Source organism: Eucalyptus grandis, chromosome 5, assembly GCF_016545825.1.
Source record: "Eucalyptus grandis isolate ANBG69807.140 chromosome 5, ASM1654582v1, whole genome shotgun sequence".
In the NCBI taxonomy this organism is placed as follows: Eukaryota; Viridiplantae; Streptophyta; class Magnoliopsida; order Myrtales; family Myrtaceae; genus Eucalyptus; species Eucalyptus grandis.
Window position 1 is genome coordinate 26,197,690 of NC_052616.1, and position 144,179 is coordinate 26,341,868.

Consider the following 144,179-nt stretch of genomic DNA (forward strand, 5'->3'; position numbering starts at 1 on the left):
CTATTAGTTTCTATGCTTGAGTCTAGCCTCTTAGGGTCTGTTTGTTAAAAAAAATTATGTTCCCTGGAACAAAAATTTCTATTCTTTTGTTCCAGGAAATGAAAAAAGAATAGAAACGTATTTGGTAATACTTTTGTTCTCGGGAATGTATTTGGAACAAAAACAAGAAGTAGAAAAAAGTAACTTCTTGTTTCTAGGAACAATTTCTAGAATCAATTTTTTCTAGTTCTTCTTTTTACTTCTCTTTTCTTCTTCTGTCTTTTCTTCTTCTTCTTCTTCTTCTTCTTCTTCTTCTTCTTCTTCTTCTTCTTCTTGGTCGGTTGCCGACCTTGGCCATGGCCAACGCCGGTAACGGCGACCTTGCCAAAGCGTCGCCGACCCCCAGAGATGCCGAGCCACAGCGAGGCTTGGCCTCGACTGTGCTAGGTGAGGTCAACCTCACCCAGTTAGCCTCGTGTGGCCATAATGAGGCTCGGCCTCCCCAACCGACGTGAGGCTCGGCCTCGCTGGGCCAGGGCGAGGCTAACCTCGCGCCGCTAGGCGAGGTCGAGACTCATCGGGGCCAGGCTTGCCTTAGGCGAGCTCGTCGGACGTTGCCAAAGAGAAAAAGAAAAAGGAAAAAGAAAAAAAGGAAAAAATAATAAAAGAATTATAAAATTAAAAGAAATAAAAAAATCTAAGAATCTTACCAAATGTATTTCTATCCAGGAATAGAAATTTTGTGAAGTTATCAAACGCATTCTTTTGCTCAGAAATTGTTCTCAAGAATAGAAACAAAAACAAAAAACAAAAAATCATTTCTCATCAAAAATTGTTCCTTGGAACATAATGGTTACCAAATGCGCCCTTACTCTTCTTTTGTTTTGATATAAAAGGTCAATGAGTCTCTATAAATTATAGACCAAATTTGATTAATGAAATTTGCTTAGAGCAACTCTCTTGAACCTTAAAGAGTTCAAACCTCTTGAAAATCTAGAAGAGTTTCCACTCCATGATTGAAGAGTCGAGGCTTTTAAAGCCTACATCTTCGAAGAGTTACAGCCATCAATCTCGAACAATTGATGCTATTTCAACTTCCCCGGGGGCCTAGAAGAGCAACCATTGAAATTCTTGTACTTTTTCATTTTGTCCACTGCTATTTAGCTCACTTTCATAAAAAATTAACAAGCCTACAATGCTTAGTTGAAGAAACTAAAAACACAAAATTTATGATTCTTCGAGTCTCCATTCTTTTGCTTTGGAATCCGGTCATTCTAATCTAAATTGACAAGTTTATGCTCATTTTCCTGAACTAGCATGGAAAAGAAAATTTATTCAATTTTATGACTAAGTTTCCATACGTGTAAGTCACTCTCCCGATTTTATCGTCTAAGTAGCCGACCTAGGGCTTCATCTCTCTCTCTCTCTCTCTCATGTGACTTTGTTCCCTAATATCTCTCTACATAGGTACTTATGAGTATGGTGCTATGAGATTCTCTTGTGACTTTGTTCCCTAAAATCTCTCTACATAGGTACTTATGAGTATGATGCTATGAGATTGGTTGAAGTCTAGCGAGTTAGAATGATCTTTGATTATTGAGAGTATAGCACCACAACACAAACCCTTAACCTACATTCCTGATACCGTGTGATTCTTAAACTATTTAAAAACATGTCAATAATCTACTTATAGGATATTTCTTAAAGCTTTGGAAGTTACGTATTTGATTTGAGTATTTTTGGTTTTGGTCAGAAAGGGTTATCTATAAATATATATAGTCAAATCAAACTTCAATCTTGACTACAATATAAATATGCAAGTATGACATCCCGATTTTCCAAGTCTATTTTCAATGAATTGAGACAGGCATTTCGTTGGCACGCATATAGTTCTTTTCCTTGAGTCGGCCACTCATGTGAAAGCTAGTCTATCGGGTGAAGCTGTTAAGAGTTTATAATGCATCAGACTTGAGAATTTGATCAGGAAACGACCTTTCGACCGAGCTAATCTGCAAGGGTCATTACGGCACAATTAAAGATCGATTAGAGATCGGAGATAGGACGACTCGACAGAGGCATGTGATCAAGTGTGGGTGATTCCACCAGATCACACAATTCTTGTCGATAGGCACTGGACCGACTTTTCTATCGATTGGGTACTCTGTGTTCGTATTTGAAACATTGAGATTACCCCGACAACCGAAAGTCGCCAATGTTTCAAAGATGTACATTGTGGCTTGAGATGATCAACCACAAGTCAAATGCATGAAAATTCCTAGAGGCTACCCGGTAGGTTGGGCCGCGCTAGTATCGTGCCAAAATGAAATTAACCGTGAAATTGAGATCGAATTCAGAAATTGGAAGTCTGGGTATGTCACAAATCATTTTAGGAACATTGACTAATCTTTGGAAGATTTTTCATGCAAGCCGAGTTTTTCAACAAAATAATCGAGAGAATGGCTAATTTGGCTCGAGAAATTAGTAGGCCCATCTTTGGTCACGTTTTTGGGACTTAAGTTGGTTCTATGGACAAGTGAAGATGTGAATTAAAGTGTGGTGACATTTGATTAATTTTATGGACTTCAATTGGACTCAATTGGAAGAGAATTGATGGGAATTGAAGAAATTGGATTTCAAGAGGTGGACCCCGGCGGAAAAATGAAAGTGCAACTATTGGAGAAGTTGTGGAGGATTTGGGTGAGTGGATTGTGAGGTCGTCCAGGTCGTGGTGGGCCACCTTGATTGGATGAAGGAAAAAGAGAAAAAGGAAAGGGAAAAGAAAAAGAAATGGCCCCCTTCTTCTCTCTCCTCCCTCTCTTCTTCTCTCTCCCCCGTCGCCTCTCTCCTCCATGGTTGGTGTGCGAAGACCAGAAAATTTGCAGAGAAGCCGAAGCAGCCCCTTCGCCCGCTCGCACGCTCGTCTGCCAGAGGCTTCGCCGCCACCATTCGTTCGCCGTTCGCTGCTCCGCTCGCCCGCGTGTGTGATGCTCCACCTTCTTTCTCCTCCTCCATCCGTTGCTCGAGATCTCAGATCTGGTAGGACGCCGGGCAGAAGCAGCAGCCGACGCCGCCAGGAGTCGTCGCTCGTCGGAGTCGCCGTCCTCGCCCCGCGTCGTCTCACCGTCGAGCTGCCGTCCTCGCGCGCTGCTGCTGGCCGCGCGTCTTGGTGGTATTCTCGCCCAGCTCGTCGTCCCGAGCTGCTGTTCAGCTCGCGCAGGAGCTGCCGGAGCTCCCTCCGGCCACCGTGAGGCCTCGCCTGGCCGCCGCCTCACCCGTCCGAGCCACCAGCAGTCCTCCTCCGCTGTTCCGACGCCGGATCCGCCCTTCTCGGCCCCAAATCAGTGGCTGGAAAAGTGGGTATGGCAGCCCATGCTTGGCCCGTTTTGGCCGCCTTCTCGAGCCCGGATGCTCGGCCCGCCTTGAGGAAAGTCGATCCTCGCGTCGCCCTTGTCGTTTTGGTCCGCTCGGCTCCATTGTCCGGTGAGTTTCATTCCATTTCACTAAACCTCGCTTAGAGGGTTAATTATGCTTAGGGAGGTTTAGTTTATGCTAAGTATTATTAGGTTGTTAGTTTATGTTAATTAAGAGTAGATTTGATTAAGGTGGTGGTTTAATTTAAAGTGTGCTTAATTAAGGGTAAGTATGTTTATTTAAAATAAGCCTTGATTTGACATAAATGAATTACTTTTGGGATTAAATAAATATTTCGAAATTGTTTAATAATTTAATAATATTTTATTAATCGAAATGATTAAAATATTATTATTTAATTATTTTCGGAATAAATTTAATTAATTATTAAATTCCGAAAATTTTGTCGAGGACCCTAAATTCTCAGAATTTCGTGCCGGTCATTTCTTGTGTAGTCAGATTTTGAAATTGATGATTTGATATTATAAATTGAGTGTGGATCGTGAAAGACATGGATATTATTATTTAATTAATTTTCGGAATAAATTTAATTATTTAATAAATTCTGAAAATTAGTTTGGAACCTTATTCTCTCGGAATCTCGTCTTCGTTCTTTGTGTATTTAGAATTTGAATTTGATGATTGATTGTGGCAAATGGAGTGTGATTGTGATAAATAGGGATTCTTTATAAATCATAAGTGTAGAAATTGATGAGAGATTGCCGTGATGTACCACCTAGGAAGGTCGTGCCCGGTGAGGCCGTGACGTACCACCTAGGAAAGGTCGTGCCCGGTGAGGCCGTGATGTACCACCTAGGAAAGGTCATGCCCAAAGTGAGGCCGTGATGAACCACCTATGAGAGGTCGTGCCCAGTGAGGCCGTGATGAACCACTTATGAGAGGTCGTGCCCAGTGAGGCCGTGATGTACCACCTATGAGAGGTCGTACCCAGTGAGGCCGTGATTGACCACCTATGAGAGGTCGTGCCCAGTGAGGCCGTGATTGACCACCTATTAGAGGTCGTGCCCAGTGAGGCCGTGATGTACCACCTAGGAGAGGTCGTGTCGAGTGGAGCCGTGATTGCCACTGATTGTTAAACCTTCCTATAGGGCCGTGATTGAGAGCAATGATTGATTTGCTAGAATGACATGTAATCGGCCGAGTCGATTGATTGCTGAGACGATTCAAGTGGTTGAATTGTTTGATAATGTGATTGTGCCATGGTTGTTTGGTTATCATAATTGTACGTGGTTGATTTATATAAATTGTGCTAACCTGCATATGAAGGCTGAGGCGAGGTAAGTCTTCTGTGTGATGTGGATATGCCACCCAGGGCGTATTTTCTTTCTAATAGGGGTTTAGGGGTTGAACTTCTGAGACGTTGTCTCGTGGTTATTGAATAACCATTTCGGGTCCCCACAGTGGACGGAGCGGCGGATAGCTTTGGTTGGCCTTGAGGAGTTGCAGATGTGAAGTCATAAGGATTGGAGAGCGTGTCCGACTTGTAGGTCGTAGGACAATTCCTTTTTTTAGGGCCGGTCTTTTCTAGACTTTTGGCCGTAGACCTCGTTTGTAATTACGTTGAATTAGGGAAGTGTTATGTTGTGGTTTTGCTTCCTTTTCTATCCCGTGTTTTATTGTCGTGGGATTTGTTTCACTTCCGCATGCGTAATAAAATAAATGGGTCGGCGACATATCCTGGGATGTCGCATTTTTGATCGACCGTAGTGGGATGTGCGCGCGCTCGGGGTTCGGGGCGTGACAGCAAGTCTCTATTCACAGGCTATTTGTATTCATACACAGGCCTCGTGGATGGCCAACGGAGGGAAAAAGGGAAAAATGAAAAGAGAATAGAGAAAAAAAAAAAAAGGAAAAAAAATCAGAAAATCAAAAGAATTACAAAAAGTGCTTTTACAAAAAAGAGAAGAGATTAAAGTGTATTTTTAGCTGAGGGAATTCCCCCCGTATTTCCTTTTCTTTTCTTGGCTTCTAAAATCTTGGATCTTTCTCCTATGTAGTTCTATCATACATAGTAACATGTAGTTCTTCACTATGCTTTTAATCCCAAATGCGAGTAATTTATTTGTTTTTACGTTGCGATCTATTCTCTAGCTAAGTGTCCATACCCTATTGAATCTCCACAAGGCATAAGGGTTTTGAGCAGTTTTTGAAGTGCTAGTTGGTTGGTATAATACCACTGAATCGGATTTGAAATTTCAAGCAGGTGTCACGTTATTGGAAGGGTATGAATAGAGCGACAAAACTGCAGCAAGAAAGAAATTCATTGAGTTTGGGACACGGATTGCCCTAATTAAGGGAACAATATGATAGGATAACTCCTACTTGTCCAATGCCGATAGCAGGGGATGCAAATGGTATCATATGGAATAGCTCTCATACATCGACTTTGCAGGCCATGGAGTATGCAGATATGTACAGTGTCAACCCATATATGCCCCAAGAAGCACGAGCATTGTGTGCGCGCGAGAGCGAGAGCCATAGTCACTTCGTCGAATTTGCTGAAACCCAAATCTTCAATCATGAAGAACTCGAGGCCATGGAGCATGCAGATTTATACAGTAGCATCATATGCTCTAAGAAGCATGAGCAATGCGAGAGCACGCACGCAAGAGTGAGACAATTGGCACAACGAATTTCATGTTCATTTGAAAATATAATGAGCAATCCATGCACAACACAAATCATATCAGGAATATCGAATGAGATTCTCCTTGCATATTCTGTTGTTTGTCTTCAGTCAGTAAATGATCATCTTCAACCTAATAAATAAGTCTTTGATCGACTGCTGAAAACATTCCCCTTAAGTGCATGAGACAGCCACTTGCAATGAAAAATGATTGAAGAAAACTTAGGGACACAGAAGGAAGCCCTAGTATGGACAAAGTGCCAACTGCCTCGCACTTCTCTTTTCTTTCACCTCCTTTCGCTTTGTTGTCGGCAAATTTAGCTAAGGGATGTCACAATTGGTGGAGAGGAAGCAACATAAGACTACATAGTGACGAGATCAGGTGTTTCTACTTCAACGGATAGCAAAGCAGTGTGTACTTTATCCAGTTAACCATCCAACCGATCTCACAAGGATTTAACTTGGTGAATGCCCAGAACTCTTGGTTGGACCCAAGAAACATGCACTACTCCCTCTACTTGGACTTCGAGATTAACCAGCATTGAAGAGAAATAGGGAAGAACATAAGTTCTTCACTGCCCATGTGTCTATGGGATCAAACCAAGGAGAAGAAGAGTAGTTCTTTTATGCTTTCTTAATTAGGTATAAAGCTTCCACCTATCCATATGATTATCAATTATTCATTTTTTGAAACATCTAAATCACCAATCTATCCAAATGGAGTTCATCCTGTCTTCAAGCTTCATGTTGTTGGGAAAAAGAATGATATTTGTTGAGAAGGCCCTGATATTTTTTTCCCACTACTAGTTCTATGAAAATTAAATAGGATAAAATATTGAATAAAAGCGGTAAAGATGAATAGTAAATAACACTAGAATTTTAACTTGGAAAACCATCCAAGGTGAAGGGAAAAATCCAGAAACGTAGTCCACTTCAAACTTCCACTATGATAAATAATGGGATACAACTTCACACTAAGGCGAATCTCTCACTGTCTTTAATTTGTGGATTTAAATCTCTCAGAAATTAGATAACTCTCTCAACATAACTTTCTCTTGGAAGAAAAAAAATTATTTCCTCCGTCACGCTGCTTTGATATTCTTGCTTTTGTATATACTTCTCCGTTGAGAATGACTCCTATTTATAGGAGCAAATGCAATTGGGATTGTACGATATGAAAATCACGAGGATTTATCTCCTGATCTCTTGTGATTTTGTAGATCTGAGAAGATCACTTTGATTTGTTTCCTAATCTCCCTTGATTTTTTGGGTATGGAACATCATGTTGATTTATCTTCCGATCCCTCTTGATTTTTTTTTCTTTTTACTTTTACACACTCACTACTATACATATTATAATACAGATATACATAATTGCATTGGCCTCTCCAATCGAGAGTAACCTACTTAAGAAATCTTCCCCTCACTAGCAATTTGGAGAAGGTGTCAAACTTGCAAAAGTTTGACAGGCTTGCATCTTCACTGTAGATAGAGATTTTGTCATCATATCTAAGCCGTTGTTGTCAATGTGTATTTTCTTTAGCTGTAGGGCTTTTTCTTCCAACACATCACGTATCCAATAATATATGATGTCAATGTGTTTGGATATGGAGTGGAAAGTTGTATTTTTGCTAGGTAGTATTGTGCTTTGATTATCTGAATACAAGATATACTCCTCTTGGTTGTGGCCCACTTCTTGTAAGAACTTCTTCATCCACAAGAGTTCTTTACATGCTTCCGTTATTGCAATATACAATGCTTCAGCAGTAGATAGGGCAACACATTTTTGTCGTCGAGATTGCCATGAAACTGCTCCCCCTACAAAAGTCATTATATATCCTGATGTAGACTTTCTTGAGTCCACGTCCCCTACCATGTATGAATCTGAAAAACCTTCTAACACAATTTTACCATCATTAAAGCATATTCAGTTATTAAAATTACCTCGAAGATACCTAAATATCCATTTGACTGCTGCCCAATGTTCCTTATCGGGATTGAATAGAAATCTGCTTACCACACCAACTGCATAGGCGATATCAGGTCTTGTGCATACCATCACATAGATTAGACTGCTAACCGCCGATGCATAAGGAACTTTTTTCATTTCCTTCTTTTTTGTGTCACTCTTTGGGCACTGCTCTAAGCTGGGTTTGAAATGATTTGTAAGTGGAGAACAAACTACTTTGGATTTATTCGTATTAAATATTTCAAGAACTTTATTAACATACCGTTCTTGAGATAACCAGAGTTTACGGTTCTACCTGTCTCGCAAGATTTCCATCTCAAGAATTTGTTTTGCGGGTCCCAAATCTTTCATTGCAAAGGACTTGCTTAATTCCTTTTTTAAGTTGTTGATCTTGCTTTTATCCTAGCCAACAATTAGCATGTCCTCCTCCTCCTCTTTTGTTGCCGAGTACTACTAGTACTAGTCAAAGGTCATTTCACTAGGTATGTAAAATATATTTTAATTTTATCTTTTTGGATATATTGAAGTGTGATTTGGTTCAATTCGGTTTGTTTTTCACACTAAATTACTTTTATTTGAAAAAGAATTTTACTGGAACTTAAAATCGATAAAGATTGCTAGATCTAGGTTGGGTGAGAGTGGAATTTTTTTTTTTTTTTAAAGAGATGTTATTTAAGCGTGCAAGTCCTAGCAATTTAATTTGGATCTATGAGAAGCGATGACAATGGTAATAGTGATTCCTCAAATGGGATTTAATTCAGAGGTAGGTTAATTGTCTTGTGATTCACTTGCGATTTAAAGTTTTACTAAGTTTCCATGTGCATGCCGAGCACCTCCGGAATTATTTTAATGACCTTAACTGAGCGGAGAGATAGAAAAACCTTTTCATATTATCTTTTAAAAACTAAGTATTTTTATCTTGATAAAAAAAAATTTGGATGAAGCGTTTTGCTATTTTTATAAATAATTGTAAACAACCATCTGTTTTTTTTTTTTTTTTAACTGGTTAACAACCAACTATTTATTTCTAATTTTATTTCCAAACAACTATTTGTTCCAAATTTAGAAATAAATAGATGGGAGAAGGATTTTATGAGGTGGGTTTATGCATAAAAGGAAAGTGGGTGGCTAATTGATAAGTGGGCATTATACGCTTTAATGGTAATTCTGAAAAACGGGGCCACCCTAGCCCATTGAATGCTTCTTGACTCGGGCAACATAGGCATTCTTGTTGGAATATAAATGACACTTTTGGTTTGATAATCTAGATCCAAAAAAATTAGCGAAAACTAAGATAAAGTTAATGGTTAAATTTTACTAAATTGGATGATTCCACTCATATATAATATATTGACTACATAATGAAGAAGGGTGGCAATTGGGCCGGGCCTGGTCGGGCTGGCACAATCAACTTATTTGGGCCCTAAGGCCCAGGATTCTCGTAGGAATATAAAATGACACTTTGGAGTTAATAATATTGATCTAATGACTTCAGCCCAAATAATAATAATAATAATAATAATAATAATAATAATAAAATAATAATAATAATAATAATAATAATAATAATAACAATAACAATAAAGCTAATAGTTGAATTTTCACTGAATTGGGTGATTCCGTGTTTACCTAATATATCGACTCACATAATGAGAAGGGGTGGCAATTGGGCTAGGCCGGGTAGGCCCAGCACAATCAACTTATTTGGACCCTAAAGCCCAAACTCCGGGCCTCAAAGGGATTCTGGTAGGAATATATATGACACTTTGGATTTAATAATATAGATCCAATAACTTCAGCCCAAAAAATAATAATAATAAAGTTAGTGGTTGAATTTTTATTGGAGGAGGGGTGGCAATTGGGCTGGGGCCGATAGAGCTGTGTCAATCAGGCCCATCTTCTCTCGAGATGACCTGGTAAAAGGCTCGGCCCAAATCGAATTATATGGGCCTGAATGTCCAAACTCTGGGCCCATCCACTTGACTGGTGGCCTTTGGGCCGGGGGGCTTTGCCAGTGGGCCCCCAAAAGCAAAAAAAAAAAGGAAAGTTCCTCCAATTAATCTCCCTTTCCTTCTCAAAATTCTCTCGATCCGATGCTAATGAACAATTACAACGATAACCATCAATTTGTCTCAAATGAACCTGGAAAATTACTTAATTGCACCTAAATATATTGTATTGAAGTCAAATCAGCCCTAAATTTTTTTAAAGTTTTGCTAATTTAATCGTAAGTCTTTATATAAAATTTTAATATAATCCTTCTAATTAATTTTTATCGGAGATCGCTGCCATGATACAAGCCACGTGCCGCCACGCAAGACAACTCTATCATTAGGTCATGGAAAAAAGAGCTTTGTATTTCAAAATCCTGCAATTTTGCGTAGCTACATAAATTCTATACTCTCGTGGCTCGATCGGATTTAGTCTTCTCCTGCTAGGATGCGACAGATGATCGAACGTTTTCTCGCGATGATGTGTAGATCCCATTAGATTTCGATTCGACGCGTACGTCAGGCGGTACTCTAGCCACGCGATGCCGGACAAGGCTGCTCCACGCAAGGATTTCGTCGTGTCATGCTGCTGCAACTTGGGAATAGGTGAAGAAGTCGATACTGGCTAAATCCTCGTGACGATGAGATCACTATCACACGGTATGGACGACGCGTTAAGGCGGATGAGGCGAAGACACGCCATCTTCGAAGCGTTCATTTTGGTTTTGTTCACAAAGACGAAGTCGCCGACGCGGCGAAGACCCGCCGTCATCCGAGTATGCATTTTAGGGGCGAACGCGAAGGCACCAAAAACCGACACGCGACTTCAGGAGGAGTGCATTGGGCCATATGTGCCCCTGATAAAACCATAGAAGACACAAAAACATTGAATCATAATGTCAAAACGCGTTTAATTTTTTTAGAAAAATCTTCATGTCACCATACGTCACCTCAAATCTTTGCAAAGTTTTTATAAGATATTGGAAGGTTCTTTTATTTCGGTGAAAAAGAAATTTAAATATGACTAATTTGGTCAACATCAAACTAAACGGTCTCTCAGTTTTGCATAATGCACACACAGCATCCTTGTATATGTATTAATCGATCAGCTTTCTTTCTTTCTTTCTATTTTCCTTCCAAGCCTAGCAAAAGAGCTGCTGGCCAACCCTTGCCAGCCATGAAGCCCTCAATCATCGTGGCCTTCACCCAGTCGCCAACAAGGGTCGCCCAGTCCTTGCCTTTCAGCTGGCAAGGATTAGCTGGCAATCCTTGTTGGAATTGGTAAGAAAAAAAAAGAAAATAAATAAACAAAGAAGAAAAATCATTAAAAAAAAAAAATTGGTCACATCAACCTCAACTGTCCTATGTAACACTAATGGCATCCACGTCAGTGATTTCCAATTAAACTTAGTCAGGTAAAACTCAATTGGCAACACGTGAAAATGTTTAGAACTCAATTGATGCAATTGAAAGGATTATAATTGAATTAGTTAAAATGTAATAGATTTATGACTTTTTGGATGATTTTTTTTTTCATAATGTGACTGTACTTTGTAAAATTGATTTGAAACAAAATTTGAAATCATTATCTTTGTATTTCAGTACGAAAAGATAATAGTAGCATTCATGCCCATAATTCATGCAACCAGCCCACGACATGGCCGGCCCGCCAGCCTGACCATGCGTGCCGATAGCCTGCTCGTGCCTGGCCATACCACCCGCGCGGCCTGCATCGTACTATACTGAAACTTAACAATATCCCAGATTTCCTCCTCTTAGTACTTCGGGCATAATTTCCTTCAAATGACTTCTAAATTGCAGGAAAACTTGATTCATCAAAGCTAGACATGTCGAGCTTTCAACCATGCATCATATGACCATATTAGAGCATTTCGAGACACCGACAATTCCGCGCCGGCAATAACGGGACCAGTCACTTTGGGGTGTTTCCAGGTCGAGATCTTCCTCAATGAAGAAGCTGCCCGAGCTGTTGAGCGAGCCATAGCCAATTGCCTTTCCTCCACGGCCGCCTTCGAAGCTTCCGGAGATCTTCGGGTTGTGCTTGAATTTCGGTTCTTTCTTGGTTTTTTTTATTGGTCTTGCCAACCTGGTTAGAACATGCCCAGTCTTGATTTTGGTCGTAGAGAATGGTATTTGGAATCCTATAGAAACAATGGAAAGTCAAAGAAGAGAATGTTCTTCAAATCATAACTGATACGATTGTTTTTCAAAGTATATATGCGTGGAGACATGCATTCAAAATGCAAGAAAACCAAGGCCAAAAAGGCATCATCTCAAACGAGCTTTGATATTTACCACTGGAAATAAAGATGTACAGCCTGCTTTCAAATAATAGGCAAAGAGTGTTAGTACTTGGATGCTTTGGACAATGCGCAATGTGCAATGAAGTCCTTGGATTTTTAATTTTACTTATTTATTCATTTATGTATGTCTTATTGATGTCCACCTTCTAATCACTACTAGATAATATCTACCCCATTGATTTTATATGTATATAGGTGTCAGCCAATTAAAAAATAAAGTCAATAGTGCCGGCATATAATAATCCCAAGAAGAAAGAGCATAAAATTGTGCACGTTCGAGGGAGTTACTAACCATCCCCGGGGTGTTATATGGCACAGACGAATAATTGAGCTGATTTAGCTTTGTCTGTCAAGTAGAATCAAAACGAGACTATCCATCGTTCCTCAACATCATGGAATGTCATTCTTTTTTACTACTCCACATGTAAGTATAAGTAGACAAGGTGTCAACAAATGCATTGATGGGAGCATATACAAACTAGTACTGCTATCTAATTAAATTTGGGTTTGGTCCCTTGAAAATTAATAGGAATATAACACCATGTCTCTTACAGACAATCTAAGAGTATAGCAGGAAAAAAAAAGAAAAAAAAATGGAAGTTTAGTAATGGAAAAATTAATATTTTCTCTTATTCTTAAAGCATCTAAAAAGAGACGATCACTTTTGCAAAAACAAGTCGGTATGAAATCACGGGACAATCCATAAAGCACATTCATGCGATAGGATTCCTTAATCAATAAGTTAAAACCACCCACCTCCACCAGGAAAGTCTCATCTTAGACTTTGGACCCCTACAATTACATTATTAAACAAATATTGCAATTCATCATCGGAGAAATCAAAGGAAAACGATAAAAACATCATTGTCAAGTATATGGTATTGTTAGAGCATTGTTCTCTAATAAATTTGTCCACACAAAAATCCCTTAACTAGAACCTCTCCCCCCCCCAAAAAAAAATCATCCCTTAATTTATTATTTTTTTGTTTGACATACAAACAACTGCTTTATCGAAAGAAGATAAAAAAAAAAAATGCATCGAGAAGAACCAGACTAAGCAATCCCGACCGTCCATCACGCGTTTAAGGCCTCCCGCGTTGGCCCGATTGGATGCAAGACTTTGCATGTGCCAACTTTCCCTATAAATACGCCCCTCCTTCTCTAACGGTCTCACAACGCATACCATACACTTCAGCTATAGTCCTTTCCCTGATTCTTCGTCAATTCTAGTATTCCTAAAAAAAACAACCACCAACCATGGCCGAAGGACACCACCATCACCACCACCACAACCATCACCACAGCCACCACAAGAAGGATGATGCCATCATGGAGCCTGGGGTCGTCTTCACGGAGCCTACAGTCGATTACAGGAAGGAGGAGAAGCACCACAAGCACCTCCAGCAGCTTGGCGAGGTTGGTGCCGTTGCTGCCGGTGCTTATGCCTTGGTAATAATTATCATCTTCTTTTCAATTCTTGAAATTCTTTTCCCATTTTATAATTTAGATAAAAAATTTGCATCTTCACCTTATTAACCTGAATCATCAAATTACTCACGAGAATTGGATGCAAAAGATCTCGATTAAATTGACATATTTCAACTCGACATGATAATGGCATGCCATGCAAGATTGGATCATCCTTATAAATGAACAATAGTTTGAATTTAATTTATTTCCTTCACCCATCAGCTAGAGGAATAAGATTTCCCTACAATTGGCTTAAACAAAAGACATAGTTGTAATCCATAGCACTATTTACATGATCAAATACTTCTTTTCAAAGTGACTAAATTAATTTTTTTTTTCTCGAACTTATCCCATGCTCAAAGCTTTTATAAAAAAAGTATACATAATAGAGAACTTTTTTTTTTTTGCTCCTTTCCTCTTTACCTTAACTCATTTTGTTTCGTGCACGCAATCCTGATTAATGATGCGCAAATTGCAGCATGAGAAGCATAAGGCCAAGAAGGACCCGGAGCACGCTCACCGGCACAAGATAGAGGAGGAAATAGCTGCCGCCGCTGCCGTTGGGGCTGTCGGGTTCGCCTTCCACGAGCACCACGAGAAAAAGGAGGCCAAGAAAAAAGATAAAGAGTCTCATCATGGCAAGAAGCACCACCATCACTTCTAAACCATGGAGGATCTCCGTCTCTTTTTGCTGCTATCTGTCTTGTTTATGTAATTTTATTTCCTTAGAGACTGCCTTCAATAGTCGCTGTACATTTGCGGAGGGTGGTTCTTGAATCTTGAATTCTGCTGCTTGTGAATGCTTCCCTGAGAGGATGAGCATGGGTGTGTTTGGGCTTTGTCTTGTACAGGTCGTATCTTGGGTGTTCTGATGATCTGATTTCTTGCGTTTACATGTCCACATATTGTTTTAGGTACAATGATTATATTGAATATTATTTTCCAAAACCAGTTAGCACACAGTCTTCGCATAGGATGGATCCACACCCGGTTAGTCAATGTCAATTAACTAAAACGCGATGGCGTCAAATTCAAAAAAATCACTTGATCGCAATGTTATATATAATTATAATTCAAAAAGTACGTAAAAAAGCTGTACATGACATAAAAGTATATAAGAGTTTCTTAGAATTGATGTTTTTGAGTCCTCCCATGAGGACACGTACAAATTAGCAAATTTATCTAATAATAGTATATTGCGATATCTTCATCGTGACGTCACTAAGCACATTAACATTTTCTACTAATTTGGTGGGATCTATGTGCTAGGTGCATGTCTTTATCATCATCCATTATCGTGATTTTTTCCAAGTTAGTATTTCAAATATGGCTAAGTCAATTAATTGCGATTCAGTTTGAAATAAACTCACAAAATGACATAATTAATAATCTATATTGTCCCAGATCAAGCGATATAGGGAAAAGTGTTAAAAAAAAAAGTCATAAACCTTTTGTATTTGTGTCAATTTAGTCCTAAACATTTTTATTTAGTGTTGATTCAATCATTTCGGCCAATTTTGGCTGGATTTTGCTGACTGGATGCTAGCCAGTTGACGTAGCATGATTAGTGTTGATGTAGACAACTTTTAATTATATTTTAATATTTTTAAATATTTTTCTTTTCTTTTTCTTTTTTCCTTCCCCTCCTCCAGCCGGTCGCTGGACCTCGGTGAATGGCCAAAGGTGACAACCGGTGAGGTCGACCTCGCCGAATTTAGCGACCTAGTTCCGGGCTGGCGAGGCTCGACCTCGCCAAATCGCGGCCTAGGCGGCGTCGGTGAGGCTCGCCCTCGTTGAATCTAGGCAGCGCTAGTGAGGTCAAGCCTCGCTAGCCATGGGCAAGGCTCGACCCTCGCTAGATTCGGTGAGGGCGAGCCTTGCCACCCAACACGAGGCCACCCTCATGGCCATTGGCGAGGTGGCCGATGAGGTCGGCCTCGCCAGCCGTTGCCTCTTGCCGATTACCGAGGTCTAGCAATCGGCTGGAGGTGGGGAAGGAAAATAGAAAAAAAGAATGTAATAATAAAAAGAAAAATAATAAAATTCAAAAATATTAAAATATTATTAAAAGTTGTCCACGTTAGCACCGATCAAGCCATGTTAGCCGTCCGGCATCCAGTCAGCAAAATCGGCCAAAATTGGCCGGAAATGAACTAAATCGGCACTAAGTAAAAATGTTTAGAACTAAATTGGCACCAAAAAAAATGTTTAAGACTAAATTGGCACCAAAAAATATGTTTAGGACTAAATTGGCACAAATACAAAAGATTTAAGATTTACACTTTTCCCAGTGATATATGATGGCTGGCCCATTTATATATTCTGAAAAATGTTCAATAAAGTGTCTTTAATTCCACAAAAGTTATATCTCTTACATCATATAGAAGTTGTCGATAAAATTATCATCATTGGAGGGAAATAGCTCCTTTCTCTCTCTCTCTTTGATTTAGCCCATACCAACTTGTTCAACCAAGAAGATTAGCGTGCATTCAATATCAACGACACTCTATTTTGTCATAAAGATTTTGTCATTTCTCAAACATTAAAACTTGCATCAAGGCACTATGTGGCGAGCAAAAGCATTGGTAAATCTTGTTTCAATTTTAATTGCTTCTAGTTTCTACGTACATTAATGACTATTAGTTTCTATGTTTGAGTCTAGCCTCTTTCTCTTCTTTTGTTTTGATATAAAAGGTCAATGAGTCTCTATAAATTATAGACCGAATTTGATTAATGAAATTTGCTTAGTGTAACTCTCTTGAACCTTAAAGAGTTCAAATCCCTTGAAAACCTAGAAGAGTTTCCACTTTGTCCTTGAAGAGTCGGGGCTTTTAAAGCCTGCATCTTTGAAGAGTTGCAACCATCAATCTTGAAGAATTGATGCTATTTCAACTTCCTTTGGGGCCTAGAAAAGCAACCATTGAAGTTCCTACACTTTTTTTCATTTTTTCCACCACCATTTAATATCGACGAGCCTATAGTGCTTAGTTGAAGACAAAAAATGCCTTGAGAATATAGTACATCCACTCAACCTTTGTTCCCAAGAGGCTCTTTATCTGTCAAATTTGTTAAAACAAATCAAGATATTAACACAATGATTAACAAAAAAATGAAACAAGTAAGGGAAAATTGGAAAGGACCATGTAACCAAAAAGCAAGTTATGCTTGAAGTTGCTTTGTAGAAAATGTCATCAACATAACATTAATAGCTACACAATGAACATGTGTTACAAATGTGCCTCAAGCGAATCTAGGAAAAGCGTTAATGAGACCTACCACTAAGAATTTGATGCAAAAATACAATAGATAGAAAAAAAACTTGATTGCATTTGGCAATTATGATAAAATTCAGGATATAATAAAATTTATCTTATTCTTCGTTTGATGTGTGCTCAAAATAGGATAAAGTCATATATAAGGAGAATATAGACTGGATAAAATTATGTCATGGGAGGGTGAAATAAAGGTGAATATGATTTATAATCTTCATATTAAGAAAATTATTTTTATCGGAAACTAAACTTCTTGAATTAAAAAAATTAAAAATTAAAATTATTCGACCAAAAAAATTAACAAAATTAAAATATATTTCAATATATAAATAATATTTGACACTTTTGGTTTAAAAATCTAGATCCAAAAAAATTAGCAAAAAAATAAAATAAAATAAAGCTAATGGTTAAATTTTTACTAAATCGGATAATTCCACTCGTACTTAATATATCGACTACATAATAAGGGAGGGTGGCAACTGGGCCAGCCTGATGGGGCTGGCACAATCAACTTATTTGGGCCCTAAGGCCCAAACTCCGGGCCTCGGAGGGATTCTCGTAGGAATATAAATGACAATTTTGCTTTAATAATATAGATCTAATAACTTTAGCCCAAATAAATAAATAAAAAAGTAATAAAGTTAATGGTTGGATTTTCATTGAATTAGGTGATTCCGTGCTTACCTAATATATCAACTTACATAATGAGGAGGGGGTGGCAATTGGGCTGGGCTGGGTCGGATTGGCACAATCAACTTATTTGGGCCCTAAGGCCCAAACTACGGGCCTTGGAGGGATTCTCGTAGGAATATAACTGACACTTTGGGTTTAATAATATAGATCCAAAAACTTCAGCCAAAAAAAAATAAAGTTCATGGTTGAATTTTCACTAAATTAGATGATTCCGTACTTACCTAATATATCGACTTACATAATGAGGAAGGGGTGGCAATTAGGTTGGGTCAGGTTGGGCTTTGTCGATCAAGCCCATCTTCTCTCGAGATGGCCTAGTAAAAGGCTCGGCCCAAATCGAATTATATGGGCCCAAAGGCCCAAACTCTAGGCCCATCTACTTGATCGGTGGCTGTTGGGCCAGCAGGGCTTTGCCAGTGGGCCTCCAAAAGCCCAAAAAAGGAAAGTTCCTCCTCCAATTAATCTCCCTTTTCGTCTCAAAATTCTCCTTTCCTTTTTTATATCGGATGTCTCCGAAGAGACCTCCTTTCCTTCACTAGACGGATCAATCTGTTGCTAATGACCAATTACAATTATAACCATCAATTTGTCTCAAATGAACCTGAAAATTACTTAATTACACCTAAATATTTTGTATGGAAGTCAGATAAGTTCTAAAACTTTTAAATTTTTGCTAATTTAATCTTAAGTCTTTATAGAAAATTTTAATATAATCCTTTTGATTTTTTCATCGAAGATCGCTGACGCAGCAACAGGCCATGTGCCTCCATGCAAGACAACTCTATCATTAGGTCATGGAAAAAGGAGCTTTGTATTTCAAAATCTTGCTTGATCGGATTTAGTCTTCTCCCGCTAGGATGCGACAGATGATCGAACGTTTTCTTATGTGTAGATCCCATTAGCTTTCCGATTCGACAAGTGCGTCAGGCGGTACTCTGGCTATGCAATGCCGGACAAGGCTGCTCCACGCAAGGATTTCGTCGTGTCATGCTGCTGCATCTTGGGATTATGTGAAGTCGATGCTGGCTGAATTCTCGCGACGATGAGAGCATTATCACACGGTATGGACGACGAGTTAGGGCGGATGAGGCGAAGACACGCCATCGTCGGAGCGTTCATTTTGGTTTTGTTGACAAAGACGAAGTCGCCGACGCGGCGAAGACCCGCCATCATCCGAGTATGCATTTTACGGGCGAACGCGAAGGCACCAAAAACCGACACGCGACTTCAAGAGGAGTGCACTAGGCCACATGTGCCCCTGATAAAACCATAGAAGACACAAAAACATGGAATTATAATGTCAAAACGCGTTTAATATTTTTAGAAAATTCTTCATGTCACCATACGTCACCTCAAATCTTTGCAAAGTTTTTATAAGATATTGGAAGGTTCTTTTATTTCGGTGAAAAAGAAATTTGAATAGGACTAATTTGGTGAACGTCAAATTAAACAGCCTCTTGGTTTTGCATAATTCACACTGCCATCCATGCATATGTATTAATCGATCAGCTTTCTTTCTTCTTTCTTTCTTTCTTTTTCTTTCCTTCCAAGCCTTGCAAAAGAGCTGCTGGCTAACCCTTGCCAACCATGAAGCCCTCAATCATCACAGCCCTCACCCAGTCACTAACAAGGGTTGCCCAGCCCTTGCCTTTCAGCTGGCAAGGGTTACATGGCGATCCTTGTTAGACTTGGTAGGAAAAAAGAAAATAAATAAACAAAGAAAAAAATTATAAAAAATTTTCACGTCTATCCTAGCCATCCTATGTAACACTACTAGTGTCCACATCAGTGATTTTTTATTAAAATTAGTCGGATAAACTCAATTGATAACACGTGAAAATGTTTATGACTCATTTGATATAATTGAAAGGATTATAATTGAATCGGTCAAAATGCAATAGATTTATGACTTTTTAGATTATTTTTCTTTATAATGCGATTGTACTTTGTAAAATTGATTTGAAACAAGAACCTAAAATCATTATATTAGTAGTATTCATGCCCATAAATTCATGCAACCAGCCGCCAGCTCGACCATGCGTGCCGATAGCCTGCTCGTGCCTGGCCATACCACCAGCGTGGCCTGCATCGTACTATATCGAAACTTAACAATATCCCAGATTTCCTCCTCTTAGCACTTCGGGCATAATTTCCTTCAAAGGACTTTCAATTTGTAGAAAAACTTGATTCATCGAAGCTGGACACGTCGGGCTTTCAACCATGCATCATACGACCATATTAGAGCATCTCGAGACACCAGCAATTCGGCACCAGCGATAACAGGACCAATCGCTTTGTGGCGTTTCGAGGTTGAGATCTTCCTCAATGAAGAAGCTGCTCGAGCTGCTGAGGCGAGCCATAGCCAATTGCCTTTCCTCCACGGCCGCCTTCAAAGCTTCCGGAGATCTTCGGGTTGCGCTTGAATTTCGGTTCTTTCTTGATTTTTTTTTTTATTGATTTTGGTCGTAGAGAATGGTGTTTGGAATCCTATAGAAACAATGGAAAGTCAAAGAAGAGAATGTTCTTCAAATCAAAACTGATACGATTGTTTTTCAAAGTGTATATGGGTGGAGACATGCATTCAAAGTATAAGAGAACCAAGTGTCGCGACCTCTTTTTTTTTTTTCGGCGCCCCTAATCGGGTACGAGCGCCTAAGGAGGCTAATGGCTCGGCTGAATTATTAAGCCCGGACTCTCCCAAGTCCACCAATTCACGACTTTAATAGTTTGAGTTTTTAACCTATAAATCAATTTTTAAAATGGAGTCGCCACTAATCGGTTTGGGGTGGGTCGATTAGAAACCCAAGCGAAGTATCGGGAGAAATACTTGCTCTGCGCAAGAACCAGAGAAATTAGGATCGGGGACTTGATTACACTAGTTAATCACTAATGCCCTTTCGGTACCTAATCTTGTTTAAACCCTAAGGCTTTTTTTGGATGTTTGAGGGATTTTCCATGCATTTTGGGAGGAAAAACATTTTTGAGTCATTTTCTAATTTTTGGACACAAAAGGGATTTTTCTGGGTTTTTTGGTATTTTTGGAAAAATACAATTCTTTTTGGCTTTTTCTGAATTTTTTTGGCTTTTTCATGAATTTTTGGCTTTTTTTGGATTTTTGGCATTTTTTGGAAAATATGAAATTTTTTTTTTTTTTTTTATTTTTCTAAAATAAAATATTTTTTAATATTTTTCGATTTTTTTGAAATTAAAGCGTTTTTTAATATTTTAAAAAAATTCGGTTTTCTGAAATTAAAATATTTTTAATATTTTTTATAAATAAATTATTTTTGATTTTTTCTTTTTATTAAAATATTACATAAAATAATATAAAAAAGCCGACCCGGGTCGGATCCGCGGGTTGGGTCCGACCCGGGTCGACGACCCAAAACACGCACGGGCCCGCGTTGCTATGGCCCGACTGGATTTTTTTGCTTTTTTCTTAAAAACTCAACCCACAAACACACGGAATTGGGCCTATTAAAAAGATGCCCGGCCGAGCTCGAAACCGGCCCGACGAGTGCAGGTCCGACCCGGGAAACCCTACCCGGAAACCGGGAAACCGGGTCGGACGGACCCGCGAGCCGACCCGGTTCCCAGCCTCCTTTCTCCTCCTTCGCTCGCCGCGGCGCTCGGTGAGGGGGAGAAGCGCCACGGCGACGACAAGCAGCGACGGCGGCAACAACGGCGGCGACGACACGACCGACGGCGGCAACAAAACAGTTCGGCGAGGATGAGTGAGGATGGGTCTGTGCTAGTGTGGCCAGCGGCGGCACGGTTTGAGAGGGGGGCTGTGACGGCGACTACGCGACCGGAGGCGGCGGATACCGGTGGTGGCTAACAAAGGGCTGCGGTTACGGGCGGCGGATTGGCGACGGCGTCCCCGCAATTTCCAGATCTGGTGCAACCTCGGCGGGTCGATCGCGGCACGTCGTTGGGGCGGGGGACAGCAGCAGAGCGCGAGCCGCGGTTGCAACGGTGGCGCGGAGCCTCCCGCTTCACAGATCCGGCGTTCCCTCCTCCGGCTTCCCTCACTCGGGCGATCCGAGCCTCCACGGCCGGATCGACCCTCTCGAAGTTGTTCGCCGCCGGCCTTCCCGAAGTCTCTCGGTGGAGGGTGGGCTGAGCTCACAACTCGAGCTCTCTCTCGCTCGCTCGTCGATTCCTCCCCCGAAGTCTCTCAGTGGGAAGATCTCCAAGTTTGCGATGCCGTTCGTCGACGGAGGTGCTCCTCTATTTATAGGCAAGGAGGTCCGGTCGATGGAGCTTCGACCGGCGGTCCCCTTCGCGCGCCGAGCGGTTCTCCTTGGCTGGACCGGCGTCCCATCCGAGCTTATCCAGCGAAGTGTGCTCGGCATTGATGGCGCCCGAGATCTTATCCTCTCCGGCCGACGTCGGCCTACTCCCCTCGGCCGTAGGCCGTCCTTTGCGCGCGTCGTCATCTTCTGCGCGTGAACTACAGAGGCAGAGAAAGAAGGAACGAGGAAGAAGAAGAGGGAAGAAGAAGAAAGAAGAAGAAGGGGAAAAGAGGGGTGGGGCCAAGTCGTAAACGAAAAGAAAGAAAAGGGGGCTGACTGCTTTTCTTGCTTTTATTTTTATTTTTTATTTTTTTTGTTATTTATTAATTATCTTATTTATCCGAAATAAAATAAAAACTTAATAAAATAAAATTAACCTAATTAAAATTGAGGTGTCAACACCAAGGCCAAAAAGGGCATCATCTCAAACGAGCTTTGATATTTACCACTGGAAATAAAGATGTACGGCCTACTTTCAAATCATAGGCAAAGAGTGTTAGTACTTGGATGCTTTGGACAATGTGCAATGTGCGATGTAGTCTTTGGATTTTTAATTTTACTTATTTATTGGCAAAAGAACACTTCAAGTGCCATAACTTTGGCCAAAGGGACACTTAAGTGCCATAACTTACGAAATGTACACTTAAGTGCCACATTCAAAGAAAAACGGATCACTTGAGTGCCACTCCGGCTAAAGTCCGGCCAAAACGCCGACGTGGCATTTTTCCGGCGAAGCACGCCCAAAACGACGTTGTTTTGCACGCTAACGTGACAAAATAATGCAAAAACGGCGTCGTTTTGGGCCGACGTGGTAAAAAAATAATTAATTAATTAATTAATTAATTAAATTTAGTTAAATATTAAAAAATAATAATTTTAAAATTAAATTTAGTTAAAATATTTATAATAATAATAATTTAAAATTTTTAAAAACTTTAAAAACTTTAAAAAAAATTTTAAAAAAATAAAAATAAAAGGGAACAGGGGGAGGCTCACCGCCACCGCCGCTCCCCCGCCGTCGCGGGCCCTTTTTTTTTTTTAAACGGCGGCGGCCGAGGGCTGATCCCTCAGCCGCCTCCCCCTCTTGCCTTTTTTAAAAAAAAAAAAAATTTAAAATTTTTTAAAGTTTTTAAAATTTTTTAAAATTTTTTAATTAATTATTTAATATTTAACTAAATTTAATTTTAAAATTATTATTTTTTAATATTTTAACTAAATTTAATTTTAAATTTAAATTTTTTTTTTTTCCACGTCAACCCAAAACAACGCCATTTTGGCCACGTCAGTGTGCAAAACGGCGTCGTTTTGGGCGCGCTTCGCCGGAAAAATGCCACGTCGGCATTTTGGCCGGATTTTGGCCGGATTGGCACTCAAGTGATCAATTTTACTTCGATTTTGGCACTTAAGTGTACATTTCGTAAGTTATGGCACTTAAGTGTCCCTTTGGCCAAAGTTGTGGCACTTGAGAGGTCCGCACGTCCTTATTTATTCATTTATATATGTTTTATTGATGTCCACCTTTCAATCAACACCAAATACTATCTACCCCATTGATTTTATATGTATATAGGCGTGTTAGCCAATTCTAAAATGAAGGGGTTCCACTAAATTAAATAACTAAAATAAAGTCAATGGTGCCGGCATCTAATAATCTCAAGAAGAAAGGGCATAAAATTGTTCACATTCGAGGGAGCTACTAACCATCCCCGAGGTGTTATATGGCACAAACGAATATTTGAGCTGATTTAGCATTGTCGGTCAAGTAGAATCAAAACGAGACTATCCATCATGCCTCAAGATCATGTAATGTCATTACATACACTAGGAGCAGTTTTTTTTTTACTATTCCACATGGTAGTATAAGTAGACAAGGCGTTAGCAAATGCATTGATCGAGCATATACGATCTAGTTCTGCTATCTAATTATATTCGGGTTTCATCCCTTGAAAATTAATAGGGATATAATGCCATGCCTCTTACAAACAATCTAAGAGTATAATAGGAAAAGGAGAAAAAAAAAACGGAAGTACAATGATGGAAAAATTAATGTGTTCTCTTATTCTTAAAGTATCAAAAAAGAGATGATCATTTTTGCAAAAACAAGTCAGTATGAAATCATGGGATGACCCATAGAGCATATTCATGTGACACGATTCCTTAATCAATAAGTTAAAATGACCCACCTCCACCAGAAAGTCTCATCTTAGACTTTGGACCCCTACAATTACATTATTAAACAAATCTTGCAATTCAAGCTTAAGACTGGAAGAAATTATCATCCGAGAAATCAAAGGGCAACGATAAAAACAATTGTCAAGTATATGGTATTGTTAGAGCATTGTTCTCTAATAAATTTGTCCTCCCAAAAATCCCTTTTTTTTTGACATACAAACAACTGCTTTATCGAAAGAAGATAAAAATGCATCGAGCAGAACCAGACCAACCAATCCTGACCGTCCATCACGCGTTTAAGGCCTCCCGCGTTGGCCCGATTGGATGCGAGACTTTGCGTGTGCTAACTTTCCCTATAAATACGCCCCTCCCTCCCGAACGGTCTCATAACGCATACCATACACTTCAGCTATTGTCCTTTCCCTGATCCTTCGTCAATTCTAGTATTCCTCAAAAAAACAACCACCAACCATGGCAGAAGGACACCACCATCACCACCACCACAACCACCACCACAGCCACCACAAGAAGGATGATGCCTTCATGGAGCCTGGGGTCGTCTTCACAGAGCCTACGGTCGATTATAGGAAGGAGGAGAAGCACCACAAGCACCTCCAGCAGCTTGGTGAGCTCGGTGCCATCACTGCCGGCGCTTATGCCTTGGTAATAGTTATCATGTACTTCTCAATTCTTGAAAAAAAAATTCGCATTTTATAATTTAGATAAAATTTGCGTCTTCACCTTATTGACCTGAATCATCAGGTTAATCACAAGTATTGGATGCAAAAGATCTTGATTAAACTCACATATTTCAACTAGACGTGATAATGGCATGCCATGCGAGAATGAATCATCCTTATAAATGAACAATAGTTTGAATTTAATTGATTTCCTTCACCCATCAGCTAGAGGAATAAGATTTCCATACAATTGGCTTAAACGAAAAATATAGTTGTAATCCATAGCACTATTTACATGATCAAATACTTCTTTTCAAAGTGAATAAATTAATTTTTTTTTTCTTGAACTTATCCCATGCTCAGAGCTTTTATAAAAAAAGTATACATAATAGAGAACTTGTTTTTCCTTTCCTCTTTACCTTAACTCATTTTGTTTCGTGCACGCAATTCTTGATTAATGATGTGCAAATTGCAGCATGAGAAGCATAAGGCCAAGAAGGACCCGGAGCACGCTCACCGGCACAAGATAGAGGAGGAAATAGCTGCCGCCGCTGCCGTTGGGGCTGTCGGGTTCGCCTTCCACGAGCACCACGAGAAAAAGGAGGCCAAGAAAAATTATGAAGAGTCTCATCATGGCAAGAAGCACCACCATCACTTCTAAACCATGGAGGATCGCCGTCTCTTTTTGCTGCTATCTGTCTTGTTTATGTAATTTTATTTCCTTAGAGACTGCCTTCAATAGTCGCTGTACATTTGCGGAGGGTGGTTCTTGAATCTTGAATTCTGCCGCTTGTGAATGCTTCCCTGAGAGGATGAGCATGGGTGTGTTTGGGCTTTGTCTTGTACAGGTTGTATCTTGGGTGTTCTGATGATCTGATTTCTTGCGTTTACATTTCCACATATCGTTTTAGGTACAATGATTATATTGAATATTATTTTCCAAAACCAATTAGCACACAGTCTCCGCATACGATGGATCCACACCTGGTTAGTCAATGTCAATTAACTAAACGCGATGGCGTCAAATTCAAAAAAAAAAAAAAAATCACTTGATCGCAATGTTATATATAATTATAATTCAAAAAATACGTAGAAAAGCTGTACATGACATAAAAGTATACAAGAGTTTCTTAGAATTGATGTTTTGAGTCCTCCCATGAGGACACGTACAAATTAGCAAATTTATCTAATAATAGTCCATTGCGATATCGTCATCGTGACCTCACTGAGCACATTGACATTTTCTACTAATTTGGTGGGGTCTATGTGCCAGGTGCATGTCATTATCATTGTCCATTATCTTGATTTTTTCCAAGTTAGTTCTTTCAAATATGGCTGAGTCAATTAACACTTTCCGTTTGAAATGAACTCACAAAATGACATAACTAATATTCTATATTGTCCCAAATCAAGCGATATATGATGGTTCGCCCATTTATATATCCTGGAAAAGGTTCAATAAAGTGTCTTTAATTCCACAAAAGTTATATCTCTTACATCATATAGAAGTTGTCAATAAAATTATCATCCTTGGAGGGAAATAACTCATTTCCCTCTCTCTCTCTTTGATGTAGCCCGTATTCAAGACCAACTTGTTCTACCAAGAAGATTAGCGTGCATTCAATATTAACGACACTCTGTTTTTTCATAAAGATTTTGTCATTTCCCAAACATTAAAACTTGCATCAAGGCACTTTGGGACGATCAAAAGCATTGGTAAATATTGTTTCAATTTTAATAGCTTCTAGTTTCTACATACATTAATGACTAGTAGTTTCTATGCTTGAGTCTAGCCTCTTACTCTTCTTTTGTTTTGATATAAAAGGTCAATGAGTCTCTATAAATTATAGATCGAATTTGATTAATGAAATTTTCTTAGTGTAACTCTCTTGAACCTTGAAGAGTTCAAACCCCTTGAAAACCTAGAAGAGTTTCCACTTCGTCCTTGAAGAGTCAGGGCTTTTAAAGCCTGCATCTTTGAAGAGTTACAACCATCAATCTCGAAGAATTGATGCTATTTCAACTTCCCTAGGGGCCTAGAAGAGCAACCATTAAAGTTCCTATACTTTTTTTCATTTTGTCCACCACTGTTTAGCCCACTTTCATAAAAAAAAAAATCGACAAGCCTACAGGGCTTAGTTGAGGAATCTGAAAACACAAAATTTGTGATTCTTCAAGTTTCCATTCTTTTGCTTTGGAATCAAGTTATTCTTATCTGAATCGACAAATTTATGCTCATTTTCCTAAACTAGCATGGACAAAAAATTTTATTCGATTAGCCAACCTAGGGCTTCATCTCTCTCTCTCTCTCTCTCTCTCTCTCTCTCTCTCTCTCTCTCTCATGTGACTTTGTTCCCTAATATCTCTCTACATAGGTACTTATGAGTATGATGCTATGAGATTGGTCGGAGTCTAGCGAGTTAGAATGATCTTTGATTATTGAAAGTATAGCACCACAACACAAACCCTTAACCTACATTCCTAATACCGTATGATTCTTAAACTATTCGAAAACATGTCCATAATCTACTAATAGGATATTTCTTAGAGCTTTGGAAGTTACGTATTTGATTTGAGTGTTTTTGGTTTTCGTTGGAAAGGGCCATCTATAAATATATATAGTCAAATCAAACTTCAATCTTGACTACAATTTAAATATGCAGGTCTCTATTCACGAGCTATTTGTATTCATACATAGGCCTCGTGGATGGTTGGCAAATGGAAAAAGGGAAAAATGAAAAGAGATGAGAGAAAAGAAAATGAAAAATAGAAAAATATCATAAAATCAAAAGAATTACAAAAATTGCTTTTACTAAAAAGAGAAGAGATTAAGGTGTATTTTTAGCTAAGGGAATTCCCCCCGTATTTCCTTTTCTTTTCCTGGCTTCTAAAATCTTGGATCTTTCTCCTCTATAGTTCTATCATACATGGTAGCCTGTAGTTCTTCACTGTCCTTTTAATTCCAAATGCGAGTAATTTCTTTGTTTTTACATTGTGATCTATTCTCTAGCTAAGAGTCCATACCCTATTGAATCTCCACAAGGCAAAAGGGTGTTGAGTAGTTTTTGAAGTGCTAGTTGGCTGGTATAATACATGAATTGGATCTGAAATTTCAAGCAGGTGTCGCCTTATTGGGAGGGTATGAATAGCTTAAAAAAAAAAAGCTAAATAGAATAGCTACAAAACTGCAACAGGAAAGATATTCATCGAGTTTGGGACACGGATTGCCCTAATTAAGGGAACAATATGATAGGACTGTTGGAATTTTATTTGTTAAAACAAAATGAGTGTCTTTTACTTTGTTCCACATAGAAAAGGTGGGAGCAGGAAGATTAGTTTATTAATGAGGAATTTCCCTTTTGTAGTTAAATGAGTGATTAGGTGGGGCTAGACCCCACCATACCCGCGTGCGGGTGCGCGGATAATTGCGCGATTTTGGCGCACTTAGCACTTAGCACTTAGCACTTAGCACGCCTGCGGTTTAATTAGCATTAATCCCTTGCTTTTTATTTATTTATTTTATATTTTATTTTATATTTTAGTTCAAAGGTTGCCTTTTAATTTGAGAATTTCGGAAATGAAATATAAATGAAAATTCGAAATTCTATTTAAAAAATAATAATTATTCCGAATTTTATTTGTGTCTTTTCGAGACAACCTTTGGAAAATTATTTATTCGGTTTTAATTTATCCGAAGGATTGCAATTGTTCGTTTTTCGACTTCTTCCGAAGAGTCGCATTGGTTTATCCGAACAATTTTCTAAAGACGTGTTTGTTTGCAATTTTCACGAAGAGTTGCAATACTGTTACATATATATACTTGTCATTTTCGGAAAGAAAAATGGTTGTCATTTTCGAGTCATCTTTCTGGAAAAAAAAACAGCAGCCAATTTTTCGATTGTTTCTTAGAGAGACCCTGGAGAAATACTAGAATTGCTATTTAGTATTCTCATCCGAGACTTTGTTGTATCCTAAAGGATTTTTGCCGGTGACCATTAGCAACGTTGTGGGGCAAATAAATCCTTAAAGAAAGTGATATCACGCCTCAAAGTCCGAGTTGTTTTTACTCGATCCGATTTCATTGTTCAACCCATTTCAAAGACATATTTTACCAACAAGGACAACTCCCACTTGTCCAATGCCGATAGCAGGGAATGCAAATGGTATCATATGGCATAGCTGTCATACATCGACTTTGCAGGCCATGGAGTATGCAGATATGTACAGTGTCAACCATATATGCCCCAAGAAGCACAAGCATTGTGCGCGTGTGAGAGCGAGAGCCATAGTCACTTCGTTGAATTTGCGGAAACCCAAATGTTCAATCATGAAGAACTCAAGGCCATGAGGCATGCAGATATATATAGTGGCATCATATGCCCTAAGAAGCACGAGCAATGCGAATGCATGCATGCGAGAGTGCGACAATTGGCACAATGAATTTCATGTTCATTTGAAAATATAATGAGCAATTCATGCACGACACAAATCATATCAGGAATATTGAATGAGATTCTCCTCACATATTCTACTGTCTGTCTTTAGTCTGTAAATGATCATCTTCCACCTAATAAATAAGTCTCTGATCGACTGCTGAAAACATTCCCCTAAAGCGCATGAGACAGCCACTTGCAATTAAAAATGATTGAAGAAAACTTAGGGACACAGAAAGAAGCTCCGGTATGGACAAAGTGCCTAACTGCCTCGTACTTCTTTTTCTTTTGCCTCCCTTTGCTTTGTTGTCGGAAAATTTAGTTAAGGGATGTCACAATTGGCAAAGAGGAAAGCAACATAAGACTACACAATGACAAGATAAGGTGTTTCTGCTTCCATGGATAGCAAAGCAGTGTGTACTTTATCCAACCAGCCATCCAACCAATCTCGCAAGAATTTAACTTGCAGAATGCCCAGAACCCTTGGTTGGACCCAGGAAACATGCACTGTTCCCTCTACTTGGACTTTCGAGATTAACCAGCATTGAAGAGAAATAGGGAAGAACAGAAGATCTTCACTGCCCATGTGTCTGTGGGATCAGACCAAGGAGAAAACGAGTAGTTCTTTTATGCTCTCTTAATTAGGTATAAAGCTTCCACCTATCCAGATGATTATCAATTATTCATTTTTTGAAACATCTAAACCACCAATCTATCCAGATGGAGTTCATTCTGTCTTCAAGCTTCCTGTATATAGCTATACCATAAGGCTGAGTCAAACTATAGCCAAATGAACTCTAAGCTAGAGAAGGATCATATACACACAGCCAGAATAATGATGACGTCCAATCTTCTCATCCAATTTCATAGAACACAGCACAACACAACCATCAAGGAAGATACAAAAGAATCAGGAAGACTTACAGAAAGGCTCTTCATGAGAAGGTGCTCAACATCAGCTACACAAAGACTTTGGGCGTTCAGCAATAACGCTCGGTGGAATTGTCCTATCTTCTAATGCACGGCTGCAGGATAAGATTGTATATTTTATATGCGGAAGAATACATAGTTATAATGCAAAATGTGCAATATTAGGTATGACAAAAATGGAGATAAGAAAAGAATTGAAGGCCAGACCTGAATATGATTTCCATTAGGCAGAGAATGTTGATTTTCTCCAATAGTTTTTTGTCATTTTTTACCAAACCAGGTTGTGCATTGAGAGCAGCCTTGTGCACATGACATAGTTCTCGATAGCGTTGCAAATCACCAGCATTAAATGCCTTGAGAATATAGTACATCCACTTAACCTTTGTTCCCAAGAGGCTCTTTATCTCTCAAATTTGTTTAAAAAAATCAAGATATTAACATGATGATTAACAAAAAAAATGAAACAAATGAGGGCAAATTGGAAAGGACCATGTAACCGAAAAGCAAATTATGCTTGAAGTTGCTTTGTGGAAAATGTCATCAACATAAGATTAATAGCTAAGCAATGAACATTGGTTACGAAGGTGCCTCAAGAGAATCTAGGAAGAGTGTGTTGGAGAAATCTTCATAAAGTGTTTTGAAGTTGACAAAACGTTTCCATCAGTCTAGTCTGAAGGTCTGCAGACTCTGTTAGTTAAAGTCTGAAGACTTCCGGACAGCCAGACTCAAGACTCAAAGTCTATCCTCATTGACAGTCTCTAATCCGTTGAAGAAAGGTTATCCGAACTGGATGTTTTGTTCAGGATTTAACCTTATCATCTGGAGAAGATCTCGTGGTTGGAGAAGACGTATCAGAATCCTTTGATTGATCAAGATTGATTCAATGACTGAAGATTCGATGATTGTCTAAATATTATTGGAAGGTTCTACTTATGGAAACCGAGATCCTGATTGTATTGGCGAACAGGATTGATGGGCTATCAACTCGTTCCTTTAATAGCTCGAACAATCTTCCTAATCGATTCTGTCCAACGGGTAGATTGGAGGAATTCCTTTGGTAAGTGCCAACGGGTATGATGGCATAAAGGAGTATATAAGGAAGACGTTCTTAGTTATTCGAGGTGTGCCCGATAGAAGAATTCCAAAGTCTGAAGCTCCTATTTGTTTAGATAAATCCTTTGAGCGAATACTTGTATACAAAAGAGAGTCTATATTTGTGAGAGACCTTGAGGAGGTGTGGTAAAACATCTACACTGTGGAATCAAGGCAAAGCTGTGCTGTAACTTCTCTTTTGATCATAGTGAAATCCAGCCGGTGGGCTGTCAGTGCGGAAGAGTGGACGTAGGCTTGGAATAAGCCGAACCACTATAAATCCTGTGTTCAATTTTCTCTTCCTCACTCTCTCTACCTCAATCGTATTTCATTTTGTTAATTAAGAGAGAATTTACTTTCTATCATATGTTAAGAATCGCTTCCGTATATCGATAAATTGTTTAGGCACCTATTCACCCCCTCTAGGTACTCATACTAGCAATATCAATTGGTATCAGAGCCTGTGTACTTACTTTATTTGAAGTGTTTTACTTCATAGTAAAAGATCCATGGCTAGTATGCTAGCACCGGGGCTGATGGAAGGGCAAAGCAATACAGACCACCCTACTTTGATGGAAAGGATTACAACATCTGGAAGAACAAGATAAAAGCTTTCTTACGATCAAAGGATCCTCTGGAATGGGACGTTGTAGAAAAAGGAATTACTCCTACCACTGCATCAGTCTCTGAAAGAGGAAAAGAAACTGAAGAAACCAGCGGAATGTCTCAGGAAGATATAATCAAGAGACAGATACTCGATGCAAAAGCAATTTACTCCTTATATTGTGCTTTATCACCAACTGAATATAATAGAATATCTTCTTGTGGTACAGCAAAAGAAGTTTGGGACAGATTGCATATCACCTATGAAGGAACAGATCGAGTGAAGGAAACAAGAATCAACATTCTTCTCGGTCAATACGAAGCCTTGAGAATGAAACCGGGAGAATCAATATCCGACATGTTTAGTCGTTTACGATATTGTGAATGGTCTTGAAAATCAAGGTCAACCAACTTCTGATCCCATGAAGGTAAACAAGCTACTGCGTGGACTCTCCAGGGATTGGAATCACATAAAGACTTCGATAAGAGAGACGCAGAGAATCATGCCACTATTCGTCGACGAGCTGATTGGAACGCTTCATCCTATGAAGTGGAAAGGATCAATGAAGATGAAGATCCAAAAGGTAAGAAATCCATTGCATTAAAATCAAATGATGATTCTGATGATACAAATTATGAAGAAGATATGGATGATGAGGAGCTTGCTCTCATGATAAGAAGATTCAGAAAACTAAATAGAAAAGGAAGAAGGTTCAACTCAAAGAAACAAAGCTTTCAAAGACAGCAGACCAAGTCTCGGTGATGATGAGGAACCAAATAAAGATGTAGTCTGCTTTGAATGCAAGAAAAAGGGACACATCAGACCCAACTGTCCTCTTCTAAAGAAAAAGAGAGGAAAAGCTGAAAAATTTCGAAAAGCTCTCAAAGCCGAAACCTGGAGTGATACTAAGTGTGAAGAAAGTGATAATGAATATGCCAATCTATGTCGATGGCACACCGACTCGGACTGGATCGACTCGGGATCGACTCGGCATAAAGTGAATTTGAGGCAAGTGATTTTAAAATTCCTGTCAAAGTTTCTAAATATATTGATGAACTATGCTTTAGTCTCAAGACTTCTCTCAAAAGAATTTCCGAACTGAAAAAGAAAACTCAGCTCTAAAACAAAAAGGAAAATGTTTTAGCGAAAGAGTTAAAAGTCTAGACTTGTCTGTTTCCAATCTTAAAGAAAAAGAAGATAATCTTTTAAAAGAAAATGCTTTTTAAAAACAGACTTATCAAATATATCAAAGAAATTTTCTATAGGGTCTGAAAAACTTGAGAAAATTCTTTCAAAGACAAAGACCTTACTTCAATAAGTCGGGTCTAGGTATGACAGAAGAAACAATTCCCTTGATTGATTTTCCTAAAGTAAAAGAAAGAATTAAGAAAAGACTCTCGAGTGAGGTTTACAAAAATCACTTCAAGAAAGTTTTTGTAAAACCAAAGTAGGTAGAAATGCTCTCGGATGTTCTAAGTGCAACAAAGTCCGGATCACTTTGAAAAAGAGTGTCCTATGGTATGGAAACCTGTTAAGAAAGTATGGGCTAATCTTGTTTATCTTACTAACACCAAAGGACCCAAGAAAATCTGGGTACCAAAGAAAGCTTGAGACTTTATTTTAAATGCAGGTCTCCGTCAAGAAACAGGTAAAGTGGTATCTTGACAGCGGATGCTCAAGACACATGACAGGAGACTCAAATTGCTTTATAAAGATTGCTCAAGTAAATGGTGGAAAAGTTTCATTTGGAGGAAACAGCAAAGGAAATATTGTGGGATTTGGAACCGTGAAAATTGGAACTCTCACAATAAGTAATGTTTCCTTAGTGGAAGGACTCAATTACAATCTTCTCAGCATTAGTCAACTGTGTGATACCTTTGGTTTCAAGATCTTCTTTCAAGAAGGAACTTGTTTCGGAATCGTAAAGACTCTACTCGTCTTTCATGGGTCGAAGACATGGAAATATCTATCTTCGGATATGAAACCAAATGAATCACAGTGCCTTATCTCAATTCAAGATGAAGCAAGCTTATGGCACAAAAAGCTTGGTCATGTCAACATGAAGCAATTAGCCAAAATCTCTTCAAAACAGCTTGTTCGAGGACTACCCATTGCCATACCAAAAGACTCGATTCATGCACTCCATGTATTCGGGAAAGCAGGTAAGAAATTCTTTTAAGCCAATTAATTATGTCTCTACTAATCATGCACTACAGTTGCTGCATATGGATCTCTTCGGACCAACCAGAACTCAAAGTATTGGGGGTAAGAAGTATTGCCTAGTAATTGTTGATGATTACTCCCGTTTTACTTGGGTATATTTCCTTGCAAGTAAGTCCGAAACCTTTTCGTATTTTGAAAATTTTGCTAAAATGGTTCAAAATGAAAAAGGATATGTTATCTCTAGTACAAGAACAGATCATGGAGGTGAATTTGAAAATCAAGATTTTACAAAATTCTGTGATGAATCTGGCTGTAAGCATGTGTTTTCCTCTCCATATACTCCTCAAAGCAAAATGGAGTTGTGGAAAGAAAGAACAGATCTCTTCAAGAAATGGCTAGAACTCTTTTAATTGAAAGTAAAATTTCTTCTCGATTTTGGGCTGAAGCCGTTTCAACAGCATGCTATATCATCAATAGAGTCTTCTTAAGATCTATTCTTCGAAAACCCCTTATGAGTTATTCAAAGAAAAGAAGCCTATTGTTTCATACTTTCATGTATTTGGTTGCAAATGTTTTATACTGAAAAATGCAAAAGATCGAGTTGGTAAGTTTGAAGAAAGATCAGATGAAGGTATCTTCCTTGGATATTCTACATCAAGCAAAGCCTTCGAGTCTATAACAAGAAGAGTCAATCCGTGGAGGAGTCAATGAATGTCAAATTTCAAGACTCAACACAAGATGAATCAAGTCGACTCATCAAGAAGAGTCTCGAACTCCGCTCGCATCTTCCAAAGCTTACAACTCAAGAAGCATCTCGGACTCGGAAAACCAGAATAAGGATGTTCGTGAAGATTCAATCAAAGAGAGAGATCATCAATCAGACAAATCAACAAGTAACTGGAAGCATAAGTCCAGTCATCCCAAAGATCTTATAATCGGCGAAATGAATGAAGGAATTCGCACCAGATCCAAAAGGCGAGAAGAGTCTAGTGATGTGGCACTCGTTTCTGAAATTGAACCAAAGAGCATAGAAGAAGCTTTATCCGATGAAAGCTGGATTGAAGCTATGCAAGAAGAGCTCGAGCAGTTCAGCATAAATGATGTCCGGGAATTGACATCCAAACCAAAAGGTAAAACTGTTATTGGAGCTAAATGGGTTTTCGAAACAAGATGAACGAGAAAGGAAAAGTCGTACGAAATAAAGCAAGACTCGTGGCCAAGGGATATACGCAAGAAGAAGGAATAGACTATGATGAGACTTACGCTCCAAAGTGGCAAGGTTAGAAGCTATTCGACTATTACTTGCGTTTGCTTGTTATAAGAATTTCAGGTTATTCCAAATGGACGTCAAAAGCACCTTCCTAAATGGATTTATCCATGAGGAAGTTTATGTGGAACAACCACCAGGGTTTGAAGACCCAAAGAAGCCAGACTCGTCTTCGGGCGAAAAAGGCTTTGTATGGTTTAAAGCAAGCACCTCGAGCTTGGTACGACAGATTAAGTAAGTTCCTAATACAAAATGGTTTTGTCAAAGGTAAAGTAGATACGACTTTATTCATCAAGAAGGAAAACAAAAGTTTCTTACTTGTTCAAATATATGTGGATGATATTATTTTTGGATCCTCTAATGAAAGTCTTTGCAAGAAATTTTCAAAGTCTATGCAGGATGAGTTTGAAATGAGTATGATGGGAGAGTTAACATTCTTTCTTGGTCTTCAAGTAAAACAATTGAAGGAAGGAACTTTTATTTATCAAGAAAAATATGTTAATGATCTTGTCAAAAGGTTTGACTGGAAAAGTGCAAAAAGGTCGACATACCAATGTCAAGTTCTTTAAAGATAGACAAAGATGAAGAATGGAAGAAAGTTGATCAAAAGCTGTACAGAGCATTATTGGATCACTTCTTTATCTTACGCCTCTAGACCTGATATTCTCGTTGAGTGTTTGCATCCGTGCTAGGTTTCAATCGATCCTAGAGAATCTCATCTCGGTGCTGCGATACGCATCATTAAATACGTGGCTTCATCATCAAGCATCGGTCTTTGGTATCCTAAGAATGGAGACTTTAATCTTCTGGGATATTCAGACGCAGATCTGGCCGGTTGCAGAGTTGATAGAAAGAGCACTTCAGGAACTTGCCAGTTGCTTGGAAGAGGACCAGTGTCTTGGTTTTCAAGGAAACAAAGCACTGTGTCTCTTTCAACAACAGAAGCAGAGTATGTAGCTCTTGGAAGCTGCTGTTCGCAAATTCTATGGATAAAACAACAGCTAAGAGATTTTGAAATTGAAGACTCATGCACGGAAATTAATTGCGACAACACCAGCGCTATCAACCTCACCAAAATCCAATTCTCCACTCAAGAGCAAAGCATATAGAGATTCGACATCACTTTATTAGAGATCATGTTCAAAATGGAGATGTTTCAATTCAATTTGTTGACTCAAAGAATCAACTGGGCTGATATACTCACAAAGCCTTTAGAGAAAAATCAATTTGAGTCTATACGATCCAGACTCAACATTTTGAGATATGAGGATATCAAAGTCTAAAGACTTTCGAGACTCAAGCTTATAAGACTTTATCTGATCTTGGCTTGACCTTCGATCGTAAGTCTTTCTCTCTCCAATCGTATCTTGAAAAGGTACGATCATCGACTTGTGTTTAAATTGTTGCTATATTTAATTAACGTAAATATTGCATCGATTCATTTTCAAAAGGGAAGTTATTTTTGAAATAGCTATTTTTGCGGATAAAGACAGTTATTTTGAAAAGGCATATTTTTATTTCCTTTGTGACGGTTCGTTTACTCTTCTTTTAACCGAACGAGCACCGTCGATTTCTCTTCACTTTTCTATTCACTTTTCTCTCAAAAACCCTAGAAAGCATCGATCCTCCACTCCCGTTTGTCTTCTTGGCTCAATCTTCAAAAAGTTGTCATCTTTTCTCGGGAAAGTCAAGCAAGGAATCTTCCAAACACCGAGAAAGATGTCATCTTCGCGAAAGTCCTCAAGAATCGCAAAGCGGGGACCACAGAGAATGAGTGAGGGGCCTACGCACTTCGATCTTACTGAAGATGAAGTTACTCCAGATCAGCAACCGAGCCCACAACATTCTCAGCAGCGTCAGTCTCCTCCATCTAGTCCTCAAGGCGGTGTTCATCAGCATCAAGAAGAAATCATCGAGGATGCAGACCCCGTAAGAGTTCAAAAGCCCGCTTTTATTTACAAGCTATATCGTGCCTTAAAAGGAATTCGTACTCATTTGAACTATGTTGATGAGTTTCTTAGAGACAAAGGATATAGGAACGAATATATCTTTCGCGAAAAATGGAAAGTTTGGGAATCGCTCGTAAAGGGGTGGCCGAGGAAACCCTTGCGAATATCCCAAGTGATCCTCGTGACTGGGACCGAATCTGTAGATGGGAATGACGATGACAATCTGTTCAGTCTATTTCAACCGAAAATGGGTATTGCGGCTAAAATTCAAGGAAAAATGGGAGATTTGTTCAGATCAAAGGAACAAAAGGATCGTACTCGAAATTGCTGAAGCGTGGGGTAATAAACCCTAGGAGTGTGGACTTTGATTTTCTAGATCTTTGTGAAAGTGAACTTAAGGGAAAAGTTCAGTTATCTTCAACTTGAAAAGTTTTACTCGACTAACCGAGGCTTATGCTGAATTGACTGCATATTTCTATTCAAATCTTAGCTTTTTGGATGCGAATAGATTCTCCTTCAGTGTTAAAGAACAAGACTATGTTGTGGATATGAATATGCTGGCAGATGTGTTAGAAGTTGAGAGAGGCAGATATCAACCAATCAAAGTTTCCATTGCTCGGGCCACACTTGAACTGGTGAAGGACAGGAGAACAGATGAGAAGATCACCTACTCACGGATGAATGCATTCAACATCTTGCTTCACAAGATTGTGATCAATTGCCTTCGGCCAAAATCAACTTCCAAAACCGATGTTTCAAGCTCGAGGCAAAGTTGATGTATGCCATCCTCTCGTGGAAAGAAGTTTTCTCTCCCTCATACCGTTATGTTTCACATGTATAGAGCAGTGATGAAGGACGAGAGGTCAACTCCCTTACCCAAGCCTTGTTACGAAGTTATTCGACATCCGAATATTCAGCCTCCGCAAATCTTTTGTGTTCGATCATGCGATCATATGGTGGTAGGACTGAAAATGGTGACCAAAATGCGTCTGGAAGGAACCGAGCAAGGAATTGGAGAAATTCAAGGAGAAGACTCCGCCAAATCTCATCAACTCTCTTCGCGCTAAGAGAAAAGGGAAGGAGCCCATGGCTGCTCCATCAAAGAGAAGAAGAGCTCTCCTCGTTGAGGATGAAGATGATGACGAAGACATCACCATCTCTGCAATGGCTTTGAAGAATTTAAGTCGTCCTGTTCCACATAAAGAATCGGAACAAAAGACGAAAGAAGCAGAGGAGAAGGAAGCAGAAGAAAAAGAAGCAGAGGAGAAGTAAGAAGAAGAAAGAGAAGCAGAACAAGAAGCAGAGGAAGAAAGACCTGAAGAAGAAATAAGAGAAGAAGGAGAACTTGAGGAAATCTCTTCTCCACCGTAGGCATGGAAACGGGGGAGATCGGGAGAAAGGAGTGACGTCTTCATATCCCGATGCAAGTGAAGGAGTCGCCACTCGCCCGTTGCACCCGGAAGATGTTTATGCATATCAATTTCCAGAGGAAGGTCATGAAGCTTCATCGCCAAACCTGCGAGACTATGCTGATCTACCATCTTCTGCAGATCGAGCCGAAGCAAGTACTCAGACTGATAATGGAGCAGATTTTCGCAGAATCATGGATATTCTCTTGGAGATGAAAGGTCAGATTTATGCCTTGGGATGCGAAGTTCAAAATTTGAAGAATGAAAGTCAAGCTTCTTCATGTTCATTGAATGAAAAGATGCAAGCCCTTTGTCGCGACCCGATCTCGCCGCCCCCTCGAAATAGTATCCAAGGATGGGAAAGGTCGGGTTTAGGGGTACTTTGATCACTAGAGTTCCCTCATGGCTTGCATTCCAAACAACGTCATCACCTCGCCTTTGGATCAAGCCTCTCATGAGTTCCTCTACGAGATCGCGAGCTCTCCCAAGCTCGTACCCCGCGTGACAGCGGAATGTCGCGATCCATACCCACATGCGACACACCTAAAAAGGGAGTCGAATGTGGATATCGAATTTAAGGGTACTTTTACCATGGTAGCTCTCTCGATAGTACGCTCCACCCATTAGGATGGCATCACTTCATCCTTTGGGCTACCCACACATCGAGTATGCTAAACCATAGTGAGTTTCATCGAAACTCATACCCCGCGTGACAATGGATTTATTTATACGATCTACTTATTTATAACAACCTAAAAATAGACAGGAGTCGCCACTAGCCTCAACTTTGGTGGTCGGCTAGAAACCCAATCGAGGATCGGGAGTGTCCCCTCGATTCCTACGCAACCAGATATCCAGGTTCGGGGACTTGGGTTACGCTAATATTGCTATTAACGCCCTTTCGGTACCTAAACAGTGTGTTGTGTTTTTCCTAACATGTCCATGCATTTTTTTTACATTTTTTAGGATCATCAAATCCTAGATTAAGTGATCATGCGTAGCAGATTACTTTCATTCTATTCTATTTCTAAAAAAAAAAAAAGAAAACAATCAATGAAATTGAAAGCACAAGACATGAAGTAAACAATCAATAGAAAACAGTAAACCTAATTATGCAATTCTAAAGAATATAAAAGAGAAAACAATCGAGAAAGAAAGGAAACCCGCAACTCGTCGGGCTTTATACAATGCATAAAACCCGAGACATATGTCGGGAAAACAAAAGTACATGACAATGGTCGGAATGGACATCGACCTTCACCATCTTCACGCCTTACACCTTTTCCGTCTTCGGGGTCCTAATCTAGACCTTGCTTAGGAAACCTCTAGCTAAATGCATACAATGGAGACGAGCAAACGCATCAAAACAATCAAAAGCAAGACATTTTTTATATTCAAAAAGAGTGACTAAAGTCACAAGGTCTCGGATCAAATTCTATGTGATATCCCAAGATTCATCATTATTATATGTCACATCTAAATTCTTCATCACAGAAACTAGACACTCAACATAGGCTCAATAAAAACGCAATCAATGGCTATCTCATTCTAAAATTTCTATGGCAAGTGAATCAGCATATGAGGAACAAACTTCATGAAGACACATCCTAAAATTCTAGGCACGTGAATTTATAACATCCTGGAAGAAATCAAGGTCAATCAAAAGTAGAACAGAGCGGCAAGGCAAACATACAACCATTTTTTTAGTTTTTATGTGAAGGACAACTTTTCATGAAGGACCTAATCCCAAACTCCTCACACAAAAATTTGTATTAAATTCACAAGTATTCGAGGTTATAGAAACAAAGCATGCTTTCTAAACCAAGACAAATTCCAAATTTCAATATCAGCAAATTTACGCATGAACAGCAAACATCAATTACACGTGATCTCCATTTAACCCACTAAAAGCACACATGATTGCATTCTAGTAAACTTTATACGGGAAATGCGGTAAGATACAAGCATTGCAACTTTAATGGGACATCGGAACGTAGGTAAACATAATGCAATGGGGATTAGCTATTTATGACTGAGCCAAAAATCACAAAGCACGGCATGTAGATTGAAGATAAGGGGAGAAAATAAGCATAGGAAATCAGCCAAAATGGATTACTAAAACCACACATTTTCATCATAATCCTAAGCTTCTGCTCTTTCTCATAAACCAGATTTATCAAGAGAACGGGAAGTACTTGAATGATAACCCATGTGTTTAAAGCGAGCGTCTATATAGATGAGAAAAATTCAAGACTTTTTTTTGGACTAAGACGCTAAAAGCTTAGGTAACATCAAAATATGGCACCAGCATTGACATATAAAAAGAGGTAAAAACAGCAATCTACCTTTCTTATATCTACAAAGTGGGAATTAAGCTGGCCACCTTTCTTACATTTCTGAACAAGACCAAACAGGAAAATCAAATGCAGGGATACATCTATCAGTCCTATGGAACTTGAAAATGACCACCGAATGAAGTGAACAAGCAAGATGACATGCTTCCTGATTCAAGACATTTAAATTTCTTTACTGCTGTGGCTAACGATATATCTCTACCCACCTAAATTCTAATGTCCAATCATACCGAATGTAACAACTAGAAAACAAAATTTTGATTCAATGCATCATCAAATTTGAAAGAACTATGCTGGAGATAAAACTCATAATCCCTACACCGGACTTTTCGAGGCAAAGATTATAAAGACAAGTCATGAATTCACCCACATGAGGAAATGTTTTTAGCTTGGTACACCCACTTAGGACGAAGGTTTCAAGAGATTTTAATTTGATGACGGAAGGAAAAAGTGGCGAGGTTAGAGCAAGAATGTAGGTCCAAAGTGACGAGCTTAGGAAGAAATCCAACTGACTCATGAACTTTAGTTAGGGCACTACAGCCACTAAGAATCAATGTTTCGAGATTTTTTATAGTTGAAAAATCAGGGATTTCAATTAATTGTCCACAATCTGCAAATTTGATGGATCTCAGACACTTGAAATTCTGGAATCCCGCTCCCAGCCATTTGAAGCTGCTGCCCCTCAAATTAACTTCTCTAATTTTCTTCAAGCCAAATTTAAATTCAAGTGATGAAAAAGAACATCCGGGCAACTCAATCCACCTTAGCCCAGAAGGAAGACAGAGAGGAACACCAGAAAACTATGCACCACGAATTACAAGCGATCTAAGACTTGTCATATTTGCAAAGGCGTTGTCACCCAAGCGCAAAGCAAACAGTTCAAGAGGGCATATATATGAAGCAGCTCAGAGAATTATTATATTGACTGATGTCTGATGATTCTTCTAAATGCTGGTATGAGAGATACAAATAGGCCAATAGTGAAGATATTATCCAATCGAACCAAAGATAGGGCCAAGAGAAAAAATGCGACAGATGACAAGATAAAGCGATCGAGCCATAGAGAGCAATCCAAGAGATAGAAACAAAGAGAAAAAAAGAAATTAAACTATGATAGAGTAAAACCTGATCAAGCTAGAGATAGAAAGCCACTATCGCTGATCAATTTTGGAGCTATGCCGAGACTTCCTACCCGGCGCGAACGGACTCCGATCGAGCAAACTCGATCCGAGAGAAGAAATCGGTCAAGAGTCGCCGTCGTCACCGCCAGTCCGCTTCGGATCTCGAACCTCCTCCGATCGAGTTTTCAGAGAGCAAGCTTCGATCTCCGAGAAAGGGAGGGATCCGCCGAGTGAGAATCGCTAGAGCAAGAGCGAAACGGAACTCCCTCCGATGGACCGCGAGCGAAGTCGAGATTTTCCCCGAGGAATCACGGATGTCTACGGGGATCCTTCGAGGCTAGGGATCCGAGATCGAGTCCTAGCGGCCGCGTCTTCGAAATGAGCTTCGAGCGCTGAGTCGGCCGAGAGAAGACGAGGTTCGCGAGAGGAAGATCGCTAGTCCACGAGCTCAAGAGATGGCATGAAGATGATCCGAGGAGAAGCGCAAGAAAGATGCCGCCATTGACGTCGTGGGAGGGCTAGGGTTCTGCTGCAACTGCCTCGAACTCCATTGATGACTCCACAGAAAATACGAACGCAGAGAGAGAGAGAGAGAGAGAGCCCGTGTGAGGAGAGAGAGACTACGTGCGAAGTGTGGAGAGCCGAGCCGTCCCCGTCGAGAGAGAGCGTCCCTTCCTTTTATATTTTTTTTTCTTTTCTTTCTCTCCTTTTTCTTTTGGTTTTCTTTATTTCTTATTTTTTCTTTCATTTCATTTCATTTTTTTATTTTCGTTTTCTTTTTTTTCTTTTTCTTTTTTCTTTTTTGTTTTCTTTTCTTTGTTTTCTTTTTGGCTCTTTATTTCTCTCTTTTTTTCTTTTTCTTTTCTTTTTTTTTTCTTTATTTCTTTTCTCTCTTTATTTTTCTATACTTTTGCAAAATGGATGATTAAAATGTTAACAAAAAATTTCAGGTGTCAACACCCTCTCTATTCAGAATCAGGCCAATGCCAAGAGTGAGGAGGTTGTACAGCTGAAGGAAGACTTTAAAAGGCTGGAAGGCATTGTTCAGTCTATGGAAGATTTCCAGCTTGTCCGCATTCCCAAAACTTCATCTCATCCTTTTTAAATGATGACAAAAAGGGGGAGAGATGTATGATTTGATCAAAAACTTTATCATTTTTAACTGTTTGTTGGATTGTGTTGTTGTTTAACTGTTTTTGACAGACTTTGACTTTGTTTTGTGTCTGGATGAGAACTGAACTAGACTTGGACTTAACTGCTTCTATTAACAAGTATTGATATCTTATGGATGGTTTTATTATATTCTAGACTAACCTATTTTCTGTGGTTGCAGATTCTAGTGTTAATCTTTTAGCCATTCATCTCTATAAGATATGCATATGTGTTTGAGAAATGTTTTGCAGGTCAAAGTTATCCAAATCTGCATGAAGGTTTTGTCACCATCAAAAAGGGGGAGATGTTGGAGAAATCTTCATAAAGTTTTTTGAAGTTGACAAAACGTTTCCATCAGTCTAGTCGAAGGTCTGCAGACTCGTTAGTTAAAGTCTCGAAGACTTCCGGACAGCCGACTCAAGACTCAAAGTCTATCCTCATTGATGTCTCTAATCCGTTGAAGAAAGGTTATCCGAACCTGGATGTTTTGTTCAAGATTTAACCTTATCATCCGGAGAAGATCTCGTGGTTGGAGAAGACGTATCAGAATCCTTTGATTGATCAAGATTGATTCAATGACTGAAGATTCGATGATTGTCTAAATATTATTGGAAGGTTCTACTTATGGAAACCGAGATCCCGATTGTATTGGCGAACAGATTGATGGGCTATCAACTCGTTCCTTTAATAGCTCGAACAATCTTCCTAATCGATTCTGTCCAACGGGTAGATTTGAGGAATTCCTTTGGTAAGTGCCAACGGGTATGATGGCATAAAGGAGTATATAAGGAAGACGTTCTTAGTTATTCGAGGTGTGCCCGATAGAAGAATTCCAAAGTCTCGAAGCTCCTATTTGTTTAGATAAATCCTTTGAGCGAATACTTGTATACAAAAGAGAGTCTATATTTGTGAGAGACCTTGAGGAGGTGTGGTAAAACATCTACACTGTGGAATCAAGGCAAAGCTGTGCTGTAACTTCTCTTTTGATCATAGTGAAATCCAGCCGGTGGGTCGGTGCGAAAAAGAGTGGACGTAGGCTTGGAATAAGCCGAACCACTATAAATCCTGTGTTCAATTTTCTCTTCCTTACTCTCTCTACCTCAATCGTATTTCATTTTGTTAATTAAGAGAGAATTTACTTTCTATCATATGTTAAGAATCGCTTCCGTATATCGATAAATTGTTTAGGCACCTATTCACCCCCCTCTAGGTACTCATACTAGCAATATCGAGTGTTAATGAGACCTACCACTAAGATTTTGATGCAAAAATACTATAGATAGAAAACCTTTGTTGCATTTGGCAGCCATGATAAAATTCAGGATATGACAAAATTTATTTTATCTTACGTTTGGTGCATCCTCAAGATAGGATGTAGTCGGATATAAAGGGAATATTAAATGGATAAAATTATTCTATGGGAGAGGTAGAATAAATGTGGATAGGATTTCTTACATTCATATTAAGAAAAATATTTTTGTCGAATACTAAACTTCTTAAATTAACAAAATTAACAAAATCAAAATTATTCAACCAAAAAAATTAACAAGATTAAAATATATTTCCATATAAATAATATTTGAATTCCAATATAATAAATTCAAAATAAAAATGAAAAATTAGTTATTTTAATTTAATATTATTTTTATTTATATATTCGAATTTAATCCTATTTTAGAATATAGAGTCAATATATTTATTACATATTTTAGATATTTTAGTATTTTTGGTATATTAATATAGTTTACTATTTAATAAAATTTTATTAGAGAGTAATGGAAGGGGAAGAAAGAAATGACAAAGAATTAATTTAAAAAGAGAGGAAAATCAAATAAAAATAAAGTGGACAAAAGTATCGTGAGAGACTTTTATCATCTCCATTTGTAAAAACAATTGTTCATTTATACTAAGATGTCGTTTATATCAAATAGTGTACATAATATAATGTAAATATATCTTGCCACAATCACTAAATAGTGGATAGGATATAATAAAATCTCTGAATTTCATATACTATCTTACCATGTCCTATTCTGATTAGAAATCTGGCAACTAAACGTAGCCAAAAGAGATTTATAACATTTTTGGCAAAGTACTTAAAATAGGATGGGATAGCAACTCGCTGAAGTTGTATATGTCGTCTCCCAATAGTGCAGATAGAGATAAATCAAGTACCAAATCCTAATAAAGAAGGATGTGTCAGAAACTAGTTCTCATAAACCGCTATTACATAATACTAAATGAAATAAAAGCATCAGTGACTCACCATGCGGAAACAAAAGAAGAATCTGCAATCCTTTTTCACTGAGGTCACTTCCAACTTGATGACAACCTGACACAAAACATTCTTGACCTCTCATTGCTAGGCAAAAGAACGCTTCAAGTGCCATAACTTACGAAAGGTACACTTAAGTGCCACATTCGAAAAAACGGATCACTTGAGTGCCACTCAAAGTCCGGCCAAACGCCAACGTGGCATTTTTCGGTGAAAGCACGCCCAAAACGACGTCGTTTTGACGCCGACATGGCCAAAACGGCGTCGTTTTGGGTTGACGTGGTAAAAAAATTAAAAAATTAATTAATTTAAATTTAAATTTAGTTAAAATATTTTAAAATGATAATTTTAAAATTAAATTTAGTTAAAATATTTTTAAAAATAATAATTTTAAAATTTTAAAAACTTAAAAATTTAAAAAATTTAAAAAAAAATTTAAAAAATTAAAAAAAAAAAAGGAACTAGGGAGGCGGTCGAGAGCCACCGCCGCCGAGAAGGGCCGGCGACGGCGGGGAGGGTCGGCCGACCGGCGGCGAGGGCCGCAAGCCCCCTGCATCTAGCGGCAAGGGCTCGCGAGCCCTCGCCGCCGATCGGCCGAGGTCGCCGACCCCGACCTCGGCCGACCCCGGCCGGGGGCCCGGGCGACCCCGGCCGACCCTCCCCGCCGTCGCCGGCCCTTCCCGGCGGCGGCGGCGGCGAGGGCCCTTAGCCGCCTTCCCCGTTGCCTTTTTTTTTTAATTTTTTTAAAACTTTTAAAACTTTTTTAAAATCTTTAATTATTTTTTAATATTTTGACTAAAATTAATTTTAAAATTATTAATTTTTAATATTTTAACTAAATTTAATTTTAAATTTATTTTATTTTATTATTTATTTATTTATTTTCCACGTCAATCCAAAACGACGCCGTTTTGGCCACGTCAGCATGCAAAACGGCGTCGTTTTGGGCGCGCTTCGCCGGAAAAACGCCATGTTGGCGTTTTGGCCGGATTTTGGCCGGAGTGGCACTCAAGTGATCTATTTTACTCCGATTTTGGCACTTAAGTGTACATTTCGTAAGTTATAGCACTTAAGTGTCCCTTTGACCAAAGTTGTGGCACTTGAGGGGTCCGCACGTCCTCATTGCTACGGAAGTGTTTTACAAATATCTACTTCCATTAAGACGTTTAATTCAGAATCTGTCCACTTACAATTAAGTTAAGGAGAAAGACAAATGGAGATTCATTTTACTGGAAGTCCACTCAACATAGTTTATGATAGTAAGCATTATGCAGCAAAGTCCAAATTAAAAGTCTAAGAGGAGAGCAACAACTATATAGAAACACACAAATTGAACTATTTGAACGAAAAGTGAGGTTGGTAGCAAGGGAATATACAAACTACATGAATTAAATGCTAATGCGTAGAGTAATCATCCTATTCCACCATTTTCAATTTGTCCAACCAAGGAAACATTACAAGAACCAAGAGTAAAAGAATGACAGTTTCATGAAAAAACTAAGCCGTCATTGAAAATTGACATAGACATAAAAGCAATTTAAATCTAAGCTTGATGTACAATTGGGTACAACTTCCTCTCTAGAAAGTGGCTTTATAGATTATGTTGCAATTGTAAACCAAATACTTGTTTAAATGCATCCAAAAAAGATTCCACTGAGGTATATGCCAAATAGAGGAGAGCACTTCATAGAATTCTGGTGCAGCGTTGACGGTACACATTGATTCCTATGAATCCAATCTCTTCCTAATAACAAATTGAATGACCTATCAGCATCTACAGCATAAAAAGATGTCCTCGAGGTCTTAGAGCCAACTGTTAGGTCCGCAACAAATATTCCTTTGGCCTTAGTCACTTCTCCAGTGAAATCTGTTAACTAGTTATACGATGGGATTATTTCTTCATTCTTTCTGCCTAGCTTTTTTAAAGAAAGTACTGGACAAGAGTCAGAGTGGGTCCTCCATCGACTATTTCCTTTGACACCGGATGACCATTTATATTGGCATTTATATCCAAAGCCCTCAAGTGATTAGAACTGCGTGCAAACAGTTTCTCGAACTCCTCCACTTTTTCATTATCAAAGTGAAATTCAAACCCTTCCTTTCCATTAGTCAACGCTTCTTCGATCACCTTAGTATCGATTGGAGTGTCTTGAAATTCGTTGTCTTGAAATTCGTTGGGTAACCTAGCCTAAACCATGTACGAGCTCAAGGCAAGACTGACCTTGATAAAGCCTACGTTCATGTGTTTGAGTCATTGTCGAGGTGGGTTGATCTTTCTTCTAGTAAGATGTTATGGATTCTTTCTTCGTTTTTCTTTTCCACACCAAATTCTTGGCCTTATACGGCTTAGGCTTTTTTGCCGCGACTAGCGCTGGCTTGACTTGTATGATATGAATCTGATTAATTTGTTGCTATAAATGACGCATTCATCTCTTCCTTTACGTCCTTCTCTTGAGTTCGCTTTATGTTACCCCCTGGACCTTGAATTTTCCTAGCTTCAAACCATTGGTCTTCTGGTGGGTCTTCGGATATCTTCAGTGTCCGCTTGGGATTTAGTGAATTGGGCAAACTGAATTCCCCAATAGTGAATCAAACTCCTCTCCGCATCCAAAAGGATTATAGACATGAGGGTAGGAAGGAGGTGGTTTATAACTAACATAATAATCAAACCTACAACTGGGTTCTCCTGATGTATTGATAGTGGGTCTCCCTCTTCATATCTTTGTTTAAACTATGGACGTTCCTCGATTGGGAAATTGCCTTCTTGGATAAGTTATCCTAATAAAAACAGGGGACTTCTGGTGCGAATTCGATGGCTTCGTATTATAAGGACTTTCAATGACAAAACTCATCGCTTGTTCGTTTTGTTCCTTAGGATAACGGTGATATCCCCAACCAATTTCCTGCCTGCATTGGATACACAAGTTTGGCGGCTAGTGTTTTTGCCTTTGGACCTCAATGACACCATCCCTGTCATTATAGGGAATGGGTCAACATCAACCTCCACTAGGGCTTTATTCTTATCATCGGCGAATTTTATCTTGCCCTTGCGAAGTGCTTCCTAAATGTTATTCTTGAAAACTATGCAATCGACGGTGTTATGACTTCACAAATGATGCCATTTGCGATATCTCTGTCCAACAATTCATCTTTAATTGGTAGAACTTGACCTTCATTAATTTTATCTAACAATTAGTCAACAATATATCAAAATTTTCATTTGTCCTATTATCATCAAAAGAATAATATGTAGATTATTTCACTTTAGCCATAATGTTCGACTTTTCCTTCATTCTTGCTGGCTTCAATACCTGGCAAGTATATATAATTTGTCTATTACCATCTTAGCAATGGCTACTTTAGCAAATTCTGTTTGCCCCATTTTCTCGTTGAACTCAGAAGTTTCAACGAAACCAACCTCATTTCTTCATCCGTGCCTCTTGAATTTCTCTTTAAGCAAACTTTTGTGTTTAGTTGCCATGGTGGATAACTGAAACAAGTCTGAATAAGGTTGTCCCACCATTCTCTCCCTTATTTCGAACTTCAAACCATAAAAGGCCAAATCCACGAAGGTCTTTTCAGGTAAAGGGACGAGACATTTGTTTCTAGTTCTTTTGAATCTAGATATATGCTAGTCGACCAATTCATTTCCCATCTGCTTCATAGTTAATAGATCGGCAACCGATGAGTAAGGGACTGCTCTTTGAAATTGGCTATGGAAAAATCTTTGCTTCTACTCCCACGAGATGATTGAATTTGCTGGTAACACTGTATACCATGTAACAGCAATTTTGACAATGATAGTAGTGACAATCGTAATTTCCAGTGGTCACCATATGTAGCATCACCACATAATGCAATGAATCGGTTGACATGTTCAAAAGTAGACTGATCATCTTCACCAGTAAACAACATAAATTTTGGCATTTTAAAGCCTCGTGGGTATGTGATTGCATCCATCCAATTTGGATATGGTTTCCTGTAGACATTTCCCACACATCCCATATCTTAACCGTACTACCTCATTGATGGGTCAATTACTAGTTGGTTCTGAGTGCAACCATGGGCACCCCCGTAGCATGTTGAGCGCGAAAATTGGATTGCCACATCTGATTCGCATATTGGGGCATGAATTAGGGTAATTGTTGCTGTGGACTGTAAGGTTGTTGCTGAACTTGGAATTGCAAAGGCTATGGGTTATTCGGTGGGATTGGTGGAATGTTTGGCTGTTCTGGCGGTTGTTGAGGAACATGTAAAGGAGCAGGTTGAGGGGCCAGTTGCGAAGGCTACAATGGGATAGTCAAAGGGATTAGTTGAAATCCATGGTGGGGTAATTGTTGCAGTTAAAAAAGTTACTCCTACCACCTAGGTGGAGTCAACAATGTCCCCCGGTTATCGACAGTAGTATTGGGCACAAGGATGGGATTAGGTTGAGACATGGTACCGCAAGCCTAAGCACTCTCATTAGCCACAAACAATGTATTCTGGCAAGATCCTTGACCAATTATCCCACTATTGTTAGTAAGAAATTTTGTTTGAACTAAGCCAGGCATATAATTCCCATTAGGTAACGCTGCTCCACAAGTCTAAGTTATCCTTGAGGTATCATTTCTTTGCAATGATGTTGAAGGGCTATTGGCATTGGTGCCAACAGGTCCACAGGTCTGAACCGCTATAATAGCCTCTCCTCTTTACAAGATCCTGAGTGGCGCTGGGGTCAATGTGCCGTGTCCTACAATACCAAAAGTTATCTAAGTACCAATTAATGGAGGAACATACTTGGAGGATGTGGCAAATTTGGGGTTGAATTGATCCATTCGGCACTCTATGTTGCCCTTGTGTACACTCATGATAGGTGTAAATGATCAATGATTTGACCACATCCGTCATGCGCTTGACGGCATAATCAAGGATTCGTTTTGGCTCTCCTCCAGTGTCCTCCTTTTAGATGACAACATTACAGGGGTGAGCTCCATCTGCCTTCTTTGCTCCTCTATGCACTGCCTTGGAACACTAGTGTCCTCTTGGGCATGGCTCGGGAGAGGTTGTGTTGATGATGACATAGCACATCCAAGATCTTCAGTCATCAGTGGTAATGGCTTATTAGCGATGTTGTCGAAATTGGAGTGACTTCTAGTCTGTGGCATATTATCCTCGCAAACTAGCACAACATGTCCCATCAAGCCCACCAAAACAATGTTTCATCGGTTTTGTTCCCATAATGAAATTTCTTTTATTGAGAGTCATTATGACATCCAGATTTTCGGGTTCGGATTTCGATTAGATAAATTGGGCATTTCATCGACGCGACTATAGTGTTTTTTTCTAAGTTGGCCACTCACGAGATAACTAGACTAGCTGGGTAAGCTATTAAGGACTTTAAGGCAGATAGACTTGAGAATATGACCAGGAATCGATTTATCGACCGTGCTCATCTTTAGAAGTCATTACAGCACAGTTAAAAATCGAATTAAGATCAGAGATAAGTCGGTTTGACTGAGATGAATGACCGATCATGGGTGACTCCACTAAATTGGAAAACTCTCGTCGACTGGCACTAATTTGATTTTACTGTCGTTTTGGTACCATGTGTCCGTATTTGAATCCTCGAGATTTTCACAACAATCAAGAGTCGCCAATGTGTCGAGTGGATTCATCGTGGCTCGAAGAAAATCGACCACAGATCATTTGTCATAAAAAGTTTTGAAAACTACCCGGTAGCCTAGATGACACAAAAAACGCACTCAAGTGAAATTAACCGTCAATTGAGTCCGATTTCAGAAATTGAAGATTATGTGGTGTCACGAACTATTTTAAGAACATCGACTCAATCTTAAAAGATTTTTAGAGATTCCGAGATTTTTCCGGAAAATGGATTCGAACGTCGCAGAAAATTAACGGAAATTCATATGGGCTAAGTCGATGGAAATTTGGACTTCCAAGCCGAACCTTTAGGTGTCGGGGACTTGCAGAAAATTGTTTGGGATTTTTCTACAGCATAATTGGATGTTGATTTGAAGAATCGAATGAAGAATTGGAGCCAAGAAAATTAAGGAAATTCGGAATAGGACTAAGGGTTGCATTTTGGCACCAATTTGGATTAATTATGGAATTTTGGGCTAGAAAGAATTATGGGGGACCAAAAGTGACATACATAAAGATCTAGGGGACAAGCTTTTAATGTAATGGCTAGCCCTCTTTAACTTTAAGCTTCCTCTTCCATGTTTACACGCCAACATCCCAGCTGGCTCCAACCTCCTCGCACGAGCTCTCCCCACCGAAGGCTTCTGCCTTCATTTTCATTTCCTCAGCATCTCCTCATCTCTCTCCGTTTGTTTCTCACGCCTTCAGCCCACGAATTCCTCTCCACCGAAGCTCCATCTTGGACCGCAACCACACAGCTCCACCGAAGTTCCTCTCCTCTGCCACTCGTCCAACATTGAACGCCCACCAGTCAACGTTGCAAATTCCCCAGCCGGTTTGTTGACCAGCAACGACGCCCACGTATCCTCCACTGAAGCAACTTCTGCTTTGCCACCAGCCCACGATCGAGAAACCTACGGCCCAGCAACTCCACCGAAGCAGCTGCCTTGAAGACCTCTGTCGCACGCTCGTCAGTCCACGCCCGAGCAAGTAGTCCGCGCCAGCGAATGGTCCAGCGAAACCTCGCCGTAGCTGCTCCAGTTGAACCCCGTGAGTTCAGCCTCTTCTCAGATCAGCCCAGGCGTGCGCACGTTCGGTCAGCAAACAAACCAGCCGAAGCCCTCCGTTGACCTGTGCTCCTTCCTCACGCGGGCAGCACCGAACGAAGCAGCAGTCCACGATTTCTTCTCCGCCAGCTCACCATCGTCACCTGCAGTTCACGCATTTCCTTGGCCCAACAGAATTCAATCTTCGGGCCCAGCAAAGCCAGCAGATTCCAGTGTCTTCGGCCCATCTTCTTTGCAGCGAGCAGCCCAGCGTCTTCAGTCTTGGGCCTGTGTCTCCAGCCCACGGATCTAGCAATTTCGGCCAGCAAGTCCAGCGCATTGCAGCCCAGCGTTTGGCCCATCCTTCAGCAGTAATTCGGCCCACGATTTTAACAGTTTGTACAGCTCCTTGAGGTCAGCCCAGTCCAGCGTGGCCAAGCAAGTCTAGCCCATCTTGGGCCTGCAAAGCAAGTCGGCCCAAGTTCAACCGCCGTCGCGTCGCCATCGCGGTTTCCGATCTTCGCATTTACCAAGTGAGTTTTGCTCACTAATGCCTTCGTAGTTTGCTAATTATACTTAAAGGTTGATTAGATTTAATTAATTACAATTAGGTGGATATATAAGATTAAAGTAATTAAATTAAAGACTCATTGATGCATGTTAATTAAATTGATTGTGCATTTAACTAGTAAACATGTCTTAGTACTTTATTGGATACTTCTTGGGATTTTTCCCGTCCCTTATCGGGTGTTTATTAGGCAATTCGGACCTAAGTGGAATTTTAGTAATTAAATATTAATCTTCGAAATTAAATTATTTAATTATTTATTTCCCGGAAATTCAATTGGGATGTCCTAGTGACCGGGATTTTATGCTGATGATCATGGCGTAGTCCGTTTATTTAATTGAGCTTCATATTGTGCTAAATTGGAATTATTGTGTTTATTTATTTAATTTTCGAAATTATTTATTTAATTATTTATTTTCCAGAAATTCAACCGAGATGGCCGGTGACCGGAATTTCGTGCCGATTGTCGTGGAGCAATCCGTTTATTTACTTGAGCTTTAATTCATGTCAAATTGATTTAATGGTGCATTTTTAAGTTATATTCTTAAATAAGGAAATTTTGGTTATGTGATTGAGAATTGGTCGGGTATCGATTGTCAATATCGAAAGTGAGTTAGTAAATCACCTGGAGAATGCATGTGGCTCGGTGAATTGGAATGTCACCTGGGAAAGACACGTGGCTCGGTGATTAGATATGTCATATTGGCGAAAAGGTAGCCTTAGAGAATGCACGTGGCTCGGAGACTCGGTATGTCTTCCTGGAAAATGCACGTGGCTCGGTGACAAAGTATGGCAGCGTAGAAAGGGGTCGGGTGGGACCATAAAGCCACTAAATCTTGGAAAGGTCGGGTGGGACCATAAAGCCACTAAATTTGAAAAGGTCGGGTGGGACCGTAAAGCCACTAGATCTTGAGAGGGTTGAGTGGGACCATAAAGCCACTAAATCTTGAAAAGGTCGGGTGGGACCGTAAAGCCACTAGATGTTGAGAGGGTCGGATGGGACCGTAAAGCCACTAGATCTTGAGAGGGTCGGGTGGGACCGTAAAACCACTAAATCCAAGGAATTGCTTGGTGTGGGATGAATGACCTAGAAATGGTCCGATATGCGAAATCGACTAAGTCGATTAGATCGATCTTCGATCGTGATGTGATTGCAGGTGCCTATTTGATCTGTGCTAATATGCAGGTGAAATCTGAGGCCAAGGTAAGTCCTCTAACTCATGTTGTGCATAGGCAACCCTAAAGTGTATTAGTTTACTACTCGGGTCTTAGTGTGGTAGAACTTGCTAAGACATAATCTCATCCCAGTTTGGGGAAAATATTTCAGGACCCTGATGAAGAACCCGAGGATAAAGAAATCGAAGAGGAGTATCTGGAGGAGAACTCCGAGAATGATCCAGAGTAGGATTCTGACGACTTTTGCTATAGAATCAATTTAAGTAGAAACCAATCGTTTTAGTATGGCTTGTATATGATCATAAGGGTGTTGGTTTTCGGGTTCAATTTCTTAGTCCTACTTGTATATTTCATTGCTTTATTGTCTGGGGATTTTTATAACTGTTTCCGCATGTGCTATTAAAAAGAAAAGGGTCGACAATATGTAGTCATGGGATATCGCATTTTAAAATCGACCAAAAGTAAGGGATGTGCGTGTGCCTGAGGAACGGGGCGTGACAATCGTTCCTTGATTTTTATTTAGAAAGGACAAGGGTTTTGTGCTATTTCAAGACAGAGGATATCAAATGCAACATGAATATTGAATTTCCAACTTTTGACAACATTAGACAATGCTAAACTCTGAGGTTAAGTTTAAACTATGCTGGATTTAATCAACGACATGGTTCGAGGATAATTGAATACAATGTTGGAATTTAATCAATTACAATGCACTAAGACTGAGGACACAACATTGAAATCTAATCGATGACGCTAGACCAGAATAAAAGACACGACGTTGGAATCTAATCAAAGACATTGCATCAAGATATAGATACACGCTGGAATCTAATCAAGGATGGGAATTTAGGAACTACAACTATAGAAACTGAAGTACAATACAGGAAAGATAAAGGAATAACAGTTTGATTGATTTGTCACAGGGTTTCTCCCTGGATGACTGATGGCATTTATAAAGTTGCCTGTTAACCGCTAAATAGTTATTCATCTTCTAGTAACCACAGCACGTTCCATCTTCTCTAGAAATCAATTGTCCATTTCCTTTGCAACTGCCTTGATCGTGCTTTGATAGTCCCTTATTTATCAAAAACATCTTCTTAACCAAGTCTTCATATAACAACTGCTTTCTAACCGCATGCGCCTTTGGCGCTCTTCTTAGTCAATATTTCAAAGGTTTTTGTCTAAAAATTTGCCGCCGAAGCTACTCAAGCGACCACCAGATATCCGTCATTGCATTCCAATAACTGAACATGTGGCGGCTTCTTGCTTTGCTATTGATTATCAAGTTTTTGTCCTCACGCTTATCGATATTCGGTCATGTATCATCGTCTTTCTCACGATATTCATGTAATTTTGCTTGGCCCATTATCGTCTCACCGCTCTCGTGATCAGCACATGGCGACCTGGTCCATTTTGAGTGTCACCAGCAGGCAATATAGCTAATGGTAATGAAAAGTCAATTTCCTTGATAACTTTTAAAGCCTGAGCTAAAATTTAGCAGTGATGGGGAAGCCAACTCAGTTCACATCCAGGCAATACATGACCAAACTCCGATTGCAGTATCCAAGTATGAAGTAGAGCGTGGTAGTTAAGCTGAAGAATATGTTAATTACAGTAAAACTTAATGTAATGTGCAACTTGAAACAAGTAACCACAGTAAGAAATACTTATCAACACACGAACAATTGAAATGCGGCAAAGCATGCGTTTTGAGGAGGATAACCTTACAAACTTATTTTGTTCTGATCTAAGGACGAGATGGGTTATGGTCTTTCACTAACACATATAAACTGCAAGACCAAAGTCACAGAGACGCGAACCCTCCTCGAATCGCACATCGCATCCTAGGCCATTGTATACTTCTGCGTCCAGCTTATTCTGGTGGCCGCGTACTTGGTCGTTGGTCCTGTTGGTCTTGCGCACGTACGCCATTTCTGGTACCAGAGGATCATTGGGATTCGGGTCCGTCAAGTTCGAACAGATCGAGAGCAGCACCCAAGACTCAGAAATATGAACCTTTCTCCATCCAGCTGTAGCCACAGTAACAGAAAGCGATCACAACAAAGCAACATTTACACTTCTAACGTATAGAACCAAACAATTTATAACACTCTAGGATGCAAAACAAGATTTGGGATAAAAAAGTTCGGAACGAGTTTTCTCCGACCGACTTTCTTGAAAAGAATCATCTACCAATTGCTTGAGACTGGTTTTAGAGTCCTTGACAAAACATTTCAGATCTTTAGGGAAAGCCTTGAACAAAGTAGCATGAAATTGGTGTTCCGCCATCAACTAACGATGCAGTCTCAAAGAATTAAGGATACGTATAATAATCATTTTATTTTTATTCAATTTTTTTTTTAATTCTAGAAACAAATTTGGAAAACAGAAATTCATTTGTTAATGTAATTTCATTTTTCTATTTCTAGAACAAATTTTTAGTCCAAAAGATTTTGAACATAAATAAGATGTAAAAATGTTACGAAACAAGTTTCAATGAAATCAGCTGGATTTTCTAATTTCCAGCTCATAATTTGGGTTACCAACATCTTTTCTATCAATCCTCAGCGATACATTTGAAAGATATCTCTGACTAAGCAAATAGGATCCATTTCTTTTATTTTTAAGTCAATTGAAACTTTCATTCAAAGAACTAAAAAAGATTAAATGAAATCAGTTAGATATTTCTCGCCCGACTGTCCTAATTTTAAATAGCCTCGAATGAATTGGACGAACCATACCATCCATACAAAAAAAAAAAAACTCATAGTGGATTTTTTTTCGAAAATCGTTAATCAATCATTCGAAATGAACAAAAACCATATTCAAATTTACTCGAGGATATATAGATAACTGGAGGCCGTACCTTCTTATCCATTACATTAACAACAACCTTCATGAATCTCGGTAAGGAATTAAATTTCGATGCAAAGCCAGCATTTATCACTAGCAACCAATCATATCGTTTTCTCCCTAAATCACATGGCGGTCCTACCCGAAACCCCTGTGCTATCGCGAACACCCAACCGAAGCCCCGTGAAATGCACCTAAAGTCCCTTCCCCAACGTTCCAAAAAGATTTCGTCCACCAAAAAAAAAAAAATCTCAAAAACAGAATTTTTGCAACCAAGCCCCACTCCGCCACAGCTGCGTTAACACGTCTTATGAAATAATTTTGTCCCCACAAAATGTCCTTCAACAAGAAAAAAAAAAAAAAAAAACAAAGCGGTGGGGGCTCTACCCATCCAGGGTTTACTCTCCATCGCGAAGTGGCGCACGGAGATTCTTTGGATCACAAAAAAAAAAAAAATAAATAATGAAGTTCATCCCCTTTTTCTCTTTGGCTTGACATATAAACAACTGCTTTATCGAAAGAAGATAAAGCTGCATTTAGTGGAACCGCATCAACCTATCCTGACCGCCCACGACGCATTTAAGGCCTCCCACGTAGGCCCGATTGGATGTGACTTTCCATGTGCCAACTCTCCCTATTAGTACACCCCTCCCTCTCAAAAAATCTCACACCACATACCATACAACACATTTCCCAGAAAAACAACCACCGACCATGGCCGAAGAACACCACCACCACCTCTTCCACCACAAGAAGGATGACGCCATCGCAGAGCCTGCAGTTGTCGATTACGAGAAAGAGGAGAAGCACCACAAGCATCTCGAGCAGCTCGGCGAGCTCGGTACTGTTGCTGCCGGCGCTTATGCCTTGGTAATTGTTATCATCTTCTTCTCAATTCTTGCAATTTTTCCCCATTTTATATTTAGATAAAATTCTCGTCTTAACCTTATTGACTGAACCATCTTGTTGATCACAAATTATGGATGCAAAGAATCTCGATTAAACTTACATATTTCAACTAGCCATGATGATGGCATGCCATACAAGAATGGATCATCTTTATAAACGAACAATAGTTTGAGTTCAATCAGTTTCCTTCGTCGATCAACTAGGGGAATGATATTTCCCCATAATAAACAAAAAACATAGTTGTTATCCATAACATTAAATACTTCTGCTCAAAGTGAATAAATTCTTTTTTTGAATAATTTTTTTTTTTTGAACTTATACCATGCTTAGATCCTCTATAAAAAAAATAAAGGTATACAGAGTAGAGAACTTTTTTTCCCCTCTTTACCTTTACTCATTTTGTTTCATCCGCTCAGTTCCTAATTAATGATGTGCAAATTGCAGCATGAGAAGCATAAGGAAAAGAAGGACCCAGAGCACGCCCATAAGCACAAGATAGAGGAGGAAATAGCTGCTGCCGCCGCCGTTGGGGCCGGCGGGTTCGCCTTCCATGAGCACCACGAGAAGAAGGAGGCCAAGAAAGAAGATGAAGAGGCTCATGGCAAGAAGCACCACCATCTCTTCTAAACCATGGGAGGATCTCCGTCTCTGTCTCTTCTTGCTATCTGTGTTGTTTATGTAATCTTATTTCAAGAAAGAAGATGAATAGACTGCCCTCAATAGTCGCTGTACTTTTGCGGAGGGTGGTTCTTGAATCTTGAATCTGCTGCTTGTGAATGCTTCCCTGAGAAGATGAGCATGTGTGTGTTTGGGCTTTGTCTTGTACTGGTTGTATCTTGGGTGTTTAATAATATTATCCTCTGATGATCTGATTTCTTCCGTTTACACTTCAACATATTATTTTAGGTACAAAAACTATATTGAATATTAGTTCTCGAAAACCAATCAGTCCTGACTCTCCGCGTAGAATGGATCCCACACCTGGTTAGTCAATGTCAATTCACTAAAACGCGGTAGCGTCAGATTTAGAAATTTACTTGACTGCAATGTTGTATACAATTATAATTCAAAAATCATGTAAAAAAGCTGTACATGATATAAAGATACGTAAGAAATAAAACGTACAAGGGAACCCTTCATTTTCCTCCGATTAAATAACTAAAATAAAGTCAATGGTGCCTTCATCTAATAATCTCAAGAAGAAAGGGCATAAAATTGTTCACATTTGTGGGAGCTACTAACCATTGCGAGGTGTTAAATGGCACAAACGGATATTTAAATTCGGGTTTCGTCCCTTGAAAATTAATAGGGATATAACGCCATGCCTCTGACAAACAATCTAAGAGTATAGCAGGAAAAGAAAAGAAAAAAACGGAAGTATAGTGATGGAAAAATTAACGTATTCTCTTATTTTAGGGTTAATACCCTGAAAAACCCCAAACTGATACACTTGTGACAAATTTACCCAAACTATTTTTTTGACCACCAAAAACCCCAAACCGGTATACCTTTGACAAATTTACCCAAAACTAGTACACTTGTGACAAATTTACCCAAAACTAGTACACTTGTAACAAATTTACCATCTGTTAGTTTTTGTTAAATTTTATTATTAAATTATTAAGTTAAATGACACGTGACAATTGACTAATATACCAATTTGAGATTTTACGATCCGTTTGTCAAAGTTTACAATTTTTATGATTTTTTGTGGTATTAATTCAATTTAGCGATTATCAGTTTGGGGTTTTTTGCGGTCAAATAAATTAGTTTAGGGTAAATTTGTCGTAAATGTACAAATTTAGAGTTTTTTATGGTCAGTTGGGGTAAATTTGTCACAGGTGTATCAGTTTGGGATTTTTCATGGTCAAAAAAATAGTTTGGGGTAAATTTGTCACAAGTGTACCAGTTCGGAGTTTTTCAGAGTATTAACCCTATTTTTTAAAGCATCTAAAAAGAGACAATTACTTTTGCAAAAACGAGTTGGTATGAAACCACGGGACAGCCCATAGAGCACATTCATGCGATGCAATTACTTAATCAATAAGTTAAAACCACCCACCTCCACCAAAAAGTCTCATCTTAGACTTTGGACTCCTACAATTACATTATTAAACAAATCTAGCAATTCAAGCTCAAGACTAAGAAATTATCATCATTGTCAAGTATATGGTATTTTTTTTTTTTTTTGGTAAATGGTAAGAATAAGTATATGGTATTGTTAGAGCGTTGTTCTCTAATAAATTTGTCCTCCCAAAAATCCCTCAACTAGAACGCCCCCCCCCAAAAAAAAAGATACAAAAATGCACCGAGCAGAACCAGACTAAGCAATCCCGACCGTCCATCACGCGTTTAAGGCCTCCCGCGTTGGCCCGATTGGATGCGAGACTTTGCATGTGCCAGCTTTCCCTATAAATACGCCCCTCCCTCTCTAACGGTCTCACAACGCATACCATACAATTCAGCTATAGTCCTTTCCCTGATTCTTCGTCAATTCTAGTATTCCTAAAAAAAAACAACCACCAACCATGGCCGAAGGACACCACCATCACCACCACCACCACCGCAGCCACCACAAGAAGGATGATGCCTTCATGGAGCCTGGGGTCATCTTCACGGAGCCTACAGTCGATTATAGGAAGGAGGAGAAGCACCACAAGCACCTCCAGCAGCTCGGCGAGCTTGGTGCTGTTGCTGCCGGTGCTTATGCCTTGGTAATAATTATCATCTTCTTTTCAATTCTTTTCAATTCTTTTCCCATTTTATAATTTAGATAAACTTTAAGTCTTCACCTTATTGACCTAAATCATCAGGTTATTCACAAGCATTGGATGCAAAAGATCTCGATTAAACTCACATATTTCAACTCGACATGATAATGGCATGCCATGCGAGAATGGATCATCCTTATAAATGAACAATAGTTTGAATTTAATTGATTTTCTTCACCCATCAGCTAGAGGAATAAGATTTCCCTACAATTGGCTTAAACAAAAAACATAGTTGTAATCCATAGCACTATTTACATGATCAAATACTTCTTTTCAAAGTGAATAAATTAAATTTTTTTTCTGGAAATTATCCCATGCTCAGAGCTTGTATAAAAAAAAGTAGACATAATAGAGAACTCTTTTTTTTCTTTTCCTTAACTCATTTTGTTTCGTGCACGCAATTCCTGATTAATGATGTACAAATTGCAGCATGAGAAGCATAAGGCCAAGAAGGACCCGGAGCACGCTCACCGGCACAAGATAGAGGAGGAAATAGCTGCCGCCGCTGCCGTCGGGGCTGTCGGGTTCGCCTTCCACGAGCACCACGAGAGGAAGGAGGCCAAGAAAAAAGATAAAGAGTCTCATCATGGCAAGAAGCACCACCATCACTTCTAAACCATGGAAGATCTCCGTCTCTTTTTGCTGCTATCTGCCTTGTTTATGTAATTTTATTTCCTTAGAGACTGCCTTCAATAGTCGCTGTACATTTGCGGAGGGTGGTTCTTGCGTTTACATTTCCACATATTGTTTTAGGTACAATGATTATATTGAATATTATTTTCACCAATTAGCACACAGTCTCCGCATACGATGGATCCACACCCGGTCAGTCATTGTCAATTAACTAAAACGCGATGGCGTCAAATTCAAAAAAATCACTTGATCGCAATGTTATATATAATTATAATTCAAAAAGTACGTAAAAAAGCTGTACATGACATAAAAGTATATAAGAGTTTCTTAGAATTGGTGTTTTGAGTCCTCCCATGAGGACACGTACAAATTAGCAAATTTATCTAATAATAGTCCATTGTGATATTTTTATCGTGACCTCACTAAGCACATTGACATTTTCTACTAATTTGGTGGGGTCTATGTGCTAGGTACATGTCACTATCATCATCCATTATCGTGATTTTTTCCAAGTTAGTTCTTTCAATTATAGCTGAGTCAATTAACTACGATTCAGTTTGAAATGAACTCACAAAATGACATAATTAATAATCTATATTGTACCAAATCAAGCGATATATGATGGCTCGCCCATTTATATATCCTGAAAAAAGTTCAATAAAGTGTCTTTAATCCCACAAAAGTTATATCTCTTACATCAAATAGAAGTTGTCAATAAAATTATAATTGTCGGAGGGAAATAGCTCCTCTCTCTCTCTCTCTCTCTCTCTCTCTCTCTCTCTCTCTCTCTCTCTCTCTCTCTCTCTCTCTCTCTCTCTCTCTGATGTAGCTCGTATTCAAGACCAACTTGTTCAACCAAGAAGATTAGCGTGCATTCAATATCAACGACACTCTGTTTTGTCATAAAGATTTTGTCATTTCCAAACATTAAAACTTGCATCAAGGCACTTTGGGACAAGCAAAAGCATTGGTAAATATTGTTTCAATTGTAGTAGCTTCTAGTTTCTATGTACATTAATGACTATTAGTTTCTATACTTGAGTCTAGCCTCTTACTCTTCTTTTGTTTTGATATAAAAGGTCAACGAGTCTATAAATTATAGACCGAATTTGATTAATGAAATTTGCTTGGTGTAACTCTCTCGAACCTTAAAGAGTTCAAATCCCTTGAAAACCTAAAAGAGTTTCCAAACCGTCCTTGAAGAGTCGGGGCTTTTAAAGCCTGCATCTTTGAAGAGTTATTGCCATCAATCTCGAATAATTGATGCTATTTCAATTTCCCCAGGGGCCTAGAAGAGCAACCATTGAAGTTCTTGTACTTTTTTTCATTTTGTCCACCACCGTTTAGCCCACTTTCATAAAAATAAAAATAAAAAATTGACAAGCCTACAATGCTTAGTTTAGGAAACTGAAAACACAAAATTTGTGATTCTTCAAGTCTCCATTCTTTTGCTTTGGAATTAGGTTATTCTGATCTAAATCAACAAATTTATGCTCATTTTCCTAAACTAGCATGGACAAAAAAAATTATTCGATTTTAAGACTAAATTTCCATACGTGTAAGTCACTCTCCCGATTCTATCGTCCAAGTAGCCAACCTAGGGCTTCATCTCTCTCTCTCTCTCTCTCTCTCTCTCTCTCTCTCTCTCTCTCATGTGACTTTGTTCCCTAATATCTCTCTACATAGGTACTTATGAGTATGATGCTATGAGATTGGTTAGAGTCTAGCAAGTTAGAATGATCATTGATTTTTACAAAACTTGTTGGTCGAAATGCCCTCAAGTGTTCAAATTGTGGAGACTTGAAACACTTTGAGAAAGAATGTCCTAAAGTCTGGAGACCTATTAAGAAAGATTGGGTAAAAACGACATACTCTACTAACTTTGAAGGACCCAAGAAAATATGAGTACCAAATAAAATGTGAGTTGTTTTTGCAGGAATAAAGAAAAATAAGAAAGAGAATTTGGTAAGGAAGGTATTTTTTTTTTCAATTTGTTTGAGTACATAATTTAAAAATTCTCATTATATTTATATTCTCTTCATGCCTTGATTGATTTGAATTTTAAAATGATCATATTCTTTGATTTGTTTTATTGAAGAAAGAATCGTGTGATTTATTTTTGTGATTCGTGAGTTGAGATTTGATATAATACGTGTGATTATTTTTTGATATTTTGCTTAGAGACAATTGAAACATCTGCATATTCAGATATTGTTTTGTCATCATCAAAAATGAGGAGATTATTAGGGAAATCCTTTATGATGTTTTGAAGATGACAAAATAAATCAAAAGCTACTAACGTATTTAATGACTGAGTAATAGACTATACAGATGATAGAACATGTAAATGATATTGACAAAGTCTATACTTGAAAGAACCAGAAAACAGACTCTATGCTGGAGCTGAACTTATTCAGATTGTGTCCAGACTTTAAAGCTAAATCTATTCAGAAGCAGATTATATTCAGACTTACGTCCAGATTGTAAAGTATATTGCACTCAAACTCTACTTCAAACTGAAGACACTCAAACTCTACTTTAGATGGAAGACATTCAGACTTTACTTCAAACAAAACACTCTCAGACTTTACATCAAGAACAAGACACAAGTCCAGAACGAGACACAAGTTCAGAACATAGCAGATTCAAAACAAAGCATATTCAGAATGAAACAACTTGACATAATGTAACACAAGTCCCAAACATATAACGGCTAGTGATCTGATTTGGATTCTACATCAAGATAGATTTTATTGACTCAATCTAATTGATTGACAATTGGATCTTGAAGACAAAAACTTTCTAAACGAAGAAGCTTTATTTATGGAAATCAAGATTCTGTTTGTATGGGCGATCAGAATCAATTTGGGATTCTACTTTTGTCACTCAACGGCTACCAAATCTTATAGATACAGATTTGTCCAATTGGTAGATTGGAAGACGATCCTCTAGATACTGTCCAATGGCTAGTTTGGAAGTAGAGAAGTATTTAAGGAGATCAAGGACCAATGAGCAAGTAAGAAACGGAGCGTAGAAGTAATAATTCCAAAGTTTAATCCAACTTCGATTATACACTTGTCTCTTGTGAGCTTAAACGTTTGTGATCGTGAGAGAAATACCAAAAGAGTGACTTAGTGAGATAGTGTGATCTACTTCTAAGTATTTGCACTTAAAGTTGTAATCTCTTGTTGATTGCATAGTAGAATCCAGTCAGGAGGCTGTTAGTGTGGGAGAGTGGATGTAGGCTTGATCTAAGCTGAACCATTATAAATTATATGTTCTTATTCTCTTCCCTGAACTCTTTTATTTTGTTCGTAATTCTATTTAACTGCTAAAGTCTAACTTGATCAAAGTCTATTATTCTTCAGACTCAATTTCAAAGTCTGATCCTTATTCAGACTTTACTCGAAATTTATTTTATTCCGTATCTATTTGCCAATGTTTATTTTAAACACACATTCACCCCCCCCCTCTAGGTGTTCATACTAGCACTCTCAACATGTTCAAAAGTAGACTAATCATCTTCACCAATAAACAACATAAATTTTGGCATTTTAAAGCCTCGTGGGTATGTGATTGCATCCATCCAATTTGGATATGGTTTCCTGTAGACATTTCCCACACATCCCATATCATAACCGTACTGCCTCATTGATGGATCAATTACTAGTTGGTTCTAAGTGTAACCATGGGCACCCCTGTAGCATGTTGAGCGCTTAAATTGGATTGCTACATCTGATTCGCATATTGGGGCATGAATTAGGGTAATTGTTGCCACAGACTATAAGGTTGTTGCTGAATTTGGAATTGCAAAGGTTGTGGGTTATTCTATGGGATTGGTGGAATGTTCGGTTGTTTTGGCGGTTGCTGAGGAACATGTAAAGGAGAAGGTTGAGGGGCTAGTTGCGAAGGCTACAATGGGATAGTCAAAGGGATTAGTTGAAATCCCTATTGGGGGTAATTGTTGCAGTTAAGGAAGTTACTCCTACCCCCTAGGTGGAGAAAACAATGTCCCCTGGTTATCGACATTAGTATTGGGCACAAGGATGAGATTAGGTTGAGACATGGTAACACAAGCCTACGCACTCTCATTAGCCACAAACAATGTATTCTAGCAAGGTCCTTGACCAATTATCCCACTATTATTAGTAAGAAATTTTGTTTGAACTAAGCCAGTCCTATAATTCCCATTAGGTAATGCTGCTCCACAGGTCTAAGTTATCCCTAGGGTATCATTTCTTTGCAATGATGTTGAAGGGCTATTGGCATTGATGCCAACAGGTCCACAGGATTGGACCGCTATAATAGCCTCTCCTCTTTGCAAGATCCTAAGTGGCGCTGGGGTTGATGTGCCTTGTCCTACAATACCAAAAGTTATCTAAGTACCAATTAATGAACATACTTGGAGGATGTGGCAACTGGTTCAATTTGGGGTTGAATTGATCTTTCGGCACTCTATGTTGCCCTTGTGTACACTCATGATAGGTGTAAATGATAAATGATTTGACCACATCCATCATGCACTTGACGAATCAAGGACTTGTTCTAGCTCTCCTCTAGTGTCCTCCTTTTAGATGAAAACATTATAGGGGTGAGCTCCATCTGCCTTCTTTGCTCCTCTATGCACTGCCTTGGAACACTAGTGTCCTCCTCTTGGGCATGGCTCGGGAGAGGTTGTGTTGATGATGACATAGCACATCCAAGATCTTCAGTCATCAGTGGTAATGGCTTATCAGCAATGTTGTCGAAATTGGATTGACTTCTAGTCAGGGGCATATTATCCTATCAAACTAGCACAAGAAGTCCCATCGAGTCTACCAAAACGATGTTTCATAGGTTTTGTTCTCGTAATAAAATATCTTTTATCGAGAGTCGTTCTTTGATTTTTATTTAGAAAGGACAAGGTTTTGTGCTATTTCAGGACAGAGGATAGCAAATGCAACATGAATATTGAATTTCCAACTTTTGACAATGATATACAATGCTAGACTCTGAGGTTAAGTTGAAACTATACCGGATTTAATCAACAACATGGTTTGAGGATAATTGGATACAATATCGGAATTTAATCAACGACAATGCACTAAGACAGAGGACACAACACTAAAACTAATCGACAGCATTGGACCAAGATAAAAGACATGGCGTTGGAATCTAATCAACGACGTGACATTGAGATATAGATATACGTCGGAATCTAATTAATGATGGGAATCTAGGAACTACAACTATAGAAATTGAAGTACAATATAGGAAAGATAAAGGAACAACATTTTGATTGATTTGTCACGAGGTTTCTCGCTGGATGACCGATGGTATTTATAGAGGTGCCTTTTAACAACTAAATAGTTATTCATCTTCTAGTAACCACAGCACGTTCTGTCTTCTCTAGAAATCAATTGTCCATTTCCTTTGCTGCCTTGATCGTGCTTTGATAGTCCCTTATTTATCAATAACATGTTCATATAACAACTGCTTTCTAACCGCATGCGCCTTTGGCGCTCTTCTTAGTCAATATTTCAAAGTTTTTTGTCAAAAAGTTTGCCGCCGAAGCTACTCAAGCGACCGCCAGATATCCGTCATTGCATTCCAATAACTGAACATGTGGCGGCTTCTTGCTTTGCTATTGAGTATCAAGTTTTTGTCCTTACGCTTATCGATAATCGGTCATGTATCAACATCTTTCTCATTATATTCATGTAATTTTGCTTGGCCCATTATCGTCTCACCGCTCTTGTGATCAGCACATGGCGACAAGGTCCATTTTGAGTGTCACCACCAGGCACTATAGCTAATGGTAATGAAAAGTCAATTTCCTTGATAACTTTTAAAGCCTGAGCTAAAATTTAGCAGTGATGGGGAAGCCAGCTCAGTTCACATCCAGGCAATACATGACCAAACTCCGATTGCAGTATCCAAGTATGAAGTAGAGCGTGGTAGTTAAGCTGAAGAATATGTTAATCACAGTAAAACTTAATGTAATGTGCAACTTGAAACAAGTAACCATAGTTAGAAATACTTATCAACACACGAACAATTGAAATGCGGCAAAGCATGCGTTTTGAGGAGGATAACCTTACAGACTTCTTTTGTTCTGATCTAAGGACGAGATGGGTTATGGTCTTTCACTAACACATATAAACTGCAAGACCAAAGTCACAGAGATGCCAAGTTGCCAACCCTCCTCGAATCGCACATCGCATCCTAGGCCATTGTATACTTCTGCGTCCAGCTTATTCTGGTGGCCGCGTACTTGGTTCTGTTGGTCTTGCACACGTACGCCATTTCTGGTACCAGAGGATCATTGGGATTCGGGTCCGTCAAGTTCGAACAGATCGAGAGCAGCACCCAAGACTCAGAAATATGAACCTTTCTCCATCCAGCTGTAGCCACAGTAACAGAAAGCGATCACAACAAAGCAACATTTACACTTCTAACATATATAACCAAACAATTTATAAGATTCTAGGATGCAAAGCAAGATTTGGGATAAAAAAATTAGGAACAAATTTTCTCCGACCGACTTTCTTGAAAAGAATCATCTACCAATTGCTTGAGACTGGTTTTAAAGTCTTTGACAAAACATTTCAGATCTTTAGGGAAAGCCTTGAACAAAGTAGCGTGAAATTGGTGTTCTACCATCAACTAACGATGCAGTCTCCAAGAATTAAGGACACGCATAATAATCATTCTATTTCTATTCAAAAACTATTTTTTTATTTTATTATAGAAACAAGTTTAGAACAGAAATTCATTTGTTAACGTAATTTCATTTTTCTATTTTCAAAACAAATTTTTAGTCTAAAAATAGATTTTGAACAGAAATAAGATGTAAAATTTTTATATTTCTTTATTTCTAGAATAAAAATGTGAAATAAAACTCTTCTTATTGCTCGTCTTCAACTAATCAATTGCCTACTTGCCACAGCCCGCCATCCACCATTGGTCACTAGTAGCCCCTTGCTGGTTGTCGCTGGTCGCCACCCGCCCCCTGCTGTCCACTGCCATTCAAGAGGGAGAAATTTTGTGTCGTTATTTAATGAATTTTTATTTCTAGAAATAGAAACTTTATGTCATTATCAAACACATATTTTTATTCAGAAACTCATCTAGGAATAGAAATTGATTTTCTATTTCTATTTCAAAAATCAATTTCTGGTCAAAATAGTTATCATTCATGCCCTAAATTGCAATTTGATAAAGTTGTTTTTCAAGGTACATATGGTGTAAGACATACGTTCAAAGTACAAGAGAACGAAACATGAAAGCCAACATCTCAAACGAGCTATGATATTTACCACGGGAAATAAAAATGTACAGGATGTTTTCAAGCCAGAGTCTAATAACATTAGTACTTAGATGCCTTCAATAATTCTCTGAACTTTGGCTCAATGTAAAATGTGGTTTCCGAACTTTTAAGTTGCTTATTTATTCATTTATTTATGTTTTATTGATGTTCACCTTCTGAGCACCACCAAATAATTTCAACCCCATTGATTTTATATGTATATAGATGTTGTCAGATCTAAAATGAAGGGGTTCAACTATATTAAATAATTAAATAAATCAATGGTGTCGGCATCTAGTAATCTCAACAAGAAAGGGCATAAACTGTTCACATGCGAGGAAGCTACTATCCAGAGGAGTTAAATGGCACAGATAGATATTCAAGCTGATTTAGCTTTGTCTGTCAAGTAAAATGGGAACAAGACAATCGATCATGCCTCAAAATCATGAATTGCATTACGTGGACTAGGAACATTTTTCTACTATTCCACATGTTCGTAGAAGTAGACAAGATGTTAGCAAAATGCATTGATGGAGCATATACAAACTAGTTCTACTATCTAATTAAATTAGGGGTCCGTCCCTTGAAAATTATTAGGGATACAAAGCCATGCATCTTATAGAAAAATTAAGAGTATAATAGGAAAAGAAAATACAAAAAAGACAAAAAAAATTGGAAGTGCATGATTGAAAATTTAACATATTCTCTTATTATTAAAGCATGTGAAGATAGAGAATTACTTTTACGAAAACAACCGAGAAAGCTCAATTTTTTCTCTTTATTCAAAACCCTATCGATAGATCTTCAATTAAAAGCATACGTAGACCACATTCGTGCGACGGGATTATAAGTCAAAACCACCCGCCTACACCGGAAAGCCTCATCTTAAACTTTAGACTCCTGCAATTACATTAGTACACAAATCTTGCAGTTCGAGCTAAGGACAGGATGAAAATATTATCAGAGAAATCAGCAGGGAAACGATGAGAACATCATAGATATATGTGGTTCCATTAGAGCGTTGGTCTCTTTTAGAGAAGTTACTTAAATTAGGAAGCTACTCAAAATTGAAAAGAAACCACACAAATTAGAAAAGCTATTTGGATTGGGTCCTTTATAGATTCAAACTCAAAAAGATATCGTCGACATATTACGTTAAATTTTTACAAGATTGCTAGTGGCTAGCGAAGGCAAGCCTTGCCATTGGCCAGTGGTGATCAACTAAAGGAGGAAAGAAGAAGGATAAAAAAAAGAAGGAAAAATTCAAAAGAAAATATGATTAAAAATTTATTTATATTAGCGTCGACCCAAATTTAGCTAAATAAACAGAATTAGTATAAACACAAAATGTTTAAGATTAAATTGATAAAAAAATTATGATTAAAATTAAAACATTTACAATAAATTTAGAATTTTTTTTATAATTCTCCTGGAATGTACTCAAGGTTTTTCACTATTTCCTGTGGCAACTCATAAAAATCATCTGGCAAATAAATTTGTCCCCACAAAGTGTCCTTCAACAAGAAAAAAGAAAAAAACGAAGTCATCCCCCTTTTTTTCTTTGGCTTGACATATAAACAACTGCTTTATCGAAAGAAGATAAAGCTGCATTTAGTGGAACCGCATCAACCTATCCTGACCGCCCACGACGCATTTAAGGCCTCCCACGTAGGCCCGATTGGATGTGACTTTCCATGTGCCAACTCTCCCTATTAGTACACCCCTCCCTCTCAAAAAATCTCACACCACATACCATACAACACATTTCCCAGAAAAACAACCACCGACCATGGCCGAAGAACACCACCACCACCTCTTCCACCACAAGAAGGATGACGCCAACGAGGAGCCTGCGGTCGTCGATTACGAGAAAGAGGAGAAGCACCACAAGCATCTCGAGCAGCTCGGTGAGCTCGGTACTGTTGCTGCCGGCGCTTATGCCTTGGTAATTGTTATCATCTTCTTCTCAATTCTTGCAATTTTTCCCCATTTTATATTTAGATAAAATTCTCGTCTTCACCTTCTTTACTGAACCATCTTGTTGATCACAAATTATGGATGCGAAGAATCTCGATTAAACTTACATATTTCAACTAGCCATGATGATGGCATGTCATACAAGAATGGATCATCTTTATAAACGAACAATAGTTTGAATTCAATCAGTTTCCTTCATCGATCAAGTAGAGGAATGATATTTCCCCACAATTGGCTTAAACAAAAAAACATAGCTGTTATCTATATCATTATTTACATAATCAAATACTTCTGTTCAAAGTGAATAAATTCATTTTTTGAATAAATTCATTTTTTTTTAACTTATACCATGCTTAAAGCCTCTATAAAAAAAGGTATACAGAGTAGAGAACTTTTTTTCCCCTCTTTACCTTTACTCATTTTGTTTCATCCACTCAGTTCCTAATTAATGATGTGCAAATTGCAGCATGAGAAGCATAAGGCCAAGAAGGACCCAGAGCACGCCCATAAGCACAAGATAGAGGAGGAAATAGCCGCCGCTGCCGCCGTTGGGGCCGGCGGGTTCGCCTTCCATGAGCACCACGAGAAGAAGGAGGCCAAGAAAGAAGATGAAGAGGCTCATGGCAAGAAGCACCACCATCTCTTCTAAACCATGAGAGGATCTCCGTCTGTCTCTTCTTGCTATCTGTGTTGTTTATGTAATCTTATTTCAAGAAAGAAGATGAATAGACTGCCCTCAATAGTCGCTGTATATTTGCGGAGGGTGGTTCTTGAATCTTGAATCTGCTGCTTGCGAATGCTTCCCTGAGAAGATGAGCATGTGTGTGTTTGGGCTTTGTCTTGTACCGGTTGTATCTTGGGTGTTTAATAATATTATCCTCTGATGATCTGATTTCTTCCGTTTACATTTCAACGTATTATTTTAGGTACAAAAACTATATTGAATATTAGTTCTCGAAAACCAATCAGCCCAGAGTTTCCGCGTAGAATGGATCCACACCTGGTTAGTCAATGTCAATTCACTAAAACGCGGTAGCGTCAGATTTAGAAAATCACCTGATTGCAATGTTGTATACAATTATAATTCAAAAATCATGTGAAAGACCTGTACATGGTATAAAGATACGTAGGAAATAAAACGTACAAGGGAACCCTTCATTTACCTAGAATTGATGTTTGGAGTCTCTAACATAGGGACCCGTACAAATTAGCAATTTTTTCTTCATTGTGGCCCCACTATGCATAATGACATTTTCCACTAATTTGGTGGGATCATGTGTTAGGTGACATGTCATTATCATCATCCATTATTGTGATTTTTGCCAGGTTAGTTTTTTAAAATATGGCTGAGTCAATCACCTGCGATTCAGTCGGATATGAACTCGCAAAATGACATAATTAATAATCTATATTGTCCCAAATCAAGCGATGTCTGATGGCTTGCCCATTTTATATATCCTAGAAAAGGTTCAATAAAGTGTCTTTAATTCCACAAAGTGTTTGGCTCGCTCGGTTCGTCTGTTCATTGAAGGAAAGTGTCTATGGAGCTTCACGGGTTAGCCCTATAGAAGTTGTCAATAATGTTATCATCATCTGAGGGACCTAGCTCCTTTCCCTTTTTGTTTTTTATATGTAACTTTGTTCCCTAGGTTTTTTACGTATGTACTTCTGAGTATGTCGCATACGGGATTGGCCGGGATCTAACGAGTTAGAATGATCTTAGATTTTTTAGAGTAGAGAACCCCAATACAAACCTTAAACTATGTTCCCGATACCAAGTAACTCTTAAACTGTTTGAAAAGGTGTCAATGATCTACTCGTAGGATGTTTCTTAATGCTTTGGCTATTACGTATTTGATTTCGTTTTTAGCCGGGGAGGGCCACCTATAAGTAAGCAATAAGTATATATATAGTAAAATCACACCTCCATCTTTGACTACACTATAAATATGCAAGTATCTATTCACAGGCTATTTGTATTCATACGCGGACCTCGTCAATGGCCGGCAAAGGGAAAAAAGGCAAAAATGAAAAAAAGAGAGAAAAAAAAAAAAAAAAAAAAAAAATAGTAAATCAAAAGAATTACAAAAATTGTCCACGTGAGCATCACTTGCATCACACAGGATGGTCAGCATTGATTAAACTACCACTTCAGAAATTTTTGTCCAAAATTGACCGTAAATACTAAATTCAGCAAATCGTTAAAATGTTTAAAATTGAATTTGCAAATTATCAAAGAGGAATAGACTAAATTGACACATTTGTAAAGTCTAAGACTAAATTGGTAATTGTCAAAAGATTTATGACAAAATTGACACAATTTAGAGGTTTATAATAGAATTGATCACCGCATAATAGGGTTATGACTTTTTAAATAATTTTTCAGATCAACTGGAACGGGGATCAAGCACAGGAACACAGACCAAGAGGGACGTCGCTTTCGCCCTTTTTATTTTGACCTAATTGTTTGACCACGCTGCCGACACCTCCATCACCATGTCATACCATTCTTATAGTTTTCGCCGGGCCCATCCCTACTCTGCGCCCCTGCCGGAGCCAATCCTACTTGAAGACGAAGCTAGTTCATAGATTGATAGTCTTATGATCTATTTTGTCTTTTGATGAACTCAATTTATGTAGTTTCCTCACTATCTTTTAATTGTTGTTGTGTTGTAGCTCTTTCTTAAAGACGATTGAAAATCGGAAAGAGAAAATGTTGTAATTTGAAAAAAAAATATATATAGAGAGTTTATAATTGAAGGATAAAAAGAGAAGTCGGAGTGGAGGAGCAAATTAAACTGATTTAACTAAAATCTAATATGGGGAACGGATAATTTAACCCCAACGTCAAATTGTCCCATTAGAAAAAAAAAATGTGAAGAAATTGATTCAAAAGAAGACAAAGGAAAAATAATATAAAAAAAGATAAAAATTTTCACTAAGAAAATTATTCAAAAAGTCTTAAACCTATTTCACTTTTGCCAATTCAGTCATAAACTTTTCAATTTTGCTAATTGAGTCATAAACCTTTTTACTTTTTATCAATTGAGTCCATCCCAATAAATTTAAATCAGAAATCACTTACGTGGAAGTCAACAGCGCCACATAGGGCTACTAGCACTGAAGTTGACAAATTTTAATAATAATTTAATTTTTTGAAATTTTTAATATTTTTCTCTTTTTTTCTTTCTTTTCTTTTTTGCTTCTCCTTCTTCCTTTTGCTAGTGATCGGCCACTCCCCATGTTGGGCCGACTAGCCTCACCTGCAATAGGCGAGGTGTGGCCGAGCAAGCCCCGGCGAGGGGAGCCCTCGCCTAGGCAAGGTGAGGTCATCCCTCACCTAGGCCAAGGTGGCCTTACCGAGAGGGGTGGCCTCATTAATCGTTGTTTGGGCATAGGCAATGCGCGGTGAGGCTGCCTTGGCCTGGGCGAGGGCTGACCTCATCGGGACTCACCCGCCTAGGTGAGGCCCAATGAGGGTCGGCCTAGCCCAGGCTAGATTGGGCGAGGCCGGCCCTTGCCTAGGCTAGGTTGACCTCACTCGGCATCGCCTTCACCTGGCCAACACCGGTGAGGGCTAGCCTCGCATGAAGCCGAGCTTCGTTGGGTCTTGCTCGGGCGAAGGTGAGCCTCACCGAAGCTTGCCCTCGCTCGGCCGTGCCTCATCGATTGCAGTCAAGGCCAAGCAACTTGGCATGGCCAATGGCTAGCCACTGGCAAAAGGAATAAGAAGAAGCAAAATAAAAGAAAGAAAAAAAAAAAAGAAAAATAAAAATAAAAAAAAATTCAATAATATTAAAATATTATTAAAAATTGTCAATGTCGCGCGGACAGTCCTATATGGCATCGTTAGCATTCACGTTAGCTATTTCCAATCAAAATTAGTCGGATGAACTTAATTGGCAAAATGTGAAAAATGTTTGTGATTTAATTGACAAATTTAAAAGGTTTTGAACTGAATTGGTAAAAATGCAATAGATTTAGAACTTACTGACAATTTTCCCAGCATAATGCAAGTTTTACAATATGCCATGCCAATGTCTTTTTTTTTTTTCTTTTTTTTCCCTTATTGGTTAAATGCGAAATTTCCGGAAATCCACCTAATATATTGTCCTTAAAATATGATTTATGATGCCTTGAGTAGGTTTCAAGTCTCACTCACGACTAGGAAGGAATCACGTGGATTGGGCTCCCCCCTCATCGCACGATCCAAATAAATTAAAATAAAGTAATGAAATCAGTATTCAAATCGCAATCTTAATTAAGTTCTGCTGTTTCCTAGTATTACGGCATTATTTGGGGGAGGGGGGATATTAGGTATATTTCCACCGTGCGAGGACCTTTGACGCTAATTTAGAAATTCATTTTATTTTTTGGGACTTACGGCAAGAACATGGCCTGCACGCAGCGCTGAACATGGGCAAGAGCATGTCCCAGGGGATCTACGAGGGCAGAATATTCAACGCTCCCCTAATTTCCAGTCTGTGAATTTCCGTGGTATTAATCCAAATTAATGAAAACTAATGAAAAGTAAACTTATGATTAATATACTAATTTTTGCTTATAGAAATTCATTTTATTTTTTTGGAACTTATGGCAAGAACATGGCCAGCATGCAGCGCTGAACATGGGCAAGGACATGTCCCAAGGGATCGACGAGGGCAGAATATTCAGCACTCTCCCAATTTCTAATTTGTGAATTTTCGTGGTATTAATCCAAATTAATGAAAACTAATCGAGAGCAAATTTATGATTAACAAATTAGTTTTTGCTTTTTGGTTGTCAAAAATTTAGTTTGAAATAAATTTGTTAAAGGTAATACTGGTATGGAGTTTGTGGTGAAAAAATTAATTCAAAGTAGATTTGTACAAGTGTACCACTTTGAAATTTTTCGTGGGATTAATCCAAAGATAAAAGAGAGGTTCTGAATCCATAGCTGTCTAATTCAGTGTAGTGTAACCTAATCCCAGGGTTTTGCTAAAGAAAAAAAAAAACCTAATCCCAGGGTTTTCTTGGGCACGAAGGAACACTCATCAGTGAAGCTCTGCACCTAAAAAGAGATTTAAACTAGGGTACTTCCTCGGGAACCCAGCCCAACCATACCCGAAAACCTGCCCTCCCAAAAAAATTGTGTCAGTTTAGTAAATATGTTTGCTTACTCTTGAAAACTAGATGGAAAAAAAAAGAAAAAAAGAAAAAGCTTTGTCCTACCTTGTATTTAACATTTGAAAATATCAAATTAGAAAATGTGTTAGTTTTACAAGATTATGAGTTACTATCAGAAAAAACTCAAAACCAATATACCAAAGACAAATTTATCCAAATTATTTTTTGGGTTGCAAATAACCCTTACTCGTACACATGTGACATATTTGTCTAAACTAATTTTTGGATCATTGAAAATCCCAAACTAGTATACTTGTAATAAATTTATCCCAAACTAATATGGACTTTCATGTGAACTTATCAAGTCAATTAAGTTATTGCCGTACGTCTTTCAACTCAACGATTTCAATTTAACAAAAGCTAATAGAAGGTAAATATGTCATTAGTGTACCAATACAGAGTTTTTGGTAATCTAAATAACAATTTTGGATAAATTTGTTATATGTGTGCCATTTTAAGGTTTTTGGTAACCTAAAACTTAGTCTAGTATAAATTTGTCATAGGTGTATAAGTTTAAGGTTTTTCATAGTATTAATCCTAAGATTATTAATGAGTTTACATGTTAATGGTTAGATGTTTTGGAATGTTTGAGGTCTCTCAAGCTAAATAATAGTCAAATTGTGTGATTATTAAAGATTAGGAAAAAGTAAAATTCACTTCAAAGATACAAGGCTGCATTTATAATTTGACCAAAACAATGTATGCCTTTGTTATGTTATTTTGAGTATATTTTTTTTCATTTTTTTTCCAAAGTTTTTAAACATAAAACAGCATTGTTTTGACATGAAATGATGAAGAACCAAATCTGTATGACTACATGTTAGTAGCTGTACATTGAATGAGAACTCAAATTTCAAAATCTCTAAGAAAAACGGGATGGAAAAAAAATTAAAAAGCATGAAAGTCACTCAAAATTAGGAATGATCAGTTTTGGGATAAGTCAATTTGCAACTTAAAACTAGGATCCAGCCCCGTGACTCCTGGTCTGTTATGGAACCGCCGGTCCGAGTTTTATTATGTGCAAAAAATCATATTCTAAAAGTAGCACCATTTGCATATGGCAGTTAAGTGGTTATGTTGTTGTTTCTTAATAGTGTGATATCATGGTTTGATTCTCGTGGGCGGGCGCAAAAGATTTTTCTGAAAGAAGCTTCAAAGCTCATTCCGACCTTGGAATCGAAAATCAAACCGGTTCTCCCAGGATTCGGCCCAGATTGAACCGGCGCTCCACATGGACACGGATTTCATCTGAACTTTCTTCCGGTCAACTACAGAGCTTATCAACTTGAGTCAAGTTGCAAAAGTCATGAAAATCGGTGTCGAGTGATGGGAAACTCTGATGGATCAAACTCATCGGTGGCGCTCTGACATCATACTGCAGCCCCTGAGATGACCACGCAGATTATTTGCCACACGTTGCTGCATCTCACGCAAATTAGAAATCCGAGACTACGAGATGCGATCCTCAGCTGTTAGGATAGACCTCTTTTCGTACTTGTTTCTGGGAAGATATTTGTGCCCCCCTAGAGTCATCTTCCCTGCTTGTTTTGATCAGGAGAAGCTTTCAGAGCTCGTTCTTGATACTTTCAGGATGCTTCAGTGTTTGGAGGGGGAACCCAGTGGCTCATCTTACCAGTCACCTAGAACCAAAATTGCTGCTTCTGCTCCAATTAGTACTGACCACTCTCAAGGTATTGTTGATCATACTTCGCCTACAAACCTGCGAACCCACCAGGTGTCGGATGGAAATTACTCTGATGATGGAGCTGGGTCTTAGTTGCTTCTCTGGTATTGCTTAGTGATCGGAAGAAATGGAACAATTCAATGTTCCAGTTCGATTACCGTTTGTGTCGTCTCTCAACACTCATTCTTCTTGGACCTATCGAATTGCTTGTGTCTGTACTGTTTCTTTGCCTAGTTCCTTTTTGCACATATAATCAGTGAACTTGGATCGATATCTTCTTTTCTTAATTACTCTTACTGAGAGTTGCTTGGAAATGGTACTAATCGGTTGTTTGCTTGGGCAGGACACTTTTCCTCGGAGGGACCCATCTTGGGATTCTTTTGTACCTTGAAGATCTTGTGTCCCATATGAAGTATCTTCTCATACTCGGTGAAAGTAAAGGCAAGTCTAAGAGTGTCAAGTGAATGTAGCTGCTAGCTCAAACTGCTCTCTTTTACTTCTTTCTCGATCTGTCTTGGTAGGGTGGGGTTGCCCTGCATTAAGATGCTTCTTTCAATAATGCATTTACAGGCTTCTCTTGGGTCCGTATGTGTTTACAGATCTTTGAGAGAAATATTAACTTTCCTGTTTTATGCGTATCTGAACACAATAGACATGCTACACGCGAGTTGTTTCATGCCGAAGGATCACGTGACAATGAGGGGATCAAGGGCAAGATTGACGACGAAACTGTTGGCAAACAGGAGGCATGCAAAGAAAAAAGGGAACCGTGAAGAAACGAAAAAGGAGAAGAGAGAGAAGATACTTGAAGTTGGGTTTAGATTTAGGGATTTGAAGAAGGATGAAGGAAACAAAGTGAGAGCTGACATAGAGAGTAACGAGAGCTGTGAGGAAACAAAAAGGAGTCTGATGAAGTCAGAGTGGCACCCAATTTGTACACGTGGCAACTCATGAATGGATTACTGTAATCCAGAAGACATAGCGAGAAACCTCCAGACCATCTGCCATATCTCCTGATGAATCCTCTAGCGTTCCCCTTGGCTCCCTAAGTGATTATGTAAACTCCATCTGGACAGAGCAAAGGCACCTGCATGCGTCACCGAAGTCCTTGTTTGCAGTCTAGGAATTATAACGATGGAGGTAGTCTCTAGCAATGGTTGTTGACAACTACTTACAAATACAATATGTCTGTCTATGCATGCATGTGAATACTGTTTTGTCTATCAAGACCTACATTCTGATTGCATCTGAGTGTGTGGAATTCTTTCCTTAATTGTGACTGTACTTAGTCCACAGGAATAGATGTAGAACATTTGCGGTTGTAGGACTAATCTGTCTTCTTGCAGCTTCTGCCTTCGTTGAAGCATGTTGGAAAAGAAGAAGAGCATCAACAATCTTTGATCTTATACAGGAAACGTTCTCCTATCAATGGAATGAATTATCCTCCATTCAATATTGCCATGCTATGCCTGGTGGACATTGCCATGGTCTCCATTGTCGACTGAAACAAAATTCCTAAATTGGCTTCTGGTGTTGAGGGGAATAATTAGTTATTGATGTATTTATTATATGATAAGTGACTGCCAGTTGATGAAACTAAGATAAGATAAGAAATGTGATTAGCTACATATTATATGAGCCATGTGGTCTGAATACAAAACATATCTGCCCGCAGAAAAACATTAGGAAGGTGAGATTGACTCTGATTCACTTTCACTGGATTCAGACACTGGAATTGCGTCCTGAAAAACGAACTTGTTATAAACAAAAAAGATGGTCGTTAGCAATCTGCTGGATTTAGACACCAAAGCAAGGATTTGCTTCCCCAACTCCGCCAATAGAACCAATTGTAAAAATCCAAAGGCACCAAATTTAGCGGATGCTTCTTGGTCCAAACTTCAGGGGCACAGCAGAGACTCCGGACAACCTTCTCAGAAGTTCAAAGCCGTAGGGAGAACAGTACTCCCCTTCAACCCAGATCACTAAACATGTACCCTGATCTTAGCTCCCCTCTCTCCATGAGCTAACAATAATTGCAAGAAAACTATACGATGGAGCCAAACCTCAACAGAGCCGACATCAGTGTTGTTAGACCAACGCAATCAATGAACCTTTCTGTTCTGGGCAGAGTGAGTGAGTGATGATTTGCGGGTTAAAGTTGTATGTTCTATGAAAAATTGTCCTCTCTGGACTACAGTCACAAGGAATCCTGTACTTGGAAAATACTTGAATTTCAATGATATCATTATGAGTAACCCCCCGAACCACTCTTGGAAAAAATCCAAATTATTGAGAAATCACGACCCCTTTTGATCCCTCCTCCTTTTTTTATCATCGAAGCTTTTACATTGCACATTTGTTCTGGAAAAATGCTCAAAAAAAGAGAAGGGATTTCCTAAAACTAGTAAGTTAATGTTGCAGAGAACTAAAGAAACTGCCTCTGCTTGGAAGTGAGATGCTTGAAATCCATATTGATCGCTCACCTTTCGAAACAATACAAAGTCTACCGCAATTTTTTGGGTCTTAGGACTAAGCGACTTCTTCATGATGATAAAACATGGACATGCCAATGTGCAGGCAGGGATTTGGAAGTTTTTCAAAAAAGTGTCCAAGGCCAAAGCTGGAGAAAGCTACAAGAAGTTGACTTTGGTTCCTTTGGATATCCTATGCTATTGCAAAACATCAGAGAGCCATTGATCTGGACAGTTCAGTAGAAACATCTTGATGAAACAGTGACTAAAAACCAGCTTATGCATTCACTGTTGAGGCGAAAGCACAAAATATGTGGGCGTGTATTGATTTGTCAACAGCATTGCAATCTGCACACTCATCTATAGGCATGTGGTGTAAACCAAGCCAACTTATACATAGACTTGCCCGGTAATGCGGCCGCTATTACAAAACTGAACTCTCTTAGCAGAAAGCCTATTTATATAATAGGAAATTAGAGCCACATTGATCATTACGAAATAAGAAGTCCGTCATAAAAAAGGATGGCTTAAAATTTGTGCTTAGGCAGAATTAAGAAAGTCAGATGTTGTCAATCTACAATAATCAATTTCATCAACTCAAAGATATTACCACAGTGAAAACTCTCACAAGAATATTGAAGACAGAACTAGGCTTCAAAAGAAGCATTCGCCAAGAATTAAATTTCCTGAGAGATAGTGTCATTGCATGCAATAGAATTCTATCACTAATATCCTTTTGCAGAGATCAAAATTTTCCTGTTGGTTAACAACCAAAAAAAAAAAAACTAGATCAAGTTCAAGCCTGATTCGCTCTGTGGAGGAGGCTAAAGTGGAATTCGCTAGCACTAGGCTCCCAATATATCCCGACCTCATCGCCAGCTGCCAGGCCCCTCCGTTTCACGAACTCCTTGATCCAACCCCCCTTGAGGACGTACGACCCAGACGACGCCCAAAACACAAATACCAGTCGATGCTCAGAGCACGTGTCCAAGTCCCTCACGATGACGTCGGCCCCCTTGCCGCTCTCGACTTGCCTCACTGTCTCCTCGTTCATCCACCGGAGAAAGTGGCTCTTCACAAAGTCCCGCCCGATCAAGAGCCTCGACAGGTGGCCGAGATCGCTTTGCGTAAGCCTCTTCTTGATCTTATAAGGGTCGAAGAGCAGCGTCAACTCTGTGGAAACTTCCTCGGTGTCACATCCTGAGGCCTCTTTCTTTCCCTTCTGCGTTCTTTGGCACTTCGCTTTCTTCTCCACAATTAAGGTTTCGGCATCGGTAAGTGAGGCCATGGATTTTCGCTTCAGTTGGGCAGGAACGATTTCTTGAGAAAGGTCGCCAACTTGCTTCGTGTTCCGATCAGGCGCGACGGGGACTCCTGCAGACGAAGTACCTCTGGCTCCTTCGTCACGATCCTTCTCCTGATCGTGCAGAGAAGAAAGGCACGAGGAAGAGTCCATCGACGGCGGCGGCGAGTGGACCTCGCTTCTCAGGTGGTCGCCAACTGGTTTCTGCTCGTGATCTTGCAGATGAGAAACGCGCGACGATGAAGAGCCCATCAATGGCGGCGAGCGGACATCACCTCTCAGGATGTTGCCCATGGCAGGTGATCTGGGGCCCAAGAAATCGATGAACTTCAAGGGTTTTTGGCGAAAGAAACAGGAAAGTGCTTCGAAAGAACCACAAAGGGCAACGCGGTTCAGAGGAATTTAGAGAGAGCGAAAGAGAGAAGGACAACGTTGGAGAGAATAGAGAGACAGAGGACGATGAGGACGCGGAGGCTACAGAGAGGAAAATATATAGTTTACCGTTGGAATTGGGATGGCATTGGAGTCAAGTTTCGAGAGTGTGCGGAGGAGTGAGATGTTATTTCCGAATTCGAGTCAGGTTAAGATTAGTAAATTAGGAAATAATTTCAAGATTCAAGATTGATTTCCTAATTTGTTACATTATTTTCATCATGCAATGGGACGGAACTTTAAAAGGCTGGAAAAAAAAATTGATACATTTTAACAAGAGAAAGAATTTAAAATGTTTATGATAATGAGCTTATAAAAAAACATGGGTAGTTACATTCCAAAAATTACACAAAATAAAGAAAAGAGACCGCATCGGAAAGGGGTACTATAAGCTTATTTTATATTTGCTTTTTTTTTTTTTATCAATTTGTTAACATTTTTTGAGAGGGACACTATCTTGTTCTAGTTAAATTATCTGTGCCCTCATAAGGTTTTAGTTGAATATGTTATAGGGATGATATCATAAAAAATCCTAAATTATGCATTTCGTAACATCAATAATCAAATTTTCTTTGTAACATTATAATCTTGAATTATTATTTCTTTTGGGAGGAGTTTGTAATCCTTAGAAAAAAAATTATTGTTACGCATAGAATTTTATTGTTATGTGCAATTGGGCTATCATTATTTTCTTCAAAAATTCAATTCTTGATGGATGTTCTTTTGAAAGTTAGGTGTCTTTAATTTTTCTTTTCTGAGTCTTTTTTTTTCCTGCTGTGGTGAGTATAAAAAATTTAATGTTATATATATGTTTACATTTTATAAAGTGACGTTCCAATGGATTAGATGCTCAAATTATTTCTCGGAAAATGGGATAAAATTGAATTCTTCCTTGTCATGTTCAAAATTCTTTATAGTCCAAAATAATACATGTTGATCCCCAGCAAGTAAGGACTGCAAATGTTTATTCTCTACTAAAGTTGCATTTCTTAAAAAGAAAGAAAGAGAGTAGATTTTATTTGTTTAACAGAAAATGAATAATTTGGAGAATATTGTAAAATTATCACTTATATCACTCAAAAATATAAATAAATTTTCATTGCTTGTGAAAATATTTAAATGTAACTTATTGTTGATAATGAAAACCTTTTTCATTGACTATATATTTTAAGCAATAGGAGCGATAATTTTTTTAAAAATATATTTTTAAATTATTTATTTTTTGCTAAATAAATGGGCTTAATAAAAGTAAAAGAATAAATGTAGTAGAAACAAAATTCAATCTCACTAACACGTCCTCCTTGCAGATAGCTCCACCCAAGAAGTACATGGTCCTATTATTTTCTAGGGAAAAAGCCTTTAAAAACTCTAAACTACACCCAATGTGACATTTTATTTAAACTTTTTTTTATGACACAAACATCTCCAAACTTATATCCATGTAACATATTTACCCCAAACCATACCAAACTTTTTGTGACACTAAAAATTTTAAATTTGTATCTGTACAACACATTCACCTCAAAATTTGGAGTAAATGTGTCATATAACTACAAGTTTGGGATTTTGGTATTATAAAAAATAATTGAGGTAAATGTGTTTTTTTATAGTTTTTTGTGTCACGTAGAAAATTTTGGATTAAATGTTGGTATTTTTTCCCTATTTTCTAAAATTACATAAGTAAGAAAGTAAATATATATATATATATATATATATATATATATATATATATATATATATATCAGTAAGAAATTGAAGCCCTATTTATTCACAAAAAATAAATAATTTGAAAATTATTTTTTAAAAATAATTGTTTATATAGCAACAAAAATAAATGAACGACCAATATTATTATAGTCAATGAGAATGTTTAGACATAATTATTTTCTATAATGAAAAATTGTTATAAATAATATAAGTGGTCATATTTAAAAAAAAATCATATTTTTATTTTTCGCGAAAGAAATGAACTTGATCAAAAGAAAAAATGATAATTAGCAACACGTGAGCGGTTAGGTCCCTTTCTCTACTTTACATTGTCTCATCACGTAATTGATCAATGCCACGTAAGATCAACAGTAGTCGATTCATCAGTCACGTGTACACGCTGGTCCACCCTGACTTCATCGGACTTTTTTTCATTTCTTCCCGGTTCACCAGCGGCCGCCGCCGCCGCCACTGACGGCGGAGCGCCGGCGAGGGGCCCCAAGAGTTTGCCGAACCAGCCCCAACAGTCCGCGCTCCGAGACGGCGGCAGAGCGATGGACATCAACCCCACCTTCGTCCCTCCCTCGAAGCAGGAGGCCTGGGCTTGGCCTCCCGCCTCTGCCGTCTCCGCATTCCGACTTGCCAACGCCGACTCCATGTCTGTCGTCGTCCCGCTGTTACATCTCGGCCCGTTGTCGATACCCTTTGTGCTCCTTCTCCGTTTTGGATTTGTCGCCTTGTCATGGAACGCTATGCCGACCAGGCGTCCGATGAAAATACTCTGACGATGGAGCTGGGTTTTTGTTGTTCCTTAGGTGTTGCTAAGTGCTCCGAAGAAATTGAGCAATTCCATGTTCTGGTTCAATTACTGCTTTTGTCGGCTATCGTCCTGGAACCCACAGAATTGCTTGTGCCTGTACTATTTCTTCGCTTAGTTCCTTTCTGTACGTGTGATCCCGAACTCGGATCCATCTCTTCTTGTATTTATTACTCTTACTGCACTCGGTTTTCTAATCATGTATAGACTTGCTTGGCAATGCTACTAAGGGCCTGTTTGGCAACGTGCCAAACAGTGTCGATTCTAATTTTTTATTCTCGAATCAGTTTGGGATGAGAATCGTGTTTGGTAAAATTTTTGTTTCCGGGGGAACAATTTTGGACAAGATTTGAGAATAAAAAAAATTGATTCTTCGTCCGAGAATCAGAAAAACAATCAAAACGGTGGAACTCTCGCTTTTCCCTTTCGCCATCCCGGTTGCCATCCGCCACCGCCGCCGCCGTCCGCCGCCTCCCGTCGCCGAGGCAAGCCCAGCCATTGGCGAGGCTCGGCCTCGCCAGATCTAGCGAGGCCCAACCTCGCCGGTGGCCGGGCGAGGCTCGGCCTCGCCGAATCGAGCGAGGTTGAGCCTCGCCTAGCCGGGCAGTGAGGCTCGCTTAGCCACCGGCGAGGCTCACCCGGTTGCTAGGAGCGTCGCCGGCCAGATGAAGAAGAAGATGAAGAATAGGAAAAAGGGAAAACAAAAGAAAAAAAAAAAAGAAAAAAATGAAAAATAAAAGAAAAAAAGGAAAAAATAAAAGAAAAAAATAAAAAGTAAAAATTATTTAAAAATCAAAAGAAATTAATTTGGAACATAATCAATTAACACGGTATCAAACGCAATTCTATTCCGTGAATAAAAAATTTTGGACAGTTACCAAACACACTTTTTTACTCTTTTAATCGGTTCTCGGGAATAGAATAAAAATAATCATTTTTAGTCGAATCGCCTCCTAATGTAATCGTTACCAAACGCGCCCTAATTGGTTGTTTGCTTGGGCAGGACACTTTTCTTCTGAAGAACCCATCTTGGAATTTTTACTGTACTCTGAAGATATCAAGTCCCATAGGTAAAAAATTTTCTATCAAGCTGGGTGAAAATAATAGCAAGTTTGAGAGTATTAAGTGGATGTCTACTAGCTTGACCTGCTCTCTTTTACTTCTTTCTTGGTATCTGTCTCAGTAGGACGTGATTCTCCCGCACAAAGATGCTTCTTTCAGTAATGAATTTACAGGTTCTTCTTGGGTCCGTATGTGTTTACACATCTTCAAGAGAAATATTTACTTTCCTCTTTTACGTGTCTTTGAACACAATAGACATGTTGCAATTGCAGCGCCATCCATATAAAATATATTCAAAAGCTGAGCCAGCTGTTTGAGCTGTTTGACGCCAAAGGATCCCATGGTAGTGAGGGTATCAAATTATCAAGGGTGAGATTGAAACACCGGTAAATCAAAGAGGAAAAAAAAAGTAGCTGTGAAAGAAACGAAAAAAGTAGAAGAGATTTGAAGTTGCAATTCGATTTAGGAAGAGCAAGAGAAGAAAGTGAGAGAGGCGAGAGAGAAACGAGAGAGGTGAGGACACAAAAGAGGAGTCTGATGAAGTTAGAGTGGGAGCCATGTGCCATGTTTACACATGGCAACTGATGAATGGACAGCTGCAAATCCTATGTGACACTATTCAAGCATCCAATATTTTCTCTCAAGGATAATTATCAATTCTGAGACAACTATGAAATTGCCTCAGGCGAAAGATCTCCCATTTCACTGTCTAGCGGGGGTGGGAGCTTTTTATGATGCTACAGAAGACAGCGATAAACCTCCACGCCATCTTCCACATCTTCTGATGGAGCCTCTAGTGTTCCCTTTGGCTCCCTAACTGATGATGCACCTCCATCTGGACAAAGCAAAGGTGACTGCATGGATCACTGAAGTCCTTGCTTTGCAGTTTGGTAATCGTAACAAAGGAGGTAATCCCTGGCAATGATTGTTGACAACTATTTACAAGTTTTATATGTTTGTCTCTATACCTATGTGAATATTGTCTATTGAGACATACATTCTGATTTGATCCTTGTGTATGAGTTCTTTCCTTAATTGTGACTGTACTAGTCAACTCGAAATGATGTAAAGCATACCGCAGTTTTCTTTAATGAGAAGCTCTTATTGCTTCTAACTTCGTTGAAGCATGTTCTGAAAAGAAAAAAAGCATCAGCAATCTTTCTTAAGTTTAACTTTATACAGGAAACAATCTACTAACAATGGAATGAATGATCGTCCTTATGCCTCTTGGACATTGTGTTATTATCCATCATTGAGCAAAACAAAAATCCTAAATATGCTTTTGGCATTGAGGGGAATGATTAGTTATTGATTTATTATATAAATAGTGATTCCCAGTTGATGAAACTAAGATAAGAAGTGCGATTAACAGCATAGTATATGAGCCATGTGGTCTGAATACAAAATAAATTCCCGCACAGAAATATCAGGAACGTGACATTGACTCTGATTCACTTTCTCTGAATTTAGACACTGGGATTGCGTCCTGAAAATTGAACCTCTTGTAAACAGAAAAGATGGTTGTTAGCAATCTTGCGGATTGGGGCACCAAAGCAAGGATTTGCCCCACTAATTCCGCCGATAGTGCTGACTGTAAAAATCTAAAGGCACCATATTTAGCGTATGCTCCTGGGTACAAACTTTAGGGGCACAGCAGAGACTTCTGACACCCTCCTCAAAAGTCCAACACCATAGGGAAGAACAGTACTTCCCTTCAAACTCGTGTCAGATTGGGGAGAATTGTCCAAAAAGTCCTAAACTTATTGTGGTTTTGTCAATTCAGTCATAAATCTTTTAAATTTGCCAATTGAGTCATAAACATTTTCACTTCTTGCCGATTCAGTCCATCCAGCTAATTTTGGCTGGAAAATGCTGACGTGGACGTGTGCCACGTAGGACCGTTAGCAAGACGACGTTGATAATTTTTAATAATTTTAAAATAATTTTTAAAATAATTTTTTTAATAATTTTTAAATTTTTTTGAATTTTTTTTTTGTTTTTATTTTTTGGCTTTTTCCGGTGGCCAGCCACCGGCCATAGGCGACGGCAATGGCCATCGGCCCGGCCCGGCCGGCCGGCTAGCCTCACCCGCCACGGGCGAGGCCCGGTCGGGCGAGTGGGTGACGCCCGGCGAGGCGCCTCGCCTCGGGCGAGCCCTTGCCCCGGGGCGAGCGTCGGCGTTGGCCTCGCTATGGCTAGCCGACGCTCGGCCGACTAGGCACGCTCGCTTGGGCAAGGGCAAGCCGCCGGCGAGGGCCCGCCCTCGCCTCGCCATCAGCCTCGCCCTTGGCGAGGGGAGCCCTCAGCCAGGAAGCTAGCCCTCGCCTCAGCCGAGCGTGCCCGCCTCACCTAGACTAGATCTGGCAAGGCAGGCCCTCACCCTTAGCTAGCCGGGCGTTGGCTGTGGCCGGTGGCCTAGCCGCTGCCCGCCCGGCCGGGTGCGAGGCCGACACTCGCCGGGCGGGTGACCCCGACGAGGGCTCCCTCGCTAGATCTAGCGAGGTTGGCCCTCGTCGGGGTTTGTCGTCGCCCGGCCGGGCCTCGCCTATGGCAAAGCGAGGCTAGCCGACCGGCCATCGCTTGTGGCGGTGGCCGGCCACCGAAAAAGCCAAAAATAAAAAAAAAATAAAAAGGAAAAAAACAGAAAAAAAAAAAAAAAAATTTCAAAAAAATTTAAAAATTATTAAAAATTATTAAAAAATTATTAAAAATTATCCATGTCGGTGTCAACGGTCTATGTGGCACCGCCGGCGTCCACATCAGCATTTTTGGCCAAAATTGACCGGATGGACTGAATCGGCAAGAAGTGAAAAGATTTATGACTCAATGAAGTGAAAAGATTTATGACTCAATTGGCAAAGTTAAAGGTTTAGGACTGATTGGCAAAACTATAATAGGTTTATGACTTTTTGGACAATTTTCCCGTTTAATTGGTAATCATGTTCACCGATCTTAGATGACCCTCTCTCTCTCTCTCTCTCTCTCTCTCTCTCTCTCTCTCTCTCTCTCTCTCTCTCTCTCTCTCTCAGCCAGCTTGCCACAATAGCAAGATAACTACACGACAAAGCCAAATCTCAACAGAGCCGGCATTAGTGTTGTTAACCGGCGCAGTCAACGAACCTTTCTGTTCTAGGCAGAGTGAGTGAGTGTGATGAATTGCAGGTTAGAGCTTTTATGCTTTGTTATTACTTCTATTTCTTATTTTTTGGCATTAGACAAATAACTAAATTTCCATGTTAGTAACAGAGTTCATGAAAAAATGCTCTCTGGGGACTGTAGCCACAAGGAAAATTCTGTACTTGGAAAATACTTGAATCTCAATGCTATTTTATTGCACATTTGGTCCCAAAAAACACTCAAACAAAGAGAAGGGAATTCCTAAGACCGATAAAGTAACGTTACAGACAAATAAACAAACTGCCTGCTTGAAAGTGAGAAGCTGAAGTCCATATTGACCGCTCACCTTCGAAACGATATGAAGTGTAAGACAACCTTTTGGATCTTTAGGACACGTGACTTTTCATGATTATCAAACACGGACATGCCGGATACTTGAAATTTAGCAGACGATTAAGCTGTGTAGGCAGAGATTTAGGAATTTTTCAAAAAGTGTCCAAGGCCAAAGCTGGAGAAAGCCGCAAGTAGTTCACTTTGGCACCTTTGGATATCCTATGTTATGGCAAAACATCTGAGCTGTTGATTTGTAGTGTTTAACTAAAAGCCAGCTTTTTCATTCATTGTTGAGGTTAAAGCGCGGAATACGTAGGCATGTATTGAACTGCCAAAAGCATTGCAACGTGCACATTCATCTATAGGCATGTGCCGGAAACTAAGCCAAACTTATACATAGACTTGCTCAATAATGTGGCCGCCACTACAAAAATCAACTCTAAAATCAGAAGCAAATATGAAATGTGTATTTGCATGAGACCGATCAGTACCAAATAAATAGTCTGCGTTAAAAAAGGATCATTTACAATCTGTGTTCGGACAAGATTAAGAAAGTGAGATGTTGCCAATTTACCATAATCTACTCTCCCCATTTTAAGATATCACCACCTTGAAAACTTCATAGAAGAAAATTTAAGACATAGAACCGGGCTTCAAAAGAATTCCATCACTATATCCTTTTCTACAGATCAAAAATTTTCTGTTGGTCACTGAACAACAACAATGCTAGTTCAAGATTATGTCTAATTTGCCTTGCGAAGAACGCTAAAGTGGAACTTGCTAAGAAAAGGATCCCAGTATATTCCAACCTCATCGCCAGCCACCAACCCCCTCCGTTTCACGAACTCCTTGATCCAACCCCCCTTGAGGACGTAGCACCCAGACGACGCCCAAAACACGAACACCAGTCGATGCTCAGAGCACGTGTCCATGTCCCTCACGATGACGTCTGCCCCCTTGCCGCTCTCGACTTGCCTCACTGTCTCCTCGTTCATCCATCGGAGAAAGTGGCTCTTCACAAAGTCCCGCCTGATCAAGAGCCTCGACAGGTGACCGAGATCGCTTTGCGTAAGCCTCTACATGATCTTATAAGGGTCGAAGAGCAGCGTCAACTCTGTGGAAACTTCCTCGGCATCACATCCTGAGGCCTCTTTCTTTCCCTTCTGCGCTCTACTGTACTTCGCCTTCTTCTCCACAATTAAGGATTCGGCATTGGTAAGTGAGGCCATGGATTTTCTCTTCAGTTGGGCAGGAACAATTTCTTGACGAGGGCCGCCGACTTCCTTCGTGTTCTGATCAGGCGCGAGGGGGAAGAACTCACGAGCGACCACCACTCCTGTAGACGAAATACCTCTGACCCCTTCGTCGCCATTCTTCTCCTGATTGTGCAGATAAGAAAGGCACGAGCATGACGAAGAGTCCATTGATGACGGCAAGTGGACCTCGCTTCTCAGGTGGTTGCCAATGGGTTTCTTCTCGCGATCCTGCAGATAAGAAAGGCGCGAGAACAAAGAGTCCGTCAATGGTGGCGAGCGGACCTCGCCTCTCAGGATCTCCTCGATGGGAGGCGATTTGGGGCCCAAGAAATCGGTGAGCTTCATGGGTTTTTGGTTGAAGAAACAGAAAAACACTCCGCGAGAACAACAAAGGGCAACAGGGTGCGGAGAAATTCAGAGAGAGCGAAAGACAGAAGAAAGACAACGTTGGAGAGAGGATAGAAACAAAGAGGAAATATATAGTTTACCGTTGGAAATGGCATGGCTTCGAGAGCGCGCTGAGGAGCGAGAGTTTCTTTCCTAATTCGAGTCAGGTTAAGATTAGTAAAATAGGAAATAATTTCAAGATTCAAGATTGAAGATAGATTCCCTTTGTAAACTATAATATCACAAACTCTTTAATTATTCTAAATAATGAGTTGAAGATAACTTCCTGTTAGATCGATGCTATGAACGAGCTTCTTCTTTTTGTTGCATTATTTTCATCATGTAATAGGACGGAATTTCAAAAGGCTGGAAATTTTGTTTGATTTATTTTAACAAAAGAAAGATTTTCAAATGTATATAATAATGAGTTTATAAAAAAAAAAAATGGATGTAAGTTTTTCTTTATCTTTGTCTTATTTTTATATCAATTTGTTCTCATTGCTCAAGTGAGACACTTTCCTATACTAGTTAAATTATTTGTTTCCTATATAAGGTTTTATTTGAATACGTTGTAGGGATAATACCACAAAAAAATTTAAATTATACCCATTATAATATCAATAATCGAAACTTTTCTTTTGTAACATCAATAATCTTGAATTAGTATTTCCTTTAGTCAGTGAGGAACAGGAAATTTTTAATTTTCAGAAGAAGGGTAATGGTATGGAACTTTATTATTGCATGCGATTGGGCTATCTCTATCTTCCTTAGAAATTCAATTTTTGAGTAGTGTTCTCATGAAAGCCAAATCATCTTTGATTCTATTGAGTCTTTTTTTTCCTACTGTGGTGAATATAAAAAAAATATAATGTCATATATACAAAGTGACGTTCTAATAGACTAGATGCTCGAATTATTTCAAGAAATTGAATTCATCCTTGTTATGTGGAAAATCCTAAATAGTCCAAAATAATACATGTTGACAGTCAGCAAGTAAGGACTACAAAAGTCAATCTCTACCAAAGTTTCATTTCATAAAAAAAAAAAAAAAACTATAAAGAATGTGCCATAGCTTGGTTAGGTTCTATTAGTTTTGTGAAAAATATTCATTTAAAAATATTTGAAAATAGTCTTTTACATCGTTAAAAAAATAAACATTAAATAATTTCATCATTTTCGACTAAAAATATATTTTTGTCATATGGGAAAATATTTAGATATAACTTATTGTTGATAATGAATTTTATTATCTAATTTTTCAAATAATAAAAGATATTTTTAAAATTATTTTAAAATTATTTATTTTTCTAAAATAAATAGAGCTTCATCGATATGAAAGAGTGACTGTATTCGTCCCACTGACATATCTCCTCCTATACAAATAGCTCCACCCATGGAGTACATTGTCCTAATATCTTTTATGGTTATGTAAGTGAGAAAAAAAGTGAAAAAAAAATATAGAAATACTTCATAAGAAAAAGAAAGTAAGCAAATATCAATTAGGAAATGAGGATATAGCAGTAGAGATAGGAAGAAATCATAACTCAGTCTATTTAACGATGTATAAATAATTTGAAAAATATATTTCTTAAATTGATTGATTATATTATTTAGAAAAATAAATAAATGAAAAAATAATTTTATCATTGGTGAAAATGTTTTGATATAATTATTATGAATAATAAAAATATTATTTGCTAATTATTTAGAGTAATTCCGTTGATTACGACAAGAGTAGGAGATGTGATAGCCATTACGTAACACTTGCAGCTGTTAGGCCCCGTAAACGTGCTCGATCAGTGCCACGTAAGATCAAAATTAGCCAAATTCATCAGTTACGTGTGCACGCTGGCCCACGCTGACTTCATTGCACTCTCGTTTCCGTTTCTTCGCGGCTTGCCAGACGGCCGCCACCACCACCGCCGCCGCCAATGGCGGAGCATCTGGCGGGGGCCCGAAGAGCGTCCGGAACCTGCCCCGACAGAGGTTCGAGACGGGGGGACAAGGACAAGGAGGCTTGCCTCGGGTAGGCGCTCCGAGACGGCGGCAGAGCGATCCCACCCCGAAGCGTGGGCTGGGCTTGACTTTCCGCCTCTGCGTCTCCACATGCCGATGCGGAAAGACCAACTCCAATGTCCTTGGTCGTCCCCACTTGCTCTTACATCTCGGTCCGTTCTCGATGCCCTTTGTCCTCGTTCTCGGGAGTTCGATGAAATAACTCTGACAGTGGTTGTTGACAACTACTTACAAATATAATATGTTTGTCTATCCATGCATGTGAATATTGTATTGTCTATCAAGACCTACATTCTGATTGCATCTGAGTGTATAGATTTCTTTCCATAATTGTGACTGTACTTAGTCCACAGGGATAGATGTAGAACATTCGCGGTCGTAGAACTAACCTGTCTTGATGCAGCTTCTGCCTTCGTTGAAGCATGTTGGAAAAGATGAAAGCATCGGCAATCTTTGATCTTATAAGGGAAACGTTTTACTATCAATGGAATGAATTATCCTCCACTGGACATTGTCATGTCATGCCTGGTGGACATTGCCTTGGTCTCCATCGTCGACTGAAACAAAATTCCTAAATTTGCTTCTGGTGTTGAGGGGATTAATTAGTTATTGATGTATTTAGTATATGATAAGTGACTGCTAGATGACGGAAATAAGATAAGAAGTGTGATTAGCTGCATATTATATGAGCCATGTGGTCTAAATACAAAACATATCTTGCTCAGAAAAACATTAGGAAGGTGAGATTGAATCTGATTCACTTTCACTGAATTCAGACACTGGGACTGCGTCCTGAAAATCGAACTTCTTATAAATAGAAATGACGGTCGTTAGCAATCCGCCGGATTTAGACACCAAAGCAAGGATTTGCTTCCCCAACTCCTTGATAGTACCGACTGTAAAAATCCAAAGGCACCAAATTTAGCGGATGCTTATTGGTACAAACTTCAAGGGCACAACAGAGACTCCAGACAACCTCCTCAAAAGTTCAAAGCCATAGGGAAGAACGGTACTCCCCTTCAAGCCAGATCAATAATCATGTACCACGATCTTAGCTCACCTCTCTCCATGAGCTAACCATAATTGCAAGAAAACTATACGATGGAGCCAATTCTCAACGAGCCGACATGAGTGTTGTTAGACCGACGTAGTCAATGAACCTTTCCGTTCTGGGCAGAGTGAACGAGTGTGATGATCTACGGGTTAAAGTTGTCTGTTTTATTTTCATTTTTTGGGATTAGACAGATTAAGATAACTAGATTTCCATGTTGGTGACAGAGTTCATGAAAAACTGGCCTCTCAATGCAATACTAACTAAATGGACTGCCGATTTTTCTTTTTCCTAAATGCAATTTATCCTAGAGTGTCAAGGAATCCTGTACTTGGAAAATACTTGAATCTCAATGATATCATTATGAGTAACCCCCCGAACTACTCTTGGAAAATTTTCAAATTATTGATAAATCACGACCCCTTTTTATCTCTCCTCTTTTGATCATCGAAGCTATTACATTGCACATTTGTTCTGGAAAAACGCTCAAACAAAGAGAAGGGATTTCCTAAAACGAATTAGTTAATGTTGCAGAGAAATAAACAAACTGCCTCTGCTTGGAAGTGAGAAGTTTGAAATCCATATTGATGGCTCACCTTTCGAAATGATACAAAGTCTACAGCAATCTTTTGGATCTTTAGGACCAGGTGACTTTTTCATGATGATCAAACACGAACATGCCACATACTTAAAATTTAGCAGACAATTAAGCTGTGCAAGCAGAGATTTGGAAGTTTTCCAAAGTGTCCAAGGCCAAAGCTGGAGAAATCTACAAGAAGTTGACTTTGGTTCCTTTGGATATCCTATGCTATGGCAAAACATCAGAGAGCTGTTGATCTGGACAGTTCAGTAAAAACATCTTGATGAAACAGTGACTAAAAACCAGCTTATGCATTCACTGTTGAGGCAAAAGCACAAAATATGTGGGCATGTCTTGTACTGTCAACGGCATTGCAATCTGCACACTCATCTATAGGAATGTGGTGTAAACCAAGCCAACTTATACATAGACTTGCCTGGTAATGCGGCCGCTATTACAAAACTGAACTCTATTCGCAGAAGGCCTATTTATATAGAAGGAAATTAGAGTCACATCGATCATTACAAAATAAGAAGTCCATCTTAAAAAAGGATCACTTAAAATTTGTGCTTAGAGAGAATTTAGAAAGTCAGATGTTGCCAATCTACAATAATCAATTTCATCCACTCAAAGATATTGCCACAGTGAAAACTCTCACAAGAATATTGAAGACAGAACCAGGCTTCAAAAGAAGCATTCACCAAGAATTAAATTTCCTGAGAGATAGTGTCATTGCATTTCCTGAGAGATAGTGTCATTGCATACAATAGAATTCTATCACTAATATCCTTTTGTAGAGATCAAAATTTTCCTGTTGGTCAACCAAAAAAAAAAAAAAAAAAAAAAAACAAACTAGATCAAGATCAAGCCTGATTCGCTCTGTGGAGGAGGCTAAAGTGGAATTCGCTAGCACTAGGCTCCCAATATATCCCGACCTCATCGCCAGCTGCCAAGCCCTCCGTTTCACGAACTCCTTGATCCAACCCCCCTTGAGGACGTACGACCCAGACGACGCCCAAAACACAAATACCAGTCGATGCTCAGAGCACGTGTCCAAGTCCCTCACGATGACGTCGGCCCCCCTGCCGCTCTCGACTTGCCTCACTGTCTCCTCGCTCATCCACCGGAGAAAGTGGCTCTTCACGAAGTCCCGCCCGATCAAGAGCCTCGACAGGTGGCCGAGATCGCTTTGCGTAAGCCTCTTCTTGATCTTATAAGGGTCGAAGAGCAGCGTCAACTCCGTGGAAACTTCCTCGGCGTCACATCCTGAGGCCTCTTTCTTTCCCTTCTGCGTTCTTTGGCACTTCGCTTTCTTCTCCACAATTAAGGTTTCGGCATCGGTAGGTGAGGCCATGGATTTTCGCTTCAGTTGGGCAGGAACGATTTCTTGAGAAGGGTCGCCAACTTGCTTCGTGTTCCGATCAGGCGCGACGGGGACTCCTGCAGACGAAGTACCTCTGGCTCCTTCGTCACGATCCTTCTCCTGATCGTGCAGAGAAGAAAGGCACGAGTAAGAGTCCATTGACCGCGGCGAGTGGACCTCGCTTCTCAGGTGGTCGCCAACGGGTTTCTGCTCGTGATCTTGCAGATGAGAAACGCGCGACGATGAACAGCCCATCAATGGCGGCGAGCGGACATCACCTCTCAGGATGTTGCCCATGGCAGGTGATCTGGGGCCCAAGAAATCGATGAACTTCAAGGGTTTTTGGCGAAAGAAACAGGAAAGTGCTTCGAAAGAACCACAAAGGGCAACGCGGTTCAGAGGAATTTAGAGAGAGCGAAAGAGAGAAGGACAACGTTGGAGAGAATAGAGAGACAGAGGATGATGAGGACTCGGAGGCTACAGAGAGGAAAATATATAGTTTACCGTTGGAATTGGGATGGCTTTGGAGTCAAGTTTCGAGAGTGTGCGGAGGAGTGAGAGGTTCTTTCCTAATCCGAGTCAGGTTAAGATTAGTAAATTAGGAAATAATTTCAAGATTCAAGATTGATTTCCTAATTTGTTACATTATTTTCATCATGCAATAGGACGGAACTTTAAAAGGCTGGAAAAAAAATTGATTTATTTTAAGAAGAGAAAGAATTTAAAATGTTTATGATAATGAGCTTATAAAAAACATGGGTAGTTACATTACAAAAAATTACACAAAATAAAGAAAAGAGACCGCATCGGAAAGGGATATCATAAGCTTATTTTATATTTGCCTTCTTCTTTTTTTAATCAATTTGTTCAATTTTTTGAGAGGGACACTATCTTGTTCTAGTTAAACTATCTGTGCCCTATAAGGTTTGAGTTGAATATGTTATAAGGATGATACCACAAAAACTCCTAAATTATGCATTCCGTAACATCGATAATCAAATTTTCTTTGTAACATTAATAATCTTGAATTATTATTTCTTTTGGGAGGAGTTTGTAATCCTTAGAAAAAATTTTATTGTTACGCATAGAATTTTATTTTTATGTGCAATCGGGCTATCATTATTTTCTTCAAAAATTCAATTCATGATGAATGTTCTTTTGAAAGTTAGGGTGTCTTTAATTTATTTTTTTGAGTCTTTTTTTCCCACTGTGGTGAGTATAAAATTTTTTATTTCATATATATGTTTACATTTTATAAAGTGACGTTCCAATAGATTAGATGCTCAAATTATTTCTCAGAAATTGGGATAAAATTGAATTCTTCCTTGTCATGTTCAAAAAATTCTTTATAGTCCAAAATAATACATGTTGACCGCCAGCAAGTAAGGACTGCAAATGTTTCTTCTCTACTAAAGTTGCATTTCTTAAAAAGAGAAAAAGAGAGTAGGTTTTGTTTGTTTAACAGAAAATGAATAATTTGGAGAATATTGTAAAATTATCACTTATATCGCTCAAAAATATAAATAAATTTTCATTGCTTGTGAAAATATTTAAATGTAACTAATTGTTGATAATGAAAACCTTTTTCATTGACTATATATTTTAAGCAATAGGAGAGATAATTTTTTTTAAAAATATTTTTAAATTATTTATTTTTTGCTAAATAAATGGGGCTTAATAAAAGTAAAAGAATAAATGTAGTAGAAACAAAATTCAATCCCACTAACACGTCCTCCTTCGCAGATAGCTCCACTCAAGAAGTACATGGTCCTATTATTTTCTAGGGAAAAAGCCTTTAAAAACTCTAAACTACACCCAATGTAACATTTTATTCAAACTTTTTTTTAATGACACAAACAACTCCAAACTTATATCCATGTAACATATTTACTCCAAACCATACCAAACTTTTTGTGACACTAAAAATTTTAAATTTGTATCCGTACGACACATTCGCCTCAAAATTTGGAATAAATGTGTCATATAACTACAAGTTTGGGATTTTGGTATTATAAAAAAAAATGAGATAAATGTGTTTTTTTATAGTTTTTTGTGTCACGTAGAAAATTTTGGATTAAATGTGTCATACGGTATAAGTTTGGAGTTTTATGTTACAAAAAACAAATATATTTGAAATAAATGTATCACGGTAAACATTTTATGATTGTTGGTATTTTTTTCCCTATTTTCTAAAATAACGTAAGTAAGAAAGTAATATATATATATATATATATATATATATATTCCTAATTAAAAAGAATGTAAGTAAGGATAAACTAGCATAAGAGGATAGAGTGAGAGAAACAGTAAGAAATTGAAGCTATATTTATTCACAAAAAAATAAATGATTTGAAAATTATTTTTTAAAATAATTGTTTATATAGCAACAAAAATAAATGAACGACCAATATTATTATAGTCAATGAGAATGTTTAGACGTATTATTTTCTATAATGAAAAATTATTATAAATAATATAAGTGGTCATATTTTTTTTTAAAAATCATATTTTTATTTTTCACTAAAGAAATGAACTTGATCAAAAGAAAAAAATTATAATTGCTTGTGCCTGAGATCCTTAGGTGTTGCTAAGTGCTCCGAAAATACACTGGTTCAATTACTGCTTTTGTCGGCTATCGTCACTCATCCTTCCTGGAACCCACAGAATTGCTTGTGCCTGTACTGTTTCTTCGCCTAGTTCCTTTCTGTACCTGTGATCCCGAACTCGGATCCATGTATTTATTACTCTTACTGCACTCGGTTTTCTAAACACTATGTATAGACTTGCTTGGCAATGCTACTAATTGGTTGTTTGCTTGGGCAGGACAGTTTTCTTCCGAAAAACCCATCTTGGAATTCTTACTGTACTCCGAAGACATCAAGTCCCATAGGTAAAAAAATTTCTATCAAACTGGGTGAAAATAATAGCAAGTCTGAGAGTATCAAGTGGATGTCTACTAGCTTGACCTGCTCTCTTTTACTTCTTTCTTGGTATCTGTCTTAGTAGGGCGTGGTTCTCCCGCATAAAGATGCTTCTTTTAGTAATGAATTTTCAGGTTCTTCTTGGGTCCGTATGTGTTTACACATCTTCAAGAGAAATTTACATTTCTCTTTTACGTGTCTCTAACACAATAGACATGTTGCAACTGCGGCGCCATCCATATAAAATATATCCAAAAGCTGAGCCAGCAGTTTGAGCTATTTGTCGCCAAAGGATCCCATGATAGCGAGGGTATCAAACTATCAAGGGCGAGATTGAAACACTGGTAAATCAAAGAGGAAAAGAAAAAGTAGCTGTGAAAGAAACGAAAAAAGTAGAAGAGATTTGAAGTTGCAATTCGATTTAGGAAGAGCAAGAGAAGAAAGTGAGAGAGGCGAGAGAGAAACGGGAGAAGTGAGGACACAAAAGAGGAGTCTAATGAAGTTAGAATGGGAGCCACGTTTATACATGGCAACTGATGAATGGACAGCTGCAAATCCTATGTGGCACTATTCAAGCACCCAATATTTTCTCTCAAGGATAATTATCAATTCTGAGATAACTATGAAATTGCCTCAGGGGAAGATCTCCCATTTCACTGTCTAGCGGGGATGGGAGCTTTTTCTGATGCTACAGAAACAGCGATAAACCTCCACGCCGTCTTCCACATATTCTGATGGAGCCTCTAGTGTTCCCTTTGGCTCCCTAATTGATGATGCACCTCCATCTGGACAAAGCAAAGGTGACTGCATGGATCACTGAAGTCCTTGCTTTGCAGTTTGGTAATCGTAACAAAGGAGGTAATCCCTGGCAATGATTGTTGACAACTATTTACAAGTTTTATATGTTTGTCTCTATACCTATGTGAATATTGTCTATTGAGACATACATTCTGATTTGATCCTTGTGTATGAGTTCTTTCCTTAATTGTGACTGTACTAGTCATCTCGAAATGATGTAAACCATACCGCAATTTTCTTTAATGAGAAGCTCTTATTGCTTCTAACTTCGTTGAAGCATGTTCTGAAAAGAAAAAAAGCATCAGCAATCTTTCTTAAGTTTAACTTTATACAGGAAACAATCTACTAACAATGGAATGAATGATCGTCCTTATGCCTCTTGGACATTGTGTTATTATCCATCATTGAGCAAAACAAAAATCCTAAATATGCTTTTGGCATTGAGGGGAATGATTAGTTATTGATTTTTTATATGATAAGTGATTCCCAGTTGATGAAACTAAGATAAGAAGTGTGATTAACAACATAGTATATGAGCCATGTGGTCTGAATATAAAATATATTCCCGCACAGAAATATCAGGAACGTGACATTGACTCTGATTCACTTTCTCTGAATTTAGACACTGGGATTGCGTCCTGAAAATTGAACCTCTTGTAAACAGAAAAGATGGTTGTTAGCAATCTTGCGGATTGGGGCACCAAAGCAAGGATTTGCCCCACCAATTCCACCGATAGTGCTGACTGTAAAAATCTAAAGGCACCATATTTAGCGTATGCTCCTGGGTACAAACTTTAGGGGCACAGCAGAGACTTCCGACACCCTCCTCAAAAGTCCAACACCATAGGGAAGAACAGTACTCCCTTTCAAACCCGTGTCTGATTGGTAATCATGTTCACTTATCTTAGGTCACCCTTCTGTCTCTCTCTCTCTCTCTCTCTCTCTCTCTCTCTCTCTCTCTCTCTCACCCACCCCCTCAGCTAGCCACAACAGCAAGACAACTATACGACATAGCCAAATCTCAACAGAGCAGGCATCAGTGTTGTTAAACTGATGCAGTCAATGAACCTTTTTGTTCTGGACAGAGTGAGTGAGTGATGAATTGCAGGTTAGAGCTTTTATGTTTTGTTATTAATTTTATTTCTTATTTTTTGGCATTAGACAGATAGCTAAATATCCATGTTAGTAACAGAGAGTTCATGAAAAACTGCTCTTTGGGGACTGTAGTCACAAGGAAAACTCTATACTTGGAAAATACTTGAATCTCAATGCTATTCTATTGCACATTTGGTCCCAAAAAACACTCAAACAAAAGAGAAGGGAATTCCTAAGACCGATAAAGTAATGTTACAGACAAATAAACAGACAAACTGCCTGCTTGAAAATGAGAAGCTGAAGTCCATATTGACCGCTCACCTTCGAAACGATATGAAGTGTAAGACAATCTTTTGGATCTTTAGGACAAGGTGACTTTTCATGATTATCAAACACGGACATGCCGGATACTTGAAATTTAGCAGACGATTAAGCTGTGTAGGCAGAGATTTAGGAATTTTTCAAAAAGTGTCCAAGGCCAAAGCTGGAGAAAGCCGCAAGTAGTTAACTTTGGCACCTTTGGATATCCTATGCTATGGCAAAACATCTGAGCTGTTGATTTGTAGTGTTTAACTAAAAGCCAGCTCATTCATTCACTGTTGAGTTAAAGCGCGGAATACGTAGGCATGTATTGAACTGCCAAAAGCATTGCAACCTGCACATTCATCTATAGGCATGTGCCGGAAACTAAGCCAAACTTATACATAGACTTGCCCAATAATGTGGCCGCCACTACAAAAATCAACTCTAAAATCAGAAGCAAATATGAAATGTGTATTTGCATGAGACTGATCAGTACCAAATAAGTAGTCTGCGTTAAAAAAGGATCATTTATAATCTGTGTTCGGACAAGATTAAGAAAGTGAGATGTTGCCAATTTACCATAATCTACTCTCCCCATTTTAAGATATCACCACATTGAAAACTTCATAGAAGAAAATTTAAGACATAGAACCGGACTTCAAAAGAATTCCATCACAATATCCTTTTCTACAGATCAAAAATTTTCTGTTGGTCACTGAAAACAACAATGCTAGTTCAAGATTATGTCTAATTTGCCTTGCGAAGAACGCTAAAGTAGAACTTGCTAGCAATAGCATCCCAATATATCCCGACCTCATCGCCAGCCGCCAACCCCCTCCGTTTCACGAACTCCTTGATCCAACCCCCCTTGAGGACGTAAGACCTAGACGACGCTCAAAACACGAACACCAGTCGATGCTCAGAGCACGTGTCCATGTCCATCACGATGACGTCGGCCCCCTTGCCGCTCTCGACTTGCCTCACTGTCTCCTCGTTCATCCATCGGAGAAAGTGGCTCTTCACAAAGTCCCGCCTGATCAAGAGCCTCGACAGGTGGCCGAGATCGCTTTGCGTTAGCCTCTTCTTGATCTTATAAGGGTCGAAGAGCAGCGTCAACTCTGTGGAAACTTCCTCGGCACCACATCCTGAGGCCTCTTTCTTTCCCTTCTGCGTTCTTTTGCACTTCGCCTTCTTCTCCGCAATTAAGGATTCGGCATTGGTAAGTGAGGCCATGGATTTTCGCTTCGGTTGGGCAGGAACGACTTCTTGACGAGGGCCGCCGACTTCCTTCATGTTCTGATCAGGCGCGAGGGGGAAGAACTCGCGATCGACCACCACTCTTGCAGAAGAAATACCTCTGACCCCTTCGTCGCCATTTTTCTCCTGATTGTGCAGATAATAAAGGCACGAGCATGACGAAGAGTCCATCGATGCCCGCAAGTGGACCTCGCTTCTCAGGTGGTTGCCAATGGGTTTCTTCTCGCGATCCTGCAGACAAGAAAGGCGGGACAACAAAGAGTCCGTCAATGGTGGCGAGTGGACCTCCCCTCTCAGGATGTCGCCGATGGGAGGCGAATTGGGGCCCAAGAAATCGATGAGCTTCATGGGATTTTGGTTGAAGAAACAGAAAAACACTCCGCGAGAACAACAAAGGGCAACAGGGTGCGGAGAAATTCAGAGAGAGCGAAAGACAGAAGAAAGACAACGTTGGAGAGAGGATAGAAACAAAGAGGAAATATATAGTTTACCGTTGGAAATGGCATGGCCTCGAGGGCGCGCTGAGGAGGGAGAGTTTCTTTCCTAATTCGAGTCAGGTTAAGGTTAGTAAAATAGGAAATAATTTCAAGATTCAAGATTGAAGATGGATTCCTGTGTAAACTATAATATCGCAAACTCTTTAATTATTCTAAATAATGAGTTGAAGATAACTTCCTGTTAGATATATGCTATGAACGAGCTTCTTATTTTTGTTTTGTTACATTTTTATCATCATGTAATAGGACGGAATTTCAAAAGGCTGGAAATTTTGTTTGATTTATTTTTAAAAAAGAAAGATTTTCAAATGTATATAATAATGAATTTATTGAAAAAAACGGATGTAATTTTTTTTTTTAATCTTTGTCTTATTTTTTTATATCAATTTGTTCTCATTGCTCAAGTGAGACACTTTCCTATACTAGTTAAATTATTTGTTTCCTATATGAGGTTTTATTTGAGTACGTTGTAGGGATAATACCACAAAAAACTTTAAATTATACCTATTATAACATTAATAATTGAAACTTTTCTTTTGTGACAACATCAATAATCTTGAATTAGTATTTCCTTTAGTCAATGACGAACAGGAAACTTTTAATTTCAGAAAAAGGGTAATGGTATGGAACTTTATTATTGCATGCGATTGGGCTTTCTCTATCTTCCTTAGAAATTCAATTTTTGAGTAGTGTTCTCATGAAAGCCAAATCATCTTTGATTCTATTGAGTCTTTTTTTCCTACTGTGGTGAATATAAAAAAAAAATATAACGTCATATATACAAAGTGACGTTCTAATAGACTAGATGCTCGAATTATTTCCAAGAAATTGAATTCATCCTTGTTATGTGGAAAATCCTAAATAGTCCAAAATAATGCATGTTGACAGTCAGCAAGTAAGGACTACAAAAGTTCAATCTCTACCAAAGTTTCATTTCATAAAAAAAAAAAAAAAAAACTATAAAGAATGTGCCATAGCTTGGTTAGGTTCTATTAGTTTTGTGAAAAATATTCATTGAAAAATATTTGAAAATAGTCTTTTATATCGTTAAAAAATAAACATTAAATATTTTCATCATTTTCGACCAAAAAATATATTTTTGTCATATGGGAAAATATTTAGATATAACTTATTGTCAATAATGAATTTTATTATCTAATTTTTCAAATAATAAAAAATATTTTAAACTTATTTATTTTTCTAAAATAAATAGAGCTTCATCGATATGAAAGAGTGACTATTCGATCCCACTGACATATCTCCTCCCATACAAATAGCTCCACTCATGGAGTACATTGTCCTAATATATTTTATGGTTATGTAAGTGAGAAAAAAAGTGAAAGAAAAATATATAGAAATACTTCATAAGAAAAAGAAAGTAAGCAAATATCAATTAGGAAATGAGGGTATAGCAATAGAGATAGGAAGAAATCATAACACAGTCTATTTAACGATGAAAAAAATATATTTCTTAAATTGATTGATTATATTATTTAGAAAAATAAATAAATGAAAAAATATTTTTATCATTGGTGAAAATGTTTTGATATAATTATTATGAATAATAAAAATATTATTTGCTAATTATTTAGAGTAATTCCGTTGATTACGACAAGAGTAGGAGATATGATAGCCATTACGTAACACTTGCAGCTGTTAGGCCCCGTAAACGTGCTCGATCAGTGCCACGTAAGATCAAAATTAGCCAAATTCATCAGTTACGTGTGCACGCTGGCCCACGCTGACTTCATTGCACTCTTGTTTCCGTTTCTTCGCGGCTTGCCAGACGGCCGCCACCACCACCGCCGCCGCCAATGGCGGAGCATCTGGCGGGGGCCCGAAGAGCGTCCGGAACCTGCCCCGACAGAGGTTCGAGACGGGGGACAAGGACAAGGAGGCTTGCCTCGGGTAGGCGCTCGAGACGGCGGCAGAGCGATCCCACCCCGAAGCGTGGGCTGGGCTTGACTTTCCGCCTCTGCGTCTCCACATGCCGATGCGGAAAGACCAACTCCAATGTCCTTGGTCGTCCCCACTTGCTCTTACATCTCGGTCCGTTCTCGATGCCCTTTGTCCTCGTTCTCGGGAGTTCGATGAAATAACTCTGACAGTGGTTGTTGACAACTACTTACAAATATAATATGTTTGTCTATCCATGCATGTGAATATTGTATTGTCTATCAAGACCTACATTCTGATTGCATCTGAGTGTATAGATTTCTTTCCATAATTGTGACTGTACTTAGTCCACAGGGATAGATGTAGAACATTCGCGGTCGTAGAACTAACCTGTCTTGATGCAGCTTCTGCCTTCGTTGAAGCATGTTGGAAAAGATGAAAGCATCGGCAATCTTTGATCTTATAAGGGAAACGTTTTACTATCAATGGAATGAATTATCCTCCACTGGACATTGTCATGTCATGCCTGGTGGACATTGCCTTGGTCTCCATCGTCGACTGAAACAAAATTCCTAAATTTGCTTCTGGTGTTGAGGGGATTAATTAGTTATTGATGTATTTAGTATATGATAAGTGACTGCTAGATGACGGAAATAAGATAAGAAGTGTGATTAGCTGCATATTATATGAGCCATGTGGTCTAAATACAAAACATATCTTGCTCAGAAAAACATTAGGAAGGTGAGATTGAATCGATTCACTTTCACTGAATTCAGACACTGGGACTGCGTCCTGAAAATCGAACTTCTTATAAATAGAAATGATGGTCGTTAGCAATCCGCCGGATTTAGACACCAAAGCAAGGATTTGCTTCCCCAACTCCGCCAGTAGTACCGACTGTAAAAATCCAAAGGCACCAAATTTAGCGGATGCTTATTGGTACAAACTTCAAGGGCACAACAGAGACTCCAGACAACCTCCTCAAAAGTTCAAAGCCATAGGGAAGAACGGTACTCCCCTTCAAGCCAGATCAATAATCATGTACCCTGATCTTAGCTCACCTCTCTCCATGAGCTAACCATAATTGCAAGAAAACTATACGATGGAGCCAAATCTCAACAGAGCCGACATGAGTGTTGTTAGACCGACGTAGTCAATGAACCTTTCCGTTCTGGGCAGAGTGAGTGAGTGTGATGATCTACGGGTTAAAGTTGTCTGTTTTATTTTCATTTTTTGGCATTAGACAAATTAAGTTAACTAGATTTCCATGTTGGTGACAGAGAGTTCATGAAAAACAGGAATCTCTGGACTGCAGTCACAAGGAATCCTGTACTTGGAAAATACTTGAATCTCAATGATATCATTATGAGTAACCCCCCGAACTACTCTTGGAAAATTTTCAAATTATTGATAAATCACGACCCCTTTTTATCTCTCCTCTTTTGATCATCGAAGCCATTTGTCGCGACCAACTTTTTTCGGGGTTTAAACCACCTAGGGTTTGGCTAATGGATTGTTAAGCCTAGACTTAACTCGGGCTTTCCCAAGCCCATACCAATTCGCGACTTAGGTTCAAGTTTTTAACATGCAATTGATTTTCAATTAGAAGTCGCCACTAATCTATTTTTGGTGGGTCGATTAGAAACCCAAGCAAAGTAACGGGAGATTTACTTTACTCCTACGAACCAGAGATTGAGGGTACGAGAACTTGGTTAAACTAGATTTCTCTAATGCCCTTTCGGTACCATTTCTTTTTAATTTTTCAAAATGTTTTTGCAAGCAGCTGATTTATTTTAACCTATTTTCCTAACATATGAGGTGATCATGCGGGTACGCAACCCACCAATTTAACATCCAGATAAACAATAAATAAATTGCAAAAACTTACCTCAAAGCAACGAAAGCATCTGTAATGTTAGGTTAAAAACCACATCGACAACCTGGATATGGTTTCTAATTAACACGCAATTTCTTTTTGTTTTCACTTAATTAATGAAAATCATGCAATATGCAATGCAATACTAACTAAATGACCTAATTCTAATGCCATGCAATTTCTAATTAAATGGACCTAACAACAATATCTAAATGACATGCATTTCATGAATTTATTTTTAATTATACACAATGATAATTTTTCTTTTTCCTAAAAATGCAATTTATCCTAGAACTAATTTATTCTAAGACATTTTTTGTATTTTTTTATGAAAATTCGGAATTAGGGAAAAATGCGAAAATTTATTTAACTAGATTAAGATTTAATTTGCATTAGGAATTAGGTTGAGCCAAATCCTAATTTAAACTAAAACATTATCTTAACCTGAATAATCCTAAAATGCAATATATCTAAAAAAATACCTAAACTTATAACGAATTAAGAAGGAATATTATCTAGAATTGAACTAAGTGCAATTTAATCCTAACATGCAATGACGTGTAAAATATGCTTTGCCACTACATGACATGTGTATGATGATTTTTGTTGTTGTTTTTGTTTAATTTCGAAATTAATAATTGTCAAATAATTAAACATGCAATCCAAACTAAAAATCTAGCAACCTAAATTGATTGATTTAATTTTTATTTATTTAAGATTCGAAATAAGATTCCTATTTTAAATATGTAAACCCTAAACATGCAATATTATAATTCGAACACATTTCAAGATAAATAAAACAATCAAGACCATCCAAAATTACTAAAAAAATATCACGCATAACTTAGATCAAGAGATGATATTTCGCTAGTAAAATCGATAAGTTGATCTTAAGCCTTAAAGATCAAAATATCAATTTTATTCCCACTTGATTAATTATTTCATCTAAAGCCTTATAGATGAAATAAATAAATAAAAACCTTGCGTGGTTGCGAATTAGTTGATAGGTTAAAATTCTCAATCACATATTAAAGACTAATTATACTAAAAAGGACGAGATAAAGTAAAATAACAAAAATAATGAAAATAAAATAAATAAATAGAAGAAAAAGCTACCTAAATTGATTATTTTTCTTTTTCCTTTTTTTTTTTTTTTTCAGGAGAAAATGATGGTTGCTCCGGTGAGGGGGATTCGCCGCCAACGGACTCCGGCGAGAGCAGCAAGGGTAGCTACCGGCGAGGGACTCCGGCGAGCAGCGGCGGGGGAGGCTCCGGTGGCGTCGGTCGCGGCAGGGACAGCAGCGCGGCGGCGGCTGAGTGTTGGGCAGAGGCGAGTGGGTCGCGGAGGCGGCTGGTGTCGCGTTGGCGCGGGAGCAGTGCAAGTTTCGGGCGTCGGGTTGAAATGCGGACGGAGCGGCGAGACCGGTGGCGCAGCGTGGCGGAGGCGAGCGGACCAGCGAGGTGGCGGTGCGGAGGCGCGGCGGAGCTCGGAGATCGACGGGCGGCGTCGCGGGTGGAGCAGAGGTGTTGCAACGGCGCGGCGTCGGCGAGGGCGGGAGCGCGGTCGTCGGGATCGCGGTCGCAACGTCCGGTGAGCGGAGATGGGTGGCGAAGGCACCGGATGCTGGGCTGAGGAGAGCGGCGCGGTGGCACGACGAGGTCGGGAGCGCGGGCGAGGGTGCTCGCGGCTGTGGAGGCGCGGCAGCAGCGGGCTGCTGCGGCGTCGGGTGAATTGCAGACGTCGAGCGTTGGTGCAGCGGCGGCAGGGGACAGCAGCGCGGTCGTCGGGCGAGCGGTGCTGGGCGATCAGCAGCGACGAGCAGGCTGCTGCTGGTGCTCGCGGGTGATGGCGAGCTGCGCAGGTAGTCACGGACGGAGGCCGGCGGTGGGAAGAACACCCGCACGAAGAAGAACAGTGTTCTTCTCTCTCTTTTTTTATTTCTTTCTCTCTCTTCTCACGTCTCCCTCACGTCCTCTCTGTACCTCTTTTGACTTTTGACTTCTCCCTTCTTCTTTTTTGCAGGTTGTCAGAAGGGAAAAGAAAAGGACTTCTTTTGACTGCGGAGAAAGCTTTTTTTCTCTCTTTCTCTCTTTTCACTTTCTCCCGCGCTCTCTTCACGAAATCTCTCTCAACTTTTTCGCACCTCTGAAAATTTTTCTGAATTCGCTCCCCCTCGCATCCGTACAGATCGACTTATTTTATAGTGATTTCTAGACGGCCGGTCTTCATGGCAACTTTCAAGCTTCCTTTTTCCTTTGCCTTAATTCATGTAAATTGGAGCGAAATTTTGCAATCAATTTGATTTTTCCTTGGATATTTCGATTCCTTCCCTTTTATCAAACTCCTTACTTTTTTTATTTATCTAATTTCTTTGATTGAAAATTTGCTTCCATATTTACTATGAATTAAATATTCATCGGAGCAAGGATGGTTAATCAGAATTTCCACATTCCATTCATAACTAATCGAATCAATTTTCCCCTTTTTTTATTTTTTCTTTTCAAAAAGCAATTTTATTTTTCCAAAATTAGGTGTCAACACTATTACATTGCACATTTGTTCTGGAAAAACGCTCAAACAAAGAGAAGGGATTTCCTAAAACGAATTAGTTAATGTTGCAGAGAAATAAACAAACTGCCTCTCCTTGGAAGTGAGAAGTTTGAAATCCATATTGATGGCTCACCTTTCGAAATGATACAAAGTCTACAGCAATCTTTTGGATCTTTAGGACCAGGTGACTTTTTCATGATGATCAAACACGAACATGCCACATACTTAAAATTTAGCAGACAATTAAGCTGTGCAGGCAGGGATTTGGAAGTTTTTCAAAGTGTCCAACGCCAAAGCTGGAGAAAGCTACAAGAAGTTGACTTTGGCACCTTTCGATATCCTATGCTATGGCAAAACATCAGAGAGCTGTTGATCTGGACTGTTCAGTAGAAACATCTTGATGAAACAGTGACTAAAAACCAGCTTATGCATTCACTGTTGAGGCAAAAGCACAAAATATGTGGGCATGTCTTGTACTGTCAATGGCATTGCAACCGCACACTCATCTATAGGAATGTGGTGTAAACCAAGCCTACTTATACATAGACTTGCCTGGTAATGCGGCCGCTATTACAAAGCGAACTCTATTCGCGAAGGCCTATTATATAATAGGAAATTAGAGTCACATCGATCATTACAAAATAAGAAGTCCATCTTAAAAAGGATCACTTAAAATTTGTGCTTAGACAGAATTTAGAAAGTCAGATGTTGCCAATCTACAATAATCAATTTCATCCACTTAAAGATATTGCCACAAAGTGAAAACTCTCACAAGAATATTGAAGACAGAACCAGGCTTCAAAAGAAGCATTCACCAAGAATTAAATTTCGAGAGATAGTGTCATTGCATTTCTGAGAGATAGTGTCATTGCATACAATAGAATTCTATCACTAATATCCTTTTGTAGAGATCAAAATTTTCCTGTTGGTCAACCAAAAAAAAAAAAAAAACAAACTAGATCAAGATCAAGCCTGATTCGCTCTGTGGAGGAGGCTAAAGTGGAATTCGCTAGCACTAGGCTCCCAATATATCCCGACCTCATCGCCAGCTGCCAAGCCCCTCCGTTTCACGAACTCCTTGATCCAACCCCCCTTGAGGACGTACGACCCAGACGACGCCCAAAACACAAATACCAGTCGATGCTCGAGCACGTGTCCAAGTCCCTCACGATGACGTCGGCCCCCCTGCCGCTCTCGACTTGCCTCACTGTCTCCTCGCTCATCCACCGGAGAAAGTGGCTCTTCACGAAGTCCCGCCCGATCAAGAGCCTCGACAGGTGGCCGAGATCGCTTTGCGTAAGCCTCTTCTTGATCTTATAAGGGTCGAAGAGCAGCGTCAACTCCGTGGAAACTTCCTCGGCGTCACATCCTGAGGCCTCTTTCTTTCCCTTCTGCGTTCTTTGGCACTTCGCTTTCTTCTCCACAATTAAGGTTTCGGCATCGGTAGGTGAGGCCATGGATTTTCGCTTCAGTTGGGCAGGAACGATTTCTTGAGAAGGGTCGCCAACTTGCTTCGTGTTCCGATCAGGCGCGACGGGGACTCCTGCAGACGAAGTACCTCTGGCTCCTTCGTCACGATCCTTCTCCTGATCGTGCAGAGAAGAAAGGCACGAGTAAGAGTCCATCGACGGCGGCGGCGAGTGGACCTCGCTTCTCAGGTGGTCGCCAACGGGTTTCTGCTCGTGATCTTGCAGATGAGAAACGCGCGACGATGAAGAGCCCATCAATGGCGGCGAGCGGACATCACCTCTCAGGATGTTGCCCATGGCAGGTGATCTGGGGCCCAAGAAATCGATGAACTTCAAGGGTTTTTGGCGAAAGAAACAGGAAAGTGCTTCGAAAGAACCACAAAGGGCAACGCGGTTCAGAGGAATTTAGAGAGAGCGAAAGAGAGAAGGACAACGTTGGAGAGAATAGAGAGACAGAGGATGATGAGGACGCGGAGGCAGAGAGGAAAATATATAGTTTACCGTTGGAATTGGGATGGCTTTGGAGTCAAGTTTCGAGAGTGTGCGGAGGAGTGAGATGTTATTTCCGAATTCGAGTCAGGTTAAGATTAGTAAATTAGGAAATAATTTCAAGATTCAAGATTGATTTCCTAATTTGTTACATTATTTTCATCATGCAATGGGACGGAACTTTAAAAGGCTGGAAAAAAAATTGATACATTTTAACAAGAGAAAGAATTTAAAATGTTTATGATAATGAGCTTATAAAAAAACATGGGTAGTTACATTCCAAAAAATTACACAAAATAAAGAAAAGAGACCGTATCGGAAAGGGATATCATAAGCTTATTTTATATTTGCTTCTTCTTCTTTTTTATCAATTTATTAACATTTTTTGAGAGGGACACTATCTTGTTCTAGTTAAATTATCTGTGCCCTAATGAGGTTTTAGTTGAATATGTTATAGGGATGATATCACAAAAACTCCTAAATTATGCATTCCGTAACATCGATAATCAAATTTTCTTTGTAACATTAATAATCTTGAATTATTATTTCTTTTGGGAGGAGTTTGTAATCCTTAGAAAAATTTTATTGTTACGCATAGAATTTTACTATTACGTGCAATCGGGCTATCATTATTTTCTTCAAAAATTCAATTCATGATGGATGTTCTTTTGAAAGTTAGGGTGTCTTTAATTTATTTTTTTGAGTCTTTTTTTTCTCGCTGTGGTGAGTATAAAAAATTTAATGTTATATATATGTTTACATTTTATAAAGTGACGTTCCAATAGATTAGATGCTCAAATTATTTCTCGGAAAATGGGATAAAATTGAATTCTTCCTTGTCATGTTCAAAATTCTTTATAGTCCAAAATAATACATGTTGATCCCCAGCAAGTAAGGACTGCAAATGTTTCTTCTCTACTAAAGTTGCATTTCTTAAAAAGAGAAAAAGAGAGTAGGTTTTGTTTGTTTAACAGAAAATGAATAATTTGAAGAATATTGTAAAATTATCACTTATATCGCTCAAAAATATAAATAAATTTTCATCGCTTGTGAAAATATTTAAATGTAACTTATTGTTGATAATGAAAACCTTTTTCATTGACTATATATTTCAAGCAATAGGAGAGATAATTTTTTTAAAAAAATATTTTTAAATTATTCAATCCCACTAACACGTCCTCCTTCGCAGATAGCTCCACTCAAGAAGTACATGGTCCTATTATTTTCTAGGGAAAAAGCCTTTAAAAACTCTAAACTACACCCAATGTGACATTTTATTCAAACTTTTTTTTTAATGACACAAACAACTCCAAACTTATATCCATGTAACATATTTACCCCAAACCATACCAAACTTTTTATGACACTAAAAATTTTAAATTTGTATCCGTACGACACATTCACCTCAAAATTTGGAATAAATGTGTCATATAACTACAAGTTTGGGATTTTGGTATTATAAAAAAAAAATTGAGGTAAATGTGTTTTTTATAGTTTTTTGTGTCATGTAGAAAATTTTGGATTAAATGTGTCATACGGTATAAGTTTGAAGTTTTATGTTACAAAAAACAAATATATTTGAAATAAATGTATCACGGTAAACATTTTAGGATTGTTGGTATATTTTCCCTTTTTTCTAAAATTACGTAAGTAAGAAAGTAATATATATATATATATATATATATATAAATACTCCTAATTAAAAAGAATGTAAGTAAGGATAAACTAGCATAAGAGGATAGAGTGAGAGAAACAGTAAGAAATTGAAGCTATATTTATTCACAAAAAAATAAATGATTTGAAAATTATTTTTAAAATAATTGTTTATATAGCAACAAAAATAAATGAACGACCAATATAATTATAGTCAATGAGAATGTTTAGACGTAATTATTTTCTATAATGAAAAATTATTATAAATAATATAAGTGGTCATATTTTTAAAAAAAAAAAAAAAATCATATTTTTATTTTTCACTAAAGAAATGAACTTGATCAAAAGAAAAAAAAATTATAATTGCTTGTGCCTGAGATCCTTAGGTGTTGCTAAGTGCTCCGAAAATACATTGGTTCAATGGGAGAATTACCAAAAAAGTCCTAAACCTATTGTAATTGTGCCAATTCAGTCCTAAACTTTTTTTTTTGGCCAATTTAGTCCTAAACCTTTTACGGTTGTGTCAATTCAGTCCATCTGGCCAAAATTGGCCGGCCGGGCGCGACGTGGACCGGCGAACGCTAACATGGCATTTTTAAATAATTTTTTTATTATTTTTTCGAATTTTTAATATTTTTTGGAATTTTTAATTCTTTTTTTTTTTTTTTTCCATCATCTTCTTCGCCTCCTGGCCGGCCGGTGAGGTGAGCCTCGCCGGCCAATGGCGAGGCTCGCCTCCGCCGGCCGGGAGGCAAGGGCTGGCGAGGGCGAGGCCCCGCTAGATCGGGCGAGGTCGGCCTTGCCGGCCGGCAGCTGGCGAGGGTGAGGCCTCGCCAGATCTGGCGAGCTCGGCCCTCGCCAAGGCCGGGGCGGAGGCGGGGAGGCGGTCAACCAGGCGGGGAGAGGGAATCGGGGGAGGCGAAGCCCGAGCTGAGGAGACAATCGGACGCCCGATCGAGGGCCGGTCCGAGGGACGTCGAAGCTCACCGCATCGCTCGGTTGCAAGCGGACGCCGCGATTGACGCCGAGGTTCGGGCTGATGGAATCTAAGAGCTTCGCGGCGGTCGGAATCAAGCCGAGCCGTTCGTTCTGGTGGGGCGAATCGGGGGGAATTCGGCGGAGGGACTCGTCTTCTTCGTCGCGGCGCGCGAGGGCGTCCGGTCGTCTCCTCAAGTCGGCTCCGCCTCCCCCCGATTCCCTCTCCCCGCCCGGTCAACCGCCTCCCCGCTCCGCCGCTTCTTCTCTTCCAGGTCTCTCTCTCCCTCCCCGTCTCCGCCCCAGCCCTAGCGAGGGCCGAGTTCGCCGGATCTGGTGGGGCCTTGCCCTCGCCAGTGGCCGGCGAGGCTGAGCTCGCCAGATCTGGCGGGGCCTCGCCCTGCCAACGGCCGGCAAGGCCGACCTCGCCAGATCCGGCGGGGCCTTGCCCTCGCCGCCCTTGCCTCCGGCCGGTGGGGGCGAGCCTTGCCGGCGGCGCCGGCCGGCTAGGAGGTGAAGAAGATGATGGAAAAAAAAAGAAAAAAAGAATTAAAAATTCCAAAAAATATTAAAAATTCGAAAAAAAATAAAAAAATATATTTAAAAATGCCACGTCAGCGCCGGCCGGCCAATTTTGGCCGTATGGACTGAATTGACACAACTGTAAAAGGTTTAGGACTAAATTGGCTAAAAAAAAAGTTTAGGACTGAATTGGCACAATTACAATAGGTTTAGGACTTTTTTAGTAATTCTCCCCTGGTTCAATTACTGCTTTTGTCGGCTATCGTCACTCATCCTTCCTGGAACCCACAGAATTTCTTGTGCCTGTACTGTTTCTTCGCCTAGTTCCTTTCTGTACCTGTGATCCCGAACTTGGATCCATGTATTTATTACTCTTACTGCACTCGGTTTTCTAAACACTATATATAGACTTGCTTGGCAATGCTACTAATTGGTTGTTTGCTTGGGCAGGACAGTTTTCTTCCGAAAAACCCATCTTGGAATTCTTACTGTACTCCGAAGACATCAAGTCCCATAGGTAAAAAATTTTCTATCAAACTGGGTGAAAATAATAGCAAGTCTGAGAATATCAAGTGGATGTCTACTAGCTTGACCTGCTCTCTTTTACTTCTTTCTTGGTATCTGTCTTAATAGGGCGTGGTTCTCCCGCATAAAGATGCTTCTTTTAGTAATGAATTTTCAGGTTCTTCTTGGGTCCGTATGTGTTTACACATCTTCAAGAGAAATTTACATTTCTCTTTTACGTGTCTCTAACACAATAGACATGTTGCAACTGCGGCGCCATCCATATAAAATATATCCAAAAGCTGAGCCAGCAGTTTGAGCTATTTGACGCCAAAGGATCCCATGGTAGCGAGGGTATCAAACTATCAAGGGCGAGATTGAAACACCGGTAAATCAAAGAGGAAAAAAAAAGTAGCTGTGAAAGAAACGAAAAAGTAGAAGAGATTTGAAGTTGCAATTCGATTTAGGAAGAGCAAGAGAAGAAAGTGAGAGAGGCGAGAGAGAAACGGGAGAAGTGAGGACACAAAAGAGGAGTCTAATGAAGTTAGAATAGGAGCCACGTTTATACATGGGAACTGATGAAGGGACAGCTGCAAATCCTATGTGGCACTATTCAAGCACCCAATATTTTCTCTCAAGGATAATTATCAATTCTGAGATAACTATGAAATTGCCTCAGGGGAAGATCTCCCATTTCACTGTCTAGCGGGGATGGGAGCTTTTTCTGATGCTACAGAAACAGCAATAAACCTCCACGCCGTCTTCCACATATTCTGATGGAGCCTCTAGTGTTCCCTTTGGCTCCCTAATTGATGATGCACCTGCATCTGGACAAAGCAAAGGTGACTGCATGGATCACTGAAGTCCTTGCTTTGCAGTTTGGTAATCGTAACAAAGGAGGTAATCCCTGGCAATGATTGTTGACAACTATTTACAAGTTTTATATGTTTGTCAAGTTTTATATGTTTGTCTTTGTACCCATGTGAATATTGTCTATTGAGACATACATTCTGATTTGATCCTTGTGTATGAGTTCTTTCCTTAATTGTGACTGTACTAGTCATCTCGAAATGATGTAAACCATACCGCAGTTTTCTTTAATGAGAAGCTCTTATTGCTTCTAACTTCGTTGAAGCATGTTCTGAAATGAAAAAAAGCATCAGCAATCTTTCTTAAGTTTAATTTTATACAGGAAACAATCTACTAACAATGGAATGAATGATCGTCCTTATGCCTCTTGGACATTGTGTTATTATCCATCATTGAGCAAAACAAAAATCCTAAATATGCTTTTGGCATTGAGGGGAATGATTAGTTATTAATTTATTATATGATAAGTGATTCCCAGTTGATGAAACTAAGATAAGAAGTGCGATTAACAACATAGTATATGAGCCATGTGGTCTGAATACAAAATATATTCCCGCACAGAAATATCAGGAACGTGACATTGACTCTGATTCACTTTCTCTTAATTTAGACACTGGGATTGCGTCCTGAAAATTGAACCTCTTGTAAACAGAAAAGATGGTTGTTAGCAATCTTGCGGATTAGGGCACCAAAGCAAGGATTTGCCCCACGAATTCCGCCGATAGTGCCGACTGTAAAAATCTAAAGGCACCATATTTAGCGTATGCTCCTGGGTACAAACTTTAGGGGCACAACAGAGACTTCCGACACCCTCCTCAAAAGTCCAACACCATAGGGAAGAACAGTACTTCCCTCCAAACTCGTGTCTGATTGGGGGAGAATTGTCCAAAAAGTCTTAAATCTATTGCAGTTTTGCCAATTCAGTCATAAATCTTTTAACTTTGCCAATTGAGTTCTGAACCTTTTCACTTCTTGTCGATTCAGTCCATCTGGCCAATTTTGGCCGGAAAATGTTGACGTGGATTTGGCGGTGCCACGTAGGACCGTCGCCGACGTGGATAAATTTTTAATTTTTTAATATTTTCTAAATTTTTTTGAATTTTTTTGAATTTTATGTTTTTTATTTTCTGTTGTTTTTTTTTTTTTTTATTATTTTGGCTCTTTCGGTGGCCGGTTGGCCTTGCCCGCCAAAGGTGAGGCCGGTCGCGAGGTTGACCCCGAGGGCGCCCGGCCTCGGCGAGAGCCGACCTCGCTAGATCTGGCGAGGGGAGCCCTCACCAGGGGTCACCCTCGCCCAGGCAAGCGTCGGCCTCGCGGTGGCTAGCCGATGCCCGGCCGGCCGGGGTGATGCTCGCCTAGGCAAGGGCGAGCGTTGGTGAGGGCCGGCCTCGCCGGATCTAGCGAGGGGAGCCCTCGCCGGGTGTCGCCCTTGCCTAGGTGAGCGTCGGCCTCGCCCTTGGCCAGGTGGGCGACGGCTGGCCACAGCCATAGGCCGATGCCCGGCCGGCCAGGGCGAGGGCTGGCCTCGGCGAGGCTTGCCCTTGCCCGGTCGAGCGTCGGACTCGCCTAGACTAGATTTGGCGAGGCCGGTCCTCGCCCTTGGCCGGCCGGGAGTCGGCTGTGGCCGGTGGCCAGGCTGTCGCTCGCCCGGCTAGGGGCGAGGCCGACACTCACCTAGGCGGGCGACCCCCGCGAGGGCTCCCTCGCTAAATCTAGCGAGGTCAACCCTCGCCGGGGTTGTTGTTGCCTGGCCGGGCCAACCGGCCGGCTATGGCCGGTGGCGGCCATCGCTGTGGCATGTGGCCAACCATAGGAAAAAGCCAAAAAAAAAAAAAAAAAAAAAGTAAAATAGGAAAAAAACAGAAAATAAAAAATAAAAATAAAGTTCAAAAAAATATTAAAAATATTAAAAAATTATTAAAATTTGTCCATGTCGGCGCCGGCGGTCCTAGGTGGCACCGCCGGCATCCACGTCAGCATTTTACGGCCAAAATTGGCCTGATGGACTGAATCGGCAAGAAGTGAAAAGGTTTATGACTCAATTGGCAAAGTTAAAAGGTTTATGACTAAATTGGCAAAACTGCAATAGGTTTAGGACTTTTTAGACAATTTTCCCGTCTGATTGGTAATCATGTTCACTGATCTTAGATGACCCTTCTCTCTCTCTCTCTCTCTCTCTCTCTCTCTCTCTCTCTCTCTCTCACAACCAGCTTGCCACAATAGCAAGATAACTACACGACAAAGCCAAATCTCAACGGAGCCGAATCTCAACAGAGCCGGCATTAGTGTTGTTAACCGGCGCAATCAACGAACCTTTCTGTTCCAGGCAGAGTGAGTGAGTGTGATGAATTGCAGGTTAGAGCTTTTATGCTTTGTTATTACTTCTATTTCTTATTTTTTGCCATTAGACAAATAACTAAATTTCCATGTTAGTAACAGAGTTCACGAAAAAATGCTCTCTGGGGACTGTAGCCACAAGGAAAATTCTGTACTTGGAAAATACTTGAATCTCAATGCTATTTTATTGCACATTTGGTCCCAAAAAACACTCAAACAAAGAGAAGGGAATTCCTAAGACCGATAAAGTAATGTTACAGACAAATAAACAAACTGCCTGCTTGAAAGTGAGAAGCTGAAGTCCATATTGACCGCTCACCTTCGAAACGATATGAAGTGTAAGACAACCTTTTGGATCTTTAGGACAAGGTGACTTTTCATGATTATCAAACACGGACATGCCGGATACTTGAAATTTAGCAGACGATTAAGCTGTGTAGGAAGAGATTTAGGAATTTTTCAAAAAGTGTCCAAGGCCAAAGCTGGAGAAAGCCGCAAGTAGTTAACTTTGGCACCTTTGGATATCCTATGCTATGGCAAAACATCTGAGCTGTTGATTTGTAGTGTTTAACTAAAAGCCAGCTCATTCATTCACTGTTGAGGTTAAAGCACAGAATACGTAGGCATGTATTGAACTGCCAAAAGCATTGCAACCTGCACGTTCATCTATAGGCATGTGCCGGAAACTAAGCCAAACTTATACATAGACTTGCCCAATAATGTGGCCGCCACTACAAAAATCAACTCTAAAATCAGAAGCAAATATGAAATGTGTATTTGCATGAGACCGATCAGTACCAAATAAGTAGTCTGCGTTAAAAAGGGATCATTTACAATCTGTGTTCGGACAAGATTAAGAAAGTGAGACGTTGCCAATTTACCATAATCTACTCTCCCCATTTAAAGATATAGCCACAGTGAAAACTTCATAGAAGAAAATTAAAGACAGAGAACTGGACTTCGAAAGAATTCCATCACTATATCCTCCTCTACAGATCAAAATTTTTCTGTTGGTCACTGAACAACAACAATGCTAGTTCAAGATTATGTCTAATTTGCCTTGCGAAGAACGCTAAAGTGGAACTTGCTAAGAAAAGGATCCCAGTATATCCCGACCTCATCGCCAGCCACCAACCCCCTCCGTTTCACGAACTCCTTGATCCAACCCCCCTTGAGGACGTAGCACCCAAACGACGCCCAAAACACGAACACCAGTCGATGCTCAGAGCACGTGTCCATGTCCCTCACGATGACGTCTACCCCCTTGCCACTCTCGACTTGCCTCACCGTCTCCTCGTTCATCCATCGGAGAAAGTGGCTCTTCACAAAGTCCCGCCTGATCAAGAGTCTCGACAGGTGGCCGAGATCGCTTTGCGTAAGCCTCTACATGATCTTATAAGTGTGAAGATGAGCAAGATGAATGGATACGGAAGAAAGATTATATTCTTTTCTTCTCGTCTGTATTATTTCAGTATATGCAACTCAATGCAGAGCACATTTCAATGGCGTGCTCTTCCTCTGTTTTTTACAATCAACTCTGTTACATTGACTCAATGAAGAAGAAGAAGGCTAAGCTCTTCTATATATAGCATATGCTAAACAGAAAAAGAACCAGCTGTCATCGTAAAACAGAATTCATGAAAGACTTAAAGAAGAAAAGAACTAATTTCGTCTATTCTGTTATATATTGAAAAACTGAACTAACAGCTTCTCTTTTCCTTCTGAGAATATGGCACGTGTTATTTACACCGACTTATCTCCATCACATTATGTAGATACACGGCTGACAGCATTACTGGCACTGACTTGTGCATTTTGCTTCTTCCGAACTTTTTCAATGACAGCCGTCTCTGTTTTGGCAATGCCTTTATTTTCTGCCTTTGTTAACTTCATAGCAGTATAACAACTTCTCTGGTTTTGTGTTCTCATGTTCTTAACATCCCCCCTCAAATTGGGAGGGGATAAAAATCCCATGCCCAATTTGGTGCGAAGATTAGAATGAACAAAGTGCGACAAGGATTTTGTAAAAATATCTGCAAGTTAAAGATGGCTAGGAACATAGCGAACATTGAGTGATCCTGAGGAGACTTTCTCCCAAACAAAGTGGAAATCAACCTCGATATGTTTGGTACGGGCATGTAGAATTGGGTTGGCTGTAAGGGAGATAGCAGACTTATTATCACAAAATAAGAGAGTTGGAGACATAAGAGATATACCTATATCACGCAAGACAAAACCGATCCAAGTAAGATCAGCTGTAGTGGAGGCAAGAGCTCGATATTCGGCTTCTGTGGAAGAGAGAGAGACAGTTGGTTGTTTCTTAGCTGACCAAGAAAGAAGATTGGAGCCAAGATACGCACAATAGCCAGTTGTGGATCGCCTGGTGTCAATACACCCAGCCCAGTCAGCATCTGAGAAGCCATAGAGTGTTGTTGAGCTATTAGAATGAAGAAAGAGACCAAGATGAGTGGTGCCTTTAACATATCGAAGTACTCTTTTTAACCGATGAAGATCTGCAACTGTTGGATGCTGCAGTTTCTGACACAGAGTGTTTGTTGCATAAGCAAGATCAGGACGAGTAATTGTTAAGTATTGAAGACCCCCCACAAGACTTCTATACTCAAGTGGATTAGAGAGCAAAGCAGTATCATCTATCATAGTAACCGATCGAAGTGGAAGAGGAGTTGATACAAATTTGCAATTAGTCATATGAGCTATTGTCAAAAGATCAATGGCATACTTAGTTTGACAGAGAAATAAATCATGGGGAGAGCGTTTGACTTCAATGCCGAGAAAATAATGAAGATGGCCCAAATCTTTCATGTGAAAATGAAGACTCAGCAATTTGATCAAAGTGGTTAGTAGTTGAGCTGAGCTACCTGTCAGCACTATATCATCAACATACAGCAGTAATAGTACGGTGTCTGAACCAGTGTCAAGCACGAAGAGAGAAGGGTCATCAGTACTACAGAAGAATCCATTCTCCAGGAGAAAGTTGCTAAACTTGTCAAACCATGCTCGTGGCACTTGACGAAGTCCATATAGGGATTTCTTAAGTAGACACACACAATGAGACTGTTGAGGATCAATAAAACCAGGGGGCTGCTCCATGTATACTGTTTCATTTAGTGTGCCATGGAGAAATGCATTTTTAACATCAAGCTGATGTATGGTCCAATTCTTCATCATTGCAACAGAAAGAACTATCCGAATAGTGGCATGCTTGATGACAGGACTAAACGTTTCAGTAAAATCAACCCCTGCTTCTTGATGAAATCCCTTTGCAACTAAGCGAGCTTTTAATCTGTCTAGACTGCCATTAGGTGTTAGTTTAGTTTTAAACACCCATTTACAGCTTATAACATTCATTTGTTCAGTTCTAGGAACTAAGAGCCATGTCTGATTTTCATACAAAGCATCCATTTCATCTTGCATGGCTTTGTACCATCCTTTATCAGCTAAGGCTGCTTTAACTGATTTTGGTTCCAAAGGTACTTTATAGTTAACCAAATATGCATACTTGGGGTTAGGTTTGATGATGCCAGATTTCAATCGAGTTTGCATATGATGAACAGAGGAAATACTTGGAGAAGTAGCTGTTAAGTTTGGTTGTTCTTGATCAATGTTAAGTTCATCTGATTCGACAATTGTAGATAGGGGATCTTGTTGCTCTATGGCAACAGAGTCAGACTGTTGCTGAAAAGAAGATGATATATGTGGTACACCTTCAGATTGTGATGTATGAGTGTGATCACTTCCTACAGAAGGAGGTAATTGAAATTTTGTTGTATGGTTATTTGAGTGACTATCCACTGAGGTTGTGTTTGTGGAATCAAGAAGATTAACCTTGTCTGCCCATTGAATATATAGAGTTGTGTACTAATCATAGTCGGATATTACCTTCTTTGTAAAGGGAAAGAAGGTTTCATCAAAGACCACATGACAACTAATATAGATACGACCATCAGTAGGTACAAGACAACGATACCCCTTATGTCGTTCACTATAGCCCAGAAAAATACAAGTAAGAGATCTGGGGTCGAACTTGTGTTGTGCATAGGATCGAAGACAGGGATAGCAAGCACACCCAAAAACCCTGAGATGGTCATAGCTGGGCTGGTTATTATGAAGTCTGGAATAAGGAGAAGCCATTTGTAACTTTGGTGTAGGAAGAATGTTGACAATATAGTTGGCTGTTATGAAGGCATCTACCCAGAATTTCAATGGAACTCTAGAATGATATAACATAGCTAAGCCCAATTCAACTATATGGCGATGTTTCCTTTCTGAAATTCCATTCTGTTATGGTGTATGAGGGCAAGACAGACTCTGCTTTATGCCACAATTCCGCAAATGATTCTAAAATATGTTACTGGTAAAATCTCCTCCACCATCACAATGAAACATTTTGATTTAATGATCAAATTGCTTCTCAACTAGTTTCTGAAACATGATAAAGATATCGTAAAAGTCTGACTTCAGCTTCATTGGATAGATCCAGCTGTAGCGAGAGAAATTGTCTACAAAGATGACATAGTATTGAAAGTTCTATAAAGATCTCACTGGTGAAGGACCCCAGATGTCACAGTGTATCTTTTCTAACGGTATAGTAGATGTAGAGTCTGATAATGGAAAAGGTAAAGCTGCACTTTTTGCTATTTGACAGCTACTACAAATGGATTTAGATTTTGCATTACAGGAAATCAAGTTTTGACTTTGCAAATGCTTCACTATGTTCAAGTTTGTGTGATGCCACACATCTGCTGCTATTACTCTGTGTCTTCGAGTAAAGTATGCTGCTGTAGTTTGAGGATCCACACAGTAAAGTCCTCTAATTTTCCTTCCGAGCATCTCTGTTCTGTTGGTTTGGTTGTCCTTTATATAGACACCAAGTTTATCAAAAACAAACGAACAGGGATAGTCATCTGTCAGTTTTGAAACAGAGAGAAGGTTCTTTTTTATTTCAGGAACAATCAAGACATCGTTTAGAGGTAATGTGTTGTTTTTTGTATTCAACTGAGTATTACCAGTATAAGCAATAGGTAGACAGGAGCCATTACCTATCATGATTGTGTCAGTTCCAGTATATTGAGTAGAGTTGAGAAGAATACCAGGATCAGCACTAATATGTGCTGTTGCTCCAGTATCAGGGTACCACTCACTTCCTCTTGGATCCTCTAGATGTACTGCTGCCAAAGCTGTTGGAATCTCTTCAGCCTGATATGAATTATCGAATCGATACCAGCAACGAAGAGCATCATGTCCTGGTCGTTTACAAATCTGACATTCTAACCGAGTGTTTTATGTTGTTTTCTCATTTTGCAAGTGTTTCTGAGGCATCAAGATTTGAGTTGGATAAGATTTGGTGTCTTGATATCTTTGTGAGTAACTTGCATATGGTCGAAACCCCTGTCCAGGACTAGAGTAATCAATCCTCTGCCTGAATTGTTGATCTGTTCGTTCCTGATTCAAGTTGTTTGGTCTATAGTATTGATTCCTTCCTGAATATCCATAACTACGGCCAGCATTGTTCATTGCACGACCTCGACCAAAAATACACCCTCCTTTGTTACTGCCTCTTTGACCTCCAAAACCAGAATTCTGAAAGTTATATTCTCTTTCAGAGTTCCCTTTCTGTTGTGTTTCAAAATTTCTTTGTCCAAAGTAGGCTAGATTAGGGTTAAATTGATTCATCGAATATGTCTTTAGCCTTGTTTCAAATCGTTCAAGCTGTGCTATCACTTCATCATAATCTGGCTGGGGTTTCAGACAGTAGATAGTAGTTCGAAAGTTCTCATACTCAGAACCTAGTCCTTCAAGAACACCAAACATTTTAGTTATCTCATTTATAGGTTTTCCAATCGCATTCAGCTGGTCACAGATGGACTTATACTCTCTCAGATAAACAGAAAGAGCTCGATCTCGTTTTTGACATGCCTGTAACTTTCCTCTCAGTTCAAACTCTCGAGCAACTGATTTCTGAGTAAAGCGATTGAGAAGTGTTTGCCATACCTCATAGGAAGTTTCTAAACCAATGATCAAGCTTAGAATATTTTCGGATACAGCTCCACTAATCCAAGATGAAACAAGCTGATCAGTTCTTGTCCAATCTGTGTAGTCTGGATTTATAACTTCAGTTTCACAGTCTTCAGTTTTAGCTTTTAAAGTTCGAGGAGGTGAAGGAATTTCACCATTGATGAAACCGAAAAGTTCTTGACTTCGAAGAAATCTGTGAAACTGTGCTTGCCACAACAGGAAATTATCTTCAGCAAGTTTAATTGTGACAAAATTGGAGATGTTAACATGTATTGGAAAGGGATACTTCTGTGTTCTCGCTGCCATTACTGTACTGACAGAGGTTTGATGATGACAAAAGTCGATTCTGTGACTGAAATCAAGATTACCTGTTGATCTTACAAGATGATGTTTTGTACGTGTCACCAGCAATGTTCAGATCTTAACAAGGAACAGTAGAATCGAATACATAACACTTTGAAATCTTCAACAAACCAGCACACGAGGATGATCAACAGCTACTTTGATCTGCTGCGATCATTGAAGTTCAGAGGCCACTTCGATCTTCTGAATCATCAGCACCTTCGATTCGATTTCACGAATGATTGAGTATTCATGAAAACTTTTCAACACAGATGATCGATCAAGCTCTGATATCATGTGAAGATGAGCAAGATGAATGGATACGGAAGAAAGATTATATTCTTTTCTTCTCGTCTGTATTATTTCAGTATATGCAACTCAATGCAGAGCACATTTCAATGGCGTGCTCTTCCTCTGTTTTTTACAATCAACTCTGTTACATTGACTCAATGAAGAAGAAGAAGGCTAAGCTCTTCTATATACAGCATATGCTAAACAGAAAAAGAACCAGCTGTCATCGTAAAACAGAATTCATGAAAGGCTTAAAGAAGAAAAGAACTAATTTCGTCTATTCTGTTATATATTGAAAAACTGAACTAACAGCTTCTCTTTTCCTTCTGAGAATATGGCACGTGTTATTTACACCGACTTATCTCCATCACATTATGTAGATACACGGCTGACAGCATTACTGGCACTGACTTGTGCATTCTGCTTCTTCCGAACTTTTTCAATGACAGCCGTCTCTGTTTTGGCAATGCCTTTATTTTCTGCCTTTGTTAACTTCATAGCAGTATAACAACTTCTCTGGTTTTGTGTTCTCATGTTCTTAACAATAAGGGTCGAAGAGCAGCGTCAACTCTGTGCAAACTTCCTCGGCACCACATCCTGAGGCCTCTTTCTTTCCCTTCTGCGTTCTTTTGCACTTCGCCTTCTTCTCCGCAATTAAGGATTCGGCATTGGTAAGTGAGGCCATGGATTTTCGCTTCGGTTGAGCAGGAACAACTTCTTGACGAGGGCCGCCGACTTCCTTCGTGTTCTGATCAGGCGCGAGGGGGAAGAACTCACGATCGACCACCACTCTTGCAGAAGAAATACCTCTGACCCCTTCGTCGCCATTTTTCTCCTGATTGTGCAGATAATAAAGGCACGAGCATGACGAAGAGTCCATCGATGCCCGCAAGTGGACCTCGCTTCTCAGGTGGTTGCCAATGGGTTTCTTCTCGCGATCCTGCAGACAAGAAAGGCGGGACAACAAAGAGTCCGTCAATGGTGGCGAGTGGACCTCCCCTCTCAGGATGTCGCCGATGGGAGGCGAATTGGGGCCCAAGAAATCGATGAGCTTCATGGGATTTTGGTTGAAGAAACAGAAAAACACTCCGCGAGAACAACAAAGGGCAACGGGGTGCGGAGAAATTCAGAGAGAGCGAAAGACAGAAGAAAGACAACGTTGGAGAGAGGATAGAAACAAAGAGGAAATATATAGTTTACCGTTGGAAATGGCATGGCCTCGAGGGCGCGCTGAGGAGCGAGAGTTTCTTTCCTAATTCGAGTCAGGTTAAGGTTAGTAAAATAGGAAATAATTTCAAGATTCAAGATTGAAGATGGATTCCCTGTGTAAACTATAATATCGCAAATTCTTTAATTATTCTAAATAATGAGTTGAAGATAACTTCCTGTTAGATATATGCTATGAACGAGCTTCTTATTTTGTTACATTTTTATCATCATGTAATAGGACGGAATTTCAAAAGGCTGGAAATTTTGTTTGATTTATTTTAACAAAAGAAAGATTTTCAAATGTATATAATAATGAGTTTATTGAAAAAAAAAAAACGGATGTAAGTTTTTTTTTTTTTATCTGTCTTATTTTTTTATATCAATTTGTTCTCATTGCTCAAGTGAGACACTTTCCTATACTAGTTAAATTATTTGTTTCCTATATGAGGTTTTATTTGAGTATGTTGTAGGGATAATACCACAAAAAACTTTAAATTACCTATTATAACATTAATAATCGAAACTTTTCTTTTGTGACAACATCAATAATCTTGAATTAGTATTTCCTTTAGTCAATGACGAACAGGAAACTTTTAATTTTCAGAAAAAAGGGTAATGGTATGGAACTTTATTATTGCATGCGATTGGGCTTTCTCTATCTTCCTTAGAAATTCAATTTTTGAGTAGTGTTCTCATGAAAGCCAAATCATCTTTGATACTATTGAGTCTTTTTTTCCTACTGTGGTGAATATAAAAAAAATATAATGTCATATATACAAAGTCACTTTCTAATAGACTAGATGCTCGAATTATTTCCAAGAAATTGAATTCATCCTTGTTATGTGGAAAATCCTAAATAGTCCAAAATAATACATGTTGACAGTCAGCAAGTAAGGACTACAAAAGTTCAATCTCTACCAAAGTTTCATTTCATAAAAAAAACTATAAAGAATGTGCCATAGCTTGGTTAGTTTCTATTAGTTTTGTGAAAAATATTCATTTAAAAATATTTGAAAATAGTCTTTTATATCGTTAAAAAATAAACATTAAATATTTTCATCATTTTCGACCAAAAAAATATATTTTTGTCATATGGGAAAATATTTAGATATAACTTATTGTCGATAATGAATTTTATTATCTAATTTTTCAAATAATAAAAAATATTTTTAAAAATATTTTAAAAATATTTATTTTTCTAAAATAAATAGAGCTTCATCGATATGAAAGAGTGACTGTATTCGATCCCACTGACATATCTCCTCCTATACAAATAGCTCCACTCATGGAGTACATTGTCCTAATATCTTTTATGGTTATGTAAGTGAGAAAAAAAAAGTGAAAAAAATATAGAAATACTTCATAAGAAAAAGAAAGTAAGCAAATATAAATTAGGAAATGAGGGTATAGCAATAGAGATAGGAAGAAATCATAACTCAGTCTATTTAACGATGAAAAATATATATTTCTTAAATTGATTGATTATATTATTTAGAAAAATAAATAAATGAAAAAATATTTTTATCATTGGTGAAAATGTTTTGATATAATTATTATGAATAATAAAAATATTATTTGCTAATTATTTAGAGTAATTCCGTTGATTACGACAAGAGTAGGAGATGTGATAGCCATTACGTAACACTTGCAGCTGTTAGGCCCCGTAAACGTGCTCGATCAGTGCCACGTAAGATCAAAATTAGCCAAATTTATCACTTACGTGTGCACGCTGGCCCACGCTGACTTCATTGCACTCTCGTTTCCGTTTCTTCGCGGCTCGCCAGTCGGCCGCCGCCGCTACCGCCGCCGCCAATGGCGGAGCCTCTGGCGGGGGCCCGAAGAGCGTCCGGAACCTGCCCCGACAGAGGTTCGAGACGGGGGGACAAGGACAAGGAGGCTTGCCTCGAGTAGGCGCTCCGAGACGGCGGCAGAGCGATCCCACCCCGAAGCGTGGGCTGGGCTTGACTTTCCGCCTCTGCGTCTCCACATGCCGATGCGGCAAGACCAACTCCAATGTCCTTGGTCGTCCCCACTTGCTCTTACATCTCGGTCCGTTCTCGATGCCTTTTGTCCTCGTTCTCGGGAGTTCGATGAAATATAATATGTTTGTCTATGCATGCATGTGAATATTGTATTGTCTATCAAGACCTACATTCTGATTGCATCTGAGTGTATAGATTTCTTTCCATAATTGTGACTGTACTTAGTCCACAGGGATAGATGTAGAACATTTGCGGTCGTAGAACTAATCTGTCTTGTTGCAGCTTCTGCCTTCATTGAAGCATGTTGGAAAAGAAGAAAGCATCGGCAATCTTTGATCTTATGTGGGAAACGTTCTACTATCAATGGAATGAATTATCCTCCATTGGACATTGTCATGTCACGCCTGGTGGACATTGCCTTGGTCTCCATCGTCGACTGAAACAAAATTCCTAAATCTACTTCTGTTGTTGAGGGGAATAATTAGTTATTGATGTATTTAGTATATGATAAGTGACTGCTAGATGACGGAAATAAGATAAGAAGTGTGATTAGCTGCATATTATATGAGCCATGTGGTCTAAATACAAAACATGTCTTGCTCAGAAAAACATTAGGAAGGTGAGATTGACTCGGATTCACTTTCACGAATTCAGACACGGGACTGCGTCCTGAAAATCGAACTTCTTATAAATAGAAATGATGGTCGTTAGCAATCCGCCGGATTTAGACACCAAAGCAAGGATTTGCTTCCCCAACTCCGCCAAAAGAGTACCCGACTGTAAAAATCCAAAGGCACCAAATTTAGCGGATGCTTATTGGTACAAACTTCAAGGGCACAACAGAGACTCCAGACAACCTCCTCAAAAGTTCAAAGCCATAGGGAAGAACGGTACTCCCCTTCAAGCCAGATCAATAATCATGTACCTGATCTTAGCTCACCTCTCTCCATGAGCTAACCATAATTGCAAGAAAACTATACGATGGAGCCAAATCTCAATGAGCCGACATGAGTGTTGTTAGACCGACGTAGTCAACGAACCTTTCCGTTGGGCGGGCGAGTGAGTGAGTGTGATGATCAATGGGTTAAAGTTGTCTGTTTTATTTTCATTTTTGGCATTAGACAGATTAAGATAACTAGATTTCCATGTTGGTGACAGAGAGTTCATGAAAAACTGGCCTCTCTAGACTGCAGTCACAAGGAATCCTGTACTTGGAAAATACCTGAATCTCAATAATACCATTATGAGTAACCCCTTTTGGAAGCAGAGGCAGTTTGTTTATTTCTCTGCAACATTAACTTATTCGTTTTAGGAAATCCCTTCTCTTTGTTTGAGCGTTTTTGCAGACAATTAAGCTGTGCAGGCAGGGATTTGGAAGTTTTTCAAAGTGTCCAACGCCAAAGCTGGAGAAAGCTACAAGAAGTTGACTTTGGTTCCTTTGGATATCCTATGCTATGGCAAAACATCAGAGAGCTGTTGATCTGGACAGTTCAGTAGAAACATCTTAATGAAACAATGACTAAAAACCAGCTTATGCATTCACTGTTGAGGCGAAAGCACAACATATGTGGGCGTGTATTGAACTGTCACCAGCATTGCAATCTGTACACTCATCTATAGGCATGTGGTGTAAACCAAGCCAACTTATACATAGACTTGCCCAGTAATGCAGCCGCTACTACAAAACTGAACTCTATTCGCAGAAGGCCTATTTATATAGTAGGAAATTAGAGTCACATCGATCATTACAAAATAAGAAGTCCATCTTAAAAAAGAATCACTTAAAATTTGTGCTTAGCCATTTAGAAAGTCAGATGTTGCCAATCTACAAAAATCAATTTCATCCACTCAAAGATATTACCACAGTGAAAACTCTCACAAAAATATTGAAGACAGAACCAGGCTTCAAAAGAAGCATTCACCAAGAATCAAATTTCCTGAGAGACAGTGTCATTGCATACAATAGAATTCTATCACTAATATCCTTTTGTAGAGATCAAAATTTTCCTGTTGGTCAACCAAAAAAAAAAAAACAAACTAGATCAAGATCAAGCCTGATTCGCTCTGTGGAGGAGGCTAAAGTGGAATTCGCTAGCACTAGGCTCCCAATATATCCCGACCTCATCGTCAGCTGCCAAGCCCCTCCGTTTCACGAACTCCTTGATCCAACCCCCTTGAGGACGTACGACCAGACGACGCCCAAAACACAAATACCAGTCGATGCTCGAGCACGTGTCCAAGTCCCTCACGATGACGTCGGCCCCCCTGCCGCTCTCGACTTGCCTCACTGTCTCCTCGCTCATCCACCGGAGAAAGTGGCTCTTCACGAAGTCCCGCCCGATCAAGAGCCTCGACAGGTGGCCGAGATCGCTTTGCGTAAGCCTCTTCTTGATCTTATAAGGGTCGAAGAGCAGCGTCAACTCCGTGGAAACTTCCTCGGCGTCACATCCTGAGGCCTCTTTCTTTCCCTTCTGCGTTCTTTGGCACTTCGCTTTCTTCTCCACAATTAAGGTTTCGGCATCGGTAGGTGAGGCCATGGATTTTCGCTTCAGTTGGGCAGGAACGATTTCTTGAGAAGGGTCGCCAACTTGCTTCGTGTTCCGATCAGGCGCGACGGGGACTCCTGCAGACGAAGTACCTCTGGCTCCTTCGTCACGATCCTTCTCCTGATCGTGCAGAGAAGAAAGGCACGAGTAAGAGTCCATCGACGGCGGCGGCGAGTGGACCTCGCTTCTCAGGTGGTCGCCAACGGGTTTCTGCTCGTGATCTTGCAGATGAGAAACGCGCGACGATGAAGAGCCCATCAATGGCGGCGAGCGGACATCACCTCTCAGGATGTTGCCCATGGCAGGTGATCTGGGGCCCAAGAAATCGATGAACTTCAAGGGTTTTTGGCGAAAGAAACAGGAAAGTGCTTCGAAAGAACCACAAAGGGCAACGCGGTTCAGAGGAATTTAGAGAGAGCGAAAGAGAGAAGGACAACGTTGGAGAGAATAGAGAGACAGAGGATGATGAGGACGCGGAGGCAGAGAGGAAAATATATAGTTTACCGTTGGAATTGGGATGGCTTTGGAGTCAAGTTTCGAGTGTGCGGAGGAGTGAGATGTTATTTCCGAATTCGAGTCAGGTTAAGATTAGTAAATTAGGAAATAATTTCAAGATTCAAGATTGATTTCCTAATTTGTTACATTATTTTCATCATGCAATGGGACGGAACTTTAAAAGGCTGGAAAAAAATTGATACATTTTAACAAGAGAAAGAATTTAAAATGTTTATGATAATGAGCTTATAAAAAAACATGGGTAGTTACATTCCAAAAAATTACACAAAATAAAGAAAAGAGACCGTATCGGAAAGGGATATCATAAGCTTATTTTATATTTGCTTCTTCTTCTTTTTTATCAATTTATTAACATTTTTTGAGAGGGACACTATCTTGTTCTAGTTAAATTATCTGTGCCCTAATGAGGTTTTAGTTGAATATGTTATAGGGATGATATCACAAAAACTCCTAAATTATGCATTCCGTAACATCGATAATCAAATTTTCTTTGTAACATTAATAATCTTGAATTATTATTTCTTTTGGGAGGAGTTTGTAATCCTTAGAAAAAATTTTATTGTTACGCATAGAATTTTACTATTACGTGCAATCGGCTATCATTATTTTCTTCAAAAATTCAATTCTTGATCAATGTTCTTTTGAAAGTTAGGGTGTCTTTAATTTCTTTTTAGCCTTGTTTTTCCTTGCTGTAGTGAGTATAAAAAATATAATGTTATATATATGCTTGCATTTTATAAAGTGACGTTCCGATAGACTAGATGCTCAAATTATTTTTTGGAAATTGGGATAAAATTGAATTCTTGCTTGTAATGTTGAAAATTCTTTGTAGTCCAAAATAATAAATGTTGACGGCTAGCAAGTAAGGACTACAAAAATTTATTCTCTACTAAAGTTGCATTTCCTAAAATAAAAAGAGTAGGTTTTGTTTGTTTAACGGAAAATGAATAATTTGGAGAATACTATAAAATTATCAATTATATCGCTAAAAAATATAAATAAATTTTCATTGCTTGTGAAAATATTAAACATAACTTATTGTTGATAATGAAAATATTTTTCATTGATTAAATATTTCAAGTGATAGAAGTGACGATTTCTAAAAGAATATTTTTAAATTATTTATTTTTTGCGAAATAAATGGGATTTAATAAAAGTAAAAGAATAAATGTAGTAGAAACAAAATTCAGTCCCACTAACACCTCCTTCGCAGATAGCTCCACCCAAGAAGTACATTGTCCTATTATTTTTTAGGGAAAGGCTTCTAAAAACTCTAAATTATACCCACCGTGACATTTTATGCAATTTTTTTTTTTTTTTTGGTGATACAAATAACTCCAAACTCATATTCATGTAACACATTTACTCCAAACTATACCAATTTTTTTGTATCTATATGACATATTCACCTCAAAATTTAGAGTAAATGTGTTATATAACCACAAATTTTAGGTTTGTGATATTAAAAAAATATATAATTTGAAGTAAATATGTTATACGGGTATAAGTTTATAGTTTTTTATGTCGCGTAGAAAATTTTGAATTAAGTATGTCAAATGGGTATAAGTTTGGAGGTTCTATCTTACAAAAAAAAATTGTCTCTTTCCGTACTTGATCAATGCCACGTAAGACCAATAGTAGTCGATTCATCAGTCACGTGTACACGCTGGTCCACCCTGACTTCATCAGACTTATTTTCATTTCTTCCCGGCTCACCAGCCGGCCGCCGCCGACGGCGGACCTCCGGCGAGGGCCCCAAGAGCGTGCCGAACCAGCCCCAACCGTCCGCGCTCCGAGACGGTGGCAGAGCGATGGACATCAACCCCACCTTCGTCCCTCCCTCGAAGCGGGAGGCCTGGGCTTGGCTTCCCGCCTCTGCCGTCTCCGCATTCTGACTTGCCAAGGCTGACTCCATGTCCGTCGTCGTCCCGCCGTTACATCTCCGTCCGTTGTCGATACCCTTTGTGCTCCTTCTGCGTTTTGGATTTGTCGCCTTGCCATGGAACGCTGTACGCTATGCCCACCAGGTGTCCGATGGAAATTACTCTGGCGATGGAGCTGGGTTCTTGTTGTTCCTTTGGTGTTGCTAAGTGCTCCGAAGAAATTGAGCAATTCCGTGTTCTGGTTCAATTACTGCTTTTGTCGGCTATCGTCACTCATTCTTCCTGGAACCCACAGAACTGCTTGTGCCTGTACTGTTTCTTCGCCTAGTTCTTTTCTGTACCTATGATCCCGAAGTCGGATCCTCTCTTCTTGTATTTATTACTCTTATTGCACTCGGTTTTCCAATCACTATGTACAGACTTGCTTGGCAATGCTACTAATTGGTTGTTTGCTTGGGTAGGACACTTTTTTTCTGAGGAACCCATCTTGGAATATCAAGTTCCATAGGTGAAGTTTTTATGAGAATACGAAATGCGATGCTAAGCAGTCATCACGTAACGTGTAAGCTGTTAGCTGTTAGGGCCCTTTACGTGCTTAATCAGTGCCACGTAAGATCAACCGTAGTCAACTCGTCCGGACCCGCTTGACGCCCATTAACAGTCGACGCACTCTTCCCCTCTTCTCTGGTCGAAGTGAGCGCTGAGCTTTTGCTTGGCCTGCTTCCGTCTGTCTGCGTGCGAATGCAAATATGAAGGGAAGGAGTGGGGCGCTCCTCAGGTGTCTTCTCCTATGGTGCATACATTCCCTCTATGCCCTTTCCTCCCCACTTTCTCCCCTCTTTTCCCCTCTTTTCCTTTTTCCCTTCTTTTTTTTCCCCTCTTGGAGAAGACGCCTTAAAGAGGGAAAAATTGGGAGGCTTTTCGCCTCTGGAAAAATTGCGACGCTTTTCCCCTCTTCAAAAATTCGGAGTCTGTACGTGGATTATGGACCCACTCCTCCTCAGGTGATCCCTCCTACATATACACTATAAATCCCCCCTCTCTCCTTCACATTCCCTCTACGCCTCTTCCCTCCCACTTTTTCCCCTGTTTTCCCCTGCTTTTTGCTTCCTTCCCTTCATATTTGCATTCACGCGCAGACAGACAGAAGCAGGCCAAGCAAAAGCTCTGCGCTCACTTCGACCAGAGAAGAGGGAGAACAATGAAGGAGAGCGGTGGGGGCTGGAAGCAGGGGATGCCGTCGCCGTGCACGTTGTGCAAGCTGCCGCAGAGGAGGTGCGCGCAGGACTGCGTGTTCGCCCCGAACTGCCCGGCCGACGAGCCCCACAAGTTCGCCAACGTCCACGAGGTCTTCGGCGCCAGCAATGTCAACAAGATGTTCCAGGTTCGCCCCCTTTTCTCTTTTCTAAGCCCATTTGTTCTCCACCTCCACCACCAACACCCCCCCCCGACTCAAACTCTCTAATTTTACCCGAGTTTATATAATGTGATAGGTCACGCACCTCATCTCGTCATCTGTATAAGATAATGTCTTGCTTGTTCCATACAATCGTTGAAGTATATTAGATTTAGTTAAGCAGATGGTTAGCGTGAAGCGTTGAGCTACTAGTATAGTTCTTGCTTCTTGCATTGCTTTTCACAAGGATTAGTTACATAAAGTCTATTCAATAGCTTTATCTCCTTATGGTCCACTTTTCTCCTTATATTTTATGGAGGTGCCATGTGGTTAATGGAGAGGCGACCAATGATCTTGTGCCAAATAATTTTTTTTTTTTGTGTGTACAATTCTTCCCAGGTTTAATGTCTCCCCCGGGTTAAAAGATTAAGGCATGAAAGGGATTGAATTGCAGCTTATAACTCGAGAGATTAAATCCATACCTATAACTTTAGTATTGTCTCCCTCGCGTGATGCCCTTCTTGCCTGCACGATCAGGAGAATAATCACGACGAAGAGGCCAGAGTTGTTTCATCTGCAGGGGCGGTGCAGGGGCGGTGGTGGCTCGTGAGTTCTTCCCCCTCGTGCCTGATCTGAACACAAAGGAAGTCGGCGACCCTCGTCAAGAAATCCTTCCTGCCCAACCGAGGGCGAATTATGCCGAGGAAGTTTCCACAGAGGTGACGCTGCTCTTCGACCCTTATAAGATCGAGAAGACGCTTACGCAAAGCGATGTTGGCCACCTGTCGAGGCTCTTGATCGGGCGGGACTTTGTGAAGAGCCACTTTCTCCGATGGATAAGCAAGGAGAGAGTGAGGCAAGTCGAGAGCGGCAAGCAGGCCAAGGTTATCGTGTGGGACGAGGACACGGGCTCTGAGCATCAACTTGTGTTCGTGCTCTGGGCGTCCTCAAGCGGGGTTGGATCAAGGAGTTCGTGAAACGGAGGGGGTTGGCGGTTGGTGATGAGGTCGGGATGTATTGGGATCCTTTTACTAGCAAGTTCCACTTTAGCCTCCTTCGCAAGGCCAATTAGACTTCTTATTTGATAATGAGCAGCGTATCTTTGTTGGCCATTTATTTCTATCGGATAGAAAGGCATACTGCAAAATACCTTCACATTTGCTTCTGATTTTCGTTTTGAGTTTTGTAATGACGGCCTAGGCAAGTCTATGTATAAAATGGCTTGGTTTTCATCACATGCTAGAGTGTGGAGATTGCAATGCTATTGATAGCTCGGTACATGCCTACGTATTTTGCGGTTTCACCTCAACAGTGAATGCATTAGCTGGTTTTAGTTATTGTTTCATCAAGATGTTTCTACTGAAACTCTCCAAATCAACGGCTCAGATAATTTGCCATATGTGACTCCATATGGAGTTATACAGAGATGTTCAGCTGGTTTGTTTGTGTAGTTTTTGTCCAACATACCCAGCATAGCATAAACAAAGGGGCCAGAGTTAAGTTCTTGTAGCTTTCTCCAGCTTTGGCCTTGGACACTTGTTTGAAAAACTTCTCAATCCCTGGTTGCACAGCTTAATTGTCTGCTAAATTTCAAGTATCTGGCATGTCCTTGTTTGAACATCATGAAAAGTCACGTGGTCCTAAAGATCCAAAAGATTGTCTTACACTTTGCATCCTCTGCATAAAACTCTCTTTCTGGAAATTATGATTGTCAAAACCTTACAACATATCAGAAGAAGCTGGTGGATATTTTGGCGTATTGATAAGGGTGCGATGAGGCTTTTAAGCCGGCTACCTCAAGAAAAGAGCAGCTTTCACTCAGCAATGTGCAAGCTGCCCCAATTGGCTCCCACGCTACATCCTTTTGCCTTGTCTTGCGCATTGTGTGCCAATCCTGCAATGATTATCACCAGTCACCATTCCCTTTGAATTCAGTTTACCTTCGGGATTGTCAAGCTTAGCTGTTCTAGCAATTTAGCTTCTGAGATCGATAGTTTTCTGGGTAGTGTACAGAGTGCCTCTTGACAGGGTATCTTTGAAATGACTGTAAAACTCATGCTTGGTTACAAGAAATTCAATTTTCAGGAAGCAATCCCAGTCTCTCAATCCAGAGAAAGTGAATCAGAGTCGATCTCATCTTCTGTTTTGAGAGGAGTGATCCTGGTTTTTGAGAGGTGTGACAAAAGAAAAGCATATTTTCTCTCTTTCCCATAAACTAATCCCAATTCTTATCTTAGTTTCATCAACCGGCAATCACTAATCACAAGGCATGACAAAGAAGAGGAAAACGGGTCTAGGATGTACCAAGTCTCTTTTCAAAACACGATTCACATGGTCAGAAGCTGCAACAAAGAGCTTCTATGTAAAGAAAGTCACAGCATGCTTTACATCTAGCTCCGTGGATCAGTTCAGTCACAATTAAGGAAAGAATTCCATACTCTCAATTGCAATCAGAATGTATGTCAAATGCATACATAGACAAACAAATTACATTCATAGATAGTATATCTCAATAACCATTGGCAGAGATTACCTTCATTATTACCATTACCAAACTGTAAAACAAGGACTTGGGTGATTCATGAAATCGCCTTTGCTTTGTCCAGATAAAGGTACATCATCACTTAGGGAGCCAAAGGGAACACCAGAGGCTTCCTCAGAAGGTATGGCAACAGTCTGGAGGTTCCTTGCCCTGTCTTCTGTAGCATCAAAAGTGAAATGGGAGATTTTCCTCTTCCTGAGGCAATTTCATGGTTATCTCAGAATTGATGATTTTACTGGGAAAATATTGGGTGCTTGAGTAGTGCTGCATAGCAGTCCATTCTTCAGTTACCACGTTTGCATGCTGGGCGCAACTCTAATTTCATCAGACTCTCTTTTCATTTCTGTAGAGGTCCCGTATCTCTCTCTCTCATCTCTCACTTTCCCTTCTTCTTCCTCTTCTTCCTGCAAATCCCTTAATCTAACCTCAACGTCAAAACTCCCCTCTCCTCCTTTTATTTTCTTCACAGCTACCTTTTGGTCATCCCTGGTCTACTGGCGGTTCAATCTTGCCCTTGACACCATCATTGCCGTGCAATCCTTGGGCATCAAACAGCTCACGCTGCTCAATGAGGTTTCGGATATGTTTTATATCAACGTGTTGCAGTTGTAACATGTCTATTGTGTTTGGTAGATGCGTAAAACAGGGAAGTCTCTCGAAGATGTGTATGGGCATACGGACCCAATAAGAACCTGTAAATCCAATGCTGGAAGAAGCGTCATTATGCAGGGAACCATACCCAGTGAGACAGATACCGAGAAAGAAGCAGCAAAAGAGAGCAGGTCAAGCTAGCAGCTACATCCACAATCTCAGACTTGCCAGTTTGAGAAAATCTTTACTTATGGACTTGATATCTTTAGGGTACAGAAGAATTCTAAAATGGGTTTCTCGAAGTGTCCTGCCCAAGCAAACAACCAATTAGTAGCATTTCCAAGTAACTCTATATATATTGATTGAAAAACCGAGTTCAGTAAGAGTAACCAACACAAGAAGATATGGATCCGAGTTCACTGATTATAAGTGCAGAAAGGAATTAGGCAAAGAAACAGTCCAGCACAAGCGATTCTGTGGGTTCCAGGAAGAATGAGTGATGATAGACGACTAAAACAGTAATTGAACCAGAACATTGGAATTGCTCAACTTCTTCGGACCACTTGGCAACACCAAATGAACAACGGAAAGCCACCTCCACCGTCAGAGTAATTTCATCGGACACCAGGTGGGCATCGCGTTCCATGACAAGGCGACAAATCCAAAACAAAGAAGGAGGACAGAGGGTATCGAGAACGGACCGAGATGTAAGAGCGGGTCGACCACGGACATGGAGTCGGCCTTGGCAAGTCGGAATGCGGAGATGCAGAGATGGGAAGCCAAGCCCAGGCCTCGCTTCGAGAGAGGGGCAAAGGTGGGGACGATGTCTGTCGCTCTGCTCTTCCCCTCGTCTCGAACCTCTGTTGGGGCTGGTTCGGCACGCTCTTCGGGCCCTCGCCTGAGGCTCCGCCGGCTGGTGAGCCGGGAAGAAATGAAAAAGAGTCTGATGAAGTCATAGTGGACCAGCGTGCACATGTAACTGATGAATCGACCACTATTGATTCTTACGTGCCATTGATCAAGTACGTAAAGTAGGGGTGTGCAAAATACCCGGGAACCGCCCGGACCGCCGGAACCGGACCGGAACCGCCCGGAACCGGCGGTTCTTGAGGGAACCGGTCCGGTTCCCGGTTCCATGGGCGGATCCGCCCACCCGGACCGGACCGGTTCCCTTTAATATTAAAAAAATTACTAAAATTGAATACAAAGCAATTGTTTTGTGGCAATTGTTTCTACTGAGGATGAATACAAAGCTGAATATTGGGGAATTCTTATGCTTTTTTGGTTGTTTAGTTTATTTATTAATATAATGATGAAGGTGATGTATTCAATAAAGTCTTGTTTAGTTGCACTTCTTTTGTTTTCATTTGTTTGGATGGTGACTCATTTCACCTCCTTTGATTTGTTTGTGCGACTTGTGATATTTTGCCGAACCTTATGAGGGATATGTCCAGTTCATAGCTTTAAGAGAGACCCATTTTTCCTGAACACTTACTACTCTCTCTACCTCTATATCAACTTACGTACATCCAATCATTCATTGGTTGCATTTATAGTTGCAACAAATGAATTCCACGTACTTAAATTTGGTTTTTCTTTTTTTGGCTTGCTTTGATGTCATGTAGTCGTTCTATGTTGAAAACCAAAATTGTTTCGCGTCAATATCGGTTCCACGGATCCACCCAAGAACCGGACCGGACCGGCGGTCCGGTTCCCGGGTGGATCCATGCAACAAACGGGTGGATTCCGGTTCCAATTTTTCGGAACCGGTCCTTAGCGGGCGGTTCTCGGTTCTAGGTCGGGAACCGCCCGCCCGGACCATGCACACCCCTATCCCGTGTTACCAATTATCATTTTTTCTTTTGGTTAGTTCCCTTTCTTTAGCGAAAAATGAAAATATAGAAAATAATTTTTATAAATATGATTGATTATATTGTTTAAAGTAATTTGTAAATAATTTTTTCACTAAAATTTTCTATGGCTATCCAAATATTTCTTGTTCAATTTATTTTTTTGGTAAAATTGTTCATTTATTTTTATCGTGATACAAACAATTTATTTTTTAAAAATTATTTTTAAATTACTTATTTTCTCGAAATAAATGAAGCTTTAATTTCTTCCCAATTTCTCTCACTCTACCCTCTTTTCCTAGTTTATCCTCGCTTACCTTCTTTTTCATAAGAGGCATTTCTATATTTCTTTCACTTTCTTACTTAAGCAATTTTAGAAAATAGGAAAAAAGCTACAAAAAAAAAAAAATTCTAAACTATGTCTACAGTGACACATTTACCTTAATTTTTTTTTTGTAATATAAAAGCTCCAAACTTCTATTCATATGACACACTTACTCTGTAATTTTTAAAGTGGCACAAAAAATTTCAAACTTATACCTCCATGACACAATTACCTCAAATTATTTTTTTTATAATACCGAAAACCCTAAACTTGGACATATTTACTCTAAAATTTGAGGTAAATGTATCATACAAATACAAGTTTAGAGTTTTTACTATCACAAAAAAAATTGATATAACTTGAGGTAAATGTTGGTACAAGTTTGGGGTAGTTTGTGTTACAAAAAAAAAAAGTTTGAAAAAAAATGTCACATTGGATATTGAATTTTGTGAGGGAGGAGGCTTTTGTGAAAGAGTTTTTGGTGGCTTTTTCCCTAGAAAATAATAGAACAATGTACTTCTTGGGTAGAGCTATTTGCGAAGGAAGAGGTGTTAGTGGGATTGAATTTTGTTTCTACTACATCTATTCTTTCATTTTTATTAAGCGCCATTTATTTAGTAAAAAATAAATAATTTAAAAATATTCTTTTAAAAAATTATCGCTTCTATTGCTTGAAATATTTAATTAACGAAAAAAGTTTATATAATCTTCAAAAGGTTATGTTTAAATATTTTTGCAAGCAATGAAAATTTATTTATATGTTTGAGCGATATAAGTGATAATTTTACAATATTCTCCAAATTATTCATTTTCTATTAAACAAACAAAACCTAATTTTTTCTCCTTACCAAAAAAAAGCTAATTTTTTCTTTGTTTAGGAAATGCAACTTTAGTAGAGATTAAACTTTTGTAGTCCTTTCTTTACCAAAAAAACTTTTGTAGTCCTTACTTGCTGGCCGTCAACATGTATTATTCTGGATTATAAAGAATTTTCAATGTGACAAGGAAGAATTCAATTTCATCCCAATTCTCGAGAAATAATTTGAGCATCTAGTCTATTGGAACGCCACTTTATAAAATGTACACACACACATATATAACATTAAATTTGTTATATTCACCACGGCGAGAAAAAAAAAAAAAGGCTCAAAAAAATTAAAGGGCCCTAACTTTCAAAAGAACATTCATCAAGAATTGAATTTCTGAAGAAAATAGAGATAGCCAGATTGCATGTAACAATAAATTCTATGTGTAACGATAAATTTTTTTCTAAGGATTACAAACTCCCCCAAAAGAAATACTAATTCAAGATTATTGATGTTACGAAAAAGAAAGAATGGAGTATTGATGTTACAATATGCATAATTTAGGATTTTTTGTTATATCATCCCACAACGTATTCAACTAAAACCTTATAGGGTACATATAATTTAACTAGAACAAGAAAGTGTCCCACTCAAAAAATGTGAACAAATTGATTAAAAAACGAAGAAGACAAATATAAAACAAGCTTAGAGCATCCCTTTCCGACCCCGTCTATTTTCTTTATTTTGTGTAATATTTTGTAATGTAACTACCCGTGTTTTTATATGCTCATTATTATATACATTTAAAATTCTATAAGCTCAATATTATATACATTTAAAATTCTTTCTTTTGTTAAAATAAATCAATTTTTTTCAAGCCTTTAAGTTCCGTCCTATTGCATGATGAAAATAATGTAACAAATTAGGAAATGAATCTGGAATCTTGAAATTATTTCCTATTTTACTAATCTTAACCTGACTCAAATTAGGAATGCAACTCTCCCTCAGCGCACTCTCAAAATTCGACTACAAATCCATCATAATTCCAACGGTAAACTATATATTTTCCTCTCTATTCTCTCCAACGTTGTCTCTCTCTCTTTCGCTCTCTCAAAATTCCCTGAACCGCGTTGCCCTATGTTGTTCTTGCGAAGCACTTTCCTGTTTTTTTCACCAGAAACCCATGAAGCTCATCGATTTCTTGGGCCCCAGATCACCTGCCATCGGCAACATCCTGAGAGGTGATGTCCGCTCGCCGCCATTGATGGACTCTTCATCATCGCGCGTTTCTTATCTGCAAGATCACGAGCAGAAGCCCGTTGGCGACCACCTGAGAAGCGAGGTCCACTCGCCGCCGTCGATGGACTCTTCCTCGTGCCTTTCTTCTCTGCACGATCAGGAGAAGGATCGTGACGAAGGAGCCAGAGGTACTTCCGTCTGCAGGAGTGGTGGTGTCTCGCGAGGTCTTCCCCGTCGCGCCTGATCAGAACACGAAGGAAGTTGGCGACCCTTCTCAAGAAATCGTTCCTGCCCAACTGAAGCGAAAATCCATGGCCTCACTTACCGATGTTGAAACCTTAATTGTGGAGAAGAGAGCGAAGTGCAAAAGAACGCAGAAGGGAAAGAAACAGACCTCAGGATGTGATGCCGAGGAAGTTTCTGTAAAATATGGGTTTTGACCCGGTAAAAAAAAAAAAAAAAAAAGGAAAAAGGTAGAAGCTTCAGCAGAGAGAGAGAAATCGAGAGTTTTCGGGAGAGGGAAAAGAGAAGAGAGAGAGCGAGAGAGAGGAAGAAAATACAGAAAGAAAAAAAAAGGAAAAAAGAAAAGAAAAAGGAAGAGATAAAAGGGAAAGAGAGAGAAAAAGGAGGAGAGAGAAACGGAGAGCAGAGAGCTCTCGCTCAAAGAAAGGAAGAGGGAGAGGAGGAGAAGAAGAAGAAGAGGGTTTTGTGCATTCTCGTCATGGAAGCCTCGTCAAGCCGCGTTAACAACGTAACGCAACGCCCGGTAAGCGCTCGTGCCGCCCATTCGTTCAATTGAAGTAATTTCGGACCTAGGACTTGAAATTCGGAATTTTGGGAAAATCGAGCGGAGTATGATTTTTTTGAGTCGTTAAGCGGCATATTTTTGTGGTAATGGTATTTTGGGATGTTGTGAAGCTATAGCATCTTACGGATGGTGATTTGAGCTTGCGGTTTGTTCAGAACGGAATTTCGAAATTGGGGGCGCATTCTGGTATTATAGCGAACCGTAAGCTTCGAGCTTGTTTTTGTTGTTGTTTTTGGTAGTGTTTGTTGTTGTTTTTGGTAGTGTTTTGGGGGAGGCTGAGTTGGGGATGTTGTTGTACGTCAAGAGAGCTTTCAAAAGACTGTAAGACGGCTTGAAACGGAATTTTGTGGAGGAAGTTATGGCGCGACAAAGTTGGCGCATGGGCTGCGTTTACTGCGTTTTGGTATTTAAGAATAGTGTGAGAATTTTTTGTGAAAACATATGTTCTGTTTGATGAACGAAGTTGAGAAATATTACATATTTTGAGTTTAAGAAACCTTTTTATGAAGATCTCAGCTTTAAGACGGTTTATGGAAAGCTATATGAATATCGATCTGTGATGAGCTTTTTGAAATGTATTAGATTTGAAATTGATTTATGAGACGGGTTTTGAAAATTATTTGAGAATGTTTTATGAAATGTATTTTTGGCGGATGAGTTGAGTTGCAAAACCTTTTGGGAATATATGAAATGATTTATGGATTTGGTTTGAGAATTATGGATGGTGTTGTTTTGGATTGATGTGGATGTTCAATATCATTGTGAGCCCAGCGAGGGGCTTGTGGGTATGCGCATACTATTCTAGGATATCATTGTAGGCCGAGCCACCGGCTAATGATCCAAGGGGGAATCTTGATCGCCTCATCACCAAGCGTTATATCATGACCATGGTTCGATATTGAGTAACGGATTGGTCAATGGAGTGAACTATTGACATGTGATATGAGTTGGGTTGATGGAATGGACCATCGACATGTAATTCGAGATTAGTCGTTGGAATTGACCATCGACGTGTAATTTTATTAGATTATCAATGTGTGATTTGATGATATTAATCAATGGATAGACCATTGATACATGTTTTATGAGATTGACCAATGGGTTAGAACATAGGCATTTGTCTATTATTATCTTGAATATTTTTGCTTTAAACATATTGTGTTAAAAGTAAGGAATGTTATATTTTGGTCTTGAAGGTTTGTTATATTTCTGGATTTGATGTGGTATGAGATTAACCAATGAAATGGACTATTGGCGTGTGAATTAATGAGATTGATCAGTGGATTAGACCATTGATGTTTATTTCGATGTTATTATGAAATGATTATTTTTGCTATAAATATAACTATATTGAAGCGTATGTAACTTATTCTTTTTACTGTATGTTTTGTTATATCCTAGATTTGAGTTAAAAAAGTTGCGATTTGGTTTTGTAAATATGCATAGTGGGTGCTTGATCCGCTTAGAAGAGATGCACTACTCACTGAGCCATAGTTGCTCACCCCTCTTTTCCAATGTTTTTCAGGTCCCTCGATTAACGATGTACTTTTAAGAGTTGGTTTTTGGGAGCTTTGAGGTTGCGTCCTTTGAGTGGAAGGACAGCCGTGTCATCCCCCATTCTTGTTGGTTTTGGGGTGTGACAGTTTCCATAGAGTTGACGCTGCTCTTCGACCCTTATAAGATGGAGAAGAGGCTTACACATAGCGATCTCGACCACCTGTCGAGGCTCTTGATCGGGCGGGACCTCGTGAAGAGCCACTTTCTTCGATGGATGAGCGAGGAGACAGTGAGGCAAGTCGAGAGCGGCAAGGGGGCCGATGTCATCGTGAGGGACATGGACACGAGCTCTGAGCATCGGCGGTATTTGTGTTTTGGGCGTCGTCTGGGTCGTACGTCCTCAAGGGGTTGGATCAAGGAGTTCGTGAAACGGAGGGGCTTGGCGGTGGCGATGAGGTCGGGATATATTGGGAGCCTATTGCTAGAGAATTCCACTTTAGCCTCCTCCACAGAGCGAATTTGGCTTGATCTTGATGTAGTATTTTTTCTTTCTTTTTTTTGAAGCCCGCTTCTGTCTTTAATTTTGTTGTGGGAGTTTTCACTGTGGTAATATCTTTGAATGGGTAAAGTTGATGATTGTAGATTGGCAACATCTGACTTTCTTAATCCCGTTTGAGCAAAATTTTTAAATGATCTTTTCTAGGACAGACTTCTTATTTGGTAGTGATCGACGTGACTCTAATTTCCTATTATATAAATAGGCTTTCTGCTAATAGAGTTCAGTTTTGTAATAGCGGCCGCATTACTGGGCAAGCCTATGTCTAAGTTGGCTTGGTTTACACCACGTGTCTCTAGATGAGTGTGCAGATTGCAAAGCTGTTGACGGTTCAATACATGCCCACATATTTTGTGCTTTCGCCTCAACAGTGAATGCATAGCTGGTTTTTAGTCACTGTTTCATCAACATGTTTCTACTGAACTGTCCAGATCAACAGCTCTATGATGTTTTGCCATAGCATAGGGTATCCAAAGGTGCCAAGTCAACT

General features: G+C 39.3%; 7 protein-coding genes, 2 long non-coding RNA genes and 1 pseudogene across 11 annotated transcripts; 6 read left to right on the top strand and 4 right to left on the bottom strand.

Annotated features, from left to right (window-relative positions):
• Window positions 1-13,478: 13,478 nt before the first annotated feature.
• On the top strand, window positions 13,479-14,739 carry LOC104444689 (abscisic stress-ripening protein 2). Its single transcript, XM_010058427.3, has 2 exons — window positions 13,479-13,770; window positions 14,270-14,739. Exons 1-2 carry the CDS (start codon window positions 13,579-13,581, stop codon window positions 14,453-14,455), a joined length of 378 nt encoding a protein of 125 aa, XP_010056729.2. The 5' UTR covers window positions 13,479-13,578; the 3' UTR covers window positions 14,456-14,739.
• Window positions 14,740-24,624: 9,885 nt separating this feature from the next.
• Window positions 24,625-25,801, top strand: LOC104444687 (abscisic stress-ripening protein 2). Its single transcript, XM_010058425.2, has 2 exons — window positions 24,625-24,886; window positions 25,379-25,801. Exons 1-2 carry the CDS (start codon window positions 24,695-24,697, stop codon window positions 25,562-25,564), a joined length of 378 nt encoding a protein of 125 aa, XP_010056727.1. The 5' UTR covers window positions 24,625-24,694; the 3' UTR covers window positions 25,565-25,801.
• A 3,899-nt stretch (window positions 25,802-29,700) lies between these two features.
• Window positions 29,701-49,034, bottom strand: LOC120293784 (annotated as a pseudogene).
• Window positions 49,035-57,579: 8,545 nt separating this feature from the next.
• On the top strand, window positions 57,580-58,726 carry LOC104444686 (abscisic stress-ripening protein 2). Its single transcript, XM_010058424.2, has 2 exons — window positions 57,580-57,808; window positions 58,292-58,726. Exons 1-2 carry the CDS (start codon window positions 57,653-57,655, stop codon window positions 58,472-58,474), a joined length of 339 nt encoding a protein of 112 aa, XP_010056726.2. The 5' UTR covers window positions 57,580-57,652; the 3' UTR covers window positions 58,475-58,726.
• A 1,545-nt stretch (window positions 58,727-60,271) lies between these two features.
• On the top strand, window positions 60,272-61,400 carry LOC104446587 (abscisic stress-ripening protein 2-like). Its single transcript, XM_010060426.2, has 2 exons — window positions 60,272-60,561; window positions 61,048-61,400. The coding sequence occupies exons 1-2, from the start codon at window positions 60,376-60,378 to the stop codon at window positions 61,231-61,233; spliced, it is 372 nt and encodes a 123-aa protein (XP_010058728.2). The 5' UTR covers window positions 60,272-60,375; the 3' UTR covers window positions 61,234-61,400.
• An 8,861-nt stretch (window positions 61,401-70,261) lies between these two features.
• On the top strand, window positions 70,262-71,415 carry LOC120293415 (abscisic stress-ripening protein 2-like). The gene is made up of 2 exons (XM_039312622.1): window positions 70,262-70,484; window positions 70,983-71,415. The coding sequence occupies exons 1-2, from the start codon at window positions 70,329-70,331 to the stop codon at window positions 71,163-71,165; spliced, it is 339 nt and encodes a 112-aa protein (XP_039168556.1). The 5' UTR covers window positions 70,262-70,328; the 3' UTR covers window positions 71,166-71,415.
• Window positions 71,416-80,633: 9,218 nt separating this feature from the next.
• On the bottom strand, window positions 80,634-81,434 carry LOC120293785. Its single transcript, XM_039313532.1, has one exon. It carries the CDS (start codon window positions 81,432-81,434, stop codon window positions 80,634-80,636), a length of 801 nt encoding a protein of 266 aa, XP_039169466.1.
• A 53,458-nt stretch (window positions 81,435-134,892) lies between these two features.
• LOC104444685 lies at window positions 134,893-137,595 on the bottom strand. Of its 3 annotated transcripts, XR_001987650.2 has the most exons (3): window positions 137,310-137,595; window positions 136,009-136,915; window positions 134,893-135,369 (listed from the first exon to the last, which is right to left on the bottom strand). XR_001987650.2 is itself a non-coding variant. In XM_010058422.3 (2 exons), the coding sequence occupies exons 1-2, from the start codon at window positions 137,581-137,583 to the stop codon at window positions 136,498-136,500; spliced, it is 486 nt and encodes a 161-aa protein (XP_010056724.2). In that variant the 5' UTR covers window positions 137,584-137,595; the 3' UTR covers window positions 135,894-136,497. The 3 variants fall into 3 exon arrangements, 1 of the variants encoding a protein (XP_010056724.2); XR_005551073.1 differs by lacking the exon at window positions 134,893-135,369 and having other exon boundaries at window positions 135,894-136,915; XM_010058422.3 differs by lacking the exon at window positions 134,893-135,369 and having other exon boundaries at window positions 135,894-136,709.
• A 2,833-nt stretch (window positions 137,596-140,428) lies between these two features.
• Window positions 140,429-141,313, bottom strand: LOC120294153. The gene is made up of 2 exons (XR_005551643.1): window positions 141,154-141,313; window positions 140,429-141,068 (listed from the first exon to the last, which is right to left on the bottom strand). It is a non-coding gene; the product is annotated as an uncharacterized LOC120294153 (long non-coding RNA).
• A 135-nt stretch (window positions 141,314-141,448) lies between these two features.
• On the top strand, window positions 141,449-143,832 carry LOC108959966. Its single transcript, XR_001987651.2, has 2 exons — window positions 141,449-141,594; window positions 143,162-143,832. It is a non-coding gene; the product is annotated as an uncharacterized LOC108959966 (long non-coding RNA).
• The last annotated feature ends 347 nt before the right edge of the window (window positions 143,833-144,179 follow it).

Bases quoted from the DNA above. Each gene is read 5' to 3' on its own strand.
- LOC104444689 (XM_010058427.3), top strand. From the start codon at position 13,579: ATGGCCGAAGGACACCACCATCACCACCACCACAACCATCACCACAGC. The intron at 13,771-14,269 runs GTAATAATTATC...CGCAAATTGCAG, and splicing joins CTGCCGGTGCTTATGCCTTG to CATGAGAAGCATAAGGCCAA.
- LOC104444687 (XM_010058425.2), top strand. From the start codon at position 24,695: ATGGCAGAAGGACACCACCATCACCACCACCACAACCACCACCACAGC. The intron at 24,887-25,378 runs GTAATAGTTATC...TGCAAATTGCAG, and splicing joins CTGCCGGCGCTTATGCCTTG to CATGAGAAGCATAAGGCCAA.
- LOC104444686 (XM_010058424.2), top strand. From the start codon at position 57,653: ATGGCCGAAGAACACCACCACCACCTCTTCCACCACAAGAAGGATGAC. The intron at 57,809-58,291 runs GTAATTGTTATC...TGCAAATTGCAG, and splicing joins CTGCCGGCGCTTATGCCTTG to CATGAGAAGCATAAGGAAAA.
- LOC104446587 (XM_010060426.2), top strand. From the start codon at position 60,376: ATGGCCGAAGGACACCACCATCACCACCACCACCACCGCAGCCACCAC. The intron at 60,562-61,047 runs GTAATAATTATC...TACAAATTGCAG, and splicing joins CTGCCGGTGCTTATGCCTTG to CATGAGAAGCATAAGGCCAA.
- LOC120293415 (XM_039312622.1), top strand. From the start codon at position 70,329: ATGGCCGAAGAACACCACCACCACCTCTTCCACCACAAGAAGGATGAC. The intron at 70,485-70,982 runs GTAATTGTTATC...TGCAAATTGCAG, and splicing joins CTGCCGGCGCTTATGCCTTG to CATGAGAAGCATAAGGCCAA.
- LOC120293785 (XM_039313532.1), bottom strand. From the start codon at position 81,434: ATGGGCAACATCCTGAGAGGTGATGTCCGCTCGCCGCCATTGATGGGC.
- LOC104444685 (XM_010058422.3), bottom strand. From the start codon at position 137,583: ATGTGCACGCTGGTCCACTATGACTTCATCAGACTCTTTTTCATTTCT. The intron at 136,710-137,309 runs GTCCGTTCTCGA...TTGGATTTACAG, and splicing joins CGACCCGCTCTTACATCTCG to GTTCTTATTGGGTCCGTATG.